We start from the raw sequence: 141,892 nt of genomic DNA, 5'->3' as shown, positions 1-141,892 counted from the left end.
GGTTATTTATTATTGAACTGTTTTGCATTAAATTTTAATAATTATTATTGTTATTTATTATTGAATTGCTTTACATTAATGTACAGTAATTGTTATGGTTATTTATTATTGAATTACTTTACATAAATATTTAATAATTATTATTGTTATTTTATTATTGAACTGTTTAGCAAAATTAAAGAAATATTGATGAATATTATTTGTAATTTATTTCCCTAAGTTTTATCTGACTAGTAGTTGCCAAAGTGGCCTAGGATGATAAACTTTTGTGATATGAATTACAATAAAAGTTTTGTCATTTATAGGACATTTTTATTTTATATCATTGTATTAGTTTTGAAGTCACCAAAGTGACCTAGACTAATGACTTATAAAATAATATTAAAGAATTAGTCCTAAATGATATTAAGGAAATAATATTCATAATGACACATATAATTATGAGATTTAGATAATCCCAAAGGAGAATCTAATTCAAATAATTATGTGATGGGGTAGGATGATACTATTTTAGATATCCTTGCAGTTTAGGGTTGTATACCCAAAGGTAACAATACATATTCCTCAAGGATGGTATCAGTCCTCCAAAAATATTCTTGAGTGAACACTATATATGTCAATATTTCACCCAAAGGTGTAATATAGATGATATCAATAGTTCATCAATTTTTGACAAACTCAAAGCATTAATGTTGTTATATATCTTTTGTAGTGGTACTTCCGCATATACATTCATATGCTTCAAGTGTCCTTGTACTTTCTGGATCAAATTATTCAGAATGGTTAGAGCATGTGCAATTCACACTGGGTGTATTAGATCTTGATCTAGCATTACTTGTTGAAAAGCCTGCAGACTTGACTGATGAAAGTACTGCAGAACAAGTTAATGAAATGAAGGCTTGGGAAAGATCTGATAGGCTTAGTTTAATGTTCATAAGAATGACAATTGCAAATAACATAAAGACTTCATTACCGATTGCAACTAGCGCAAAGGAATATTTAAAGGTTATTGAAAACAGATTTAAATCTGCTGATAAGTCATTGGCTGGCACATTGATGAAAGAACTGACTACGGCTCAGTATGATGGTACTCGAGGAATTCAGGATCATATCTGTTAGGATCGAGAGCACTAAGAGGGGGGGGGTGAATTAGTGCAGCGGAAATCTTACAGCGATTAAAAACCAAAAGCTGCGTTTGTTCAAAAACTATTATGATGCAAAAGCAAATTCTCAGTTTGTATCTAAGTGCAGTTTGCGTCTAAGCGCAGATTGCGTCTAAGCGCAGTTTTGCGTCTAAGCGCAGATTGCGTCTAAGCGCAGTTTTGCGTCTAAGCGCAGTTTTGCGTCTAAACTCAGATTTACGTCTAAATGCAGATTTACGTCTAAACGCAGATTCACGTCTAAACGCAGTTTTACGTCTAAACGTAGTTTTACGTCTAAATGCAGATTTACGTCTAAACGCAGATTTACGTCTAAACGCAGTTTTACGTCTAAACGTAGTTTTACGTCTAAACGCAGATTTACGTCTTAAACGCAGTTTTACGTCTAAACGCAGTTTTACGTCTAAACGCAGTTTTACGTCTTAAACGCAGTTTTACGTCTAAACGCAGATTTACGTCTAAACGCAGTTAGACGCAGATTTACGTCTAAACTTTGAAACTCGTTTGTATACTCGCAGAAGGCAGTATGCAGTTGAAACCAAGACGTAAACGTAAACTGAAATCTGATGATTGAGCGAAGAAAGCCGATTTACGTCTGAATGCAGTTTTACGTCTAAATGTTGAAACTCGTTCGTAAAATCGTAGAGGACAGATTGCAGTTATTAATAGGATTAAAATGTAAGCGTAAACTGCAAGGAAGCTCGTTCGTAAAAGCATGGGAAACAGTTCTGCAGAATCAAACGTAAACGTAAACTGTAATGTATGAAAATACGAGTTTACGTCTGAATGCAGATTTGGAAGAACAGCACTTAGAACTTGTTCGTGAAAGCGCAGAGAGCAGTAGTGATGAGGGAGGTTTGCAGTAATGATAAAGTGCTCGAAAGTAAACGCAAACCAGAGATTTAGAGTGGTTCGGTCAGCCTTGACCTACTCCACTTTTGGCTTCCTCCACCGATGAGGTTGCCGACGTCAACTAGGTGCCTTCCTTCAATGGGCGAAGGCCAAACTTCCCTCTTACAATTTCTCTCCTTTTGGCAGGCTTAGGAGACAACCTTTACAGACCTTTCTCTCCTCACTTTACAATTGAAAACTTGAAGAACAGAAGGAGGAGACTTAAAGGCTTTACAACACTTTTGAGCTCTTTAGATTCACAGAAAAGATCACGATTTCGGTATTGGTCTGTATCTTTTCAGTGCTGAATGGGTGGGGTATTTATAGGCCCCAACCCAATTCAAAATTCGAGCTCAAAACGATCAAATCGATCAAATCCCAGAATTCTGGGATCAGGCGGTTGCACCTCTCGACTGGAGAGGTGGCACCGCCTGGCAGAGCTCGAAGACTGAGCTCTGCCGATTACTTCTCTCTGCCAGAGCTCGAAGACTGAGCTCGATGGTTGCATCACCTGGCAGAGCTCGAAGACTGAGCTTGGTGATTGCATCACCTGGCAAAGCTCGAAACAGAGCTCGGTGGTTGCATCACCTGGCAGAGCTCCAAGCTGAGCTCAAGCTGATCCACCTCTCTGCCAGAGCTCGAAGACTGAGCTTGGTGAATGCATCACCTGGCAGAGCTCGAGACTGAGCTCAGGCTGATGCACCTCTCTGCCAGAGCTCGAAGACTGAGCTCGGTGGTTGCATCGCCTGGCAGAGCTCGGAACTTGAGCTCTGGCGGTGCAACCTCTTGGCTGGGGCGGTTGCACCTCCCAGCCTTGCAGCCCTGGCGGTTGCACCTCCTGGCTAGGGCGGTTGCACCTCCCAACCCCACAGCCCAGGCGGTTGCACCTCCTGGCTGGGGCGGTTGCACCTCCTGGTGCAATCAGGGTCCGAATGGTTCACTCCATTCGGCCCACTTTGAATCTTTTCAGGGGCCCAATTGCCCCAAGATTAAGCTAATGGGATCACCTCCCATTTTCATGCTTAATCATCATGCTAACTACGATTATCTCTAAGACAACTTCTGCAGCTTTGCTCCGATGCGTCAATCGCTTCTTCCGGCGAGTTTCCTGCCAACTTCCGTCGATCAACCGATAACCCTCGGTGATCCTTCTGCGGACATCCGGCATACTCCTGGACTTTGCGACGATCCACTTGGCGAGTTCCGACGAGCTTCGCTTGGCAAGCTTCTGGACTTCTCGGATCTGTTCTCTCTGAACCTCCGACGACCGTCCGAACTTCCGTCGAACTCTCGAACTCCCAACGTGATCATGATCTTGACTCCGGCGCAACTCCTGCTGCTTGTCTTACTCTCATCGTAGTTAATCCTGCACACTTATCTCAACACATAGATTAGATAACAAATGACAATTGACTTCATCATCAAAATCCGAGATTCAACAATATCCTCAATATGGTTGACAAAGCTGCAAAACTTAAAACATTAGGCATGAATGTTGATGAATCTTTCCTCGTGTAATTTATTCTCAATTCTCTTCCTTCTCAGTTTGGCCCATTCAAGATTCATTACAACACAAATAAGGATAAGTGGGACTTGAATGAGTTGACTAGCATGTGTGTTCAGGAAGAATTGAGATTAAGGCAGGAAAATTCATATAATGTCATGACGACTACTCAAGGAGGTGGTAATAAGAAAAGAAAGTTGAAGCATCATCCATCAAAGATATTTGCTAAGTCTGGAAATGTTAAACAGACTAATGAAAAGAAAGCCTTTACTGTAAAGTGCTTCTTTTGTGGCAAGAAAGGACATGTGAAGAAGGATTGCATTAAACGCAAGACTTGGTTCGAAAAGAAAGGTATTAACTCGACCTTTGTATGTTTCGAATCAAACATTACAGAAGTTCCTTCTAACACTTGGTGGATTGATTCCGGTGCTTCAACTCATGTTACAAATAACATGCAGGGATTCCTTTCAATTCGGAAACCAAAAGAACATGAAAGATTCATCATTATGGGAAATCGTCTTAAAGCGAAAGTGATATCAATGGGAACTTGTCGTCTACGCTTAGAGACGGGTCACTTGATGGATCTTGTTGACACATGTTATGTCCCTACAATTTCTAGAAATTTGATTTCTCTTTCTAGAATTGATGAGTTGGGATATTGTATTTCTTTTGGTAGTGGCAAACTTAGCATATTTTACGATTCAATAAAAGTTGGTTCTGGAATTCTGTGTGATGGTTTGTACAGAATTAATTTGGATCTTGAGTTTGCAAAGACACTAATGACCCTGCAATCAAATGTTGGATTAAAACGTAGTTTCAATAATGAAAGATCTTCTATATTTTGGCATAGACGATTGGGACATATCTCCAAGGAAAGAATTGAAAGATTAGTGAAGGATAATATTTTGGAACATTTAGACTTCACTGATTTTGATATTTGTATAGATTGCATAAAGGGAAAGCAAACTAAACAAATAAAGAAAAATGCCACAAGAAGTAAAGAACTCCTTGAGATTATTCATACTGATATGTGCGGACCACTCCATATTCCTTGTTTTAGTGGAGAAAAATATTTCATCACATTTATAGATGATATGTCCAGATATGACAAAGTTTATCTAATACATGAAAAGTCTCAAGCCGTTGATACTCTTGAAGTATACATAAATGAGGTTGAGAGACAATTAGATAGAAAAGTTAAAATTGTCAGATCTGATAGAGGTGGTGAATTTTATGGCATATATAATGGATCTAGTCAGATATTGGTCCTTTTGCTAGATTCCTAGAACAACGGGGTATTTGTGCTCAATATGCATTACCAGGTGTGCCACAGTAGAACGGTGTTGTTGAAAGGCGAAATCGTACTCTGATGGATATGGTTAGAAGCATGATGAGTTATTCCTCTGTACCTGAGTCGATGTGGGGTGAAGCTCTTAGGACAGCTATGTATATCTTGAACAGGGTTCCTAGTAAGTCAGTTTCATCGACTCCATTTGAGTTATGGACTGGTAGGAAACCCAGTCTGAGACATCTACATATATGGGGGTGTCCTGCAGAGATAAGAGTATTCAATCCACATGAAAAGAAATTGGATCCAAGAACTATTTCAGGATATTTTATTGGTTATCCAGAAAAATCCAAGGGATACAGATTTTATTGCCCTAATCATAGTATGAGAATAGTAGAATCTGGTAATGCAAAATTCCTAGAAAATGGTGAAATCAGTGGGAGTGAAAAATCTCGAAGGATTAATTTTGATATTGAGGAGATTCGGGTTAATTCTCCCATATCATCTCCTGTCCGAGAGATTGTTGTTCCTCAAATCAATGAGAGTATTGATGAGGGTGAACAACAAAATAACATCCAAGAACTCTCACATGATGTTGATGTCGCCGCTGATGATCTTGTAGAACAATCACAATTGGCAGATTTGAGAAGATCTCAAAGGAAAAGGAAACATGCCATTTCTGATGACTATGTTGTATATCTACAAGAATCAGATTATGATATAGGAATAAAAAGAGACCCCTTATCGTTTTCACAAGCCATAGAAAGTAACGATTCTGAAAAATGGTATGATGCAATGAAAGAAGAGTTAAAATCAATGGTACAGAATGATGTCTAGGATCTCGTTGAATTACCCAATGATTGTAAAAGAGTCCGTTGTAAATGGGTCTTTAAGACAAAACGGGACTCAACGGGCAATATCGAACGATATAAAGCCAGACTTGTGGCCAAAGGTTTTTCTCAGAAGGAAGGCATCGACTATAATGAGACTTTTTCTCCTATTTCTAAAAAGGACTCATTGAGAATCGTTATGGCATTAGTAGCTCATTATGATCTTGAGTTGCATTAGATGGATGTGAAAATAGCATTTCTGAACGGGGATCTGGATGAGGAAATCTATATGGAACAACCTGAAGGATTCATAGAAAAGGGAAAAGAAAGTTGGACTTGTAAACTTAAGAAATCCATTTATGGCCTTAAACAAGCTTCCAGACAATGGTATATAAAGTTTCATAATACCATTACTTCCTTCGAATTTAAGGAAAACACTAATGATCAGTGTATATACCTGAAGGTAAGTGGGAGCAAGTTTATTATATTGGTCTTATATGTGGATGATATTTTACTTGCCAGTAGTGATCTTGGTTTATTGCACGAAACCAAGATATTTCTCAACAAGAACTTTAAGATGGTTGATATGAATAAGGCATCCTATGTCATTGGCATTGAGATATTCAGGGATAGATCTCAAGGATTATTAGGATTGTCTCAGAAAGGATATATTGATCGTATCTTGGAGAGATTTAATATGTAGCTTTGCTCAACCAATGATGTACCTATTACTAAAGGTGAAAAATTCAGTCAAAACCAGTGCCCAAGAAATGACTTAGAAAAGAATCAAATGAAGAATATTCCTTATGGATGCGCAGTTGGAAGTCTATTATATGCTCAAACCTGTACAAGACCAGATATCAGTTTTGCAATTGCAATGCTGAGAAGATATCAAAGTAACCCAGGAATGGAACATTGGAAAGCTGCAAAGAAAGTAATGAGATATCTACAAGGGACAAAAGATTATATGCTCACATACAGGAGATCTGATCAGCTTGAAGTAACTGGATATTCAGATGCTGATTTTGCAAATTGCCTCGACAGCAGGAAGTCCACTTCAGGATTTGTATTTATGTTAGCTGGTGGGGCAATTTCTTGGAAAAGTGCAAAGCAATCGCTTATTGCATCATCAACAATGGAAGCTGAATTTGTGGCATGCTTTGAGGCCACAAATCAAGCTTTATGGCTGCGAAATTTTATCTCAGGACTTGATGTGGTCGACTCAATTGCCAAGCCGCTGAAGATATTTTGTGATAACACCGCAGCAGTTTTCTTCTCTAAGAATGGCAAGTACTCTAGTGGTTCCAAGCACATTGAATTAAAGTACTTGGTGGTTAGAGAAAGAGTCTAGAAACAGCAAGTGTCAATTGAGAACTTGAGCACCACTATGATGATTGCTGATCCATTGACAAAAGCCTTACAGTGCAAAATATTCAAAGAACATGTTCTTAGAATGGGGCTTGTGAGCAAGTCATAAAGGATATGGTGATGCATGTTTATGTGGATGCTATTATTGACATTTTACTTAATTAAAGTTATCTGTTTCTGCTATCCTGTTTACATTTATGTTTATGCATATTATGGTTGAATATAATAACAGGATTGTCTTGACAAGACAAATTATAGAGGTCATTATGGACTATGTTAGGAAAGACTAACAATGTTGTGGTACATAGAAGGGAGTATGACATTGATGAAATACAACCGCTATGACTCGCATTGATAGTTGGACTTAATATAGTATTATTGTGTTTATTGGACTTATTGGCTTATTTTTAAAACATGGCCATGTATAAAATGCTTTTCAAAAATTTTGGAATCCAATTAGGTAAAATTGTTTTCAAACAAATTTTTGTTTTGTTTGTTTTGATTTTGTATCTCTTTTATATCTTATCAATTAATGGGCCAAGTGAGAGAATGTTAGAATATGTGGCCCTTTTATAATTGAATAAGATATATAATAGAATAACTAATTGGGTTCGATATTTTAGCAAGTCCACTACGGAACGATTCCTCGGAGATATCCGAAATCTTCTGAGATCTCATCGTAGACCCTCTGCTCTCGCCTATAAAAGGACAGGATCTCTACGGGTTGAGGGTGTGTTAGTGTGTTAGAGCGTCATAACGTTGACACGTATAGACGCACCTTTCCGTTGAGGGATTCAGTTATTCTCCTCGACTCTCTCCCCTGAAAGGATAGGAAGAGAGGAGAAAGGGTCTACTCTTCGCACTCCCTATAGATTCCGGAGCGCGATCGGATTAAAGACGGAGCCTGCAGCAATCTTGGATCACGGTGCTAAGCAGATCAAATAAGATCTCTGAACGGATGGCATCAAAAGGTACGCATCGTATAATTAGATCTATGTATTGATTTCAATCCTGGCATATAGGTTAATTCTGCATTATTGACATAGCATAATTACAGATTTTTATGCTTACAGAATCTTGAACAAATTTCTTGAACATAGATATCTATGTTCTCAAATGGTCCAACCTATCTTAAACTCGAATCATCATGTATTTCAAATCTCACATGGTGTTCAACTTAAAATTCTAAGTCAAATTATAAAGTCATTTTGGTTTGTTGAGTAAAATTATAAATTCTATTAGGTTGTTACCCCCATGTAATTTATTAGTGTCCTCATCTTCAAAACAGTGCAATCAGTATTGTATAGTATACATATAAACATATTTCCATTGCATGGTATTTATTACATGGTATGCAGCTCCCATGAATGAGCCTTATCTCGACTCACATGGACAAAAATTCTTACACCACAAGATCAAGATGATCATTTTGGGGTTAAATTAATTTCTCCTCCAAACTTGGGGCCCACCGTAAGATAACGTATGAAGATCCGAGTAAACGTCATTAATTGCCTTGTAATCAATCCGTCACCTTTTTTATGTTATAGTACAGTGTCCATCCGTCACGAGAAATGGCATGAATTTACAACCAAGGGGCGAGGAGGCTGCCATGTCATTGAAGACTTCCTTCGGCCACACAGCTTCCCTATCGTTCGACAAAAAGTGAACCAACCCATCCTGAAAACAAAAAAAAGGAAGAGTGTAGATGATGAATCTTTCTCGGTGTTATTTCTGTTCTAGATTTCGATTGGACTTCACTACATGAGTTTAGTACTAGTTCTCATCAAGCAAGGAAAAGAAGAGCAAGTGTTCCCTACCACTACCAGTTTAGTAGTAGTGTGTAGATCATGTCAAGGGTCATAGTACTGTTAGGACTCTAGCTAGGAGAATCCTAATTGAGAGGGACATTTATATAAAACCTACCTAAGTCGACCCCTATTAAAGAGGTGAAGAGACCGGCTAGGGTTAGAGGTTGTTTCTTAGAGAAGAATTAGGAGTTGTAAAGGAATAGGAGTCTTGAGTAGAAGTCCTATTAGGAGTTGGTTAGAAGTAGGAGTCTTGAATAAGAGTCCTATTAGGAGTTAGGGTTTAAAAACCCTATAAATAGCCATGTATTCCTCCACTTTTGATAGGCAATAGATGAATCTTTTCTGCAGCCTTTGAGCAGCAACTTGGAGAGAGGAACCCCTATAAAGTTCTAAGGAGGTCGATCCCCTAAATAGATCAACCCCAAGTTTAGAATCTTCAAGGGTTCTAACACCTGGTATCAAAGCAGCGTTCTTGGCGTCTCACTGCCCTTCCACAGCCATCCATCAACCCTGCACAACCATCCAAAGCAATTCTCACAATTGCTTAAACGATCGTCGCCGAATTCCGCCATCATCTCCACCACCGTGGATCATCCTTTGATCTCCCCGTGAATTGCAATAGATTCTGGTTTCCTACCTTACTGCTACTGCAATTTAGTTATCCTTATTCGAAAATCCAAAAAAAAAAATTATTCCTATATTGCTGCATAAACTTTTCATCACAAAGTTTTCATCTCTACGACGAAAGATACATTGCAGAATTCCAGCCGCATAGCACCATCTGTTTGATCTTGCTACTATGCTTTTTCTATCCAAATTTCTATGAAATTTTTATGACATCTTTAACACTTCCTAACAGTGTATTTCCCTTTGGTTTCATCGAAAAATTCTCAATATAAACTACTGATCTTTTATGTCCATTCTGCTGCACTTGAAAATCTATACTGTAGAAAATTTCAGCCGCATATTGTTGCCTTAACCTATCTATTTGCAATCTTTTTTGAATGAAATTTCTTATACACTTCATAGATCATCTTGGCTTCCATCTAAGATCGATCTATTGAGAAATTCATCTCTAAAAACGATTTTGTGTTGCTGTAAATTTTCATCGTAGACCGTTGAAATTTTTCGACGAGAATTCTGCAATCGCAACTTGCACCAATTTCCTTGTTGTTTGTTGGGAAGAAACCTGTTAATGCGGAATAATTCTTTTCCCTCTTTGTGTATCAAAATAGGTTCCTCATCAAAATACCAACTTGATATCAAAATGTTAAATCAATCAGCACAGCATAAACAACAGAGCAATAAATCAATCACACAGTGAGACAAATCTTTTTAACGTGGAAAACCAAATGTGGGAAAAACCACGGGACCGTAGTCCACCTCAAACTTCCACTATCAATAATAATGATAACAGGTTTACAATAGGTCTTCTCTATAATAACTAGAGGATCAGAATAACATCAAGAACATAGATCTTGGCTCAAGAATACCATATCTTCATCACCTAGGATGGATCTCCTCAAAAGAGAATTCTAGGTCTCACAGAGTGGATATTGCAGGAAAGTACCTTAGAGAGGGTAAACTGCAGATCAACACCGTTAGGATTGTAGAGCTTGCTGCAAGGATTCTCCACATAAAATTTGGGCCGAAATTGACAACGTTTGGCCACCGATCGTCAAACAGAAAACTCAGAAACCTTACTTTCTCTCTCTATTTCTCTCTCCTCTTTTCTCACTGCACGCCGCACGCTGCAATCTGCTCTGTGCACACACACACCCTACACGCTGCCCAATTTTGCCCTTTCTCTCTTAATTACTGATTTGGGCTCAATAGACCCAATTGTCCAAGCCCACATATGGGCTGGACCCAACATTGTTATACTGTCGAAATTTTCTTGATTAAATTAGATATCCTTGCTATCATATAAACTGTGATTTTGCTATCAATTCCCTCCTCAATTCTCTTAAGTTTTTTATGAAAATTACGTCGAGAAATCGTTGTTTCTTCGACGATAATTATACTCTTACAAGACAGCACATACTTACTGCAACTTCCATGGATTTCTGTCAAACCTTTGCTACCATCTACCACAGATCCAAAACTTTCATCCAGAGCCCTAAAACTCAGCCAAACCACACCCTCAAACTGCACCCAAAACAGCCACAAAACAAGCCTAAACCATAGCCTACATCCACCAATCCACCAACCCTTTCAACCATCACTTCTCTCAACCTATACATGCAGATTTGGGGGCATATGCTATGGCATCTAAGGAGGCAATCAATATTAAATTCGAAGCCTTGAAGGCGTGAATGGAGGATAAGATTCGGACACTCTTTACCCAACTCAGATTGGGCCGACCACTAAGCCCGAAGAAATCATATCAAGGAGAGAGCTTTGCCCAATCACACCAAGCCCGAAGAGATGACTTCCAAGGGAGGGAAGGCTCTATGACCGACCCCAACTATCCATGCATGAGAGTGGACTTCCCTAGATGGGAAGAAGGAGACCCGATTGGTTAGATCTCGTGCGTAGAGCGATATTTTCGGTACCACAAAATTGCAGATGCATCTATAGTGAAAATTACAGCTATACATCTTGAAGGGGACGCTATATAGTGGTTTGAACAGTTTGAACATACGTATGGAGTCCTTTCATGGCAATAATTCAAAGAAGGACTGTTGATCCGCTTCAGACCAACCGATTACGAGAATATTGACGAACAACTAGCAAAAATCCGACAAACCTCCACCGTTCAGGAGTACCAAACCAGGTTTGAAAGGTTATCTAATCAAAATCATGATTGGTCTCAAAAATAACTATTGAGGACCTTCATTGAGGGCTTGAAGCCGGAGATCCGAGGAGAAGTTAAAGTGCGACAACCGTACACGCTTATGGCAGCCATCTCTTTCGCTCGACATCAAGAGGAGCAATTGAACCATGAAGCTCGTAGGACTAGGATCGCTCCTCAACCAGCAATATTGAAGCCCTCAACCCCCCCTACTATCAACCAAGTCCCTACATCAAAGAGGTTAACAAGAGAAGAGCTTCGGGAACAATATGCGAAGGGGTTATGTTGGCATTGCGACGAGTCGTGGAGCCATGAGCATCGCTGTAATAAAGGGAGACTTCTTATGATTGAACCAATAGAAGAAGAGGTCATTAAACATTCAAAAGAGAACCTTGAACATAAAGAAGATGCGGAAGAAGAGCCACAACCGACTGACGTTACAGTACACGCACTAGCCAGCTACTCAAACCCGCAAACGATGAAAGTTGGAGGCATTCTCAAACAATAATCGATCACTGTTCTCATCGACACGGGCAGTACTACTAACTTTCTAAATAGTAAGCTTGCTGTTCTGATAGCATTACCTATTGAGAATCGCTGCAGGTTTGATGTTAAGGTCACCGACGGATGGATTTTGAATTGTGTAGAAACTATTGCTACAGGACCAAGAGATAATTGCATATTTCTTCCTTCTCCCTCTTAACAATCATGAGGCCATGCTCAGAATTAAATGGTTGACGACATTAGGTGATTTTTCCTGGAATTTTATGAAACTAATTATGAAATTTTACAGTAAGGAGAAACAGGTGACATTGCACGGGAAACATGGGGGCGACATAACAATGATTTGCACACAATAAATAGAGAATGTTTTGCATAAAGCATGCAGCGGCTTTTTGGTACAACTTGAGCAGCAAACTAAGGGAGAGCCAATAGAATTTGAAGATCCAAATCTACTTCCTTTGCTTGCTGAATTTTCAAATATATTTGACGAACCGCGCAACCTACCTCTTACCCGTCGGTATGATCATTGTATAACTATTCTTTCAGGAAAATCTTCAGCAAATACTTGGCCATATCAGTATTTACATCTCTAGAAGGATGAAATAAAAATGATTGTAAAAGAGATACTCAAAACAGGAGTTATTCGGCCAAGTTGCAACATCTACTCTTCACCGGTGCTACTTGTACACAAGAAGGACGGAACATGGAGAATATGCGTTAATTACCGAGCTCTCAATGGCATAACCATCAAAGATATTCCAGTAGTAGATGAATTTCTAGATGAAATGGAGCACAAATCTTCACAAAGATGGACCTTCGATCCGGGTATTATCAAATACGAGTGTACGAAGAAGTCATACCGAAAACCGCCTTTCGAATACACAACGGCCACTACGAATTTTTACTTTCTTCAACAAAAGGTGGGATATCTTGGGCATATCATATCAGAGGAAGGTGTGACGGTGGACCCCTTCAAAATTGAAGCAATGCAAAACTGGCCTACCCTGAGAAACATAAAATTGCTACATGGCTTTTTGGGTTTAACAAGCTACTACCGCAAGTTCATGAAAAACTATGGAAAGATCAATGCACCACTTACTTCCTTACTAGAAAAAGATGTCTTCCAATGGTTGGACAGAGCCTCCGCTTCCTTCGACAAACTTAAGGCAATCATGACGACGACGCCGGTGCTAACACTACCAGATTTCAACCGACCCTTCATTATTAAGGCCGACGCATCTGGAGTCGGAATTGGAGCTATTCTCATGTAAAATGGTCGACCACTCGTATACACTAGCAAGATATTATCTTCCTCCCATCAAAATAAGTCAATATATGATAAGGAGATGCTCGTCATTGTGCGCGCAGTAACGAGATGGAGACCCTACTTGATTGGTCGACGATTTCAAATTAAAACCGACCATAAAAGCCTCAAGTACTTTTTGGAGCGAAAGATATCATCCCCTGAGCAGCAAAAATGGGTAACAAATCTTCTTGGTTTTAATTATAAAATAACTTACAAAAAGGGGAGAGAGAATATTCTTACGGATGTGCTTTCGCAACTACCCAAGCAAGCTGAAGTTTCGGTCGTTTCACTTCCGACCAACGATTTCTTTGAGGATATTAAGATGGAATGGCAGGAAGATTCAGAGACTAGTAAGATTATAAAAAATTTGAAGGAAGCACAAAGCTCCGTGGCTCATTACAATTGGGACTCAAAAAAATTACACTATAAGGGACGCATTGTGCTTATGATAAATTTTACTTGCATCTTCACGAGCAGATTTTGGACAAAGTTATTCTATATGTAGGGTACTAAATTAAAAAGGAGTATGACATATCACCCACAAATCGACGGCCAGACAGAAGTTGTAAATAGGTGCTTGGAGACAACCCAAAGCCACCCGCCAAATATTACTATCCAAGGAGAACTCCAGACCCAGCCAAGTACCATTATTGATCGACGGATCGTGACTTGACGACAACGACCCACTACTAAAGTGCTAATATAGTAGGTGAACCTACCAATAGAAGATGTCACTTGGGAGAACTATGACGACTTGAAGATCAAATTCCCAAAATTCATCAGCCTCGAGGACAAGGCTGATTTGAAGAGGGCAGGTTTGTTAGGACTCTAGCTAGGAGAGTCCTAATTGAGAGGGATATTCATATAAAACCTACCTAAGCCGACCCCTATTAAAGAGGTGAAGAGGCCGGCTAGGGTTAGGAGATTGTTTCTTAGAGAAGAATTAGGAGTTGTAAAGGAATAGGAGTCTTGAGTAGAAGTCCTATTAGGAGTTGGTTAGAAGTAGGAGTCTTGAATAGGAGTTCTATTAAGAGTTAAGGTTTAGAAAACCCTATAAATAGCCATGTATTCCTCCACTTTTGATAGGCAATAGATGAATCTTTTCTGTAGCCTTTGAGCAGCAACTTGGAGGGAGGAACCCCTATAGAGTTCTAAGGAGGTCAATCCCCTAAAGAGATCAACCTCAAGTTTAGAATCTGTAAGGGTTCTAACAAGTACTGATCTCGATGAACAACCCCTCGCAGACCGGGTAACAACTAGTCGTCGTCTGATAGCAGAAGATCAAAAGAGAATGCATGTTGGTGCAAGAAAGCAAAAGAAAGAAGAGAGAATTCACGATACTGACAGTCCAATATGTGAAGAAATGAGTCCCGTTGTCCCCCTCCCGTTTATGATTAACCTGGACATCCAGAATATACATGTAGAGGTGGGTGATACATATCTATCTACATACACACCATCTGCAACATCACAAAAACAAGAAAAAAGCCGGTCATTACATGCCATCCAGCTGTTCATGTAATATTTGGGCCCTTGTTCCCCTTTGCTAAGGATTGATTTCGGATTTCGGTGTAGTCAGTCAGGCTCGGACCACCTCCTCCGTTCAACCCATTCGGACTAGTCGGGTCATTGGGCTCCTCCAAATTTGATCTTGATGGCCTTGTAAAGTTTTCGATTATTCTTCTATAGCATTACGGTAGCTTTTTGGCCCTCTTAAGTTGTTTAACCATGAGAGACAGAGATAAAGAGAGAGAGAATATGGAATATTTATCAGCAGCCTACATAAGAAGATTAAAATCAATCAAAGAATAACAGTGCTTGCTCTCTCTCTCTCTCTCTCTCTCTCTCTCTCTCAGGCGATGGAGCACTCTGGCGGCAGGCCCTGAGGGAACCTCTTGAGGTCACTACAGTAGTTGTAGACCATGTAGTTCCTCTGCACCCACTTCATCCTCTGTTGGCCTGTCAAGTCCAGCTCCTGGTTCCACCACCCGCTGTTGCCGGGAGCCGCGTTGGAAGCACACCTGGAGGCGGCAGAAGATGGAACGCAAGCGTCAGCCCTGAAGTCTCTGTACGACGCCGTGAACGGCGCCTTGGACCAGTCGGTCTTCACCAGCCCGCCTCTGGTCGCCCAGTCGTCGGCATTCCAGAGGCTGGAGTAGATCCTCATGGGCTGGTTCTTGGGGAACGCGATGCCCCTCGACTCCAGGTTCTTGAAGTCTCGGATTGGCGTGCCGTCCACCATGAAGCTGAAAGGTTGATGCAGATTCATGGTGAGCATAACTGTAATGGAATGAGAGTAGGCAGCATATCGAGTGGAATACGCACATGACATGTCTTGGGTTCCAGAGGATGGAGTAGGTGTGGAAATCCTTGGTGGGATCGAACCAGAGCTTGAACTGCATCTCCCTGTTCCCCTTTCCCTGGGTGAACACGTTGGTGTGGAGAGTGTACGGATCGCCGCTGAGGTTGCCCAGGAACTCGAAGTCGATCTCGTCGTGCGTCGGCCCTTGCGAGGACAACTGCACACAGCAAGCAACACAACGCATCAGTTCTCCACCTCCAACCCAGGGCTTCAGAGTATCCAACGATTCACAATGAGGAAAGGACAACGAAGGCGCACATAGTAAGCCGTGACGGTGCCGGCGGAGTTACCGGGCACGAGCTTGATCTGCATGTCGATCTTGCCAAAGAGGTACTCGTTCCTGGACTGGAATCCCGAACCGGTGGTCTTGTCGAGGGTAAGGGTGAGGAGCTGGCCGCCCTCGAGGATCTTCGCGCGGCCGTCACCCCAGGTGATGTCGAAGTCCCGGTAGAAGTTGCCTGCCGTGGCGATGGCCGCCAAGGAGCAAGCTATCAGGAAGAACCGTATCACCATGATACCAACAGCGGCAGTGGAGCAAAAGTAGCTGAACCAATGCCCGAATTAACACAGTGATAGTAGCAGTAGTAGGATGTGGTGAGGAGTGAGGTTGAATGGTGCGTTTATATAGGATGGGAGGTTGCCACAGATCTATGGGTTGGCAATGGGCAGGAGATAGCAATGGTGGGGCTTCGGAACGCGGACTGCTGCTGCTGCTGCTGCTTGTGCGCTGAGTTTAATAAGGTGAGTGGGGAGGAAGGTGGGGAGGGGTATGGCGAGGCCAGCTTGCATTGTAAAGTTGATGCAACCCGGCCGACAGGGTGAACAAAAGCCAGCTGCTTGATCCGTGCAATGCGTGTTTGATTTGCTCACTGCTCAAGATCGGGCCGAGGAGGAGAAGAAAGGAAGATGGAAGCCAACGTGACGGAATTTTCCAGCTGTAGCGTGTGGACCGGCTGTTGGTGGGTAGCTGTTGGTCACTTGCGGCAGTGTCGTGGTACGGAGAGGCCTGTAGAGGAATCCGCGCGGGGGGAGGGAAGAGACGGGGAAGGTGACGACTGCCACATGAATGACCAAATCCGAGTTCAATCAGGAACGAGTTGAATCGAGTCGGATTGAGCGACGGTATCGAGCGTAATCCGCTCAACCAAGACTCGACTCGGTGGACTGACCTGATTCGACCCGCTTGATTTCTTCCAGCGGAATCGAAACATGGATCCGAGATTGTGTGGTGAGTTGTGTTAGTGTCAACAACATTAAGCCGTGGCCTCGGAGCCAACATGGTTGGGTTCGGGTCCGAATGAGCGGGGATCTTCCTGGACTACCCTTGAGAGTGCTGAGGTAGCCGACTACGTTGGTCCGGTCTCGACGGGATAGTCGTTTCTTCCGGGAGGGAACTCCTCGCCTGGGCGCTGTTGGGAAATCTTGGGGGCGACATCATATGCGCAGTGGAAGAATAAGAAAACAAAATCCCCGATTCCCAAAGAGATGTTCGTCGTCGTGCGAAGATTGGTGCGCAAAATCCGCGAAACTTAAAACTGCGTATAGAGTAGATTGTGTTACCTAGGGAGATCGTATATCCCTATTTCCTTGCAGATCTTTAGGAGAGGGTGAAGGAGGTCAAGCGTCCTCCTCTCTAGTGGTAATCCACACAGCAAGACTGCGACGACGCTTCTCAAAACTCTAGGCCTGCTCTGAGGTGGAGAGGGGGAGGAGAATAGGAGAGGCAAGCAAAGGCTCTAGCCTATGAGGCTCTGAATCCCTCCTATTTATAGAGGTCTCCTGTCAAACCCTAATGGATCCTCCCCTAGTAGGTATTGGATCTGCATCTAATAACCCAAGCCTTTTAGATTAGTAGATCTCTATCCAATAATCTCTCATGGGCTCTTATTGGATCTCGTCCATGGGATCCAATAATTCAGGGGCTTATTGGATATCCAATAAGACAAGGGCTCTGTTGGATATCTCATATCCGAACCTCTACTCATCGCAATGCCTACCATATGTGTGTGACTCTCTAGGCCCAATATCGAGCTGGCCGTGAGTCATACCTGTCAGAACTCCTTCTAACTTAGTGAATTATTATCTCTGTAATAATTCACTTGACTCATCGACTACGGACGTACTAGGCCACTACGCCGTAGTCCCCAAACGATATAGGGGAATCCAATCTATTGGACCTGTTTGTCCTCAGTTACCGTGTACCTATAGTCCCTCATCCATCTAATATCCCAGAGATCGTATATCGAGCATGGTGCTATCAGACCCATACGGTTTCTACTCGAGTCTCGCTCTAATCGGATTCTCTCAGAGAACTCTTTCTCTCTCAACCCGATTGACCCTGGCCAGGGATTTGTCTAAGCAAGAACACATGGGATATTTCTCTCATGACGTCGAGAGTGGATGATCCTCTATTGACATTCAATAGCCCTCGTAAGGTCGACTACCACTCCCAATGACCAGCTGTACTAGATCTGGGACAGCCAAACCTATAAGTCTGGTATCAAAGAGTGGAGCACTCATACAAGACATCCTTGGTGTCTCAAGTCTAAGGACCAGATATACCACTAGGACTACGGAATCGTTGTCTGACAATAAGGCATCATCAACCATCCAACATTCCGTAAGCGGATCAATCAATGAACTCATTCTCCAATGAGCACCTGTATTGTATCCCTAGTATCCCTACACGAGCAGCTATGAGACTAGCTGCATCCATCGTATGGACGGGTATACAGCACACCAGTTTGTCCAGTTATCACGATGTCCCTCTCGAGTAACCTATGACCGGGATTATTTATGATCTGTGTTTAAATGTGAATCGATCTCATTATCGTGATCTCATCACGATCCGATTCCCATTGCACAAATCCAAGGACATCACAATATATATATATATATATATATATATATATATATATATATATATATATATATATATATATATATATATATATATATGCAATAGTTATAAAGTGATATATGCCAAAATATAATAAGTAAAAAGATTCTGTATCAAGTCACACGTGCCATCACTCACGTGATTGGCTTGCTGGGCACCTATGACTAGCAATCTCCCACTTGACCTAAAGCCAATCACCTATGTGTCTGATCCCCATCAGACCTCTGTGATGCTCAAAGACAATCTGAGATAACGACTTTGTCAGTGGATCTGCAATGTTATCTTCGGATGGAACTCTTTCCACTACTACATCTCCTCGGGTTACGATCTCTTTGATAAGGTGGAACCTCCTCAGAACATGCTTAGATTTCTGATGAGACTTGGGTTCTTTCGCTTAAGCAATTGCCCCATTGTTGTCGCAATATAAGGAGATCGGCTCCTCGCTACCCGGCACGACTCCCAAATCTGTGATGAACTTCTTCACCCAGACTCCCTCCTTTGCTACATCTGATGCAATAATATAATCCGCCTTTGTGGTCGAGTCAGCAGTTATATCTTGCTTGGAACTCTTCCAGCACACTGCTCCTCTATTCAAGGTGTACACATACCCTGAATTCGACTTGCTATCATCGACATCAGACTGAAAATTTAAGGCTACTACCTCCATATACTAGTAAAAGATCCTTAGTCCTTCTCAAGTACTTAAGGATACACTTTACTACTTTCCAGTGCTCCAAACTTGGATCCGCTTTATATCTGCTAGTGACACTCAGAGCATACGCTATATCAGGCCTAGTACATAGCATGACATACATGATAGACCCTATTGCTGAGGCATAAGGTATCATATCCATGTTCGCCCTTTCTTCTGGAGTCTTTGGGGACATACTCGTAGAAAGCGATATCTCATGTCTCATCGGTATGAGACCTCTCTTGGAATTTTCCATGCCAAACCTTTTGACAATGGTTTCTATGTACTTGGACTAGGACAAGTCAAGCATCCTCTTGGATCTATCTCTATATATTCTAATCCCCAAGATATAGGATGCTTCCCCTATGTCCTTCATGGAGAAGTGTCTAGATAACCAAGCCTTTACTATGGATAATATTCTTACGTCATTCCCAATGATCAGGATGTCATCCACATATAACACCAAAAAGGTAATAGCGCTCCCACTTACCTTCCTGTACACACAAGGCTCATCTTCGTTCTTAACGAAGTCATAAGATATGATTGCCTTATCGAATCTTATGTTCCAACTTCAGGAAGCTTGCTTTAGTCCATAAATAGATCTAAGAAACCTACACATCTTATTTGGGCAGTTCTTGGACACGAATCCCTTATGTTGCAACATATACACCTCCTTCTCGAGGTTCCCATTGAGAAATGTTGTTTTCACATCCATTTACCAGATCTCATAATCATAGTGTGCTGCAATAGCCAATAGAATTCTGATGGAATTTAGCATTGCTACGAGTGAGAAGGTTTCGTCATAGTCACCACCTTGCCTTTGACGATACCCCTTAGCCACTAGCCTTGCTTTATAGGTCTCTACCTTTCCATCTACTCCGATCTTTTTCTTAAAGATCCACTTGCAACCGATGGGTACAATACCTTCGGGCGCATCAACCAGATTCCAAACCTTGTTGGAGTATATAGAATCCATCTTAGAATTCATGGCTTCTTGCCACTTCCTGGAGTCTATACTCATAATAGTCTCCTCATAGGTCTAAGGATCAATATCCTCAACATCCTCTCCTCTAAAATGTCCCACATATCTCTCAGGAGGATGGGATACTCTATCAGACCTACGTAAAGTTGAAACTTGTGTATTGGGTACTTGAACATACTCGGGCTGTAGAGTGATGCTTGAGCTTGGTTCTCCAACCTTGCTCAACTCTATCATTCTCCCACTATCTCTGCTAAGAATGTGTTCCTTCTCAAATAACACTGCTCTCTTAGCTACAAAGATCTTTTGGTCCTCGAGATGATAGAAATAATACCCACAAGTTTCCTTGGGGTATCCCACAAATTTGCATCGCTCTGTCCTTGCTTCTAACTTATCGAGGTTGTGTCTTTTAACGTGGGCAGGGCAGCCCCAAATCTTAACAACCTTAAGATCAGGCTTCTTCCCTTTCCATATCTCTCATATGGTGTAGACACTACCAACTTAGTTGGAACTTTGTTCAGAAGATAAGCTACGGTCTCTAGGGCATATCCCTAGAATGAGATAGGTATATCAACGAAACTCATCATGGACCGTACCATATCTAATAGCGTACAATTTCTCCTTTCAGAGATACCATTGAGCTGAGGTGTATAAAGAGGTGTCCATTGGGATAATATCCCATGGTCCTTGAGGAACTAAGTAAACTCTGTACTTAAGTACTCACCTCCCCGATCTGATCGAAGAGTTTTGATACTCTTTCCAGTCTGGTTCTCCACCTCAATTCTTATACTCTTTGAATTTCTCAAAGGCCTCGGACTTGTACTTCATTAAGTCTACATATCCATACCTTGAGAAATCATCAGTAAAGGTCATGAAGTAGGAGTAACCACTAATGGCATGAGTTAACATGGGTCCACATACATCACTATGTATGAGTTCAAACAGCTCAGTGGCTCTCTCTCTAGTTCCACTAAATGGAGAGTTGGTCAGTTTTTCACAAAGGCAAGGCTCGCAAGTTGCATATGACTCATAGTCGAATGGATCTAGATATCCATCATTTAGCAACTTTTGAATTATTCCCTCATGGATGTGACCTAGCCTACAATGCCATAGGTTATGCATTGTTCACCTCATATCATTTCCTCTTAGACACACTTACATTCATAATATGTGGAGTAGTGTCTAGCATAAACAAACCTTTATACAATATTCCTCTCGCCAATCTGCCCTCGGCTTTGCTAAAATTTACAATAAATTGTAGATGTGATAAACAATACTGGTATCCAATACCAATGCACTATCACAAAAATCTGACAATTGGAGATTGATCATGAATGTACCTGAAGCTTCTCCAAACTTCTATTTTGCCCTCTCTACAAGGTACTCTTTGCAGTTTCTCTTCCAATGCCCATCTTTGCCATAGTGAAGACATTGGCCTTTGTCCTTTGTTGGGTCTTTCTTAGCAACATTTACTTTACCTGGTCTGCCCTTGCCCTTTCCCTTCTTAAGGGACCTTTCTGCTTTCCTTTTCTTTCTGGTCTCACCAATGTAAAGAACTGGCTTCTCTTTCTTAGTAGTACTCTCTACCTCCATCAACATATTGAGGAGCTTTGGGAGAGTCACCTCAAGCTTGTTCATATTAAAATTCATTATGAACTGTGAAAAGGAATCTGGTAGGGACTAAAGCACAATATCAACACACAAGTTATCCTCTAGGACCATTCCTAGACCTGTGAGTTTCTCTATCCACTCAATCATCTTTAGGACATGGTTCTGAACTGATGTCCCCTTAGTCATCCTAGCGCGGAAGAGGCTCTTGGATATCTCATATCACTGAGTCCTTCCCTATTCCTCAAACAATTTACGGACATGTAGGAGAATGGATCTGACATCCATCTTTTCATGTTGTCTCTGTAACTCGGGAGTCATAGAGCCCAACATATAGCACTGAGCAAGAGTGGAGTCATCAATGTACTTTACGTAGCGAGCGATCTCATCCTCTCTTGCCCCTTCTTCGGGCGTAGGCATCACTGTATCAAGGACGTATAATTTGGACTAGTGTGGCGGTTGACATCAAGTATGCAATGTAAGGGATTTGAAAGCGACATTTTCTGAAAATAAAGATGCAGCAGAAATGAATAACATGCAAATTTTGTAAGAAATAAATTATCAAGATATTGACTTCTATCTTAATATGCTCCCACTATTTTACTAACGAGTCACGCAACACCCTCAGCACGTGAAACGGAAGTCTTCGGCAGACTTCTAGTGGGGATCAGGATCTAATCAGCGTCTTAGTGTAACCTCGAGGGACTCGACCAATCACACTAAGCCTGAAAAGTAGGTAACTCTTGCCGATCACAACTCCTTGTGATTCTCGTCTTGTTCGGCCTCCGAATCACCATAGTCTCGAGGGACTCGACCAACCATGATGCTCGGTTAAGTCAACACCTTCGTTATAAGATGAGTCTGATTTGATGATATACCCTCGAGGGACTCGACCAAACATACCATGTCCTCAGGTCACCGGTGACATCTCTATGTCGTAAGCAAGATAGCGAATCGCGATATAGGTGAGTCTCGAGGGACTCGACCAACTCAACCTACACCGGGAATCGATTCATACTTATAACGATGGAAGGCCACATGGGTCAATCTAATTGCCTCACATTTACCGACTTAATATTATCGAGAGAGATGTTTCTATGATTTTGTCTCCTAATATGACATATCACACATATACATATTTAATATATATCTACATCGCATGCAAATATATATACATATCTAGTATGTGTATAAGCAATCACACCAGATGATCATGGACCACAACCTAATGTGATTAGGCCCGAGCCAGTAGACCTAATCACTCACATAAAGATCTATGTGTGCAATGATGCATCTCTATGCCCTGTGATCGTCCATCTCGTCCTCGTCGGTACCGTCGACATCTCGATGCATCTTCATGCATCGCGATCGTCCGTCTCGTGGGTCTCGCTATCGCATCCACGCTCCTGCTACGCCTCCTCATATGATTACAACTTAATCATAGCCACGCAGGCCCAACAATAAATGAGAAATATAATGGAGGCTCGCAGACCCCAATAATAATAATCACAAGTACACACATTACACGGTTCATGATCATCCGTCCATAAATCATACATCACATGTATAAATAATCATCATCATATAGGACTACTAGATAATGATAAAAATAATAATCAACTAAACATTTTAATTCATTAGTATTTTATGAAATCAGGGATATATATGAAATTTCTAAATTCATAGGGGGTATTTTCGTAATTTGGATAAAAGGATAGAATTTGAATTTCTAAAATTCACAGGGGTAAAACTATCTTTTTGCCCAAGAATGCCCTAATGCCATACTCCCCTACTGCCGCCGCCGCAGCCACCCTACTGGCGGTGGCCTGTGCGGCGGGGCGAGGGCGCTGCCCTCGCCTGCAGGCAGCACGCCCACTGGTGGCACTGTCGCTACAGGTGGGCGCCACCACGGGGGCCGCCGCCTCCGCGGGCGATTCTGCCCGCGGGGAAACGCCCGCAGGCGATTTCGCCCGCAGGAGCAGCGACCGCAGGCACCGCCTCACCCCGCGGGAGAAGCGGCCGCAGGCGCCTCTGCCCGCGGGCTGCCAGCCCCGCCGGATGCAAGCCTACAGCAAGCAGGCCGTCGGTCGGTTGCTGCAAACGCAGCCCCTGTGCTGCCTGCTTGCGGTTGTGCTACACGTAGATCGAGGGCAGCAACTGTTGTTGCCCTTTCTCGTTTTTGCGCTAACGATTTTAACGTCGAAAGTTTCTTCAAAACACAACACACGCAGTTCAAAACCAATCTATCGCACGAACAACCTGGCTCTGATACGATTGTTGGGAAATCGTGGGGGTGACATCACATGCGCAACGGAAGAACAAGAAAACAAAATCCCCGATTCCCAAAGAGATGTTCGTCGTTGTGCGAAGATTGGTGTGCAAAATCCGCGAAACTTAAAATTGCTTATAAAGTAGATTGTGTTACCTAGGGAGATCGGATATCCTTGTTTCCTTGCAGGTCTTTAGGAGAGGGTGAAGGAGGTCAAGCGTCCTCCTCTCTTACGGTGATCCACATAGTAGGGCTGCGACGACGCTCCTCAAAACTCCAAGCCTGCTCTGAGGTGGAGAGGGGGAGGAGAATAGGAGAGGCTCTGAATCTCTCCTATTTATAGAGGTCCCCTGTCAAACCCTAATGGATCCTCCCCTAGTGGGTATTGGATCTACATACAATAACCTAAGCCTTTTAGATTAGTATATCTCTATCCAATAATCTCTCATGGGCTCTTATTGGATATCATCCATGGGATCATTAATTCAGGGGCTTATTGGATATCCAATAAGACAAGGGCTCCATCGGATATCTCATATCCGAACCTCTACTCATCGTAATGCCTACCATATGTGTGTGACCCTCTAGGCTCAATATCGAGCTGGCCGTGAGTCATACCTGTCGTAACTCCTTTTAACTCAATGAATTATTATCTCTATAATAATTCACTCGACTCATCGACTACGGACGTACTAGGCCACTACGCCGTAGTCCCTAGACGATACAGGGGAATCCAATCCATTGGACATGTTTGTCCTCAGTTATCGTGTACCTATAGTCCCTCATCTATCTAATATCCCAGAGACCGTATATCGAGTATGGTGCTGTCAGACCCATACGGTTTCTACTCGAGTCTCGCTCTAATCGTATTCTCCCGGAGACCGTATATCGGGCAGGCCGCATAGAGGTGGACTCGGGAAGCATGCGGCCGAGGAACACGGCTCAGGCGGGCGGGCTGCGTAGAGGTGGACTCGGGAAGCATGCGGCCGAGGAACATAGCTCAAGTGGGCGGGCCGCGCAGAGGTGGGCTCGGGAAGCATGCGGCCGAGGAACACGGCTTAAGCGGGCGGGCCGCGTAGAGGTGGGCTCGGGAAGCATGCGTCCGAGGAACACGGCTTAGGCGAGCTGACCACGCAAAGGTGGACTCGGGGAGCATGCGGCCGAGGAACACGGGTCAAGCGGGTAGGCCACACAAAGGTGGACTCGGGAAGCATGCGACCGAGGAACACGGCTCAGGCGGGCGAGCCGTGCAGAGGTGGACTCGGGAGGCATGCGGTCGAGCAACTGCGTGGACCAGCAATATGTTATCTAGTGATCTGTGAATGTGGGCAGCCAAGTCTTCATCTGCGCGGGAGCCCAGGGGACGTCCCCTAGCATGGAGTTGCCGGCTCTCGAGAGTCGGGATCAAGAAGACTGTGCTTCGGTATTCGCTCCGCGCACCCTTTGTCTGCCACATCAGGCCTCATTTATGGCGGGGTGACGTTTGGCCTGTCTGATGCGACGTGCTTCGCGGGAAGGGCGACGATGGGCTGTCGCCCACTCCCCAATAGGCAAAGGGTCGCTACCGACAGGATCTTCTCTATAAATAGCACGCAGATGGTTTCCCACACGCCTCCTACTAGTGATCTGTTCTGTTGCTCCTTCTGGACCCCATCGCCTCCGTTCGAGTCGGCCCTTCTACCTTACCTTCTAAAGGTCAGTAAGGATGGCCTCACCTTCCTCCTTTACTTTACCTTCTTCTCCTTCCCCTTCTAGTAATGTCGGGGAAAAGACATCGTTGTTGAGCCCCTACTCGTCCTCAGACGAGAAGGTGGCTCGGGCCTTGGAAGCTCTAATGTGGCTGCATGACCTTGACTCCACAATGAGCGAGTCGTTGCTGGGCAACCTCCGGGAGCGCTACAGCATCCCGGAGGACTTTGTTCTTCTCACCCCCGAGCTAGGGCAACGGGCGTACGACCCGATCCCCAAGGGTTTTGCCTTAACCCTGGATGCCCTTGAGGCGGGGTTACATTTCCCTTTGCACCCAGTCATTAGCTCCTGCATTTCCTAGTGGCGCATTTCTCCATCACAGATGCCGCCGAACTCTTGGCGCTATCTGGTGGCATTCTTGTGGGAGTGTAACTACGCAAACATTACCTTGACTCGGTCCCTTTTCCTATCTTGCTTCCGGCTTTCCAAGGGGTCGGGAGGTTATTATCTATCAACTCAGTCGGGCTTCCGAGTTAGCGGGGCCCCTTCCAGCAATAAGGGACGGAAGGGACGTTTCTTTTATATTTACTGTGCGAGGGGGTGGAGTTTCGGGCTCCGATGGGCGGCACGCATGATCGATAACACCACCCCGAATCTGAACGACGACGAGTACAGGGACCTTTGGAGGCTTAAGGAGATTCTTCCCGCCTCCCAAGTCGTCCATAACATGATCGAGCAGTGGCTGATCGAGGCGGGTCTCAGCCCGATGCCTCAAGGTATGCCCGTAGGGGGTAGTGTTAGGGTTTTTGGAAATCATTTAGAGTACTAACTAATGTCGGTGTTTTCGTGTAGACATGGTGAATCTCAGATCCGTGCGCGGGGGGCGGGCTTTGTCGATTTCGTCTTTTCGCCCACCGATCGAGTCGAGGATTGGGTCAAAGGACGCGCCGGTGGAGGTCGAGGGTGGCCGGCCTTGGGAAAAAATGAGGGTCTGCATCGCGAAGGGATCCAATGTGGCGGCGGCCCCATCGGGAGGAGCCTCTGCCGAACCGACCGATCGGAGGAGCCTCAAGCGCGTTGAGGCTGGTTCCAGTAAGGAGGGGGGGAGGGGGGGAGGGGGGTGCTAAGGCGCCTCGGGAGCCTTCCGTCCGTGAACTCTACCGCCTCCCCGCAGGCATAAAGGATGAGCCTTATCAGGCTCAAGCGATGGGTGACCTCCCGGAGGGCCAAGCCTCCGACCTACTAGTGGCTCGTTGGGGGAACTTGTCTCGTGGGGACCGGGTATGGGCCAACGGGGATTCCGCGGCTTTGTTTGCCCGAGGAGGTCTCCATCCCGACATGGCTCGGGAGTTGTACATCTTATCCTCCAGAGCCCTTCTTGGCAGGTCTGCCAAGTCGTTGCTGTGGGTAAGCATCTCACCACCAGCTTCCTGCCAACATCCGGGCGGTATTGTCCTGACTCCTTTCTTTGCAGGGCCATCACTACGCTATGGCGCTGATGGACCGCCTGCGCGATGCTGGTCAGGTCATTGGTGACCTGAGTGACTGCAACGTTGATCTGCGTAGGCAGGTAGAGGAGATCTGTGTGGGAGCGGGTTCTGAGGCGGTGGCTGCGGCTGAGCAGCCGCGTCAGATCTGGAGGTGGAAGCGACGTGTCTTCAGTCTTAGCTCAAGGCGACCGAGGAGCAGAACAAAGAGCTCCAATCGTACCTGAAGGCGGCTCGGGCCGAGATCCGCTTGGCGAAGGGGGAATCGGTTGCGCTGACCTAGAGGCTGGAGGAGGCGCGCGGGGCTTCCGAGGCCCTGGATGACGAGATTCGTCAAAGGCCGGAGAAGGACAAGAAGCTGATCGAGGCCTACAAGGAGTCCTCGGGCTTTCAGCTCGGTCTGATCCGGCCAGGACAGGTTACCTATGAGTATGGGTATCGGATTTCCCTGGCCCGCTTCCGAGCACGCCACCCCGACCTCGAGGTCGCGGACGATACCTTCGCCTCCTTTCCTGAGGACATGGGCGTCGACATGCCTGAAGAAGTCCCTTTTGATGTCGAAACCCCCGAGAAATAGGGTAGTCATATTGTAATTTTTTCTAATGGGGTTGGTCGGGTGTTGGCCGATGCTGTAATGTGTTGTCTGGTCCTGTAACGGATTTTTGTTTAAATGAAAATTTTTTGTTCAGACTTCTTCCTTGTCTTTCTCAATTTCACTATACGAAAAATCTTTTAAGATTCTGCACGCTCCACGTCCTCGGCAGGGGGTGGCCTTGCATTGTTGCGAGCCGGTACGTGTCGAATATGACGACGTCGACCACCTGATAAGGTCCTTCCTAGTTGGGAGCAAGCTTGCCGTGCGCTCGAGTCGGGTCGCTAACTTCGACTTTGCGTAAGACCAGATCGCCCAACTTAATCGATCGGGAATGCACCTTCCGGTTATAGATTCTGGAGACAGTTCTCTTGTAGGAGAGGGCTTTCAAGCGTGTATCAGCATGCCGCTCCTCGAGCATGTTGAGACCGGCTTGAAGTCCTTCGATCGTTGTCCTTTCCTCGTAGTTTTCCATCCGAGGGTTAGGGAAAACCACTTCGGGCGGTAGGACGGCCTCGGTCCTGAATACAAGGCTGTGGGGGGATTCTCCAATCGCGGTTTTGGGGGTGGTCCGCAAGGACCACAAGATGTTTGGGAGCTCGTCCACCCAAGCCAATCGAGCCACGAATGCTCTTCTTCTTAGCTCGTCCAGAATGGATCGGTTGGTTACCTCTGCCAGACCGTTCGTCTGGGGGTGGGCCAACGAGCTAAACCTCGGCTGAATCCTATAGTTCGCGCAAAACTCTTGGAACCGTGCACTAGCAAACTAGGCCTAGTTGTCCATGATGATGGTCCTGGGCAAGCCAAACCGAGTCACTATATTTTTCCATACGAATTTTTCTACCTGATGTTCTGTGATCGTTGCTAGTGGCTCGGCTTCGACCCACTTGGTGAAGTAATCCACTCCCACGACGATGTATCTCCGCTTCCCCGAGGCTAGCGGGAAAGGTCCGAGGAGGTCCAATTCCCACTATGTGAACAGCCATGTACAGTCAATGGGGGCAAGCGGAACCGCAGGCTGACGGGTCCGAGCGTGCCTTTGGCATGAGCCGCATCGTTGCACGTAAGATTTCGTGTCCCGACACATGGTGGGCCAATAGTACCCTTGGCGAAGGATCTTGTATGCCGAGGTTCGCCCACCGATGTGTTCCCCAGAAATCCCTTCGTGGACCTCGGCCAGAACCTGCAACATCCCTCATTTCTGAATTTTCGTATAAGTATCTATTTTAAATTTGATAAAAATTCAAAGTATTAATCTGAGAACTTATTCATAAGAGTTGGAGGATTTGTTAAAAAAAAATCTGAGGACCTATATGTAAACCTTGAGGACCTAATCGTAAATATAATAAATACAAGGACTAAACTGCAAAATACACAAAAATACAAATCCCACCTTTTAAGCCTCTTTGCCTTCGTTCATAAGGAACCAGATAAAACAGCTACGTGGAAGCATAGGAGAAAGAAAGAAAGAAGAAGAGAAGAAAAAGGGGGAAGAAGAAGAAGAAAAAAAAATTGGGGCTTTGAGGTTTCTTGCTCAAATCTTTTCATTTATGGTCAAAATTCTCAAAGGCAAGTATTCTAACCCCATCCTACAGAAGTATTAGTCTATATTTCTATATTGATTTTGAAAGATTTATACTTAGAACATGATATTTCTCTCTTTGGACATAAAACCAATGATCTGAAAAAAAATTTCGGTAAACTGACCCCTATACACTGTTTCAGCTATAATTTTTAGCACCAAATGTGGATTCAGGCAAGACCTAGCTCGTTTGAAATTAGACTCTTATATCTTTCTTTTGACACTAATTTTGTAGATTTTGGACACCGAATACTTACCCAAACGTCTGTTTCAAATGAGCCTATAGATGCTGCAGAATAGGGATCAAAATTTCTGACCTTTCGATACTAAAATACCTATAAGTCCCTGTTGGAAATTCTGATTTATACCAAACTGACTTCTTCCGAAACTAGACTTGTAGACCTTTCTTTTGACATATCTTTTGAAAAAATTGGAATTCAAATGCCTATCCTATTATCCGTTGAATCCGACCCTATGAATTCTGCAAAACAGTGATATTGTTTTTGATCTTATGTTACCAAATCAAAGGTAACTCCTTGTTGGAAACCATGATTCGTACGAAACTTGTTTCAACAGAAAATAGATTGATATATCTTTCAGCAGTAGCTTTCCTAAGGGTATTGGAGCATAATTGATAATCTGAAGTATTTGTTCAATGTGCCTCTTGAATTCTGTCAGAAATCGAGCTTTGGTCAATTTCGCGCATTCTGTTTCATTTGTTTGGAAATAGATTCCATTCAATCCCCTTCACTCAATTGAGACTTATGTTGGTGCTTGAATTCTAGTTTGATCTTGTCTATAAATTATTTACATTCTTGAAACATTTTGTGTAACTTTTAAGCTATATCGCATTGACACATATAGGCACATGTATATCCTATTGTTCCGCATTTGCTTTTGATATGTGCCTATTCTAGTTTCATTCTTTTGGATATTGAATTCATCTAACCTTCTTATTTGAATTGAGCTATATATGATTGCTTGGAATCCATGTATACTCTTGCTTTCATTTCATTCCAAATCTGAATACATTTGTGAGAGATTGTTGCTTGCATCGTATTGACTCGTAAAGGCACATGTACATTTTGTTGTTCCGCATGTGCTTCTGATATATGCTATGTATTGTTCATACTGCCTTTTGTACTCTGGTGTTGTGGGATAATGTGAACCTTTGTCAGAAATGGTAAAGGGAGTTATGCATAGAGCCTGCGATGCTCTGTCGGCCCCCTCTGACTTCACCTAGACGTGGGTGGATGGAGCTCCCAGACGTGGGAGACTTCTGTCTGGTAGTCATTCAGAAATGGATGAATCACATTCTGTCTATGGTCCCACTACACCTTCTGTATGTTTGATATGATATCCAGAGCTTTGGTTATGTGTTTCTGTACATGCTTTGGATAAGAATGATATGAATGCAACGTCAAAGACGACGTTTGAGCTTCTGTTTGGTATTTGTTATTGTTGATATGCTTCGAAATGTTCCAAATGCCATTGATATGCTCCGAAACATTTCATACGCTACTGATAAGCTCTGAAACATTTCATTTGTTATTTATATGCTCCGAAATGTTTCATTCATTATTGATATGCTTCGAAATGTTCCATACGCCGTTGATATGCTCCGGAACATTTCATATGCCATTGATAAGCTCCGATATGTTTCATTTGTTATTGATATGCTCCGAAATGTTCCATACACCGTTGAAATGCTCCAGAACATTTCATACGCCACTGATAGGCTCCGAAACATTTCATTTGTTATTTATATGCTCCGAAATGTTTCATTCATTGTTGATATGCTTCGAAATGTTCCATACGCCATTGATATGCTCCGGAACATTTCATATGCCATTGATAAGCTCCGATATGTTTCATTTGTTATTGATATGCTCCAAAATGTTTCATTCGTTACTGATATGCTCCAATTACTCTATGCTCCATCTGTTATGAACCAAATATGTTTGATTGAAATGACACTTGTGATTCTGCACCTAATGATATTACGTCTATGAATTCTTATATTCTGCCTTGCATTTTGAAACTTTATCTCTTTGGAAATTGTCCTATTTTGACATGGATATGTTAGTCACTTGCTGAGCTTTATATGCTCACCCCGTTGTTGTATAAATTTTTTAGGATAGTTTGTCGCTTGCTTAAATGTTAAGATTGGGCTGAGGCAGTGGAAAGCCAAAAGATTTTGGGCAGATCTTTATTAGTATATATGTTTTTGTTGTATAAGTACACTCTGCATCTAATGAAATGTTGACGATGAATCTAAACTTGTGGATGTTGTATAAGTTTAAAGGACCTCTCATGTTTAGGATTCTGGAATGTTAAGTTTAATTCGTGTAACGATATGAACTTATGGTAAACGTTGGTTTTGTGACTGTATAGACTCCCACACTTGTGAATTTATGTTGTGGTTATTAATTTGGTGAGTTGGGTTCAGATTTTATGAATCATCGAGCAATGTGTTGTATGTTTATAAACTGCATAGGGTTTATAAATTTTTATATTATAGAGGTGAAATTTTGATCTGAATGTTTTCTTAGTGACCTCAAATGTTAGTTTGGATCCTGGATTGATTTGTTTTCTTGAATTTTAATATCATGGATATTTTTGAGGGCCGTGACAGAACCGACCGAGCTTCTTCGGGTTCCAAGCACCATAAGAGAGGATGCGAGAAAGACCTCTTGTAGAGCCGTCCATTCATCTCGGAGTACCACGCCTACGTACGGTGTAGGCGCCGAGCTGCGACCTTGTCGGTGAGAAGGATCCCGTCCCGCTTGTAGCGCAGCATTTCCTGTACCCACGTAGTCTGCAGGTCGGCCGGGGACACAGCCGCGATCGCGATCGCTCGGAAAGGGAGTTCCTCGACCTCGGGCTGGGCTTCGGGATCCGACTTTGATGCCAGTTTAGCCAGCGTATCTGCTCGCTCGTTCTCACTTCTTGGGACCCTAGATAACGTAAAGCTAGAGAAGTTGGCGGTCAGGCTTTTTACCTCTGCTAGGTACTTTGACATGGTTGGGTCCCGGGCCTCGTATCCATCGTTGAGGTGCTCGACTACAAGCTGTGAGTCGGGGAGGACGTATATGGCATCCACCTGCATCTCAATGGCCAACCTAAGTCCTGCTAGGAATGCCTCATACTCTGCCTCATTGTTCGTGGCTTGAAAGCCGAAGCGAAGGGATCGTTCGAACGATCATCCGTCGGGGGCTTCCAACACTAGCCCCACACCCGCGCCCTTCGAGTTGGCCAATCCGTCCATGCGCAGGACCCATCCTTCTCTAACCTACTCAGAATCCTCGTCCTCGGGCTGAGTTAGTTTCGAGATGAAGTCGGCTTGATGGCGATTCTTGGTACATATTGTATGTCGAACTCGCCAAGCTCCACCGACCATTTGAGGAGGCGACTTGCAACGTCGAATTTAGACAAAACCTGCCGGAGTGGTTGGTCGGTAATTACCTCAATTGGATGGGCTTGGAAGTAGGGGCGTAGCTTTCGGGTCGTTAGCATGAGCACCAGTGCCTATCTTTCAATCAGCTGGTACCGCTCCTTAAGCCCGCTTTGGTCGTGGCTGATGTAGTAGACTGGTAGCTGCTCCCCGAAGGCTTCTTTGGTCAGGACGGAGCTGACCACGTGTCGGGATGCGGCCAGGTAGATACTGAGCTTCTCCCCGGAAGAGACTGAGGCAAGGCAGGGGAGGCTAGCCAGGTGTTGTTTTACGCGTACAAGGGCTTCCTCGCACTCTGCCGTCCATTGGAAGTTCTTTGGATTTTTTAGGGCCCGGAAGAAGGGGAGGCATCGATCACCCAATCGAGAAAGAAACCGAGCTAAGGCGGCGAGCCTCCCATTCAACCGTTGCAACTCCTTGATTGTCCAACGAGCCTGCATACTGATGATTGCATGGACCTTTTCCGGGTTGGCGTCGATTCCCCTTTCGTGTATGATGAATCCGAGGAATCTTCCTGAGATAACGCCAAAAGCACATTTTGTCGGGTTGAGTCGCATGTCGTATCTTCGCAACGTGGCAAACTTCTTGGCCAAGTCGGTCAGGTGGGCCACTGCCGTATGACTTTTCACGATCATGTCATCGACGTAGACCTCCATATTTCGCCCGATCTATCAGGCAAATATCTTATTCACGGTTCTCTGATATGTGGCACCAACATTCTTTAGCCCGAACGGCATAATCCTATAAAAATATACCCCCTGGTCGGTGAGGAAGGCCGTGTGGTCTTGGTCATCGGGCGCCATCTTGATCTCGTTGTAGCCGAAGAATGCGTCTATAAATAAGAGTCGAGCATGCCCGACGGTCGCATCGACCAACTGGTCGATCCTCAGGAGGGGTTAGCAGTCTTTCGGGCACGCACGATTAAGATTGGTGTAGTCAATGCACATCCTCTAGCTCCCATTAGATTTTTTCACGAGAATTATATTGGACAGCCATCGTGGGTACTTGACCTCTTCTATGAAGCCTACTGCCAAAAGCCGCTCCACCTCCTCACGGACAGTCAGTTGTCGGTCGCTATGAAGCCTGCTGCCAAAAGCCACTCCACCTCCTCACGGACAGCCAGTTGTTGGTCGGGGGCCTATCGTCGGGGCCTCTGCCTCACCGGGCGAGCATCAGGCGAAATGTTTAAGTAATGTTGGGCAACCTTTGGGTTGACGCCTATCATGTCAGCTGGCGACCAAGCGAAGATATTGGTGTTCTCTTGTAGGAAGCCGACAAGCTGCTCCCTTTCTCGCTCATGGAGTTCCGACCCGATTTTGATCGTTTGGTCTGGCCGACCCTCCAGTAGGGGTAAACTATTAGTGGACTCCATTAGCTCGAGATGTTGGGTCGATTTCTTTGTTTCCCGGGGGTCCCCTAGTGGTTGTTCGGTCCTTGCCCTTTTGTGCAATGAGACTGTCGTCAAGTAGCACCATCTAGATTCGCGGGGACTTCCCCAGACTTCCCCGACCCCGGCATGGGTCGAAAACTTCACTATTTGGTAGTAAGTGGAGATAACGGCCCTGATCTTGTTGAGGATCGGGCGGCCGAGGATTGTGTTGTATGCAGTGGGGAGGTCAACCACCAAGAAGGTTGCTATCACCGTCTTGGACCTTAGCGTGACTCCTAGGGTTAGGGGCAAGGTGATCACTCCCAACGGTGAGATCGAGTCGCCGGTGAACCCGGTGAGTGCTGAGCACATCGGCTCCAAGGCATCCCTAGTTAGCCCCAGCTTTTGAAAAGCATCCAGGTATAGCACATCGGCCGAGCTCCCTGTGTCGATCAAGATCCTCCTCACTTGGGCGTTGCTGATCCTGGCTACTATTACGAGTGCATCATCGTGCTCGGATCGCTCGGTCCCCTTGGCCGGGAAGGTGACCTTGGGCTCGGGTCTGTTAGGATCGGAGCGGCACTAAGAGGGGGGGGGGGGGGGGGGGGGAATTAGTGCAGCGGTAAAGTACGATAAACTTTTGACGATTTAAACACTTTCGGAAACTTCGTACGATAAAAGCAACGTTTTGTTTGAAACCGTTTCAATTGGACTTTAACTTGAAGGGATACGTAAGAAGGAGACAAAGAAGTAGAGCATCAAAGTGAAGATGGTTTGCAGTAATATGAATGACAATAAGATAAACGCAAACCGATTTATAGTGGTTCGGTCATGCGACCTACATCCACTTGCGAAGCCTTCTTCGATGAGGCTCCCAACTTCCACTAGCAAATCACTTTGAAGGAGAAGGACAAATACCCCTCTTACAACCTTTTACAAGTGGTTCACTCTCTTACAAATTTTCAAAGAGAAAGAAGGAGGTGAACACTCAAGCAATTAAAAACAAAAACTTGCTAAAGACTTTGCTAAGACTTTTATCTCAATCTCTTGCTTCTCAAAGGTTGTATTCTCTGCTGAGAATTGAGGGGTATTTATAGGCCCCAAGAGTATTCAAATTTGGGCTCCAAATTTGAATATTCTTGGGTTCCCGAGGCTAGCAGTGCCACCGCCCAATCGGACGGTGCCACCGCCGGACATCTCGGGTGCTGGGCGGTGCCACTGCTCAGTCCAGCAGTGCCACCACTTGGTTCTTGGGTTCTAGGCGGTGCCACCGCCTACACTATTTCAGCTCACTGGTTGGGCTCCAAACTTGGCCTAAACCAGTCCGAACTCAGGCCCAATTGGCCCCTACTTGGATTATAGGATTAACACCTAATCCTAACCCTAATTAATGTGCTAACTACGAATTTAAAGATATTTTATAAGCTATTACAAAGTCTGTAAGTCAAGACTTCTTCCGGCGAGCTTCCGACGAACTTCCGACGGTCTTCCGATAAACTCTCGGAAACCATTCTGCGGACTCCCGGCAAGCTCCTAGACTTCACGATTTGATCTTGGTGAGTTCCAACGAGCTTCTTCGGCAAGCTCCGATCTTTCTCGGCGAGCTTTGCGAACTTCCAACAAACCTTCCGGCGAACTTCCGAAAAACCCTTCGACAAGCTCCCTACTCATTCTCGGCTAGTTCTGACAGCATTCCCGACGAACCTTCGGACTTCCGTCGAACTCTCGAACTCGTAACGAATCCTTTGCGCTTGACTCTGGCACTTTGTTTTGCTTTATGTCTTCATTGTTATCATAGTTAATCCTGCACACACAAGCCAAAACTCTACTCCGATCTAGACAATTATTACAATGTGAATTGACATTCTATTGCCCGGCACGTCATTGGTTGGCGCTTCGTTCGATTCTTCAGCGCATCGTCCTCTCTTGCGGCTTGTTTCCTAATCGGCGGTTGACCTCCGCAATCCCGATATCCTTGGTGCAATTCCACTCTCCTTGGCCCGATGCCCGACGTCCGAAGCCTTCTGTCGTCCAATATCCTGACGTGATCTCCTCCGGCGCAATGTCAATTCCTCCTGCGTCAACTGTCTAATCCTGATCCAGTAGACCTGCATCACTCAAAATGCTTTTAAACATCTAAACACAATCAATTAGTTTCATCATCAAAATCTGAGATTCAACAATCTCCCCCTTTTTGATGATGACAACTAATTGATGACTAACGGAGTTAATCTTAACTCCCCGGAGTTAACCTTAACTCCCCGGAGTTTAACTAAACTCCCCCTATCAATGTGCCATTGATAGAACACTTGGATTATCCCAAATCCAAGTAACACTCATCACATGTTATGAAAAAATATTTAAACCATCATGCAAATATAAAATATTCAATTCAATGCATGAAGTCATCAATATACTTCTCCCCCTATGTCATCAACAAAAAGGAGAAGTAGCTCTAGCTATTTTAAAATATATTCAAGTTTTTATAACATGAAGCTAGATTTTCATCACAACATATAAGCACAAAAGCATACCAAGATTTTTAAGTTCAATCATGGCAATTCAACACTTGAATTTTTGTGCAAGATTGCACTTTGCTTTTCTTTGCAAGTAACAATATTTATGATGTTTGATATAGCAAATTTCTTCATTACAATTATCGAGCTAGCAAATTCTTCGTTCAAGTGTACAAGCTAACAATAACTTTCTCCCCCTTTGTCAATGTCAAAAAAAGGAGAGGAACCAATGATTTACACTTTTACATCAACTTTGCATCAATCAATATTTCAATCATCACATGATGCATACAAGACAATAATGCAAAGAAATCATTTCATGAAGAATATTAATGTGAAAATTCACCAAGGATCACATGATACAATCGCAAATCATGATATCATTATGCGATACATCATGAGATTGATAATTTATCAAAAGATATCGATTGTTAAACATGATATGATAATAGTCTCAAATTTTTAATTTGCGATACATGTGATATATTGCAATACACTAAAAAATTTAATGCGATGCTTTTAAGGATATCAACCTATTTTTGATACAAAGCATGGTAAGAGCAATTATATTGCAAGTTTTCTAAGTTTTGCATTTTTTGCTTCTTTCGAGATAACAATTCTTTGCTTCTCTTTAGATTGCAGGATTTGCAATTCATTGGTAGTGTTCATGATAGCAAGTTCTTTCAATGAAATGATGGAGCTAGCAAATTTTCCGTCCTTTGAAATATGCAGGCTAGTAAACTAACTCCCCCTTTAAAATTATAAAAAAGAAGGGAGAAACCAATGGCTAAAAAATTTAATCATTATACAAGCCATATTACAAAATCATGTCATGATATCAAGAAAATTCAAGAAGGACATGTTTCATTCGATAAATCTTTTTAATAGAGCAAAAGAATTATACAACTAAGGATCATGATTAAAATATATCAATATCATAGATCAAGTCATGATTCATGATTCATCATAAAGCAAATTAATTTTCAATCATCACATAAGTCATTTAAAGAATTTTTGAAACATAGGAGAATGATTAATTTAAGCATGCAATGTTTCAATCAAATTCAAGTCATGAATACCAATACTTTCATATTGTGAGTATCAATTCATGAATACCAAAAGATATTATTTGTGATTCCAATTTTGCAAGATCAAGATTATGATTTAGATAAAACTCATTCAAATCAAATCGTTAACTTGAAATTCATAATCAAGTCATCAAAATCAATTTTGAGATTCACAAAATATCATGAAATCATTAATCTCGATCAGATGGGAAAAGCATTTTTTAAGTGATTCTTTTTCATCTAAGCATGCCTTAATCATTATATGTCAAATCAAGATAAGCATGAAAGTTCAAGACGTAAAGGCAAAATCTTATAAACCAACTCATCAAGCAAGATTTTAAACATCTATTTTCAAGCCAAAGTAAGTCAAGGATTCAGTTATCTCATGTCATGAATTCCAATAGGCATCTCAAATTATCAACATCACATTAAAAAGATATTTCAAAAAGACATATCGATAAGTGATTCATTTGTATCATTTCATTTTCGAAAGATTATCCTCTTTGGTAAATAAATCTAGGAGAACAAAATGAATTAAGGGAGATATAATATGATTGAAGCATTGAACATGATTCATATTTAAAATGTATCTCATGTCATAAGTATGAATCAAGCATTTGTGAAATCCGAAATCATCCTCAAAATCACATTCAATAAATTCATACATGACAACCATAGATTTATTGAAAAGTCGATAAGATAGAGGATTGTATTTCGTTTTTTTAAATTTCTATTCATGTGATTTGCTTCTTATAAGCATGCCTTTACCTTTAATAAAACAAGTGTCAACATTTAAGACGGAAAGGTAAATTTCGTAAAACAAATCATCAAGCATGATTCCATGATAATATCCTTTTAATATCTTGATATTCATCATCAAGTATGATTTCAAAAAGTATGTTCAAGAGAAATCATTAAGACCAAATGCATGAAACACTCATTTATTTTCAAAATATTCATCATGTTTATTTTCATGAGATTCATAAGATTGGTAAAATAAATTCATTAATCTCAATAGAATAGAAATTTCATTTCCATTTCATACAATTGATTTCATGTGAGGGTATTCAAGTCTTTTATGAAAACATGTATCATTATTTAAAATCGAAATATAAGTTTTGCCATGAAGCCGTCAAGACCAAACACATCATGATAACACATCTATCATCAAAAGACTATCAAGAAATTCATACATAGATGTACATGCACTATGTCATCTTAATATATCATGAGAATGTCATCTTAATTTATCATAAAAATGATTAGACCAAAAACATGTTAATCTAAAATGAGAGTTTCAAATCAACATTTACTTCAAAAACTCATGCATGACATAAAATCATCAAGATACACATGCATAGATTAATCCTAAGCATTATCACATATCATATAAGTATCATCCCTAATGTTGCATACATCATTCAACATTTCAAAACATAACATGCAAGAAACCTTAGCAATATACTTTTCATGATCAATTTTTTTAATTTTTCAAAGATGCTAAAAAGAAAAACATGATATAATTTTTGAAAAACAATTTTTTATTTCCTATTCCTACTATATAAATTAAGCACTCATGAAAAACTTCAAGTAATTTCAAAATAATTCAAGAGAGTTTAGTTACTTACCTTGTAGTCGAAGCCCGTCAAAGCCCAATTCGTCGTTTCACCTTTGGAAGTTCTTGATTCATCCTTAGGTGCCTTCCTTTTCTTTGGCCTCTTCCTCCGTTCAAGTTCATTGTTTATTTTAGATTTTTATTTAATAAACTTATTAAGAGTTAGTGTTCGAAGTTCAAGTTCATCATTGTCCTCATCACTTGAGTCATCGCTCAAGTGGTATTCATTTGTCCGGAGTTCCAAATCCTTCCTATTCTTTGGAAGGTGGTTCAAGTGCTCATCGGGTTCAAAATATTCCAAAAGTGTTATTTCATAGGTCATTAATGACCCGATTAATTCTTCTAATGGAAAATCATTTAAATTTTTTATATCTTGTATTGCGGTTATTTTAGGATCCCACCTTTTTGGAAGGGATCTTAAGATCTTGCTTACGAGATCAAAATTCGAAAAAAAATTACCAAGAACTCTTAGATTATTGATGACATCCATGAAACGGGTGTACATGTCGCCTATAGTCTCGCTTGGTTGCATTCGAAAAAGCTCAAAATCATGCAATAAAATGTTAACTTTCGAGTCTTTGACTCTACTAGTTCCCTCGTGCGTGATTTCAAGTGTTCACCAAATATCAAAAGTCGTTTCATACGTAGAAATCCGATTGAACTCATTTTTGTCCAAAGCACAAAATAAGGCATTCATAGCCTTTGCATTTAAAGAAAAATACTTCTTCTCCAAATCCGACCATTCGTTCATCGGTTTAGAGGGAAGTTGAAAACCGTTTTCAACAATATTCCATAAATCCAAATTTATAGAAATCAAGAAAACTCTCATTCGAGTTTTCCAATAAGTGTAGTCCAATCCGTTAAACAACGGTAGACAAACAACCGATAAGCCCTCTTGAAAGCCATGAAGAGCCATTTCTCTCGGATGTAAATTCGAAATAAGAAATACCGGGCTCTGATACCAATTGTTAGGATTGGAGCGGCACTAAGAGTGGGGTGTGAATTAGTGCAGCGGTAAAGTACGATAAACTTTTGACGATTTAAACACTTTTGGAAACTTCGTACGATAAAAGCAATGTTTTGTTTGAAACCGTTTCAATTGCGCTTTAACTTGAAGGGATACATAAGAAGGAGACAAAGAAGTAGAGCATCAAAGTGAAGATGGTTTGCAGTAATATGAATGACAATAAGATAAACGCAAACCGATTTATAGTGGTTCGGTCATGCGACCTACATTCACTTGCGAAGCCTTCTTCGATGAGGCTCCCAACTTCCACTAGCAAATCACTTTGAAGGGGAAGGACAAATACCCCTCTTACAACCTTTTACAAGTGGTTCACTCTCTTATAAATTTTCAAAGAGAAAGAAGGAGGTGAACACTCAAGCAATTGAAAACAAAAACTTGCTAAAGACTTTGCTAAGACTTTTATCTCAATCTCTTGCTTCTCAAAGGTTGTATTCTCTGCTGAGAATTGAGGGGTATTTATAGGCCTCAAAAGGATTCAAATTTGGGCTCCAAATTTGAATTCTCTTGAGTTCCCGAGGCTGGCGGTGCCACCGCCGGACCTCTCGGGTGCTAGGCGGTGCCACCGCTCAGTCCAGCGGTGCCACCGCTTGGTTCTGGCGGTGCCACCGCCTACACTATTTCAGCTCACTAGTTGGGCTCCAAACTTGGCCCAAACCAGTCTAAACTCGGGCCCAATTAGCCCCTATTTGAATTATAGGATTAACACCTAATCCTAACCCTAATTAATGTGCTAACTATGAATTTAAAGACATTTTCTAAGTATTACAAAGTCTGTAAGTTAAGACTTCTTCCGGCGAGCTTCCAACGAACTTCCGGCGGTCTTCCGATAAACTCTCGGAAACCATTCTGCGGACTCCCGGCAAGCTCCTAGACTTCACGATTTGATCTTGGCGAGTTCCAACGAGCTTCTTCGGCAAGCTTCGATCTTTCTCGACGAGCTCCGCGAACTTCCAATGAACCTTCCGGTGAACTTCCGAAAAACCCTTCGGCAAGCTCCCTACTCATTCTTGGCTAGTTCCGACAGCATTCCCGACGAACCTTCGGACTTCCGTCGAACTCTCGAACTCGCAACGAATCCTTCGCGCTTGACTCTAGCACTTTGTTTTGCTTTATGTCTTCATTGTTATCGTAGTTAATCCTACACATACAAGCCAAAACTCTACTCCGATCTAGACAATTATTACAACGTGAATTGACATTCTGTTGCCTGGCACGTCATTGGTTGGCGCTTCGTTCGATTCTTCAGCGCATCGTCCTCTCTTGCGACTTGTTGCCCAATCGGCAGTTGACCTCCGCAATCCCGATATCCTTGGCGCAATTCCACTCTCCTTGGCCCGATGCCTGACGTCCGAAGCCCTCTACCGTCCAATATCCTGACGTGATCTCCTCCGACGCAATGTCAATTCCTCCTGCGTCAACTATCTAATCATGATCGAGTAGACATGCATCACTCAAAATGCTTTTAAACATCTAAACACAATCAATTAGTTTCATCTTCAAAATCTGAGATTCAACAAGGTCTGCGTCTGGGGGCTTCGGCCGTGGCGGCATGGGCGTATGCCTTTCTCCCGGATATACTGTTTCCTCCGGATGCTGGGCCGCCTATTATCACGTCGATCTACCGCTCAACAGGGCCCTCCGGGTGGGGCGAAAGCTCTTTAGCTTGTCGGAGGTACCGGCCGAGGTGTCCTCCGCAAATGAGCTCCTTGATCTACCACTTCAACTCGTGGCACTCCTTGGTGTCATGTATGTTTTGTCAATGGAAACGACAATACCTGGATAGGTCCGCGAGCTCCCACGGACTTCTCATCGGGTTGGGGGTTCTGAGCAACCCCTTCTCCCTTATTTTAAGGAATATCTTTGTTCGGGACATGCCCGAGACGGGGAGCGGGGACCTCGACACCGGATGGTCAAGTCGGTCCACCTTGCGCCTCGGCACGGTAGATTTTTGCCCCCGAGGTGGCTCCGGCCTGACCCGTTTGTGCTCCTCTCACCTCCCGGTCATCCATGCCTCCGCCACGATGTACTGGTTAGCCCGCTGGAGCATTTCCGGTACCGCGGTGTGGGGTCACTCCACGAGGGACCAGAAGAATCTAGAAGGTCGCAGGCCTATCATAAACGCCTACATTAACAGAGAGGGATGAGCGTCCGGCAACCCCCGAATTCCCGTAACAAAACGATTCACAAAATGGGAGAGGGGCTCGTCCTCCCTTTGGTTAAGTCCGAGGAGCAATGCGACGGATGACTTTGGCCGGGCATATGCCAGGAAGTTAAGCTCAAAGTCTTTGGCGAGTTGATCAAAGGAGGTGAGCGCCCCCGCCTTCAGCCCACTATACCATGCGCAGGCTGGGCCCCTCAGAGTCATGGGAATCGCCCTACACATCAAGGCATCTGAGGTCCCGTACAACGCCATCTGGGCACGAAAGGCGGCTATATGGTCCGCCGGGTCGGTGGTGCCGTCGTATGCATCGAGAGAGGGGAGACGGAAGTTCGGGGGGATTGACTGATCTTGTATCTCAAGCGTGAACGGAGACCCCCGATGCACGTCCTCCCCGAGTTCTTCCTTAGACTTACGAACCTCCCTCTGCACTTCGTCGAGTCGCTGGTTAACGCAACGTAGTTGGGCTCGCAGGGAACCCGCTGATGTCACGCCCCTAAAAAATAATATCGATATTATTAAAACTTTCATCGCAAACCAATCCAGGATCCAAACTAACATTTGAGGACATTGAAAAACATTCTATCAAATTCACATCTATAAAACCTGTGCAGTTTATAATCATATATCACATCTCTCGATAATTCACATTTATGGCAACCCAAGCCAACTAAACAAACATGAATAATATTTATAAATCCACAAGCTAAGTAATTTATACAATCAGAATTTCAACTATTCACCACAAGTTCATATCATCATACATTAAACTTAACATTCCAAAATCTTAAACATGAGAGGTCCTTTAAACTTATACAAAATCCACAAGTTTAGATTCATCGTCAACATTTCATTAGATGCAGCGTGTGCTTATACAACAAAAACATATATACTAATAAAGATATGCCCAGAATCTTTTAGCTTTCCACCGCCTCAGCCCAATCTTAATATTTAAGCAAGCGACAAGCTATCCTGAAAAATTTATACAACAACGGGGTGAGCATATAGAGCTCAGCAAGTGACTAACATATCCATGTCAAAAGAGGACAATTTCCAAAGAGATAAAGTTTCAAAATACAAGGCAGAATATAAGAATTCATAGACGTAATATCATTAGGTGCAGAATCACAATTGTCATTTCAATCAAACATACTTGGTTCATAACAGATGGGGCATAGAGTAATTGGAGCATATCAATAACAAATGAAACATTTCGGAGCTTATCAATGGCGTATGAAATGTTCCGGAGCATATCAACGGCATATGGAACATTTCGAAGCATATCGACAATGAATGAAACATTTTGGAGCTTATCAATGGCGTATGAAATGTTCCAGAGCATATCAACGGCATATGAAACATTTCGAAGCATATCAATAACAAATACTAAACAGAAGCTCAAACGTCATCTTTGATGTTGCATTCAGATCATTCTTATCCAAAGCATGTATAGAAACACATAACCAAAGCTCTGGATATCATATCAAACATACAGAAGGTGAAGTGGGACCATAACATAATATGGAACATCCATTTCTGAATGACCACAAAACATAAGTCTCCCACGTCTGGGAGCTCCATCCACCCACGTTTGAGTGAAGTCATAGGGGGTCGGCAGAGCATCTCAGGCTCTATGCATAACTCCCTTCACCATTTCTGGCGAAGGTTCACAATATCCCACAAACACCAGAGTACAGAAGGATAGTATGAACAATGAATAGCACATATCGGAAGCACACGCGGAACAACAAAACGTACATGTGCCTTTACTAGTCAATCCGAAGTAAGCAATAATCTTTCACAATTATATTCAGGTTTGAAAGGAATTGAAAGCAAGGGCACATATGGAATCCAAGCAATCATATACAACTCAATTCAGATAAGAAGGTTAGATGAATTCGATATCGAAAGGAAAGAAACTAGAATAGGCACACATCGAAAGCAAATGCGGAACAATGGGTTATACATGTGCCTATATAAGTCAATGTGATATAGCATAAACGTTACACAATATGTTCAGGAATGGTAATAATTTATAGACAAGAGCAAACGAGAATTCAAACATTAATATAAGCCACAATTGAGTGAAGGGAACTGAACAAAATATATTTCCAAACAAACGAAAACAGAAGATACGAAATCGATCAAAGCTCGATTTCTAGCAGAATTCAAGAGGCACATTGAACAAATGATTCAGATTGTCAATTATGCTCCAATACCCTCAAGAAGGCTATTGTCAAAATATATATCAATCTATTTTCTGTTGAAACAAGTTGAGTATGAATCATGATTTCCAACAAGGAGTTACCTTTGATTTGGTAACACAAGGTCAAAAACAAAATCATTGTCTTGCAGAATTCATAGGATCGGATTCAACAGATAATAGGGTAGGCATTTGAATTCCAAATTTTTCAATCTATATGTCAAAAGAAAGGTCTACGAGTCGAGTTTCGAACGAAATCAGTTTGGAACAAATCAGAATTTCCAACAGGGACTTATAGGTATTTTAGTATCGAAAGGTTAGAAATGTTGATCCCTGTTCTGCAGCATCTATAGGCTCATTTGAAACAGACGTTTGGGTAAGTATTCGGTGTCCAAAATCTACAAAATCAGTGTCAAAAGAAAGATATAAGAGTCTAATTTCAAACGAGCTAGGTCTTACCTGAATCTACATTCGGTGCTAAAATTTATAGCTGAAACAGTGCATAGGGGTCAGTTTACCGAAAAAATTTCAGATCCTTGGATTTATGTCCAAAGAGAGAAATATCAGATTCTAAGCATAAATCTTTCAGAATCAATATAGGAACATAGACTAATACTTCTGTAAGATGGGGTTAGAACACTTGTCTTTGAGAATTATAGCCCTAAATGAGAAGATTTGAGCAAGAAACCTTAAAGCCCCAATTTTTTTTTCTTTTCTTCTTCTTCTTCTTTCTTTCTTTCCCTGATCATCCATGCAGCTGCCTTCTCTGCTTCCTTAAGAACGAAGGCAGAGAGGCTTAAGCGGTGGGATTTGTAATTTTATGCATTTTGCAGTTTAGTCCTTGTATTATTATATTTACGATTAGGTCCTCAGGGTTTACATGTAGGTCCTCAGATTTTTTTTTTGAACAAATCCTCCAAATCTTATGAATAAGTTCTCAGATTCATACTTTGACTTTTTATCAAATTTAAAATAGATACTTACATTACAACTAGAAACTTATATGAAAAATTCAGAAATGAGGGATGTTACAGCTGAGTCTGAAGATAACACCTCGGGCTTCGAGCAAGCGCTCGGGTTTCCCATTGCTCGATCTTCGAGCGGGGCCGGTCGAACCTGAGGCGACGCTGGGAGCTCCGGGGGCACCGTGTGAGCCCGAACGGGCGACACTTGTTTCAGTAGTGGTTGGATCGTAGGTGGGTGTGACAAATGAGAAATGAGCGGGATAATGGTTTGCACCATCCCAGTAAGAGCTCGGACTTGATGAGCGAGGTCCTGAAAGGCCTCGGGCGATACGGGCGACGGGTCGGTTGGGGCACCTTCGAGCGGCGACAAGCCCAGGTCGTTGAATAACCGCCAATAGCGCTCTAAAGTTGCGGCGGGGTGCTCAGTTAGGGGTTCACCATGCGAGGGCGTTCCCCCGTAGCCCCGATCAGGTGCGACCCCTTAGCTGTGGGTTCGTCTGGGTCGATCTGGCTATCCCTCGACATTCAGGCCCTCCTTCTAACGCCAAAATGTTAGTGTCAACAACATTAAGCCATGGCCTCGGAGCCAACACAGTTGGGTTCGGGTCCGAATGAGTGGGGATCTTCCTGGACTACCCTTGAGAGTGCTGAGGTAGCCGACTACGTTGGTCTGGTCTCGACAGGACAACCATTTCTTCCGGGAGGGAACTCCTCGCTTGGGCGCGTGGTGGGAGGCGCTCCGTCTTCGTCCCTACACACAGGTCGAGTTAGGTGAGCTCGACCCGACCCCTCTAACGATCAAGTCAGTTGATAGTCTTAGGGGGTTTTTTCCTCCTCCCCCGCATTCCGAACGCGAGGGTTTTTATAGGGAAGGTCACCGTTTCCTGATGTGCCCGCTTGTAGGGAGTAGGACCGTACTTGGGAAGGCATTTGACACCAGCGTTGGGGTTGCATGAAGGACTGGGCTCTTGTAGGATGGCGACGTGCCTTGGTCGGCGTTTTGGTCTGCCTCGGCCCGATGCTATCAGGTCATACCGAGGCAAACGACCCATGCGACTCCTCGGTCTGTGTGACCCAAGAGACGCCACCCGGGAGCAGGTGAAGTCAGTTTGCATCCCATCATTCTTATTACCCTCATCAAGTTGGTCCATATTGTTGGGAAATCTTGGGGCGACATCATATGCGCAGCAGAAGAACAAGAAAAAAAAATCCCCGATTCCCAAAGAGATGTTCGTCATCGTGCGAAGATTGGTACGCAAAATCCACGAAACTTAAAACTGCGTATAGAGTAGATTGTGTTACCTAGGGAGATCGTATATCCATGTTTCCTTGCAGATCCTTAGGAGAGGGTGAAGGAGGTCAAGCGTCCTCCTCTCTAACGGTGATCCACACAGTAGGGTTGCGACGACGCTGTTGAATCTCGGATTTTGATGATGAAGTCAATTGTCATTTGTTATCTAATCTATGTGTTGAGATAAGTGTGCAGGATTAACTACGATGAGAGTAAGACAAGCAGCAGGAGTTGCGCCGGAGTCAAGATCATGATCACGTTGGGAGTTCGAGAGTTCGACGGAAGTTCGGACGGTCGTCGGAGGTTCAGAGAGAACAGATCCGAGAAGTCCAGAAGCTTGCCAAGCGAAGCTCGTCGGAACTCGCCAAGTGGATCGTCGCAAAGTCCAGGAGTATGCCGGATGTCCGCAGAAGGATCACCGAGGGTTATCGGTTGATCGACGGAAGTTGGCCGAAAACTCGCCGGAAGAAGCGATTGACGCATCGGAGCAAGCTGCAGAAGTTGTCTTAGAGATAATCGTAGTTAGCACGATGATTAAGCATGAAAATGGGAGGTGATCCCATTAGCTTAATCTTGGGGCAATTGGGCCCCTGAAAAGATTCAAAGTGGGTCGAATGGAGTGAACCATTCGGACCCTGATTGCACCAGGAGGTGCAACCGCCCCAGCCAGGAGGTGCAACCGCTTGGGCTGTGGGGTTGAGAGGTGCAACCGCCCCAGCCAGGAGGTGCAACCGCCTGGGCTGTGGGGCTGGGAGGTGCAACCGCCCCAGCCAGGAGGTGCAACCGCCAGGGCTGCACGGCTGGGAGGTGCAACCGCCCCAGCCAAGAGGTTGCACCGCCAGAGCTCAAGTTCCGAGCTCTGCCAGGCGATGCAACCACCAAGCTCAGTCTTCGAGCTCTGGCAGAGTGGTGCATCAGCCTGAGCTCAGTCTCGAGCTTTGCCAGGTGATGCATTCACCAAGCTCAGTCTTCGAGCTCTGGCAGAATGGTGCATCAGCTTGAGCTCAGTTTGGAGCTCTGCCAAGTGATGCAACCACCGAGCTCAGATTTCGAGCTCTGCCAGGTGATGCAACCACCAAGCTCAGTCTTCGAGCTCTGCCAGGTGATGCAACCATCGAGCTCAGTCTTCGAGCTCTGGCAGAGAGAAGCAATCGGCAGAGCTCAGTCTTCGAGCTCTGCCAGGCGGTGCCACCTCTCCAGTCGAGAGGTGCAACCGCCTGATCCCAGAAATTCTGGGATTTGATCGATTTGATCGTTTTGAGCTCGAATTTTGAATTGGGTTGGGGCCTATAAATACCCCACCCATTCAGCACTGAAAAGACACAGACCCATACCGAAATTGTGATCTTTTCTGTGATTCTAAAGAGCTCAAAAGTGTTGTAAAGCCTTTAAGTCTCCTCCTTCTGTTCTTCAAGTTTTCAATTGTAAAGTGAGGAGAGAAAGGTCTGTAAAGGTTGTCTCCTAAGCCTGTCAAAAGGAGAGAAACTGTAAGAGGGAAGTTTGGCCTTCGCCCATTGAAGGAAGGCACCTAGTTGACGTCGGCAACCTCATCGGTGGAGGAAGCCAAAAGTGGAGTAGGTCAAGGCTGACCGAACCACTCTAAATCTCTGGTTTGCATTTACTTTCGAGCACTTTATCATTACTGCAAACCTCCCTCATCACTACTGCTCTCTGCGCTTTCACGAACAAGTTCTAAGTGCTGTTCTTCCAAATCTGCATTCAGACGTAAACTCGTATTTCCATACATTACAGTTTACGTTTACGTTTGATTCTGCAGAACTGTTTTCCGTGTTTTTACGAACGAGCTTCCTTGCAGTTTACGCTTACATTTTAATCCTATTGATAACTGCAATCTGTCCTCTACGATTTTACGAACGAGTTTCAACATTTAGACGTAAAACTGCATTCAGACGTAAATCGGCTTTCTTCGCTCAATCATCAGATTTCAGTTCACGTTTACGTCTTGGTTTGAACTGCATACTGCCTTCTGCGAGTATACAAACGAGTTTCAAAGTTTAGACGTAAATCTGCGTCTAACTGCGTTTAGACGTAAATCTGCGTTTAGACGTAAAACTGCGTTTAGACGTAAAACTGCGTTTAGACGTAAAACTGCGTTTAGACGTAAATCTGCGTTTAGACGTAAAACTACGTTTAGACGTAAAACTGCGTTAAGACGTAAATCTGCGTTTAGACGTAAATCTGCATTTAGACGTAAATCTGAGTTTAGACGTAAAACTGCGCTTAGACGCAAAACTGCGCTTAGACGCAATCTGCGCTTAGACGCAAAACTGCGCTTAGACGTAATCTGCGCTTAGACGCAAACTGCACTTAGATACAAACTGAGAATTTGCTTTTGCATCATAATAGTTTTTGAACGAACGCAGCTTTTGGTTTTTAATTTATTATAAGATTTCCGCTGCACTAATTCACCCCCCCCCCCTCTTAGTGCTCTCGATCCTAACAATTGGTATCAGAGCAAGGTTAACTCTCTAAAGGATTAAAACCCAAGAGAGATGGCATACGCCGGAAACCAAGAGGGGCATTCGATTACACGTCCACCCATGTTCAGTGGAACGGACTACACTTACTGGAAGACCCGAATGAGGATCTTTCTTATTTCTATGGATTTTGAACTGTGGAACCTTGTTGAAAATGGATTTTCAAAATCTTCTCTTCCAATGATCGATTGGAACGATTTGGAGAAGAAGGCTTTCGCTCTTAATGCAAAGGCTATGAATGCCTTATTTTGCGCTCTTGATAAAAACGAGTTTAATCGTGTTTCAACTTGCGAAACTGCTTTTGATATTTGGCACACACTTGAAGTGACCCACGAGGGCACAAGTAGAGTGAAAGAGTCAAAAATCAATCTGTTGCTGCATTCTTTTGAACTTTTCCGAATGAAACCGAGTGAAACCATTGGCGACATGTTTACCCGTTTCACGGATGTCGTCAACGGTCTAAAAGGACTCGGAAAGAGCTTTTCGGATTTTGAGCTTGTTAATAAGATACTAAGATCCCTTCCTAAGAGTTGGGATCCTAAAGTCACCGCCATTCAAGAGGCAAAAGATCTGCAAAATTTTCCTCTTGAAGAACTAATCGGGTCATTAATGACCTACGAAATGACCTGCAAAGCTCATGAAGAGCAAGAAGACATCCTTCCAAAGAACAGGAAGGATATGGCACTTAAAACTTCTAAATGCCACTTGAGAGAAAACTCAAGTGATGAGGATTGTGACGATGACTTGGCACTTTTGACAAGAAAGTTTAAAAAATTCTTCAAAAGAAACAAGTTTAAAAACGATGTGAAAAATAAACTTGAACCTAAGAAGGACCAAGTGATCTGCTATGAATGTAAAAAGCCGGGACATTACAAAAGTGATTGTCCCCAAGTCAAGAAAAGAACAAAGAAGAAGGCGCTCCAAGCAACATGGGATGATTCGAGCGCATCCGAGGAAGAAGAATCCAACACCGAGCAAGTTGCTCATTACGCCTTTATGGCCATCGAAGAGGAGGTAACGGATTTATTAGATGCTGATTTATCTTTCGATGAATTATTAAATGCCTTCCATGATTTATTTGATGAATGCAAAGTTATAAATAGAAAATACAAGTTGCTAAAAAGAGTACATGATAATCTTACTTGTGAGTTTGATAAGTTAAAAGTCGAACATCATGATAGTTTAAACTCATGTATCAAATGTCATGATTTAGAAACTATACAAAAAGAAAACTTGCTGCTTAAGGACACCTTGAAGAAATTCGAGGTTGGTAGCAAGTCATTAAACATGATCCTTACAAACAAGGGTCATGCTCCCAAAAGAAGTGGGATTGGATTTATGAGGAGTCCTCACCGAAATCCAACTACCTTTGTAAAAGGTCCATCTTACACGTTCAACACCAAACCAAGTGCAACTTTTGTTGCAAATCTGGACACAAGACACATTGTTGTCCATTCAAGAAAATAAGTCCAAACAAATTAATTTGGGTTCCTAAAGGAACCATGATAAACTCTATGCAACATGATAGAAAATGTAGATCTATTTATGAGGCACCCAAAAGCAAATGGATTCCTAAAGATCATCCGTTCCTATAAAAACATTGAAAGTCTAGGCCGGAGCAAGAAATAATGTTCTGCTCCTTGACTCTCAATGATCATAAAATCAAAAAGGAACTCGCAACGCTTAAGTAACAAGTGGAAGCTATGAAATCACAAATACGATACAATTAGAAACATATGATATCCAAATTCACATACCCCTGATCTTCAAAACCTGTTCATCTACGAATTAATTCTTGTAGAAACTAAACATGTCATAAAAGGGACACCAAACAAACATTCGTATGCACGTTAAAAGATCTATCTTACAAAGAGCTTCTTTCTTAAATAAAAACTCATACGAAATCATGTAACAAACATCAATTGCTCTGAAACTCTCCTCAAGGCAAAGGCTCCCTAAATCAAAACATCCTAAGTGCTCACCTGCTGCAGGCGGTGGCACCTCTCCAGCTGGCGGTTGCACCTCCAGCCATCACGGGTTGCCAGAGGTTGCACCGCTCCAGCCAGAGGTGCAACCGCCAGCAGCTCTGCCCTCTAAAATCACGCTAGGGCCGGCTAAGGAACCGACCCCAACTCACCCCCATTCCCTCCTCTACTCTTCCAAGACTCCTCCACTCCCACTTCACTCCTCTAAGCCTTCCAAATACCTCCCATTTCGGAGCAAAACATCAAGAATCCTTCCTTCTCTTGAAGATTTCACAAAGGTACTCTCTAAGAAGCTCTTAAAATTCTGTTTCGTTCTTCATTTACTTTAGCTCATCATCATCCCTCTAAAACAGCAGTAGTAATGGGATCTAGAAGATCCTCAAGGGACAAGGGAAAGAGGAGAGTAGTAGAAGAGTTTGATCTCACTCTTTTTGATTCCAAAAACCATGCTGAAAAATTTCTCTCCTTCGAACTAAGAAACATCAATAAGGGAAAATATGTAGATCTGAATGAACTAAGAGATGTAGAAACTATCCATTGGTTTGCAAACCTAAATCTACTTCCCATTTTGCAGATCAACGAACCCATTTATCCTAGACTAGTTAGATTGTTTTATAACAACATGCAAAAAGATGATGAAGAAAGGATATCAACCTATCTCTTAGGACAACACATTTCAATCACTGATAGATTCATATGTGATATAATAGGTATTCCCATGAAAAGCATAGGACTTTACTTTAAAGGAACATGGGATGAAGAAACTATTGAAACATCCTACGTTGAAGCCTTAGGAACAATCCTTGCCAATCCTAACGTAGAATCTATTCCTAAAAGTTGTGAACATCTAATGCCCTTTAACACTAAGATACTTCATCATATCATGACTAGTATAATTCTTCCTAAGCAATACCATCATGATGAAGTGAGTCAATTGGAATTAGGAATTATGTACCTAATTATGAAAGAACGTGACATTTGTCTTGGCTATCTGATCCAACAAAACATGTTGGAATTATCTACGAAAGATATGATGCTCCCATATGGTGGAATTATTACTAGAATAATGAAAGCTTACGACATTCAAATACCACTAGAAGAAGAAGTAATGAAATCAGATAGATACAGCATTATAAACAAAAATCTACTTCACCGACTAAGATGTCACTATAGAAACGGCAACTGGGTTAGAATGCCTAGAAGAACTAATCCCCCTGAACCTGAACCTGAACCAGAGCCGGAAACCCCAGTCTTTAGGAGTACCCACTCTCCTCCAATCTGTCCCTTTGAGGAATCACATCCGGTTGAGCAAACTCACACATCATCCATCGAAGATATCGGGATTCGGATGGACCGATTTGAGCAACGACAAGAACGGCTCGAACTTCGACAAGATCAAATCCTAACCGAGCTACAACAAATCCATCGACAATTTGACTCTTTACTTAGGCACTTTAATCTTCCACCTCATGAATAAGCTTGTATAAACATCTGATGTTTTTGATATGACATGTTGTAAACTCCTTATGTTATTCATGAAAGACTTTGTCTTTATGGTTACCTAATATGCTGTACATATATTACCCTGATATGGTTATCTTTGTCTGTGTAAGCATATTTGCAAACATCTCTTGTTGTTTATCTCGGTTTTTGCACTGAAACTAAAAAGGGTTTAAAAGCCTATGCCTTGAAAATATGAAGCAACATACCAATGTAAGTTGATAAGTCAGCAGTATGACATTGATATGGTTGCTATTGCTAATATGATTGCTATCATGCCATGTATCAAACAAAAATTTGCATCATACGAGCTGATATCTTACCATGTGATGCAATGCTACACTTGCTGAAATAAAAATCCTGCTATGCAATATGATATAATGCTGCACTTGAAATAATTGTGTTACTACATCAAAATTATTTTTCGGATGCTATTACTATTACATGCCTTGACAACGCTTGATCAAATAACATGTTGCAAATTATGTGACAAATATTTTTAACCAAATGCATGTAAGAAGTTCATTTTTCGGGTTGTATGCTAAAAATGGGATGTTCCCGTACACTCTTATGAAAACTCCTTGGAAAATGACTTTTCCTCCGTCAAGCAAAAAAAAAAAAGAGATATATGTGTCATGACTTTCTTTATATGCTTGATAATGCTATCATGCTTTTTGTTGATGACAAAGGGGGAGAAAAATATGAATTGATAAACACTATGTCATAGCTGAACTGCCATAATCATATCTATGTCATAGTTACAAATACTTGAGTGATGCCATAAACAATGTTATGCCATCCTTGCATCACCAAGAGATATGTGAACATGTACTATAGTTTGCATCATATCTTGATTTGATATTGTGAAGAAAATGCAAACTTGCTAGACAATCTCAAATGTGAGCATCATGTAAAAAGTCCTTCGTTGTTTTATGATTACATGATGAATGGTTACAAACACAATCATATAAACTTGATGATGTATGTCATGCCTTGACATAATTCTTGAAGAGATACATCATGATAGGCATCATGATGGGAGCATTGATAAGTTTAACTGATCTAACTTATCAATACGTCACTTGAATTCTTAGGTCTTGAATTCAAGGTTGACTTATCTCAACTATGGCATATAGATAGGGGGAGTTAAGGATAACTCCTTTATCAATTGATTGTCATCATCAAAAAGGGGGAGATTGTTGAATCTCGGATTTTGATGATGAAGTCAATTGTCATTTGTTATCTAATCTATGTGTTGAGATAAGTGTGCAGGATTAACTACGATGAGAGTAAGACAAGCAGCAGGAGTTGCGCCGGAGTCAAGATCATGATCACGTTGGGAGTTCGAGAGTTCGACGGAAGTTCGGACGGTCGTCGGAGGTTCAGAGAGAACAGATCCGAGAAGTCCAGAAGCTTGCCAAGCGAAGCTCGTCGGAACTCGCCAAGTGGATCGTCGCAAAGTCCAGGAGTATGCCGGATGTCCGCAGAAGGATCACCGAGGGTTATCGGTTGATCGACGGAAGTTGGCCGGAAACTCGCCGGAAGAAGCGATTGACGCATCGGAGCAAGCTGCAGAAGTTGTCTTAGAGATAATCGTAGTTAGCACGATGATTAAGCATGAAAATGGGAGGTGATCCCATTAGCTTAATCTTGGGGCAATTGGGCCCCTGAAAAGATTCAAAGTGGGTCGAATGGAGTGAACCATTCGGACCCTGATTGCACCAGGAGGTGCAACCGCCCCAGCCAGGAGGTGCAACCGCCTGGGCTGTGGGGTTGAGAGGTGCAACCGCCCCAGCCAGGAGGTGCAACCGCCTGGGCTGTGGGGCTGGGAGGTGCAACCGCCCCAGCCAGGAGGTGCAACCGCCAGGGCTGCACGGCTGGGAGGTGCAACCGCCCCAGCCAAGAGGTTGCACCGCCAGAGCTCAAGTTCCGAGCTCTGCCAGGCGATGCAACCACCAAGCTCAGTCTTCGAGCTCTGGCAGAGTGGTGCATCAGCCTGAGCTCAGTCTCGAGCTTTGCCAGGTGATGCATTCACCAAGCTCAGTCTTCGAGCTCTGGCAGAATGGTGCATCAGCTTGAGCTCAGTTTGGAGCTCTGCCAAGTGATGCAACCACCGAGCTCAGATTTCGAGCTCTGCCAGGTGATGCAACCACCAAGCTCAGTCTTCGAGCTCTGCCAGGTGATGCAACCATCGAGCTCAGTCTTCGAGCTCTGGCAGAGAGAAGCAATCGGCAGAGCTCAGTCTTCGAGCTCTGCCAGGCGGTGCCACCTCTCCAGTCGAGAGGTGCAACCGCCTGATCCCAGAAATTCTGGGATTTGATCGATTTGATCGTTTTGAGCTCGAATTTTGAATTGGGTTGGGGCCTATAAATACCCCACCCATTCAGCACTGAAAAGACACAGACCCATACCGAAATTGTGATCTTTTCTGTGATTCTAAAGAGCTCAAAAGTGTTGTAAAGCCTTTAAGTCTCCTCCTTCTGTTCTTCAAGTTTTCAATTGTAAAGTGAGGAGAGAAAGGTCTGTAAAGGTTGTCTCCTAAGCCTGTCAAAAGGAGAGAAACTGTAAGAGGGAAGTTTGGCCTTCGCCCATTGAAGGAAGGCACCTAGTTGACGTCGGCAACCTCATCGGTGGAGGAAGCCAAAAGTGGAGTAGGTCAAGGCTGACCGAACCACTCTAAATCTCTGGTTTGCGTTTACTTTCGAGCACTTTATCATTACTGCAAACCTCCCTCATCACTACTGCTCTCTGCGCTTTCACGAACAAGTTCTAAGTGCTGTTCTTCCAAATCTGCATTCAGACGTAAACTCGTATTTTCATACATTACAGTTTACGTTTACGTTTGATTCTGCAGAACTGTTTTCCGTGTTTTTACGAACGAGCTTCCTTGCAGTTTACGCTTACATTTTAATCCTATTGATAACTGCAATCTGTCCTCTACGATTTTACGAACGAGTTTCAACATTTAGACGTAAAACTGCATTCAGACGTAAATCGGCTTTCTTCGCTCAATCATCAGATTTCAGTTCACGTTTACGTCTTGGTTTGAACTGCATACTGCCTTCTGCGAGTATACAAACGAGTTTCAAAGTTTAGACGTAAATCTGCGTATAACTGCGTTTAGACGTAAATCTGCGTTTAGACGTAAAACTGCGTTTAGACGTAAAACTGCGTTTAGACGTAAAACTGCGTTTAGACGTAAATTTGCGTTTAGACGTAAAACTACGTTTAGACGTAAAACTGCGTTAAGACGTAAATCTGCGTTTAGACGTAAATCTGCATTTAGACGTAAATCTGAGTTTAGACGCAAAACTACGCTTAGACGCAAAACTGCGCTTAGACGCAATCTGCGCTTAGACGCAAAACTGCGCTTAGACGCAATCTGCGCTTAGACGCAAACTGCACTTAGATACAAACTGAGAATTTGCTTTTGCATCATAATAGTTTTTGAACGAACGCAGCTTTTGGTTTTTAATTTATTATAAGATTTCCGCTGCACTAATTCACCCCCCCCCCCCCTCTTAGTGCTCTCGATCCTAATAGACGCTCCTCAAAACTCCAGGCCTGCTTTGAGGTGGAGAGGGAGAGGAGAATAGGAAAGGCAAGCAAAGGCTCTAGCCTATGAGGCTCTGAATCCCTCCTATTTATAGAGGTCCCTTGTCAAACCCTAATGGGTCCTCCCCTAGTAGGTATTGGATCTGCATCCAATAAGACAAGGGCTCCATCGGATATCTCATATCCGAACCTTTACTTATCGCAATGCCTACCATATGTGTGTGACCCTCTAGGCCCAATATCGAGCTGGCCGTGAGTCATACCTGTCAGAACTCCTTCTAACTCAGTGAATTATTATCTCTGTAATAATTCACTTGACTCATCGACTACGGACGTACTAGGCCACTACGCCGTAGTCCCCAGATGATACAGGGGAATCCAATCCATTGGACCTGTCTATCCTCAGTTACCGTCTACGTATAGTCCCTCATCCCTCTAATATCCTAGAGACCGTATATCGAGCATGGTGCTGTCAGACCCATACGGTTTCTACTCGAGTCTCGCTCTAATCGGATTCTTCCATAGAACTCTTTCTCTCTCAACCCGAATGACCCTGGCCAGGGATTTGTCTGAGCAAGAACACATGGGATATTCCTCTCATGACGCCGAGAGTGGATGATCCTCTATCGACACTCAATAGCCCTCGTAAGGTCGACTACCACTCCCAATGACCAACTGTACTAGATCTGGGACAGCCAAACCTATAAGTCTGGTATCAAAGAGTGGAGCACTCATACAGGATATCCTTGGTGTCTCAAGTCTAAGGACCAAATACACCACTAGGACTACGGAATCGCTGTCTAACAATAAGGCATCATCAACCATCCAGCATTCCGTAAGCGGATCAATCAGTGAACTTATTCTCCAATGAGCACCTGTACTGTATCCCTAGTGTCCCTACACGAGCAGCTATGAGACCAGCTGCATCCATCATATGAACGGGTATACAGCACACCAGTCTGTCCGGTTATCACGATGTCCCTCTCGAGTAACCTATGACCGGGATTATTTAGGATATGTGTTTAAAGGTGAATCGATCTCATTATCGTGATCTCATCACGATCCGATTCCCATTACACAAATCCAAGGACATCACAATATATATATACATTTATGCAATAGTTATAAAGTGATATACGTTAAAATATAATAAGCAAAAAAGATTATGTATCAAGTCACACGTGCCATGACTCACGTGATTGGCTTGCTGGGCACCTATGACTAGCAATCTCCCACTTGACCTAAAGCCAATCACCTATGTGTATGATCCTCATCAGACCCTTGTGACGCTCAAAGACAATATGAGACAACGACTTTGTCAGTGGATCTGCAATGTTACCTTCGGATGGAACTCTTTCCACTGCTACATCTCCTCGGGTTACGATCTCTCTGATAAGGTGGAACCTCCTCAGAACACTTCTGATGAGACCCAGGTTCCCTTATTTGAGTAATCGCCCATTAGTTATCACAATATAAGGAAGTCGGCTTCTCGCTATCCGGTACAACTCCCAAATATGTGATGAACTTCTTCACCCAGGCTCCCTCCTTTGCTGCATCTGATGCAACAATGTACTCCGCCTCTGTGATCGAGTCAGCAGTAGTATCTTGCTTGGAACTCTTCCAGCACACTGCTCCTCCATTCAAGGTATACACGTGCCCCGAATTCGACTTGCTATCATCGACATCAGACTGAAAACTTGAGTCTGTGTAGCCTTCAACCTTAAGGCTATTACCTCCATATACTAGTAAAAGATCCTTAGTCCTTCTCAAGTACTTAAGGATACATTTTACTGCTTTCCAGTGCTCCAAGCCTGGATCCGCCTGATACCTGCTCATGACACTCAGAGCATGCGCTATATTAGGCCTAGTACATAGCATAGCATACATGAAAGACCCTATTGCTGAGGCATAAGGTGTCATATCCATGTTCGCCTTTCTTTTGGAGTCTTTGGGGACATACTCGTAGAAAGCGATATCCCATGTCTCATCGGTATGAGACATCTCTTGGAATTTTTCATACCAAACCATTTGACAAGAGTTTCGATGTACCTGGACTAGGATAAGCCAAACATCCTCTTGGATCTATCTCTATAGATTCTAATCCCCAAGGTATAGGATGCTTCTCCTAAGTCCTTCATGGAGAAGTGTCTAGATAACCAAGCCTTTACTGTGGATAGCATTCCTACGTCATTCCCAATGATCAAGATGTCATCCACATATAACACCAAAAAGGTGATAACGCTCTCACTTACCTTCCTGTATACACAAGGCTCATCTTAATTCTTAACGAAGTCATAAGATCTGATTGCCTCATCAAATCTTATGTTCCAACTTTGGAAAGCTTGCTTTAGTCCATAAATGGATCTAAGCAACCTACACACTTTATCTGGGCAGTTCTTGGACACGAATCCCTTAGATTGCATCATATACACCTCCTCCTCGAGGTTCCCCTTGAGAAATATGGTTTTCACATCCATCTATCAGATCTCATAATCATAGTGTGCTGCAATAGCCAATAGAATTCTGATGGAATTTAGCATTGCTACGGGTAAGAAGGTTTTGTCGTAGTCAACACCTTGCCTTTGACGATACCCCTTAGCCACTAGCCTTGTTTTATAGGTCTCTACCTTTCCATCTACTCTGATCTTTTCTTAAAAATCCACTTGCAACCGATGGGTACAATACCTTCGGGTGCATCAACTAGGTTCCAAACCTTGTTGGAGTACATAGAATCCATTTCAGAATTCATGGCTTCTTGCCACTTCCCGGAGTCTATACTCATAATAGCCTCCTCGTAGGTCTGATGATCAATATCCTCAACATCCTCTCCTCTAATATGTGCCACATATCTCTCAAGAGGATGGGATACTCTATCAGACCTACGTAAAGTTGAAACTTGTGTATTAGGTACCTGAATAGACTCGGACTGTAGAGTGGTGCTTGAACTTGGTTCTCCAACCTCACTCAACTCTATCATGCTCCCACTATCTTCGCCAAGAATGTGTTCCTTCTTAAGGAACACTGCTCTCTTAGCTACAAAGACCTTTTGGTCCTCGAGATGATAGATATAATACCCACAAGTTTCCTTAGGGTATTCTACAAAGTTGCATCGCTTTGTCCTTGATTCTAACTTATCGGGGTTGTGTCTTTTAACCTGGGCAAGGCAGCCCCAAATCTTAACAACCTTAAGATCAAGCTTCTTCCCTTTCTATATCTCATATGGTGTAGACACTACCGACTTAGTTGGAACTCTGTTCAGAAGGTAAGCTGCGGTCTCTATGGTATATCCCTAGAATAAAATGGGTAGGTCAGCAAAACTCATCATGGACCGTACCATGTCTAATAACGTACGATTTCTCCTTTCAGAGACACCATTGAGCTGAGGTGTATAAGGAGGTGTCCATTGGGATAATATCCCATGGTCCTTGAGGAACTGAGTAAACTCTGTACTTAAGTACTCACCTCCTCGATCTTATCGAAGAGTTTTGATACTCTTTCCAGTCTGATTCTCCACCTCATTCTTATACTCTCTGAATTTCTCAAAGGCCTCGAACTTGTACTTCATTAAGTACATATATCCATACCTTGAGAAATCATCAATAAATGTAATGAAGTAGGAGTAACCTCCAATGTCATGAGTTGACATGGGTCCACATACATCACTATATATGAGTTCCAATAGCTCAATGGCTCTCTCTCCAGTTCCACTAAATGGAGAGTTGGTCAGTTTTCCACGAATGCAAGGCTCACAAGTTGCATATGACACATAGTCGAATGGATCTAGATATCCATCATTTAGCAACTTTTGAATCCTTCTTTAATGGATGTGGCCTAACCTACAATGCCACATGTATGCACTATTTATCTCATCTCGTTTCCTTTTGGACACATTTACATTCATGATATGTGGAGTAGTGTCTAACATAAATAAATCATTATGCAATGTTCCTTTCGTGATGATCTTATCATCTAATAATATCGAACAACCATTGTTCTCAAAAACAAATTTGTATCCACTAACTGTTAAAAATGAAATGGAGATAATGTTTTTGATAATAGAAGGAACAAAATAACATGCATCTAATGCAATAAAAGCTCCACTAGGTAGATGTAGGGCGACCTCGCCAACAGCTACTACAGTAACTTTTGCTCCATTACCCATCTTGAGGTCCATCTCGCCTCTCTCTAGTCTCCTAAGCTTTGCCAGAACCTACAACGAATTGCATATATGATAAGCACTACCGGTATCCAATACCCATGTGTTATTATAAGAGTCTGACAAATGGAGACTGATCATGAATGTACCTGAAGCTTCATCAAGCTTTTGTTTCACCCTTTCTGCAAGGTACTCTTTGTAGTTTCTCTTCCAGTGCCCATCTTTACCACAGTGGAAGCACTGGCCTTTGTCCTTTGCTGGGTCTTTCTTAGCAACCTTTGCTTTACCTGGTTTGCCCTTGCCCTTTCCCTTCTTAAGAGACCTTTCTGCTTTCCTTTTCTTTCTGGTCTCATCAGTGTAGAGAACTGGCTTCTCTTTCTTAATAGTACTCTCTGCCTCCCTCAACATATTGAGGAGCTCTGGGAGAGTCACCTCAAGCTTGTTCCTATTAAAATTCATTATGAATTGTGAAAAGGAATCTGGTAGGGACTAAAGCACAATGTCCACACATAAGTTATCCTCTAGGACCATTCCTAGACCTGTGAGTTTCTCTATCCACTCAATCATCTTTAGGACATGGTTCTGAACCGGTATCCCCTCAGTCATCCTAGCGCGGAAGAGGCTCTTGGATATCTCATATCGCTGAGTCCTTCCCTGTTCCTCAAACAATTTGCGGACATGTAGGAGAATGGATCTGGCATCCATCTTTTCATGTTGTATCTGTAACTCAGGAGTTATAGAGCCCAACATATAGCACTGAGCAAGAGTGGAGTCATCAATGTACTTCACGTAGCGAGCGATCTCATCCTCGCTTGCCCCTTCTTCGGGCGTAGGCATCACTATATCAAGGACGTACACGATTTTCTCCGCTGTGAGAACAATTCTCAAGTTACGGAGCCAATCTGTATAATTTGGACCAATGAGGCGGTTGACATCAAGTATGCCACGTAAGGGATTTGAAAGCGACATTTTCTGAAAATTAAGATGCAGCAGAAATGAATAACATGCAGATTTTACAAGAAATAAACTATCAAGATATGGACTTCTATCTTAATATGCTCCCACTATTTTACTAACGAGTCACGCGACACCCTCAACACATGAAACGGAAGTCTCCGGTAGACTTCTAGTGGGGATCAGGATCCAATCAGCGTCTTAGTGTAACCTCGAGGGACTCGACCAATCACACTAAGCCTAAAAGGTAGGCAACTCTTGCCGATCACAACTCCTTGTGATTCACGTCCTGTTCAGCCTCCGATTCACTATGGTCTCGAGGGACTCGACCAACCATGATGCTCGGTTAAGTCAACACCTTCATTACAATATGAGTCTGATTTGATGATATACCCTCGAGGGACTCGACCAAGCATACCATGCCCTCAGGTCATCGGTGACATCTCTATGTCGTAAGCAAGATAGCGAATCGTGATATAGGTGAGTCTCGAGGGACTCGACCAACTCAACCTACACCGGGAATCGGTTCCTACTTATAATGATGGAAGGCTACGTGGGTCAATCTAATTGCCTCACGTTTACCGACTTAATATTATCGAGAGATGTTTCTATGATTTGGTCTCCTAATATGACATGTCACACATATACATATTTAATATATATCTACATCGCATGCAAATATATATATATATATCTAGTATGTGTATAAACAATCACACTAGATGATCATGGACCACAACCTAATATGATTAGGCCCGAGCCAGTAGGCCTAATCACTCACATCAAGATCTATGTGTGCAACGGTGCATCTTCATGCCCTGTGATCGTCCATCTCATCCTCGTCGGTTCCGTCGACATCTTGATGCACCTTCATGCATCACGATCGTCCGTCTCGTGGGTCCCGCTATCACATCCACGCTCCCGCTGCGCCTCCTCATGTGATTATAACTTAATCATAGACACACAGGCCCGACAATAAACTAGAAATATAATGGAGGCTCGTAAACCTCAATAATAATAATCACAAGTACACACATCACACGGTCCATGATCATCCGTCCACACATCATACATCACATGTATAAATAATCATCAACATGTAGGACTACTAGATAATAATAAAAATAATAATCAACTAAATCTTTTAATTAATTAATATTTTCTGAAATCAAGGACATATAAGGAATTTCTCAATTCCTAAGGGTATTTTCATAATTTGGACAAAATATAGAAATTAGAATTTCTCATATTCATAGGGGCAAAACTGTCTTTTTTCCCAAAACCCTAATTCCCTCTTACTGCTACTGTCGTCGCCACCCTGCTGGCGGCGGCCTGTGTAGCGGGGCGAGGGCGCTGCCCTCGCCTGCAGGCGGCACGCCATCTGGCGGCGCTGTCGCTATAAGTGGGCGCCTCCGCGGGCGGTTCTGCCGGCGGGCCAACGCCCGCAGGCGATGCTGTCCCGTAGGGCGGCCACCCCTGTGGGGGGATTTCGCCCGCGGGAGAAGCGACCGCATGCACCTCTGCCCACGGGCTGCCAGCCCCGTCGGACGCAAGCCTGCTGCAAGCAGGTCGTCGGGCGGCTGCTACAAATGCAGCCCTTGTGCTGCCCGCCTTCGGTTGCGCTACATGCACGCAGATCGAGGGCAGCAACTGTTGCTGCCCTTCCTTGTTTTTGCGTCAACGATTTTGATGTCAAAATTCTTCCTTAGGAGAGGGTGAAGGAGGTCAAGCGTCCTCCTATTTAGCAGTGATCCACATAGTAGGGTTGCGACGACGCCCCTCAAAACTCCAGGCCTACTCTGAGGTGGAGAGGGAGAGGAGAATAGGAAAGACAAGCAAAAGCTCTAGCCTATGAGGCTTTGAATCCCTCCTATTTATAGAGGTCCCCTGTCAAACCCTAATGGGTCCTCCCCTAGTAGGTATTGGATCTGCATCCAATAAGACAAGGGCTCCATCGGATATCTCATATCCGAACCTCTACTCATCGCAATGCCTACCATATGTGTGTGACCCTCTAGGCCCAATATCGAGCTGGCCGTGGGTCATACCTATCAGAACTCCTTCTAACTCAGTGAATTATTATCTCTGTAATAATTCACTTGACTCATCGACTACGGACGTACTAAGCCACTACGTCGTAGTCCCCAAACGATACAGGGGAATCCAATCCATTGGACCTGTCTGTCCTCAGTTACCGTGTACCTATAGTCCCTCATCTCTCTAATATCCCAAAGACCGTATATCGAGCATGGTGCTGTCATACCCATACGGTTTCTACTCGAGTCTCGCTCTAATCGGATTCTCCCGGAGAACTCTTTCTCTCTCAACCCGAATGACCCTGGCCAGGGATTTGTCTGAGCAAGAACACATGGGAAATTCCTCTTATGACGCCGAGAGTGGATGATCCTCTATCGACACTCAATAGCCCTCGTAAGGTCGACTACCACTCCCAATGACCAGTTGTACTATATCTGGGATAACAAAACCTATAAGTCTGGTATCAAAGAGTGGAGCACTCATACAAGACATCCTTGGTGTCTCAAGTCTAAGGACCAAATACACCACTAGCACTACAAAATCGTTGTCTGACAATAAGGCATCATCAACCATCCAGCATTCCGTAAGCGGATCAATCAGTGAACTCATTCTCCAATGAGCACCTGTACTGTATCCCTAGTGTCCTTACACGAGCAGCTATGAGACCAACTGCATCCATTATATGGACGGGTATACAGCACACCAGTCTGTCCGGTTATCACGATGTCCCTCTCGAGTAATCTATGACCGGGATTATTTAGGATATGTGTTTAAAGGTGAATCGATCTCATTATCGTGATCTCATCACGATCCGATTCCCATTGCACAAATCTAAGGACATCACAATATATATATATATATATATATATATATATATATATATATATATATATGCATTTATGCAATAGTTATAAAATGATATATGTCAAAAATAATAAGTAAAAAGATTATCTATCAAGTCACACGTGCCATCACTCACGTGATTGACTTGCTGGGCACCTATGACTATATATATATATATATATATATATATATATATATATATATATATATATATATATATATATATATATATATATATATATATATATATATATATATATATATATATATATATATATATATATATATATATATATATATATATATATATATATATATATATATATATATATACTTCCCGACTTTGTTATTTAACATGCTAATCCCCATAAGCATAAATTAAGCTTACGAATGGACAACCATAAATCATATAATATAATATCGTCTATACACAGAAAATAGTGTAATTTAGATGTGTAACATCGCAATGAAAAAAAATTATTCAGTGAGCTCTCATGATTTGGTAGCGGATACTTTCAAATTACACTTATAACTAGGGAGCCGTTCAGTTCACAATATGCTTCAAACTTTGACTTGGTCTTTCCCGCCTCAGAGCGGAACATGGGGAAGGACACCCGACTTCTTCTCTCCCTCCTCTTCTCCAAGCCTCAAAAGCCCCTCCCATCTATTGGGATAAAACTGCACAAGCCCACCTATTTTCCAATTCGCCTTCCTCTGGATCTTGTTCATCCTTAGCATCTGAGAAAGAGGAGGGAGGCATCAATCTAGTTTTCTGGCAGAATCATGTGTTGATTAATCTTGTTGTCAAGGTAAACTTTACAATCTCTCTCTCTCTCTCTCTCTCTTTCTCTTCCATTATGTCACTTGATGTTTGTGATGTGGAAGCTCAAAATCTATTTCGATGGTTATACTGCATGGCTCATTTTTGTACGTGACATTTTGATTCCCATCGTAGTGCGGTCATTCGCCATGGCCGCATCCAAAGCAAGCACGCATCTCAAAGAGAAGAGCAGCCTGGTCTCTTCGACACATGGCGCTACCGACGACTCGCGTCGGCGACGGACCTCCAAGTCGTCGGTCCTGAGATCTCCCGAGAGAGAGACGACTCATCCACCGCAGCGCAATACCTCGATCGGATCGAGCAGCGATGCTGCCAGAAGAGGCAAGAGCCTCCCCCAGCAACCATCTAGTGCCATTTCCAACGTCAGCAGATCGCATCTGGCTTCGAGAAAGCCACCGGAGAAGCCCCTGTTGACATCGCACCAGTCTCAGAGAACGCCGGTGACGAGCACCGTCAAAGACAGAGCATCGAAGACTTCCTCCTCCATTCCTCGGGCCACAGTATCCTCGAAGCCAGTGAGTTCAGCAGATAAAGCAACAAGGAGTCTCAGGAGCGGAGGGAGCCTACCATCTGTAAGAGGGAGAAGCCCGGGGAGTGCCGTCCCCAAAAAGAAGGAACCTACTATGGCTGTTCCAAGTACGAACGAGAAGCCAGTTATTGTAGCTGAGCAAGATCGAAAAGAGGCACAAATCCATGCCCAAGAGCACAAACCTGAACCAGTTATTACAACCAAGAAGGGTGTAGAAGAGGCAGAAATCCACGTCGAAGAGCACAAACATGAACTAGTTGTTCCAGCTGAGCAAGAACAGAGAGAGCCACAGATTCAAGTCGGAGAACTAGATCCAAATGAGACGCGGATCGACATCGAACCTACCTCGACAGGAGATCAGCAGCCCGACGATACCAATGACGTCGTTGAGGAAAAAGTTGTGGAAGTCATCGAGAAATCTGATTCTGGACAACAATTGAATGAAGATGGAAATGATGATGATCAAGATAAGCACAAAGAACATGACAATGGCAACAAGGAACTCTTGCAAAGCTCAGAAGAGAAGCCGGCTGCCGAGATCATTGAAGAGCCACAAGTAGAACCATGTGAGATTGAAACAACAAGAGCTGCCACAGAGGAGAATGAGGCTCCAGTGGCAGAACCAAGCTCCTCTGTGTCAGAAGAGAAGAGTACTGCAGTGGCAGAACTGAGCACCGCTACGGTCAAGCCGGACAAGAAGGTCATTGATGAGAAAGGAGTGGAGTCGCCGACGGTGATGACGTTCAAGAAGCCTGCGGTGATGCAGGGGAAGAAGAAGGAGTCGCAGATGAGCAATGACGTGATAGAGGAGACCAGGAGCAAGCTGTTGGAGAAGAAGAAGAGCAAGGTGAGGGCTCTGGTTGGAGCCTTTGAGACGGTCATGTCATTGCAGGACTCCGAAGGTCAACACGGTCAAAACCAGGAGAACAATTCAACATAGAGATGTAATCCTAAGAAAAGATTCCATCTCTATGAATATATTTTTATTTATTCACTTGTTTTATTGAATGTGCAGTAGGAATGGGGATGAACAAGTTTGTGTATTAATTACTTAATGGAGTAGATGCATTAGTTTACAAGATGAGATTAGTAATAATGTGGGGGCATAATGTGTCACAAGATAAATCGGTAATATATTGTTTATGTAATTTTAGTTCATTGCTAAATAAAATCATAAAGGGTAAATACTTGAAAAAAATTCCCTAAGAAATACCCATCTTCATTGCACTTTTGCTTTTGGTCACCTTTACCTCTGGTCATATCTACGATGATTGAAAAGGATGAAAAATGATCGTTGAGAATCGATCGATCGCCAACGACCCCCTTCATCGAGAACCTCCCACATCAACAATCCTTGCCAATCGAGGATCACAACCACTAATAACTAATGATTACATACCTTACCTTCATCATCCTCACTCGCAACCCCTTTTGCTAAGGATGATGACAGAGATAACGAGTGAAATGTAAGAGACCTTACGCATATAGGTGATCAAAACCCCAGACATGGAGACTACTAGGGACGAATGAGGGTAGCTGGTGATCAAAGGCTCGAGCATGAAAATATGAGTGATCAATAATGAAGGTGTAATAATAAAATTATTTTTTATGAACAAAAATACTCGAATATTTGAAAAACGAGATTTCTCTACTAAAATTTTTTAAAATTAATTTTTTTCAGAAATATACCCAATAATAAATAGAAAGAAATCAAGAAATAATACTAAGAAATTTAGAAAAATGACATCAATTTCATCCCTAGCATCTGAAAAAAAATCTGATAATTATGTTTAGATCATCTCAAAATCTTCAATTTGCAAGAACGCAGTTCTCTCTCTCTCTCTCTCACAGGCAATCATATTCCATCAGGATAAAATAGTTGCCCGGAAGACACAGTGGAGTATAATTGAGGGCAAAAGGAGAAGAAGGTGACATGATGTGGACACGTTGATTCCCTACTTTATTTTATTAAATCATTTAACTCAGCTAATGGTTTCTTAAACCAAAGATTAAGCAAAGCGTATAATGGTTTTGACTTTAAATGGTGCTCGATTGATTTCCTTGTTGATAAATAAATGGGTAGCCTTCTTTCTTCAATTAACTTTAATACATCCCACCATAAAAAGGTGTCCAGTTTTTGAATTATTTAAAATAACATTATGTAATGAGATAATCGATCTATTAACTAACTTAATCAATATTTGAACAAGTTAATGATAATATGTTTGGACTATCTATCGTAACCCATAATTAAGCTCAAGTATGAAACCTACGATTACAAGATCTAAGGGACTTAATTGAATTGATAATAGTTGATCGTTCCACATTGTGACTAGATTTGGACGTAAAGGCCCGTAGTTGAGAGTGAAATAGCACCGCAGTATTTAAATTTCTTTGATCGTGATCATTTTAATCAAAGGAATCGATTGAAAAGACCATGATCAAAATTCGATCTTTGCTCGTGATCATTAAAGTATTATGTAAGAGTTTGATTGATGGCATTAGATTCCGCAGGTGGTGGGCTTCCTCCTCCTCTCCCTCTTCCCCTTGTCCTCTCCGCTCCACCGAAGCGTGACCCGACCACCACCATCCTCTTGGACCCGTTCGGCTGTGGGCGGTCGACGGTGGTCGGCTCTTGGACCCGTTCCGCTTCGGCTGCTACAAGCTCGGCTGCCCTCTTTGGACTCTAGCTGATGGGGCATTAAGCTCCCGGGCATCATCCGGCATAGCTCCTCCCTCTCTTCAATCCATTCCCATTTCTCCACCCTCCTTCGGGTGTGGCGCACGCCGCAGTAAAGGTATGGGGCGAGAAAGAAGGAAAAAAGCTTCTGTTTTTGCGTTGATCACATTGGTTTCTATCGCTTCGGCTCGGCTTTTGTCTGAAAGATCCGATCGTTGTTCATATGAATATCGGATTTTGGTTCGTTTCAAAGGAAAAGGAAGAGGATTTTTGTTGATATCGATCGCTTTGGCTCCATATTGTTCTGAAAGATCTGATTTTTGCTTTTGGATGCGTGACTTTGAGGGTTTTAGCTTTCTTTTCTTCTTTTCTTGGCTTTAGCTGAGTGTTGTATGCTGCTTTATATGCAGTTAGAATAGCTCAAAGCTTTGCTTGAATTGAAGCATTTTCTGTTTTGATCAACTTTTGTGGGTTGCTATATTTGACGATTATGTGAATATCTTGCACCCGTTGTTGTGTTTCTTCCTTTTAATTTGTATCTGTAAATGCCACAATTATGGTTATTGATGCCCTTGTTATGTAATGTACTTGTCTAGTTCGATAAATGTGTTTCTTTTAATTACGTTTGCTGGATTAAATGTGTCTCTTTTAATTACGTTTGCTGCGGAAGCTAAAAGTTTCTTTAGCTTAATTATGTTTCTTTGAAATCCGCGGTGTATCTTATATTGCTGGTATTGTCTGCTCTCTTGCTATCATTTCTTTCCAAGGGAAAGACTCTATTGGATACAAGAACAAGATGTTATGCATATCATGCTGGCATCATAGTATGATCACTTGTTATTATACAAAAAAAAGAAGAAGATAAGTTTAGCTATGTTTTTCCCTCTACCATCTAATTCTATACACTTACAAACTCATATCATGAGCATGAACTAATTCTCTAGTTGCAAACAGAAGCATTTCTTTATCTGGTTTTCTGATCGGTTGCTGTGCTTTTCTCACTACAATTGTAGCTTGCGAACCAAGGAGTCCATGTTTTTGCCTACCAAATGTATTTGACACTATTCTTCTTTACCTATTTGATTCTTACAACTTGAAAATATTTTTTATTGTAGTACCATTATCTTCGACTTCAAAATTTGCCCCACATTTTTGTTAGACATGGATGATCGTGTGGGTAAGAGAGCAGCTGGGGAAGACAGTAGATCTGGCATTGTTTTCAGAGATCAAAATTATAATGATCGAAAAATTCAGTATCGCAACAGACTAGGGTTGGGTGCCGGGCATGACACCGAGAGAGGTTCTCTAAATAGCACACAAGGAAAATATAAATATGCAAGGGCTCCCTTCCGTTCCGTGAACTGTAAAGCGGTAGCCGGAAGGTCTTCCAGATCATCTTCCACTTCTAGTGGCTGTGGTAGGTCTTTCCAGGAACAGCAGAATCAAACATTACTAAGGGAATCAACTACTCCTGAAAGTAGCAGCAAGCAGGATGAGATTGAGGATTTGATCAACACTGACGTACAGGTTTCTGTAGAAAATCTAAATTCTGATGCAGAAAGGGGGATAGAAGGTAAAGAAGGTATTCCCACTACCATGGAGTGTTTTGAACCTTTAGATTCTCAAAATATTTCTAGAGATACAACCGAGTCAAACACCAGTGTATCAATTTCAAAACCGCACAAACAAATTAATGGACAATTTGGCTCAGGATATAAATATGCTTCTACAAGCTCTTTTGTTCGGCACTCAGGTATTACACATAGGAACTCCAGTCATGTTGGTAAACCCACTTCTCAAAGGTTGGGCTCTGGGGCAGAGAGATATGGTCTTAAAAGTTTAAGTTGCAAATCAATATCAGATGTTTTTCCTGCAGATTGTCCATCCTCTGATTTCACACATCATAGAAGTGTTTATGCAGTAAGAAAGAGACCATCAGATGGAGAAAGTTCTGCTGCCAGAAGAAAGGATACAACCGCAGCATCCTGTGGAGGCTATGCTGTTTCCATGCATTCTGGTGCCTGCTCAAGTTCATCTAGTAGAAATCAAGTAATGCATCAGGCAGTTTCAAGAAAGACCGGAAATCGACCAACCCTCAGGGATGATTCAGTTTCAGTTAGAATTCAGAGGGATCCTATTGGAGAAAGTCAAATGAAGCCATCTGTGCAAGGCAATGACAAGAGCCTTCGGTTGTTTGAGCCTATTGTGATTCCCCAACATCAGCAGGCCCAATTTTCTATGCCAGAAGTACTAGCTGAAAGTTCTTCAAGATCATCACTTGCCTTAAATAATTCGTATAGACAACCAGGTTCAAGCATCCGGACTTCTCGAAGGAGAGTAGTAGATCATCCTCCAAGTAATGCCATGCAAACGTTCTTTGGCTTATTGGAAGATAGAGATGGGTATCGTCACCTCAACATGGAGGGAGTTGCAGAGGTTTTCTATGAACCTTTTTAGCCTATGTCTACAAATTCCCTTTTTGCATCTTCGCTATAAGCAACCTGCTGGATTTACTTCAACATAGAAACAAGGCTATAGTTCCTTTAGGTTTTATCATTTCAATATAATGATAATTTCTGTGTATTAACATTTGGATGAGCACTCATACCCAAAACCTGTTCTACTGTTATGCAGGTGCTCTTGGCACTGGAGCAGATTGAACAAAATGAAGCATTGACATCTGAGGTTGTTGTCCTCTGTTCTCAGAATCTTCTATTTTTTCTGTCACCATCTGAATGAGGTTGTCTCTGTACCTACAGCAATTGTTGATGTTGGAGACAAGTTTGCTCTTTGGTGAGCTTAGCTTCCATGATCAGCATAGAGACCTGAGAATGGACATTGATAATATGTCCTATGAGGTATTACCTTTTTGGGCAATTTTTTCATGGATTGGTTGCTGATTTTTCTTTTCTTATTATGATGTGGTGCTTAAAAGTTAGACGTAGGAATCAGGCAGTTAGTGGATGTTAGCCTGTTGATATGCCATGTTTAACTAGTAATTTTTCATTTTATCTTTTTGCTTTATATGAAAGAAAGCTAGATATTGATTTCCTTTGTGCTAATGATAATGACCATTATGAATTCTGTATATGTAAAACCAAGAACTGGAGAACATTTCAATATTGTGACTTTGGATTGATCTCTGTTCTGTGGAATATTAAGATTCTCTTTTTTGTGAATAATTGTAAGTTCATTCAGTCGCTATGACATGATAAGTTATGTTTTTCTTTCTATTTCAATACACACATCTATTAGCTCAGAAATTGAATCTTTGATGGTCAGGAACTGTTAGCACTTGAGGAGAAAATGGGTACTGTAAGCACAGCCCTTTCAGAGGAGCAATTGTGTGAATCTCTCAAGAGAAGCATATACAGAACCGCCCATCTGACCGTTGGAATTGCCGTCTGTGGTGCTGAGGAAATGAAATGCAGCATATGTCAGGTATGTTTTTGTATGCCCAGTGTGCCATTGCAGGATGGGAGGGTTCTCGTACACAATCTTAACTTTATACTCGAACCCTGGTTAATTGAATTGCAAAGGAGTAATCTTTCCGTGACATCAATGTTCACCTTCTTGTATCTAGTAGCATATTTTTTGAACTCATCAAAGATATCAGTCAGATGTACTTGTTTAGTGGTTATGCCCTTCAAGCTGCCGAAATAGATAGGTACCGAGGAATTAATAAAATCTACAGATAAGAAATTAACATATTAGGAATTAATGTAATATGTTAATCTGTCATTGATAGATTAGATTACGTATTGGCACCAATCTGTTACAAAAGCATGAATGACACAATCAAGTAATCCATAGAAATTTCCTCATTCTTATCACCGTAATATTCATTCAAAGAAAGTAGAATATCACATGTACTAAAGCTTGTATTCTAGTTGAGGATGATGTGCTACTCTCATTTCAGGAAGAATATGTTGGCGAAGATGAAGTAGGCCGGTTGCCATGCGAGCATCTCTACCATGCCACATGCGTTGCGCAGTGGCTTCGGCAGAAGAACTGGTGCCCCGTCTGCAAGTCATCCGCCCTGCCATCGCACAAAACTGGCTGAAATCTCTTGATGTTTATGTTCTCTGTGCATACAAACATAACATTTTCCTTGTAATAAAAACCTTGCATTCCTTCTTTATGTCTTTTCCATTCCACAAATTTGTATTACATTTTTGCTAGATTTCTATGGGACAATGCATGTGAGAGAGAGACAACAGAACTGCAGGTTGACCTACAGATCATAGTAAGCCCGTATATTTTGCTGCTTCAAATATCTCTGGAGGTATCTTTTGTATTCAAATAAAAAAGTATTTCAACTTGTTATTGATATTTCTTTGACCCTCCATGTTTTGTAAAGACACAAGAGTTCTTGTTCACCAAAATTAAGACTTGGTGGCAAGGATGAATGTTAAGATTGTTTTTGATTGTCTAGATATCGATTCTGAGTCAATCAAGATTCTTTTTCATTGTCATCTCAATTTAATCATGATCAAATCTTGATTCATTCGACCCTAAGTTTATGAAACCATGTAAACATTATTGTATCGGGAAGATTCTCGATAAATATCTATTCCGTACTTCAATTAATTACGAATTCAGGATTCGAAATGAATTTGAAGACTGTTCCAAGTGGGATGGGGGGGATCTACGTGGATATATCTCTCGATCCGAGGACCGTTGCCGTAAACGAAGTGAAGTGAAGTCAAGCTCAGCTCATGTCTTCCTGTACGACATCGAAGTCATAGCTCGGTCGAGTCTGAAACTAAACAAGCACCCACAGCAGGAGAAAGTAGCAGTCCATGGCCTTCGCCTCCTCTCAGCTCAGCTTCCTCACCGGAACCCCACTCTCCCCCCCTCCCAAGCGTAACAGGAAGCCACTGGTGTCGCGCAGCTGCTCCATGGACAAGGACGCATTAAGGTATGACTGCCAGTGACAACTCTTGCCATGTTCGCTAAACTGGTAGCTGAGCTTGTTCCTCTTGCTCTGATAACTGAGCAGTGAGAAAGGTGAGGTGAAGTTGGCCAAACTGGCGATGGTGGCGTTAGCAGCAGGGACGCTGACGCTGGGATCCGTCGAATCGGCGGTGGCCGCAAAGTCCGGCGGCAGAATTGGCGGCCAGGCCTTCCGATCGGCGGCTCCCAGGGTGTCCGGCCCTCGGATTAACAATTCAAGGTAACCCTAATATGCCATTAAATTAATTAGTGCCTGAATGAATAATATACAGTGATCAGTGACATTGACGAGCGATGGAAATATAAGTTTTTGAACGGATTTGCAGTTTGTGAGAACAACAACATATATCTGGAACTTATTCTGCAGCAAGAAATTTAGGGCTCACATCTTTGGTTCTCGAGTGTAGTTTTCCATGTTATACCATTTTGGTCCTTGATTGTTGGATGATGGATATTACCTATAGCCCTTTAGAGAATTGGGTCAAGTGTTAGATTGAAGAGTGGAAGATGTTGGGCATCAAAGCATCTATTTACAGCATGTCATGATTCAGCAAACAAACGACATTTAGGACACAACTGTGGTCTCAGATGACATTTAGATCATCATAGTCTCTTAATCTGTGATTGCAGTGAGTTTCATTATTATTTATAATTTTCCGGTTTGATATATTACAGTTTGGAACTCTTTTATGGTGCTCCGTGGTCCGTAGTATCTCCAAAATTTTAGCTGATGTATGGTTTCCTCGTCACCGTTGTAGAAGGAGCAAACTGTTTGGTAGTATATATTCTTCCTCTGTGAATAAGCCAAATGAACAATTTATGTCTGGCTGAGAGGAAAACTTAACTTCTGATAAGGAACTGCAAATCTTTGCCCACATAACGTCAGCGGTATACAAAGAGAGAAAACTGAAAATTTTCATCTCGGAGTAAAATTGCCTTAGCAAGCACGTAAGATGACATTAGACCATTGGCAAGATGGGTCTGCTGAGTTCTTGAACAAGCACCAACATGACATCAGTTCTGAAGAGGTTCTCTATTCAATCTTCATGACTTCCTGAAAGCTTCTACTGGATTGACACGAGTAAGTATCAGCAGCTACTGTGTAGAGCTGAGTGACAAACTGTTGTCGGATTTTCAAAGCTTTCAAGCCAAAACAATGCTGTTCTACCATTGGTGACATGCAAATTGCATTGCATCCGACACAGTGTACAATTCTATGATATTTCTCTACAATGATAAAAGAGATAATAACAATGCATTCGAGTAGTCACTTCTTACAACGTTGACCCACAGTGCTCTACCATCCAAGTAATATTTCGTTTTCTGTTTCTCTAGAAAAGCCACAGTGTACTCTCTCAAATTTTAGAAAGTCCAGCCTCCTCTCTTTTTTGCATTTGCACACACTGCTCCAACAGTTTCCACCCTTTCAATCTTTAGAACCTTTTCCACAAGAATCCTCTTCTATATTTATCCAGTCTATTTATCACCCGTTGCAGCATGGCATAGATGCCATGAATTCCATTCAGATTTTCTCAGAGGCCCATCATTGACAGCCAACCTGAGGTAGGTGAAGGGGATATTCTCGAGGGGTCATCCCAAATAACATCAATTTAAGGGTGAAGCAATTCCCTTTCACCGATCACCAGGAGATGACTCAACTCGATACAATATTTTACTTCATTGGAGTTCTGTCGAGCTATTACAATGTAAAGTGGAAGAAGCAAAGTTGAGCCAAGTTCGCATTTACCTTAACGTCAATAACTGAAAACTTATTGTGGGTTATGAAGTTGTTTATGGAGCCTGTTTGATGTTCCTACTATCATGACCTCCTAGTTAAGCTGCGTTATGGCTTTTATTTCTCTTCCTGTTTGTTCTCTAAGTTTAAGATTTGCACCTGTATGTAATTTGGCACACGCAGAACTGGCTCATGCATATTATTTGCCAAGAGTAACATAAAGGATCATTTGGCACCTACTTATTAGATTGCAATATGTGATAATCTAAGTCATCTTTATCCTGACATAGTTATGTAAGAAAATACATTCTTCTAAAGCGAAACTGTATGCTACTCAATTGCTTTGGTATTAAATCCGAACTTCTAGAGTTCATTAATCGGTCCACATCAGAGATCAGCCTCGAAATTAATGTCTTTACATTCTGATTAAAGATCTAGAAATTACTGAATTGTGTTGATCTTGAGCAGGACAAACATCTACGTCAATCCCCCGGTAGCACCACCTCTTATCGGTGGCTATGGATATGCTGTGCCGTACTATGGTGGATGGGGATGGTCACCCTTCATGTTCTTCGCTCCAGGGCCTAGCATCGCGGTAGGTGTTGGTGGTGGTTTCGAAGTATTGATTGCGTTTCTAGTGTTTGGTGCCGTCACAGCAGTCATCAGAGGACTTTTGGGAAGGAGGGACTATGAAGAAGATGATTAATGATGGTTGTCTCAAAGTGCTACAACTAAAAGTAGTCGTCATAAAAAGGAGAAAAAACTCGTCTTTGAACCCGTGAGCATAATTTTGTAAATGGATTGTTGTATTATAGGAGATTTAAGTAGTGTTTCTATGGATGCCTTCATGTAAAGAATATGCTTCTGTATTGCTGCTAATGTTTTGTCGCGTAAACAGATGAGATTAAGCAATGTCATTAGGGCCTTAACAGAAGAAAGAAAACATGGACTGTTGTTTGGGGATTCAAAGAAGGGCCCTCCAATGTTTGATAAAATAGGATACTTGTTGAACTATAAACTTGCCTCAGATCATGCAGATGATCACCATGACAAACATATGAAATTAGATTAATGTGAGGTGACAGCTCATAATACATTCATTCTGAAATCATAATTACCAAGTCTAATCATGAGCATTTATGTGGCCATGGAATTGGAATGGTAAATTCCAGAAGGGCACACTCATCATAGGAGACTGAATTATATATATACCTATGGTTAAAGTTTTATTGCAGTTGGGTTTTAGGGTATCATTAAGTTGGAACATAATTTTGGATTAGAGATTTTGTGATCCAAGAAATAGGCTGTAAGTGAAAAATTGGATAGATCAATCAGATTTACATATGGAAATCTTATGTTATACTAGAAATGAGCATGGATTTTGAAATGGATAAATGATTTTGATTTGGATGGAATTATGTTTTGATGGGAGGCCATCTAATAATATGTATGGGTTAATTTAGATCAAATGAGATGATTGGATTAACAAGTTGGAATGAAAATATAATTCGACATTAACATTAAAAGATTTACATGAATTCGAAAAAGAAATCATCCAGACATTATTGCCTGTTGTTGTGGATAACTGAGCAATAATTAGTCATTACACATATCTTCACATTAATTCTTCTTAATTTAGTTCTATTAAGCATGAATAATCCAATTTGGACGCCGTAAAACAATCGTCGCAGGCTTCGGTAATGTCCGCAGACTCTCCCACCTCACAGTCGCACGCACACGACCGACCGCCCGCATAAAAATGGCCCATCGAACCACACAGATCCGCCGTTAACCACTAATAAAGGGCGAGAAACTGACGGTGCTTCTCAAGCCACCGCACCGAGATCGACGTACGCGCGGTGGGAAGCGACCGAGGGCTCGCGTTCGCGTTCCCCCTTCCAAACCCGCTCCCGTTTCGGAGTCGACGCTGTGCGGCCAACATTTCGACACCCTTCTCTCCACACCATCCACTCGTTCTCCTCCCCCACCCTTCTCCTCGCCATCTGCCCCAAACCCTCGAGAATTCGAGGGAGATTCCGGCGAACGCATCGAAACCCTCGCGTTCTCGGATCCCGAAGCGGCTTCCTTTTCCTTCCGATCGGCGTGGTTCCTCGGCTCTCGCTGCGGTTCCCCGCCTACTCGATGGGGTGAGGAAGAGGTTCGATCTAGATTAGGCGGCGCGCGCTGGATGGAGTGGGACAGTGATTCCGAGGGCCCGAGCGACGGCGAGGAGGAGGGCTTCCTGCTGAGCGGCGGCGCGGGGGCGTTCTCGTTCGCGGTGGAGGGCATGCTACGGCCGGCGTCGTCGTGCGGGTTGGTGGTTTCCGATGCGCTTGAGCCTGACTACCCGATCATCTATGTCAACCGGGGTTTCGAGGAGGCCAGCGGCTATCGCGCCGAGGAGGTGCTTGGAAGGAACTGGTAAGTCTCAAGTCGCTTGAGTTTAATTTCGGTAGAAATTTCTTCTTTTTTTGGGATATAGGCATCCGTGAATTCGGTGTTTTTTTATTGTTTTCTGTAGCTCCATGCGCATTGATTTTGTAGTCCTTTCATTCGATGGGAGGAGGATGTGCAATTTGCTTATTAGTGGGTTTGTTCTTGTTAGACGTATTAAGGTATTAACTTTGATATTTGTGTTAGCATCCATGCCCTCCTACATAAATAACTACGATCATAGGTTTACCCAACACCCACTCCGACTAAGACTAACTGGCTAAATCGATGCAGTTTGAGACCGTTTGAGATTAAGGCATTTCTTAGTTGCATTGATTGTTTGATCTATGATATCGTATCAACCTGTCGAGGCGAATTGCAGGGATATTCATAAAAAAAGATGAAATAATGGCTACTATATCCATTTCTTTGGATGAATAATGGGCAGTGATTTGTCCTCAAGATAAGCAAAAAGCAAGAAGCACTGTTTTGCTTTTAATATTGTTTCATGATAAAGCCATTGAGTCAAGGTCTTTCAAACTTTGAATTTGTTGCAATGATGATATTTAGTTGTAGTTGTTGTCTCTATAATGCAAAAGTTATAACTTTGACCTAGAGTTTTCAGGGCACGAGACTCATGGATACTCGGGCTATGAACCTTGAATCACTTGAGGCTCATAAGCTTCATGAACACCTTTCAAAAGAACAAGCACCTCAAAGGCATGCATGTAATATAGTGTGTTTAACTTTTGTCTTCATTACTAACGTGAAATATATGTGATGCAAGAGTAAAATTTCGTATGCATGGAATATAGTGTTTAATTTTTGTCTTCATTACTAATGTGAAATATATGTGATGCAAGAGTAAAATTTTGTTTTTTCGTCAAAAGGAAGGGCCAAACAATAGGGAAGTTTTTCTTTTATTGGGAGGCACAAGACTCAACCATACAGTTGTGACATTATCTATTCCTTATTCTCATCCTCTTCTCCTTTGTTTTCTCTTTGGTTCTTTTGTGCCTTCCATTGCGGTCGTTTTATTTGTCTGATACTTCGTTCTTCCTTTTTCTTTTTTACAAAATTTTGTGTTGTTGAATTTTTACAATAGATACAAACACTGACGTTTGAGCTAATAGGCTGACATATCTTTATATTATATAGTTAAATAGTTTTTAATGAACAATGATTGTGCGTCAAATTTTGTTTTGTTTTACCTTTTATTTATCTGTATGTGCTTATCTTGTGCACCTTGTATCTTGCCTTTATTCCCATTCCTAGCACCACTAAATCTTGTCACTTCAATATGCCTTGCATTTTTCACAACTTTATTAAGAAAATGTATCCAGGTTACTCAATTTGCTTTTACAGGTTGATAGAATAAAACATGGGTGGTTTGAGGGGAAGAAAAAGCTATATAGAATAAGAATGCCTTTTGCTCTATTAATGTTTTTGTACTTTAAATGCATTTCATGTGACATCAAAGGGGTTTAGTTGGCTTATGCTGGTCATGTGTCTGTTAGGCTGTTGCATCAGTTAGTACATATCACAATGTGCTTGTGGAAGGACACATCCATATGCTCTCACCCATTCAAGCAAAGACGTGTGCCGTGGCATATCAGATGTGACAATGGTTTCTTATCCATGGTATGCACAGTACAGAGTTGCACATTGTGAACCTGCCCTCCTCTATGTCATTCTTGCGTAACTCTACCATGTGATGTTCTGTACATAGATAGAATATCTGAACACATGGCCATGTCATGTGTTTTTCTGCACATATAACCTCACTCGCTGAAGTTTTAGAAAGTCTCCTCACCCAGGCACGTTGTTGCAAATGACAACTCCTTTAATGTGAAACTGCATACCTGTAATAATCAGTCCTTCACGCTTATATGTATATGTATATATATGTATGTATATATGTATATATGTATATGTGTATGTATATGTATGTATATGTACATGAATTTGTGTATATATATACATATGCATTATATATATAAGTTTATTATTTATTTTCTGTTGGGACTAGCAGTCCAAATGGTGTGGTTGTCTATCTTTTACAAGTACAATGTGTCATAAAGGATCTGTCAGAAATTGGTGATATTTGTGTATTTATTCTCTTGCATGTTCTGATCTGGATATTAATTCAAATATGATAGCATGCAAGTGCTTGCTGGTTTGGAGCCTCCATTATTTGTTTGCCTTTTTTTTTTAAAGTAAATACTAGAGATTAGAAGAATTTGGTATTCAGAGGGTTTAGGGGTTGGTTGGCCCAGTTCTAAGCGTTGGATCTTGAAGTCCATTTTCCTTACTTCTAGTTTCTACCTTTATGTTCTTGGGTTGATATAGGTTCTCACATCTCAGTACTGAAGCATGCTCATTACTCATAAATGGGGTCAAACTCAACCTTGTGTGTTCCATTGATGCTTGTGGTTTTTGGGGAATCTATGATCTTGATTTCTTTCTCAACTTCAAAGATATATGAAGCATGGCATGGCATGGCAAACTTCTCCTAATGGAGTGCAACTAACATGGACTAGCAGATTGTGAATTTGCAACTACCAGATGTCGAGATGACTGTGTTGGATTACTAAAAAGATAAACAAGATGTTTTTATTATCATGAAAAATTAGATGTAGCTTAAGTAGAAGATAAAATAAGGGAGTATTATTTAAGATAGTATGAACGTGCCTAACTGAGATTTATAAAAGCTCATTAAATGAGGTGAGTCAATTAAGATTAGTGGTGCTGGAAGTGGTAGAAAAATATCTAAAAAGACTCTGTAAAAGGACTTTTTTGTTTTCTTTAAGTCTGACTGGTAGTATTGCCCTAAACCAACTTTAGTGACCGGAAACGATCCATATGGTTGACTCCAGTTAGTTGAAACATTACAATGAACCAATAGCAGTGTAGTGTTTTCCCAGTCAATTTATACTTCGTGGTTCACTTTTTCATTCTAATTGGATATACATGTCCTGTTACACTTGAATAAAGTATTTCACTTTTTAGCAACTGATCTATATTGAAAAGTTATTATTTTTATGAAAAAATTCCCTGGCTGTAAATACTTTAGCGAGTGCTTACAAGGATCTTCAGATCTATATGTTTATTTAATGTGAACCATTTTTTTGTATTGTTTTTCTTCAGCCGGTTCTTGCAATGCAGAGGACCATTTGCTCAAAGGCGGCATCCTTTAGTAGATGCCACTGTAGTTTCTGAGATACGGAAGTGCCTTGAGGAGGGAATTGAATTCCAAGGTGATCTATTGAATTTTAGGAAGGATGGTTCTCCATTGATGAATAGGCTTCAGCTAACACCAATTTATGGGGATGATGATATCATAACTCATTATATAGCCATTCAGTTCTTCACTGACACAAATGTTGAATTGGGACCTCTACTTAGTTCTACCGTTAAGGAATCTGCCAGACCTGATCGTTTGATAGCTAGTTATGTGGTCCAACCTATTTCAGCTGGTCATGGACTTATCTGTCGTGAACTTTGTAGCATGTTGCAACTGAGTGACGAGGTCTTGTGTCAGAAAATATTTTCAAGGTTGTCTCCAAGAGATATTGCATCTGTTGGTTCTGTATGCATGAGGCTGTATGAACTTACAAAGAATGAGGATCTCTGGAAAATGGTTTGTCAGAATGCATGGGGCAGTGAAACTACTCGTGCATTAGAAACTGTTCCAGGAGCTAAAAGACTTGGTTGGGGAAGACTTGCAAGAGAACTAACCACCCTAGAAGCTGCTGCATGGAGGAAATTGAGAGTTGGAGGTGCTGTGGAGCCATCTCGTTGTAACTTTAGTGCTTGTGCAGTTGGGAATCGGGTTTTTCTTTTTGGTGGAGAAGGTGTTAATATGCAACCAATGAATGATACATTTGTTTTGGATCTGAATGCCAGTAACCCGGAGTGGCGGCATGTCAAAGTAACCTCTGCACCTCCTGGTAGATGGGGTCACACATTATCTTGCTTAAATGGATCTTGGTTGGTTGTGTTTGGTGGTTGTGGTACCCAGGGCTTGCTCAATGATGTCTTCATCCTAGACTTGGATGCCCAATTTCCAGCATGGCGTGAGATATCTGGACTTGCACCTCCCATGCCCAGGTCATGGCATAGTTCTTGCACTCTTGATGACACAAAGTTGGTGGTTTCAGGTGGGTGTGCTGATTCTGGAGTACTTCTCAGTGACACTCACCTATTGGACGTCACAATGGAGAAACCTGTATGGAGGGAGATCCCAGCCTCATGGACACCACCTTCCAGATTAGGGCACTCTCTGTCGGTGTACGATGGGCGTAAAATTCTGATGTTTGGTGGTCTGGCTAAGAGTGGGCCCCTTCGACTACGATCTAGTGACGTGTTCACCATGGACTTGAGCGAGGAAGAACCCTGTTGGAGGTGTATTACAGGTAGTGGAATGCCTGGTGCTGGGAATCCAGCTGGAATTGGTCCACCACCCCGCCTTGATCATGTGGCTGTTAGCCTTCCTGGAGGGAGAATCTTGATATTCGGAGGATCTGTGGCTGGTCTTCACTCAGCTTCCCAACTTTATCTTCTGGACCCAACCGAAGAGAAACCAACATGGAGGATACTGAATGTACCTGGTTCTCCACCTCGATTTGCTTGGGGCCATAGTACATGTGTTGTTGGAGGAACAAGAGCAATAGTACTTGGTGGCCAAACTGGAGAAGAGTGGATGTTGAGCGAGTTATACGAGCTGTCTTTAGCGAGTTCAATTATTTAACAAGGGAAAGATATCCGATTTGCTTCTGCTAATATCAAAGCATATATGCTACTTTCCATGGAGGAAACAATGACCATATCTTGTCTGCTTTTGGAGATCTATAGATATTCCAGCAGAAGATGTAGACCTGATTAGCGATATATTCTTGCTTGTTTCTTGCCTGGACATTCAAAGATCAGTTCCTCTATACCTTTTGTCATCCTTATCTGGGATTTCTATATAGATGTAACATCCAGAAGGTACTAGCAAAGTTTACTATTTTCTTTCTTTAAATATCTTGCTTCTGGCAAGAAATTGTAATAGGAAATCAAAGGGGTTGCCTGTATATGGAGTATTCTATTACATATTTGCCGCTTGATATGTGTTTGTAGTGGTTGAGATATGTCTACTCTATGATGATATTTTACTTGGTTTTCTGAACTCTTAGCGTATTTGTTGGAACCTATAAAATTTCAATGGTTCAATTACTGACACACGCTATTAAGTGATTCTTGTGCTTGATCCCATGTATCATTTTGCTGCTGTTAGGTGTAAATAAAGTTGTAGTTGGTAAATTTATTACAGAATTAATGAGTGGAAATTGTAACAGGCTGTAAGATAGATATTGAGTCGATTATTGGCTCTTAGAATGTTATGTTGAATGATTGTATGTTGTCAATCCTGATGATGATTCTCTCTATGATTGAGCTGCAGAGTGCACGAGTATGATTTTGTTGCACCTCCACGTTGCTTAGCATTGCAAGCATGTTTGTTTCAGTGTTCAGCTTGCTGAGTCTTGCAACCGCGAAAACTGAGCGGTCGATGCAGGGGGTTGTAATCAACCGAAATTCCAAAAAAAATCCTTTTTGTGTGCATTTTGCATTTTATAGGTGTATGTATGTGTTTGCAGAAAACTATTGCGAATTCTCAACGAGCCGTCGGCGGAAAAATAAGCTATTTCCACCTTTGGAATGCACTTGTGCTACTTGCGGTGGGAAGAAGAGGTTGATGGTGGTGTGATAGATAGCCGCTCAGTTGTACTGCTATTGGTGATGAAGACTGATGCTGAATCAAATCAGGTGCTACTTCACTTGGTGCTTATATTTTGTTTGATTGGTAATTTAATTGTGCATATTATTATTCGATGGGCTTAATTTAATTGTGAAAATAAGCATTTCCACCATGTAAGAACACAACTTACTTTCATCACAATAAATGTGATGAACTACAATTCCGTTTTTCTTTGATGAAGTCATCTGCCTAATGTTTGACTTGAAACTACCATCGAACCTTCCTTCCTATTTGCAGTGTTGATCCATCCTTGCCCCTTGTTTTATGTATCAGGTCGGTCTATGGTTCCCTTCCCAGGTTTCCACCACGAATGTGATCGTTCATGGTTGACTTCATGCAACATTCGCAAGTCTAGTCTACCTCGTGTGGTGGCTTTGACTCGTGCAAGTAGGAAAAAATTGTCTCCTACTTGATTTTAAGAGACGACATGAGATGAGATGGACAAAATTGAATCGTTTTATAGTTGGCCGTATGTTCATATCTACATCAACCTAGATGGGATGATAAAAGACTTTGATGGTGGCAAATGAAGGTGAGTCAAGTCATTTGAATTGCTTTAATTCACATTTATAGCCTCTTTTATTGTTCCTAACATATTACTATCATCACCCTTAACCTCATCACTATAGTTTGATTATATATACATATATATATATATATATCATCTTGATCAAACCGAGAAAGTTGACATCTTTATATAATTATCATCTTATATGAAATAGATCAATATTGTTGCTATCTATCTTATCATATTTTTTGAACTATTAATCCTGCTTTGCTGATGACCCCTTCAATTGATTAACGTGCAAAGCGATCCAAGTTATCCCCGACTTAGAATTGTTTATGTATAATTATTATCCTTATCGATCCATCAAAACTTCATTAATTTAATATGTTTAGGTTTAAGTCCGTGTCACGGACTTGTATGTAATTTAATATAATATAACATAAAATATTAATTTTTTCCAAAAGAATTGACTTGTGGAGGGCCAAACACACATAAAATACATACAAACCATCAAATCAATTATAAGTTTACATCATATATATATTTTTTCCGTTCAAGCGTTCACCAACTTCATCCTCGTGCTTTGCACGTGGAACCCACGTGGCAAATTCAAAGTCACTCAGCTGTAATTTTTCAACTCATAAAAAAATATTAATATCAATAAAATATTAATAATATTATTACTATTTTAAGAAGAAAAAAAAAAAGTGGACTTTTTATCCTCCCTTAAGCTCCTCTCCACTTCTCCGCTTAGTGACGTCTCTCTCTCTCTCTCTCTCGCCTTCCACTTTTCTGCATGCCAAACAGAGATCTAGGGTTGGGGTTTTCACGTTTTCTGGGATCTGACGGCCTCTTACCTTCTCTGGGAAACCGAGGGATCTTTAAGAAGGTTTGCTCTCGCTTTCTTCCGATCGATATCGCCCTATCGGGCATCAGTTTGATCAAGGTCTTTTTTTAGCTTTGCTGATTTTTAATTCTAGAATTTTGATGGCAATTTTTGTTTGTCTTGTTCCGATTCGGGCATGCGATGTGTTTCCTTCGATTTGGCTGCAAACAATTGGTTTTAAGATGGTCCAGATCGAGAATTGTTCATGCTGCGTTTTCTGTGATTTTGGCAGTAAAAATTCGGTTTTGTTGTGTTCTATTGATCTGATGAATCAGCTTCTTGATTTTGGCATACCGATGATTCCTGCCCATCGGTGTGCACTCGTAATTTGTCGATGGTTCTTATGTATAGACTGCGCGGCGTTCTTTGTAAACTCGATTGATTTATGTCGTTTTATTTGGTATTCCAAGTTCCATTATGAATCTCTTTAGATGATGAAACGTTATGCTGAATTGATACATTTTTGCGGAATTTATAGTTCACGCAGTTTTCGCTCCATCTCTGGCTTCTAGTGCTTACTAAACACTCGGGTAGTCGGAATCAGCGAAGGGGTAGTGAGCAAATGGTTTGTCAGGGCGACCAGTAAATTCTATAGAATAGATACCTGCTCTGTAATGTTTTCTTGGAATTGCAATGATGCAAATGGGATAGTGTATTTATAACTCAAGAAAATTGATTGAAGGAAATGGCTTTATCTAAGTCTTCGAAACAAAGAGGAGGATTATTTGACCACACTGACTGAATTACTCATAGAATATAAGAACTTTCTAGTCCAGTTAACTATATTAAACATGAGCTATTGTTACTCCACATTGCAGACCCCATTGTTTTCTAGGTAGATGCTATTTGTGGAGGTGTAGCCTATTGGGCATCTGTCACCTGTATTAGTTTACATTTGTTGGTAATATGTTGACATGGCGTTCTAAGTAACTATGGATGGAGCTTTTCATGTCTTGTCAAGGACTTGAGGACAAAATTTTACAGTAGAAAATTCTAATGCATTGAATTTTTAGCAGACTCAGTGATATGCCTGGAATTTGATCAAGTTCCTAACTTTTCATGTATTTGATCAAGTTCCTGGAATTTTTAGCAGGACAAACTACTTAGTGTTTGGTTCATTTCCGGCATTGGAATTTGAATTAAAATATAATGAAGTTTGAATTGGAATAACCGAATATTTTCAAATTTTTGGTCATGTACTCTTGGGATTGAAATGTCCGGATCCTCTTGACATTTGTTTGCCCTTCAACTACAAAGTAAGTATCAATATTAAAGTTGTTTATAATAACCAGTAGTACTATATTACCTCCAAATATTTTTATTATTAATGTGACAATTTTTTTTATTTTATATCATTTTTGTTACTGTTATGTTGTATTTATGTATTATGCTCCCTATATTTAGAAAGAAAATGGAGGAATTTAAGGCAAATGCACAATATCTTTGAATATCACCATCGAAGCATGTACAGTTCTAGGATTATTAGTCTGGTGCTTTGCCACCCTTGACCTTGTCATAGGTTCTTGTAATGTTCACCTTTATGACAAAGCTGTTTCTCTCCTTTGCATTAGTTTTTTATTTTAACAGAGGCTTTATGGTTGTCAATATCTTAAATGATCCATTTTCTGAGATTATTAGTCTGGTGCTTTGCCACCCTTGACTTTGTCATAGCCTCTTGTAATGTTCACCTTTATGACAATGCTGGTTCTGTCCTCTACATTTCCTTTTTCTATTTTAACAGAGGCTTTATAGTTTTCAATATCTTAAAATGATCCATTTTCTGGAACCTTTCTCCTTTTTCGCTCTTTGATGATATGTCAGGTCCTTAACGTGGATTTTTGCCCAATTATTTATGCAGAAAAAAATTGTGATGGCTTCATTCACATCTGACAAGAAGGCAGTCAAGGTGAACCCCTATGTGGACTGGGTCAACATAAAATTGGATTTTGATTGGGAAGATGTGACTTGCTCGATCTGTTTGGATTTTCCTCACAATGGGGTACTACTCCTATGCTCTTCATATGACAAGGGGTGTCGGCCGTTCATATGTGATACTGATCAAAACCACTCAAATTGTTTGGAGAGGTTTAAAAGTGCACACGGAGTGCCTGCTGTTGCAAAAGAAATATCAGCTTCAAATGGTGTTTCTATGGTATGCATTCAGGACATCTCTTCGAGCCCCAGCAGCCAACCAACCTGCCCACTGTGTAGGGGAGATGTAACAGGGTGGCTCATTATCGACGAGGCCCGTGTCTACTTGAACACGAAGAAACGATGTTGTGAAGAGAAACATTGTGAATATGTTGGAAACTTTTCTGAGCTTCAGAAACATGCTCAATTGAAACACCCACATTCACGCCCTTCTGAAATTGATCCTGCACATCAACTAAACTGGGAAAATTTCCAGCAGTCGTCTGAGATCATAGATGTTTTGAGCACTATACACGCAGAAGTACCCCATGGAGTGGTTTTGGGTGATTATGTCATCGAATATGGAGAAGCAGAAGCTGGTGATGAATATGAGGATTTCCATAGGAACAGGGGCAAATGGTGGACGTCTTGTATATCTTGTAGGGTGTTTCCGAAATTTAGGAGAAATCGACAAAGATCCAGTGGAGGTGTACGAAGCAGTCATGGGTCAAGTTCGGATGGATCGTATCGAGGTGAAGGTTCTTCAAGATCTGTAGATATAAGAGAGTATAGATTTGCTGAAACTGATGATGAACTTGCATGGACTGGTGTTGGTGCTGCAACATCACTGATGATTCCCAGCCATTACAGGTGGGAGTAAGTTCTTTCTCAGTTCATACAAAATTTTGGCAATTATATGATCTGATATGTTATACACAGTGTTATGCGTCATTTGCCGAAGGTCCTAGAAACCTTTTTCATAATAACCTGCCAAACAACCTTAATTTGTGGGACTAGTGTTGGGTATATATTTATCCGGTCAAACAATGTAACCAATAAAATAGTTTTTCTAACAATGTAACCGATATAATAATTGGTGATTCTAACAATGATTCATCTATGTGTTATTTAGTTAGAGGGGGGAGAGGTTAGTAACTTAATAAAATTTGTATAATTTTCTTTTCTTTAACCAAATGCAAAATCGAGCAAGTAATTAACTTGTGCGTGGAATAAGTTTAGTCTTCTTTACCCAGTGATACATTTCTTATTTACTCTTCTTTACCCAGTAATACACATTTCTTATTTCCTGCAAAATGTGGTGCATGTGTGTGTGATTTAAAGTATGAGATAATGAAATCAAACTGATCACAGAAAGACAGGCAAGACGAAATCCGAGATAGATGGGAGTAGACTAATACTTTTGCATTTTTTGCTGATATGCTACCTGTTTCATTATTTACAGATATGGGAGGCACCAGTCCCGTGTCTATTACCGATGATCTCACCGGAATGTGCAGCAGCTAGCCAGACCGGTTAAGACCGCCCTTATATCATGTTAGATCTAAATTCTTTCTGGTTGATATAGGCTTTGCTTGTCGACAGGCATGTATATATAATAACCATAGCAAAAACACACATGGCAATCCTAGATAAAATAGTAAGGGTGCATCAATGTGGTTTTACCTTCTTGTTGTAGGCTTAATTTTGTGGTTTAATAATAGATGAAAAATACTAGATTCACTTAGATCCACACACACATGAACATGATCTCTTAGGGTACATCAATCTATAGTATATGCACCACAGTTTTTTTCTTGGATGTATGCTATTAATTGAATTCAGTGTCTGAATGAAGAGGCGACTCCTTTCAGCTGCTCCAAGTTATAGTCTCCTAATCCTAGTTAAAGATCTTGTAATGAGACGAAGGAACAGAGTACATTGATATCATCAGAGTACTTTGAGATCACTCACAGTGCGCTGATATGATCTCTAACAGCAGGAGAACACCAGCCACAATTCCATGCATGGAGTGGACTTACTACGTCGATATCATAAGCTCCATTATACCTTAGCAATAGGCACTACAGTGCTTGTAGATTTCCAATTCAATACCTAATCTGAGGTCTGGGATGGGGATGTTGGCTTTTGTTCCAAGACTTGCTATGAGGGGAACTCTAAGATCAGATGACGGTCACGATCGATGCTAACGTTTAGCTCAACTTCATTTTTCTCCGTATCACATTCTATGGAACAATTCAGTTGATAAGTTGACATGAATCACATATTGGAATTCAGAGAGTAAAGTAGTAGAAGAAACGTAATGGTTCGAACACTGTAATCTAATGGGTTTTCACACGCGAAAAAATTTGCCTCGTTGATCTGCCAAGCACACAGTGGCCATGTCCCGTGAGCCATGAAAGATCAGACTCTACAAGTGTCCAAACACAGTGAGAGGGGGCCAAGGTGGAGGAGGAGGAGGGTTCGTGAACCAAAGCTAGTGGGAAGGAAGACTGCGTCATCGAAGCATGCGACTTTACCGTGTGCTCCTCCACTCTGTTCTGTTGGCTTTGGCCATTTGTTTCATATTTTAACATGTTGGTATTAAAGGTGGCAGCAGTCGGGGCGGTGGCGGGGACATCAAAGTTCCATCATCCACTGCAAACCAAACCCTCTTCCTTGCGCCCACCGTCTCTTTCCTGTACTTTATTCATCGGCGCCCACTTATAGCGACGCGCTTACTCTTCTCGAGAGCAGCAAGGTGAGATGTCAGCTGCGTTCCTTTCTGCTGGGGCGGTCGCCGGCTACGTCGGCCTGAGGGCTGATGCTTCAGCTAAGCTTTTTCCAGAGAAAGACTTCTCCGTTGGGTGGCGATCGAGGACCGTCTCCAATGGCTTCAGAACTCGGTGCATGAAGGTATGCTTGTGAGGATCCTATTTTGGGAGGTTTTTATTTGTTTCTTTGGATTTTGTCTTTTGAAGGTCTAAAGGTTCGATTAAAAATAAGAGATGTGAGTCTTGTTGGAACTCTTAGATGTATTAATGGTGTTGGAGATTGAAATCACCTTACTGCATGTGAAAACTTGGGAAAGACATCTAGACATCTGTAGGGGTTCAATCTTTTTCTTTTTCCTTGGGATACTTTAGATTGTTTGTTATTTTTCTTCTTATAGCAATCAACTTTGGGTGATGCTCTTCCCATTGACCCTGTTTGACTTTATGACACCTGCTTAATTTTATATTGTTATGCAACTGCATTTTTCTTTTTTGCTTTTATACTCTGAAAGAATCCAAGTCAACATTGTTTGCATCAAGTAAAAGCAGTGGCATTTAGGTTACTAAGAGAATGTAAAGCATGTTACTATAAAGTGATTTAGCATGTGGAGACACAATCTAACTGAAGCAATACCAATGAGATTTATGTCTTGAGCATATTTTTATATCAGCTCTTGGTCAAATGAGTCAATTGAATTCCTAAGCTTGCTGTCAGAGTCGAGTAATTCAACTATGATATGTGTCATAGCATCACTAAGAAGCTTAACATTCATCCAAGTTTGGGGTTTCTTCCTGATTAGACTCTGCCTTTTTTTGCTTTGATGTGTAATTAGACATGGAACCCATTCAATAACAACAAGTACGAGGCGCTTTCTTACCTGCCACCCCTCTCCAAGGAATCAATAGCAAAGGAGGTTGATTACATGATAGCTAAAGGATATATCCCCTGCTTGGAATTTGATGAGGTATTGTTCTTACTAGGACCTTATTTCTTTATTGGAAATATATTTATTGATTAGAAGTTCATGCATCAATATCGTCATGTGTGATCGATTAGCCTTAATAATTGATCTTCATGAGGTGAGTATTATACTTCATATAAGGAATAAAGATCTACCATATTGTGATTGTGATACTGACTAGTTTTAGTGCAAATACGATGTTGACTAGTTTTAGTTTTGGTTAGTTTATTTTTATTAGCAATAGATCCCTTTGCATAAAATTTGAATGCTACCGCTACCATAAAATTAGTAGAAAGTTTGGGATGCTAATCCTGATCAACTTGGTGATCTTTTATAATGACTGTATAAAAATTGATGCCAAGGTGAAATGTCTTATTATTTCCACACTGTTTTGCATGTGGAAGCCAGGAATGGTAGGCAGATTCACAAATTTAAACTTCAGTTTGGTTGATGTGGCTTTTATCATGTGATCGATCCTTTCAGCAATATATCTTTAGTTGACTTATGAAGTTGAGTTTTTTTTCTTTTTGTTAAGAAATGATTCATTGTTGACATACATTTAAGGGTTTTCTGTGACTACTTAGTAATTAACATATTTCCACCTTTTTTTTTTTCCTGGAGTGACAAACTGGGAATGGCAGGAGTATTAGTCTTTGGTCGACATAATTTTTTGGCACTTCGTTTGCAGGATTTAAGAACACTGGAACTAATAAGGTTGTTACAAGTTTCTGATAATTCTATACCCACCCAACAAGTGTTTGATCTTGCTTGAGGTATTTGTTTAGCTGCAGAGTCGAAGTTCTGCAGTGTCATAAAATTTTGCTAAATTCATGGAGCCATCTCAATTTTAAGCAGTGCTTTAAAAGTTGACCATGCATCAGATTAAAAAACAATGATGACGATGATGCTGATGGTGATTACAGTGGTGTAGATCAATGTAAAATATTGCAAGTCGTGGCTCTTTCAGAATCTACTAAGGCAGAGGTTTAATCACAAACTTGTAGTGCATATCTGTTTCTGTCTTTAATCATCATTTAGATCGTCAAATAACAACTATCAGAATGCTTGTGAAGTTTTACTTTGGCATTCAGCAAAAATCCTTATCGCTTATTGTTGCATTATCTTTTTTCCGATGACCATTACATGATTATCCATCACCATTTATCTTGTCAAATTCCTGATCTTAAATTTTGGGCCATCGAAGGTGGGACAAGTGCACAGGACCAATAGCCGAATACCGGGCTACTACGACGGAAGGTATTGGACACTCTGGAAGCTACCAATGTTCGGATGCACGGACCCATCCCTAGTCCTTGAGGAGATCGAAGAATGTAAGCAGGTTTATCCTAATGCTTACATTCGCCTCCTGTCCTTCGACAGCCAGCGACAGTGCCAGTGCATGTCATTTGTCATCCAGAAACCCACATCCGCCACTGTTGCTAATGCCTAAACCTCTTGTTGTAGGCACTTGTGCAAGATAATAAGGTGGGAGAAAGAACTCTTTTAAGGTTTCGGAGTTGGATGTTTGTGGTAGTTTCGGTTAAATAAGATGAAATGCTTGTCATAAGATTTCAGTTTGCTAAATGTGCCAGGCAAGTATTTAGTTTTTGATGTCATTGGCAATTTGTTCCATTAAGTTATCCATCAGCAGCAGCTAAGATCTACATGACGTTTACTGGTGCTTTGATGAATGATCTCCTACATCATTCAAGAACATAAATTCTCTGATATTTTGATGATAGGCATGTGAACTTTAACTTTTGGATCTGGTTGCTAATTTATGATTTTTTTTAGTACCAAGTTGGATAGGTTCATCACTATTTTAGGTCAATGCCTTGGATAGAATGAACCTCCTCAAAATCAATTTAGAAATTTTGAAATCTAAATAATTTTTTTTAGGTTTAGAGGAAGAGTTGGATAGATGAGGAAAATGAAACTAGAAAGAGAATCAAAACATGAGATTTGGCTAACCTTTTCGGTTATTACACCAAGTAAAATAAGAGTCATTGTAACCAAAGATCTATTAAGCCACGGAGAAAATTAAATTATGAAAACTGAACTCATTGATGAAAAAATGGTTTTCTTTCTTAGTTCAATATTTAAAAGTAGATACAAGATGATGTTGTCATTATTTGTTGTATATAGTCGACTTCAATGAATGATGTATATGACTTGACTTAAATGAATTTTTATTATAAGTTGCTAAAATAATAATATTCTATCCCTATCTAAAATTTTTGTATCCTCTAATTCCAATCTCAAATTTCTATTGATTTTAAATATGATCCCCTTTATGTTCCTGGGCACTATATATTTGTACAGACATTCCACTTTATAATTTGACGAGTAAAACCCTATCAAACTGGATTAATATAAAATATATAACATTAATTTTCCTGCAGGTTCAATTGAGTTTAAGCCAATTCCAGAAATAGTTGCAGTTGAATTTGTTCCTTCAACAATTATAAATAAAGAAGTTTAACTAGGCATAAATATTATATTGTATAACATTATTAGTGGAATAGTTTTAATGGTTTTACTTCTAATAGTATTTATTATAGTTTGTATTTTTTTTTTTTTTTCCAAAGGAGGAGTAAAAATCAGAAACTTTAAGAGTCTGACAGACGTTCACGAATAAGATCAAAGATATTTTCAATATCTTTTTATTTCATCTTAGAGTCTAACTGCTCAAATGAAATTGTTACTTGTATAATATGTTTAGAAGGATTTACTCATAGAGAGAATTGTTAGATTGTCTTGTCATCGTATCTTTCCTGACCTATGCATAAATTATAGGTATAAAAGCTATGATTATATTATTATTATATGAAAATTTTTAATATCAAAAATAAAAAATCAAATATGATACATCAGATTTACGACGCAAACATTTCAATGTCTTCCAGAAAGCCTTTATTTAATTTGTAGACCAACCATCATGAGCAATGGACTAGGGACGAAGGGAGATTGAGAATATCTAGTCTTTTTCTAGGTGAGAGCATAGGATCTAAGATGATAATTTTGATAGTCCTTATCATCAAGGTGATCTCCTAAGGAATCTTACTATAATTAGACATCATTTCTATTGACCAATAATTATCATCAAAATATAATCAGATCTATAATATATATTACATAATTAGATATGGTCACCTAATCTAACATTCTTCCACTTGGCCCATTAATTAGCAAGGTATTATAAAAATTAAAATTAAAATAAATAAAATAAAAATTTATTTAAAAATAATTTTATTTAATTAGATTCTAAAAAATTTTATAAAAAAATTTATACATGATCATGAATTTTAAAATAAGCTAATATGTCCGATAAGCATAATAATATTATATTAAGTCTAACTATTAATGTAAGTCATAGCGAATGTACCATAATACTATTAATTTTTCGTAATATAATCTATAATAATCCTTATAATTTATTTGTCAAGATAATTTTATTATTATATTTAATTATAATATGCATAAATATAAATATAAATAAGATAATAGAATTAAATAATTTTCATTAAAGAAGAAAAATATCAATAATAGCATCCACCTAAACATACATTGTTATATCTTTTATGACTTGCTCACAAATTTTATTCTAAGAATATATTCTTTAAATATTTTAGATTATAAGCTTTAGTAAATAGATTAGTAATCATCAAGGTGGTGTTTAGGTTCTCAATTGATGGTTGTGATTTCTAAACTCTTTCTCTAATCACCAAGTACTTTATCTCAATGTGCTTGGAATCACTAGAGTACTTATTATCATTCTTAGAGAAGAAAACTACTATAGTATTATCACAAAATATATTCAACGGTCTGACAATTGGATCGATCACACCAAGTCTGAAGATAAAATTTCATAATCGTAAAACTCGATTTTTGATCTCAAAGTATACTACAAATTCAGCTTCTATTATTGATAATACAAAAAGTGATTAGTTTGTACTTCTATAAAAAAATTTCTCTCTAACTAATGTAAATATAAATCCCGAAGTGGATTTCTTACTATCGAGACAATTTACAAAATCAATATCTAAATATCTCGTCATTTTAAGTTGATATGATATCTTATATGTGAGTATATAATCTATCGTCCCTTATAGATATCTTATAACTTTCTTTATAACTTTACAATATTTCATTCTTGGGTTGTCATGGTATCTACCCAGCATTCTAACTATAAAATTGATATATAATCTTATATAGGTTTAAGTATATAATAGACTTTGAACTGCACATGCATAAGAAATATCATTTATTTGATTCTTTTCTAAATTATTTTTAAGACACTATTTTTGTTTGAATCTTTCACATTTAGTAATTGATGTATTATTAGCTAAACAAAACCACCTATTAAATTTCTTTAAGATTTGATGAATATATCGACAATCGTAATAATCTTTGGGATCTATCCCTAAACATCTTAATCCTAATAACATAAGACACCTCATTCATATCAACCATATTAAAATTCTTGATAAGAAACATCTTAGTTTTGTACGATAAATCAATATCACTACTAGTAAACAAAATATTATCCACATATAAAACCAATACAAGAAGCTTGCTTTTACTAATCTTTAGATATATGTACTGATCAACAATATTTTTTTTAAATATGAAGGAAGTAATGATATCATAAAATTTTATATACAATCATTTGGAAACTTGTTTAAGACTATAAATGAATTTTCTAAGTTTACAAGCTTAATTTCTCCTTTTCTTTTTTGTAAATCCTTCGTGTTGTTCTATATAGATTTCTTCATCGTGATCCTCATTCAAAAATATTATTTTTATATATATTTGATATAACTCAAGATCATAATGATTTTCAACGAGTTATTTTTAGAAGCTAGATAAAATGTCTTATTATAGTTGATGCATTCTTTAAAAAAAACTTTAGCAACAAGTTTATTACTCCTTTAATTATATTTTATCTTAAAAACATATTTACAATTGACTCTTTTATGGTTATTAGGTAATTTGATGAGTTCTCAAATACTCTTTTGGTCTATTGATTTTAACTATTATTTCATTACATTATATTATTTTTCAAAATTACTACTTTCCTTGGCTCATGAAAATAATAAAGGGTCCCTTTTAATCTATGTGTGATTCTTATAGTATATTATTATAAAAAAATGATAGATCTTTTTTTTCCTTTCAGATTTTCTTAAAATTATTGATTGTGGTTATTCTACAAAATCATTAACCGTGACATCAACAAGTTTATCAATGTTATTTGATTGTTTACCCTCATCAATTCTTTTTAGTGATTTGAGGAATGATAATCTTCGGAATATAAAATGATAAATGTGTATTAGCATGTATGATATCAAAATTGATCATTCAAGATTTTTCACTCCCATTTATTTCATCATTTTTTAAAAAATATTATATTACTAGATTTTACTATTCATGAAATATGATTAAAATAATAAAATCTGTATCCCTCCAAATCTTATATTATCAAATGGTAGTATGATCTTGAATCTAATGCTGGTGGTGTGCAATACCATGCATAACAGGCGAACAAGATTCTTTTCCACCTTCTCCGATAGTACAATTTAGGGATTTCTCATTCTGTGTTCAACAAGAATGTTGCTTTTCACCACTGCCCATCTTTTTCCCATATTATTTCTCTGGTTAATGTTTTGTAAGTTGTAACATATGCTTAATTCGCACAGCCTGTAGGATAACAACAATCTCTTCATGCATCCAATTATTATAGTTAGGAATTCCTTAATACTGTTCTTCTAATCCCCATGAGCACCTGAGCTTAATTAGTGATGAGATTGGTATATATATATATGATTAATTGGTTAGTTAAGGAAAAACTGATAAATAATTAAAAAAAGATAAAATTTATTTTATTGTTATTGTATAATTAAATAATTGAATGTTTATCATTTTCCTTAGGACTTCAACGATAGATTGGTTGAAAGCTTGGACTTGAGGTAAGTGGCTCGTCCACCCAAATAGGTGTTTTTAGCACAATAATATTTATTTTTAAATAGTTTAAATCTGGGTAAGCATTTAGTTTTATTGTTTGGATATGATAACGTGTTATAGGCTTTGCTTTAAACATGATTTATGTTTACTATGATTGTACTATGATATGCTTTCATTATGTGTTATTATGATTGTTTTAATCATATTTTTTATCATAAATTAATGCATGTGATAATAGCAAATATTTATATTATATATGTATTTTTAAGTTAATTCTTATTAATTTCACTATAAGAGCTTGTACCTCGTTATGGTATCCAAGAGTGGTAAACCTTTAGTCCGATGAAGGGATGACATTTAATTCCACCGAGACGAAAGCAATGAGGTAGTAGGAGTGATACCCGGTAGTAATTTTGTAGGAAAAATTATAGAGAAAATAGTTTATAAGATGATTTTTTAGGATAATATGCTATCATCATCATATGAAAGATGTACCTTTACATGATAAACCCGTGACCCAACACATGAGATGGGATGATATTTAAGTTCACAAGGATAGTGTGGAGTTTGATTCTCTCACGTTTAGCATATACTTAACTATCTTAAAAAATAAATATATGACATATGATATATGTATAAAAAGAAAAAAGAAAAATACAAGAATAAATATATATGTTATTATTATTATTTTATTTATGATACGAATAGTTATAATGAGTTTAAATCCTTGCTTATCGGTCATATGAGGGAGGCTTGTTTATTTACTGGCTTGTTGATTGGAGTTCGTATGGTTAGTTTATAGTTTGAGTTATATCTTGAGGTTCAATGTGTATCGGAAAGATTTCTGATTTCTTACAACTTGTTTGGGGTGGCCATGTCCTAAATTGGATGGTTGGAGTTGTGGATTCAATGTGCTCGACTCTCCAAGCATTGCTAATATCAATGTCTCGAAGCACATCTCTATGTCTCCAAAAAGTGAATTTGGATTTAATCAAAGGAAATGTTAACTTGATTGATCCAATAAATATTCAAATATGAAGAAGATATGGGTATTTTCCACAAGTTATAATACAATATTATAAAAAAAAATTTACTATTAAAAAAAAAAACCATGATTGGTAAAAAATTTTCCTTCATAAACATATGATTGATAGAGAGAACATTTAGAAAAAAAGATTAACAAGACCAAAAAAAAATTAATGGCAATATTGGCAACCACTATTGTTTGTGTTGAGTGTAATAAGAAACACACCAAGGTAAACATTTTAAAGCTATAAGAAGATACTAAAATTTTATTGATCTTTATCAATCACAAGGTAAAATTATGCATTTTCTATATTTTATTGGAATTAAAGATATTTTGTGTGTTTCCTGTCCTATATTTATCATTATGATAATTTTAAGAAAAAATATGCTTTATATTAGAAGATTTATGAAAAGAATAATTCACAAGAACTAAACAACGATGATACTCATAATATTTGTAAAATCATCTTCAACCGGAGGGATCCGACATTTTTTTTCTAAAATTAGGAGCATTTATCTTTTGACATTTATTTATTGTAATATTTCAATTTATTTTAGTTATGTAATATTTTATTTTCTAGTTTTAGGTGTTTTGAAATTCTTATTAGATACGATATATCGGAAGGCATCTTATTCATTTAGAATAGGATATGTAAGCTTAAAAAAGACATTTCATGATATTATAAGATAATTCATGATATATATTTTTTTTCATGATGACTGTTTTACTTCATTCTTTTTATGAATCTTTGCTAATATCTGCACACTTTGTTTCAGACTTGAAGGTGAGAAGAACATAGCCCTGCAATGGTATGAGTCCTGTAAAAGGTACCAACCAACATGGGTTCATAGGAATAAAAGGTGGACTTGACTTGATGCCTCGGTCACTTCTCCTATCATTGTTTGAAGGAAGACATACTGCAACGTTTTTAAGTCGAAACATGTGCACAAACTTTTGACCAATTTCATCTCCCTTATGCAGGCAGCTAAATGAGTAGGACACTTTTAACTGTGGCTTCCATATCTAAGAAACATGTGAAATGATACGCGAATGAGAGCATCTTCGAGTTGCCAACATATATTTACACTTTGAGTTGGAGCTGAGAATGCACATAACACCAATTGAAACTTGATCTTGAACTACTAAATCTTAATCACTTTCTTGCAGTGAAATTGATTAAGGAGCTTCCAATAACCAAATGTGTCGGAGTTCCTGGTATACTGCTTCGAGTACCATTGAAAAGAGTTGTGTTGTAGGAAACAAACCTACAGATGCCATGGGTTGTTCAAGCATGCATGAAGCTTACGAGCTTGATCAAAGAGCAGTAGGATCTAGAAAGGATGGCGATGATTCTACAGTTAGGTTTGTGGAATAAGTGGGAATGTGACCATTGGGAATTTTGGTGTGCCATTCTGTGCAGCGCATGCCATGGGCAGAATGATTGATCCAAAAGAAAGGAAAGGAATGTAAGATGGGCTCTCTCTCTCTCTCTCTCTCTCTCTCTCTCTCTCTCTCTCCAGGCTCAATATTCCTTGTATGATGACACCAATGAATACTCCACCACTAACTCCCTCATGAAGCTGGGCAGAGTTGCATCCCTCTGGGGATATGGACTGCATGAAGGGTTACAGGGGAATCCACTGCAAGTCACCTTGGGCTGCCCTACCTCGAAGAAAGGTGCCATTCCTCTTCCCTTGTCGGCCTCAATTCATATCGACCAACCAGCTGTGCCTCTTTTACCCAGCTGCACAGTGGAGGACTTGGAATATATGTACTTACATATGTGATGGATGGATAATGCCTCAAACATGCATCAACCTTTTCAAAATCCCTATAGGTTTTTAATTACTTGAACATATACTTCCACGAGAACTAACTGAGAGCAATTTTGATGTCAGAACAGACTGTTTTTAATGGGCAAGGATAGCAAATAAGGGAACATATTACGATACAACATTTTCCTAGCTGAGACAACTGTTGGAACACAGCATGAGAAGTATACAGTGGAGTGATGAAGGTCGAAATGGTAGTTGGAAGGTGGTATTGTTTTCTGCAAACAGTGCCCTCCAAGTGGAAAGGAAACAAAGAAGAGATTTATGATGGAGAAGTCTTTATAGGCCACTCTTCCTTTGGCTTTGTCTCCAACAACCTCAGCACCTCTTTCCCTTCCCTCTGTCTCTTCTTCTTCTTCTTCTTCTTCTCCTTCTCCTTCTTCTTCTTCTTGGTGACCTTCCTAGCTATATTTCTAACACTCTCTAGGGTTTATCTCAGACAACAACAGACAGAGAGAGAGAGAGAGAGAGAGAGAGTAGGAATATACAAAATGAGAACTTGTAAGCCTTTTTCTTCTAAATAGGTGTTATGATCAGGTCTCGCTGTACGTTGGTTTCTCTTTCTCATATTTATCTCTCTGCTTCCCTCTCTGGCCTTTAGTTATATGCCTGCAAGAGAACTGAGAACGCATTAATGCAGCTTGGTGCGAGGCCACTGATGCAGGGATGTGGATGTCTCATAGATGCGACTGTACCTCCGAGGAACCTTTGTAATTACTCTCTTTGACTTCCTCTTTGGCTCCCCCCATCCTCCATTCTTAAGCCTTTGGCCTCTCTTCCATATTCTTTAGAGTCTCTTCCAGTAAGCATGAGGAGGAGATGGGCTCGAGCAGGCTTGGTCGCATGCTTAATCCTTTGCTTTGCCGGGTTGCATGGTTTCGCTCCAAGTGTCAGCAGGAAGCACACCCACCATCGTCAGAAAGCGGATGAGTACCGGACATCGGCGAAGGAGTCGGCTGCCGACGTCGTCACCATCCATCCCCACAGATGCAAGCTGAAGCGGTTCGATCTTTGCAGCTACTTCACGCCGGCGGAGAAGAACGAGAGCTTGGTGGAGGACGATAAGCGACTCGTGCCGACCGGCCCCAACCCCTTGCATAATAGGTGAACAAATCGTCGAACATATATATATATATATATATATATATATATATATATATATATATATATATATATATATAGCTTAGTAGTTTCATGGCTTGTCGGAGTCTAGTTGGTCTTGTCTTCTTTTTATTCCTTTTCTTTTCTTTTAGATATGGAAGGTTTGTCTAAAAAGAATCCTTTTGATTTTGACAGTATTATTGGGTGATCTGAAAGCTAGTGTTTATATATATATATATATTTGTGTGTGTGTGTATTGGGAGTGTGGAAGTAAAGCTTCCAGGTGCTCATATATTATTTACTCCGATCACACAGATCGATTTAATATTATTCTTGAATTTTGACTGAGTAATATGTTTGGTATTTCAAACCACTGTATCATTCGTACTCCAAAGATGAATAGGTTGAAGAGTTAATACCACTATGTGGCAATTAAATAGCTGCTACTGCTCGGCAGGCCATAAGCAATGCTATAAGGACCGTCAGCGAGCACATGAGTTCTTTGCAGACTCTGCAAGATAATTGTCTGCGATCTCCTCTTTCTTTTTCTCTCTCTCACAGACACATAACACCTTCATCTTCCTTGTCATATGATGCTGCAACTTGATCTCCTACAATTGATGTCAAAAAACCATGCTCGCTCGCTCTCTCTCTCTCTCTCTCTCTCTCAGCAATGCTGGTTTCACTGGAGTTGGTGATGGTTCAGTCGACAGCTTGGATATGGTGGGTAAAGGCACAGCAGGGCAATATGACAAAACTGTAGCACCTCCTTTTCCAGGCCACCATCTTCTATTGAGTCTGGCAGCTTGGATTTCTCATATCCTGAGCAACAGATTGTGGAACATTTTGCGGCTCATTTGGAAGATAAAGATCTGTGTTCTCTCTGCAACTAAAGATCTCAAGCACTGGAACTCCAGATCTATACATGTCAGCTTTTTCTGACGACTCTCCTCCCAAAGCATATGATGGCCCAAAATTGCCTCTGAGGTGTGACGAAAACATTAATTTGGATGAATGCAACAGTTCAACTTAATGCGGAGTTTATGCAACTGTGAAGTTTCCAATGCAGTAAAGGCTTTCATTTAGTAGCAGGGAAAGCTTCAATGTACACTAATCGGCTACAAGATTTGACCTCATTAGCAGACACAACTTTAATTAGCATGTGATGGCTCTCATAGACACAACATTAATCCACCATTGCAATTTATATTAATTTGTTGTGATGTTTAACTGGAAATTTATCTATCTTTGAATATGAAATGTTTGCACCACAATCTTAACTTATCTTTCTCTTCCAGCAATCCAATTGCACAACAGCTCAGCTCAGCTTGGAGGATGGACTGCTGCTGCAGTCCACTCAACACAACATCATTGGGGAGCAGTACAATGTTTAAGCCGTATTAGAAGAGGGGATATGTTGACACGTTGAATCTTCTGCCTCATTCCGAGATGATCCAACAAGTTAATTATCAGTCCCTTCCTATGCATGACCAGTCAAATCACCAAATCATGGACTTCAACCTTGGAAACTTCCCCATTGTTAGGGAGCATCATCATGACTGTCATCTATTTGATAGCGGGAAATGGATAGAGCTACAACTCTGTAATCCTAATCTCTTACAAGTTACTTTGCCATGGATGATGAACCGTGCATAAAACTTGAGAAACAGCAGTCAGACCAATCACTTCTTATTAACAAGGACTAATCTAGAGCTTGAATCGTGAGTTACATGTCCCTTCCTCAGGCTGGCTATCTTAAGCTTCTCAGGAATTAATGGTCTTCTTCTCGTCCCTCGCTATCTTCTCGCACGAGGAACACGTTATTAGCCTCGCTGCCCTCAGCTCCATCAACTCCCTCTTGAGTCTTCTGTTCTCGTTGGTGAGCCTCTGGCAGCACTTCCTCAGGGACTCACAGTCCTCTTCGGTCTGCTTCAGTTTCCTCCTACAGATCATACAGGACCAGTCCATGAAGACACATTACGTGATCCGTATAGGGTAGAGGAGAGTTGCAGTACTACCTGGCTCTTCTGTTCTGGAACCATACTTCCACTTGCCTTGGCTGTAAGTGCAACCTCTGCGCCAGCTCTCGCTTCTCGTCCTGCCAAGAGAGGTCGATGGTTAGCCCGCGGAAGCAAGAGCTGAAATCCATGGGTATAACAAGGATGGATGATACACGGGTGCAGACATGGGCGAGCGTGTTGTGGGCTCTGAAGCTATCTTCAAGCAAGCTCAGCTGCTCTTCGGAGAGCCTCAGCTTCCTTCTCGTGCCTTCCGCCTCGTCTCTCTCGTTTGCCGGTCTCATGAGCCTCTCCGAGATCTCTCGAACTGGAGTCTTCTCCCGGCCTCCTACTGCGAGACGGAGGACTACGTCGCACTCCTCCTCTTGTATCATGGTGATGCCGAATCTGCCCTTAGCAAAGGTGAGGAGAGGAGAAGGTTGGGTGCAGGTGATGGATGCAAGAGGATTTGTAGGAAGCAGTAGGGCTCATCGATGAGAGGGTACATTCACAATGATGTTTCTCGTTGGACCAAAGAAAACAAAGACTACATTGTCTTCTAAGTCAGCACAAGAGAATTTCCTGGAAGCATTTTCAATGCAGAGTATTCCACAGTCAACAGTAGAGAGAGAGAGAGAGAGAGAGAGAGAGAGCAAATAAACGTGAAGGAAATGACAAAACAGACTGTAATCCCTATAAAAATGCAGACATGAATTTTCCACTTGCAATATTGGATGCATCTGCCGGTGATAATGAATGATCGATTGATATTGCTTTCTTTTTTTGTCTTTGTAATCTGTGATTCTTCTCTCACCGTCAATACTAATTATAGTCATCTCTCTCATTATATCTTCTATCGAACCATGTTTAATAATTGATGAATAAAAAAATATATTTTTTTTATGTTCTATATGACCTCGAAAATATTTTGCATTTAGATATGTAAGTAATGGTTGAGAAGCTATTAGCTTCCAAACAATAAAAACTAGATTCATGTCAATACGTTTTAGTTGGGTCGGAGAGAACGCGTCGCGTCTTTCAAGGCGTTTGAAGTCTCCATGGCGTCAAAACATTAGCTTGAACAGATTGGGGAAGAATGCAAAGGTACAAAGGTGTCAATTAGATGGTTTTACCACCGAGAAGAAAGAAAGATAGTCGAGAAATCCTAATTGCTATACAATCTTTTCATATTGATAGGGGGTGGCAATATTCGTCCCTGATCAGAATTTAACGATAATATATATTGGCCAAAAAGACGAACAAAACAATTCAGATTCAACTAGACACAGAGTAGAACAACAATCGTATTTATACTGCAACAACATCGTTTGGGTGGTTTCTTTATTTATTATACTGCATCAACTAGACACAAAGTAGGACAACATCGTATCATGTTTAGCTATCCTCCTTAAGGACTTTGTATTTGTGATGTAGACTGGCTAGGTTGAGAATTGTTTCTGCATTTGTTCACCAACAGGCATAATAATCTTTGAGGAAAGGTCAGAAATATATAAGCTTAGAAATATTTGACAAGGTTCTGCTGGTATATTTAAGAGGATTCTAGAAAGAAAAAAAAAAAATAGTAGAAAGCATTTTTTTTTATTCTCTTTTTTCATGAATTTTGCGACTAGTACTGAATCATAGTTATGTAGTGACTGGGTGAAACAAGTCTAGTATAGCAACAATGCAGCTGAACATTCTGGTGCATAAACATGGTCTTTGAGTCACTATAAAATATAGTCAATTTAAAGATGATGTTGAAAATAATAAAATATTGGTCAGCTTCTTATGCTCCTCGACAAAATCTATTACTTTAAAGGTATTTTACCTTTTGTCCAAATGATGGTTGGAGTCTCACCATCATCGCACACAATTTGGTCCAAGGTCAAAGAGTGGATGAGAATGTTATTCATTTCTTAATCAATAATTTAAAAAGCGTTAGGCATTAAAAAGACGCCAAGGCCCAAAAATACCCAAGGCGCTAGGTGCTCGTCCGAGCGAAGCGAAACGCTAAAATATAAAAATATATAATATAATTAATAAATATAATTATTTAAAATTTTAAATAAAAATATGCTATTAAATTAAGAAAATCTAAGACAAAATCATAATATTACATTAACAAAAAGTTTCAAAATTCAAAACAATAAAATTTTACATCAAAGTCATTCATCATAATCAATATTATCGTCATTTTCCCATAAATCATCTTCATTGAATTCGTCCTCTTCCGCTTGTCCTTCGACTCCTTCATCTTCATCAAAAATATGATCTCTATGTCTTCAAAAATAGTAGGAGCCAAGCTTGATGCTTTTGCACTCATTTTTCTCTTTGTCATCTGTCTTGAATATGTTTGTAATTCTCCAGTGCCTAAAGCTCTTGCCACATCTCCTCATGTCAATCTATCATCTTCAAATACAAGCTTGACATCTTGCAAGTTAACACCCATTTCTCCTACCAACCACTCATTTGAATCATCAATATCTTATAATGAGATTGAATCAATTCTATTTTACAAATCATGATAAGCCTTCAAAGCTTAATTATACTTTATGTAAACAAGATCATGTAATCGTTAATGTTCCAACCGATTTTTTCTTTTTAAGTGAATCTGTCATATCATATAATTTAAAAATATATTAATATATTTATCTAAATAAATTAATTAAAATAAAAATATTTAGTGATCCTTACATGCTCAAAGACACTCTAGTTTCGCTCACAACCTGAAGCATTACATGTTAAACTAAATACTTTGATAGCAAATTGTTGTAAGTTCACGGTGGAATTTTCAAATAGACTCCACCATTCAGTTGTAAAATTTATGTTATTATTAGCAATAACATAGTAACATAATATATATGAAATTAATTATATCAAATTATTAATACCTGAAGACATAGTTGTCCTGAATCGAACGACCATTGGAATTCCAAAAAAACCTTCGATATTTTTATATAAAGATAATTTATAAATAATCTTATCTTAAACCTCAAGGCTGGGAACTAATCTTGCAACGCACTGATATAACCCATCCAAAACTTCTGCATCAAACCCAATTGATTTAATCATATAAAAGAATTCAGGGTTCAAATAATATCCTGTTGCATGTAAGAGATGATGAAGTTGACAATTCCATCTTTCGCTAATGATTGTAAAAATTTTCTCATATTTTTCTTCATTTTCATTAAAAGACCTTTTAATTGTCTCATTTGCTCTATCCATAACCTCATAAATATATTCCATTGCATGCTTATTTTCATTATCTACCAACCGAAGGACTCCAGCAAGAGGACCGATTACCTTTAATGTATAAACTACATGATTCCAAAATGATGGCATTAAGATGATATCAGTAGCCCTCTTGTCTTTTGCTTCTTTTGCCCATTTGCTTGTCACTCATTTCTTAGAGGTAAACATGTTTATCAGATTATGTTTTTGATGATGCACACTCTGTAATATCAAGAATGAAGTAGCAAATCGGGTGACACCATATCTCACTAATTCTTTGTTCTCCGTAAATTCTCTCATCATATTCAAAGCCCTAATATGATTATAAAGAAATCCAATAATAAAAATTACACTTTCTAGGGTTTTCTTGATGTCTAAGATCTTTCCAATATCCTCTAACATTAAATCAATACAATATTCTGCACGTTGAGTCCAATATAAGTGTTGTCTTTTTGTTTCAAGCAATTTACCTGAGACAAAGGATAACAAAAATGATAAGACTTAAGAGTTTAATATATTTAATTAAAGATAAAATAATTAAAAATTTTAAAAGATGAATATTACTAACTAATATATAGTTGCTACCATTGTCGATTATGATTTGAACGATATTTTAGACTCCAATTTCTTCCATAAAGTTGTCAAGTAAATCATATATCTTGTCTCCAGATTTTACAAAAGATGAAGCATCTATTAACTTCACAAACATAGTCCCTAAAGAATAATTAATCATAAAATTAATTATACTCATGGGCCTCCTGTCAATCCAAACATCTGACATAATAGAGCAACCATGTGTTGCCCATGATTCTTTATGACCCTTTAGTAAATCATTTGTATAGTTCAATTCTTTTTGCAACAATAGAACTCGCATCTCATAATAACTTGGAGGTTTTAATCCCGCACCATATCTTCCAATAGCTTCAATCATATCCATAAAATTGTCTAAACGAGTTGTATTGAGGGGAAGACCAGCCTAATAGAAGAAGCGAGCAATGTGCTGAATTGTTCTTCCTCTTATTTCTTTATCACAAGCATCACTTATATTTGTTTGTCTAAATTTTGAGCCTCCTGCTTGCCCTTGTTGCTTCTGGGATCCTTGAAACATATATAGATCCATCGATCCTTTTTTACCCTTCTTAGTATTCATAACTTCTTTTCTTTTTTTATCGTATATTTTTTTCCTACTTGGGTTAATATTCATAGAATAATCTTCTTCTTTATCCCTAAGATATTCAACATTTTCTTTGGTAAATTCTTATAAGATTCATTCTTTTGTGTCTTCTTTTCATTCATATAACTCAACAACTCTTTTTTTACCTCAGGTGGACACTTTTATAAGCTGCTGCATTCTTGAAATTTCCTACTAGATATTGTTTTGCATGAAAAATACCACCTCTAGTAGTCTTATTGTAGAATATGCAAGTCACTGCTTTAGGATCTTTCGGATCATTCAGATAATTATACTTCCATGCAGGATCTTTTTTTTATGCCATTGGAGACTCTATTGAGTTGCTCTATACATTTGACATTTATCTTGAAACCTAACAATAATTTCAAATAAATAAAAATTAATAATATTAAAATTAAAGTAATATATTATTAATCTAATAAATATAAATAATATTATTAATATATTGTTAATAGTATACTGTATACTATTAACAGTATACAGAAGGAGAAGAAGAAAGAGTGTAAGGGGGTGCTAACTGAGAAAAGAGGAAGCGGCAACGACAACGGCAACGACAGCGATAGTGGGAGCGGGAGCGACGATAGCGGCGAGCAGCGACAGCGGGAGTGATGACAGCGACAGCAGCAGCGATAGTGGCAGCGATGAGCAGCGGGAGCGAAGAGCAGCAGGAGTGGCAGCGACAACGAGTAGGGTTAGGGTTGGGCAACGATAATTGATATTGGTGCTTTAGTTGGTTCGATTGAACCAACTAAAGCACCGAAGACCGAACCAGACCTAAAACACTAGTTCGGTCATCTGGTTTAACTTAGGCGCTCGCCCGAAGTGCCCAACGCTTAGGCTCGAGCGAGCGCCCAAGCAGTGCCTCTTTGAAGTGCGCTGCTTGGAAGTGAAACGAGGCACTTGGGCCTCGCCTCGCCTCGCCCGAGCACCTAAGAGAGCACCCGAATGCCTTTTTAAATCATTGTTCTTAACCGATTAAGTCCGACTAACTTTGATCCTCCTCCATAGAAAATGGCATATAGAGTTTTGGCATAGACCTTCAGGTTCCCTGCTTCATCCTTCCATGGGGTGTATCCATCCACACTTGTGCCTGATTCCTTTTCTTACCTCTTGTTTTTTCCTGCCATGGTCATCAAGTAGCAGGTAAACCACACACAAGAAACAAAGAATGGTAATTGCCAGGAAAGATGATATGGTACTCTGGAAAGTCTAGGAAAAATTGTCATGATGTGAGATAAAGAATGCTTACTTGATCTTTCTCTCTCTGTCCACAACAATCTTTGTTGGATCCATCGGCAGCCACAATAAATATCCGATCCAACTTAACATGCCATTAGATATGAAGAAGAGGATAAGAGACCCCAAAAGAAGCAGAACTATATCTGATGTTGTTTCGGCGGAGGAAATCATGAGAATGAGCCAAAATAATGAGGGCACTATTATGATTGTCGTAGTATCCTTCACTCTGCATCTGTCCTGCTCTCAGCTATCATTTTCTCTTGCTCACTTAATCTCAACTTACCCCATTTTGATATTATGTCACAATTGAAAACATAATGTGAGCCAAATTAGTCAACGCGTCGATATGACAATGAGATATCAGTACAATTCAAAACGTTAAGCTTGTTATACATCTACTAACTAAAGAAAACTCAGCCTAACAACTGATGAAGATTTATGATACATCGATTGTCATGAAAGTTCTAAGGACTTAACATACAAGTATAGCAAATGTTTGCTGCTCAGATTAAAAGGAAAAGCAATGCAGATACAAACTGCATTTGATTATAATGCACCTGTATCTGATTTTGTATTGCACATATATTCCATGTTTATCCACATAAACGAGGACTTGGATGCATATAAGATTCAAATGCACAATTATATCTGTTCAGTCCAGTACCCTCAAACCTTGATATAATAAGATCTCCAAGACACCAGAGATCCAATCACTAGAGAACAACTTGCAATCCACAAGGACCACAAAACAGCTTGCAACCATAAACCGGGCACATTTTACAGCACCCAATACAATTTACTAATACAAGGATTGCAATCATTGGTAGACGCCATAAAAGTGGCACAATGTTACAGGAAAAACTTGCAGAAAGCAGATGCAGAAGCATGGACCACACAGAACTGCAAGTGATAGTTCATACTTGTTGATGATTTCAGAGATAAGCATTCTTACTGTTAGTGGCCCGGAAAGCTATCTTTAAAGGGAAGCACACTCCTAAGATTGATTGCTTTTCTAGTCAGTAAGAAGAAGAAGAAGAAGACCTAATTGTCTTAGTAGAAAGGTAATAGACAATATATTACTTCTCTCAGGGTTCCAAAGCTCCACTCTCATTGAAGAAACTGCAAATGTATCACATGAGATTGGCTCAGGATATTCTCTAATTCTATACTCTCATTAAAAGACATGAATTAAGAATTTGAGTGATTGCTGTGGCGGATATCTATCTTGCTGTTTAAGCTTTCTTTCTCGCAATGAGATCCCTTGCTGCATAGAAAATCTATGATGAAAAGAACTGAGCTTTAGCACTTAATTCTGAACCAATACATACATATAAGTTCAAGTGTTTAAAGGAAACTGCACGGCACATGTTGGGACCTCACGATTTATAATCAGAGAGTTTGCTTTTCATTCTTGCTTGGTTTTAATCAACCTCAAGCAAATAACTGTTTCAGCAATCCGCAGCTGCAGATGCCAATCATCTATATATCCAATTTGTGGGCAAGGCTTGAAATTAGAGACACTAGTTCAACCTATGTTTAGAGTTGTTCTTTACGTAGATACACATGCAAGAACATTAAAGGAGCTAAAAGAATCCAACTGATTCAATTCATAGTCACATTTCCCCTCTCCTACATTACTAAACTTTATCAGGAGCAATTTCGGGACTAATATGCAGGAAATCAAGATCAGAGTGCAAAGAAGATCCAACCAATCCATCATCATACCTGCAGGCATAATTCAGACAAGTATCCATTGGCAGCATCTAAAATCAAACAATTGGCGGCGATGTTCAATGGAACAGTAATTTACCACAGTGAATACCAACAAGCAACTTGATTAAGCATGGAGATATCAACTCGAGCAATTAAACATAAGATGCGTCTGAAGAAGATGAAGACATGCTCTATATACCCTGACGATCCCACCATCCCTTTCCAGAGTTGGCAGATTATTATCTGCATACCCTAAAAAACTCGCCTTTTTGACAAAGAGCAAGTGATGAAAGCCCTAACCTTCGTTGCGTTCCTTGCCGTCTCCTGATCTCGATGGCTTCGAAGTCGAGCTACTATCCTGGTGGTGGTTGACCTTCGCTAGCCCGCGGAACCCCCCCTTTCCGGCCTCTGCTGCCTTGGGTTTAGTCTCCACGTAGGTGGCCGAACTCATCTCCATCTGCGCTACCCTGACCGCACCCAGGAGACGCTCCGGCAGCTCCTCCTCCGCTTGCGCCTCCACCAGGAACCCCATGTCGATTGTGACCGCCGTCACGCAGCCGAGGGCGAGGTGGAGGATAGCGTTGGCGAGGGCGGAGCTCCCGATGTCAACGTCGATCTCGAGGTAGTCCTCACCGAGGAGGTATTTGCAGGTGAGCGCCTTCCCCAGGAGGCAGGCAGCGTGGTTCCCGACGGCGGCCCGCACGATCCAAGGTCCCTTCACGATCCGGTTGACGATTTTGAATCGCGCATTCCGGAAGGCGTCGTCGCCGTGGACGAAGCGGTAGAATAGGGAGCCCGGCGGGATTGGCTCCTCGGCGGCGAAGTAGAAGACGGCGGAGTGGCACTCACGGCCAGGAACCTGGAGATTGACGGCGAAGATAAAGGCCTTACGGGCGACGCCGAGAGCGCGGGCGCGTCGGAGGGCGCCGGCCACGCGGTTGTCCGGGCGGCCGAGGACGTTGTCAAGGCGGGAGGTGGAGCGGAGCCAGTCGACGCCGGCGGGCCTGAGGAGCCACTCGCCGGAGGGGCACTTCTGCCGGCGGGAAAAGTAGTTGGGGCCACGGAGGTGAAAGAGGTCACCGGGAGGGGAGGCCCAGCCGTTGGTGCCCGTGTGGAGATCAACGTGGCGAAGGGAGCCGCCCTCGATCGCGTCCCGTCGCCAGTCGTAGCAGGGGTCCTGCGCGGCCCCGACGGGCTCGGCAGGCAGTGCTCCTTGTCCTCCTCCTCCTCCTCCGGCGGCCTCGGTGGCTGTCTCGGCCGGCTTCTCCGTCGTCGGGCTCATCTCCTCCGACGAATCCTCCTCTCTCGCACTAAATGGCAATCAAATCCACGGGCGATGCAGGGGAGGAGCGACGGCGGAGGACATATTGACATCGAAGATCATAAAATTACGAAAATGCCAATTGCCAGCACGGCAAGCTGGACTCTGTGTGAGTCTGGATAGTGGAACCCGCAGCGGAGCATTACTGGCATGACGTGTGTGACAATAAAGAGGAAGAGACACGAGGAGTAAATAGAGAAGCAGTGGATTAGCTGTCGAGTGGAGTGCAAGATCGTACATCTCGGCCCACCAAATCTCTTTAAAATTGTGCTATAGAATACCACGCGACGTGGTCCGTTGGTTGGTCGACACGTGATTAGATGGAGCAGGTGAACTCCTTCCTCGCATCGATCACCGGGCCATTTCTTTCCATCTTCTATTCGAACCTAACAAATCAGAAGGTAATGAACGGCACATTATGAGATAATATTACTTTTCCACCTCAGTCGATCAACGTAGACCCCACAAAAAAAAAAAAAAAAAAATCGTTTTTACCTTTTTTTTTTTTTTGTTTTTTCGCCACGTACTATCCTTTTTATTTCATACACAAAGAATATTATTTTAAATATAATTATTCATATAATTCATGAAGAATCTAATCTGAAACTTGAGGTCATTAACGATAGACTCAAATATAATTTTATCGAGAAGAATGTATAATATATCGGAGAGGAGAAAGAGAAAATCCATATTCTCCTTTGTCTCGATGATAAAAAATAATAATAATAATGACGAAGAAGGTCGAGGGCATGATCATATGGAGATAGAGGTAAGGCCTGATGACAAGGTTGATGAGATGAAGATTAGGATAATTTTATTTTTTTTATAAAATAAAAAAACTTAACATAAATAAAAACAAAAAAAAATTCTCCACTAAAACAAATGAAACTTGAATTTTTTTTTATAATATTTGGCCATATAAGAATCAGGAATAATTCAGCAAATTATCTCCTTGGAATCATTGGTAAGGGGGATGGGATGCGGAAAGGTCCAAAGATCACGTGTCGGATCAATGTGGATGGTTTAATTTGGAATGCAGTGCGACGCGATCGTCAAGAGTGGGATGTTTGCGGTCTGAAGTGAGGCGAAGGCACCGACCGAGACAAATGGAAATGGGAAGCAGCGGACAACAAAGTAGGTGGAAGATTGGGTATCATCTCTATCTGACGTGTGGTGAGTAGCATATTTAGGTTAGTTAGACATCAGATTTATTCATGCCATCGCCACGCACTCGATGGTCTCTATGTTTCCAGTAAGTTCCTGGACAAATTAAAATCGGGAATTGCTTGACAATTTATACTTCGCCCATGGGCTTGGCTGGGTTTCCAACTAAACAATATTCAGCCCGTAATCTTTTAGCCCATTTAAGTAAGGCTCATCAGAGCTGACGACGGCACACACTATTGGATAGATATCCTACATCAAGTCAATTGGAATTACTAAATCGTAACAATGTGAAATTACAAAAAAATGAATCGGAAAATTAGATAGATATTTCTGGTATCATTCTACTCCCAATTTAACACTTGCTGTGTCTCGTTTTTCTTTTTCGGGTTCTTGTTTTGAATTTAACCATCTTAAACACGACTATCGTTCGTCTCAGCCATCATCCTTAAACGGATGGTCGAGATGTAATGGACGGGAGGGAAGGACGGTCGATCTATGAGCCACCGGGGAATTGGGTAACAACAGGCGCCTGTCTCAAGGTAAGAGCGCGGGTGATAACGCACTACGTGTCAACGGTTCGATTTGTCTTTCATGATCCAACGGCTAAGAGCGTCAGTTATGGTCAGCACTCGCAGCTGCCAAGACGGAAACCCAAGTCTCCGCCCACCGTCGGGCGCACTTAAGTTCCGCGACCAAGTGCTGGGGTCCACTTTCCAATCCTTTGCGTGGTCATCTCGCATGGGTCCTTTTCGCCCGGTATTTGCTTGACGGGTTACATTTCCCCGTGATGGATGGGTCACTACCGAAGCCAACCACTCCAGCTTTTGCCCAGAAAGTCCACCCTCTCCGACATCAACATGAGATGCTACTTTCACCCAATCGAAGACGATCGATAAAATAATATGAAGGGGCAATCTTGGCAACAACTCACAGTCAATGCTACAGCTCCCCTCCTGTCTTACCGGCGTAAATATCCTTTGTTCCTAATTTCCTTTTGTCCTTGGGAAAACTCGCACGACAAAAGTCCACCAAAACCATGGAAGAAGAGAGGCGCCTGTCTGCACCCGTTTATCTCACCCAATTTCTGACCCACACTCCGCGGTTGCACCAAGCGGTGGTCCCACGGACGCAGACCATATCATCTCTAATGGAGTAAACGAGTAACACAGATGGGTACAGATAATACTCCTTCCTTCTTTTCGAACCGAGATCTAGCGTGACGGCCCGAGTTACCTCTGACGTGTCACAATCTTTATGGATAGATGGCTGTGGGCTCAGTCGGCGCACGACATGGATGTCTCCAAGGGAAATATAAACGTTTCTCATTTCGATCCCATCACGAAGAAAAAGTAATCGATCACAGCCGTCGGATGGGTCACCTTTGACTTCAATAATAGAGGTCCTCTTCCACTTCGTCGTTATAAGACAACCTCCTTGTTCCTCTTTCTCCGCCCTCGCCACTTGGGCCTCTTCACTTTCCCATGCTCTATTGACAGGGTTCCGATCTGGGAACGATGGCCGTTGATCTGATGGGGTACGCCAAGATGGACGACCAAATCGCCATCCAAGAGGCGGCAGCCGCCGGGATCCGCTCCATGGAGCACCTCATCAGCCGTCTCTCCCAGCAGCAGCAGCTGGACTGCCGCGATATCACCGACCACGCCGTCTCCAAGTTCAAGAAAGTCATATCGATTCTCAACCGCACCGGCCACGCCCGCTTCCGCCGCAGCCCCACGGCGCCGCCACCTGCGGAGCCGTCGGTCGAGCCGTCGCTCCCCGAAGCAGCGAAGACCCTGACCCTCGCCCCGATCCCGCTCCGGGTAAAGCCTCCCCACCATCCTCTGCCGCCACCTTCCCGACCGTTGACACTGGACTTCACCGAGCCGGTTGCCACCTGCGAGGTGTCGGCACCGAGCCGGTTCAGTAAGGAGTGCTTCAGCATCTCGAAGCCGATGTCTTCCGCGACATCCTCGTTCATGTCGTCCGTCACCGGCGACGGCAGCGTGTCGAACGGCAGGCCAGGCGCCTCATCCTTCCTCCTCCCCCCGCCTGCGGCGGCCGTATCCGCCGGAAAGCCTCCATTCTCGTCCACAATCAGTCGGCGGTGCCACGATCACGGCCACACCAACTCCGAGCACGTCGCCGGCAAGTACGCCATCCCCGGCTCTCGCTGCCACTGCTCCAAGAGAAGGTGCGAGATGCAAGGAAGCAAATTAGCAAGCCGTGATCTTTGATTAGCGCGCTCTACGAAACCTACGCCGTAGCTTTGCATCTAACTAGACTCGTATACAAAACAGGAAATCACGGGTGAAGCGGACGATACGCGTGCCGGCAATAAGCTCGAAGCTGGCCGACATCCCGCCGGACGAGTACTCGTGGCGCAAGTACGGACAGAAACCGATCAAGGGATCTCCATATCCCAGGTACCTACGCCCCTTCCTTCCCCTCCTATGCCCGTCCGATTTCCATCAAACGGCTGCAGTTCGATCTAACCCCCGTTCCTCACACCGTGGTCGTCTCAGGGGTTACTACAAGTGCAGCACGCTGCGTGGATGCCCGGCGAGGAAGCACGTGGAGCGGGCGCCGGACGACCCCACGATGCTGATCGTCACGTACGAGGGCGAGCACCGCCACACTCTGAGCGCCGCCACCGTCGCGGCGCCCGAGCCCGTCACCGCCTCCGCCTCCGCCATCTGAGGGCGCCGATCATCTCCTTCAGGCTTCCATGTAGCCATATCCCCTTTCTTTTTCCCTCTCTCTGGACCGAAGAGATGCTCCGATGATATCTGTCAAAATGTTTCATTTTTTTTTACGTTGGCAAAGAAAAGAAAAAAAAAGGAGGAAATTTTGACTCGACGGGGTACGGTGTGTCATCGGGGCAAGTGAAGCCTTTTGTCGTGTCGTGGTTGGTTGTGAGTCGGATTGGAGATGGGTTTGAGATCCGGGTGTGTCGTCGCCTTTGCCTCCGGAGACGTGTCAGTAAAGTCAAAAGATGCGGGCCGCTACTGTCGTTGACTGGTGTCAGCTGTGAAAGCGACGTGAGACCAGCATCTCTTCCTTCATCCGTGTGAGATGTGCGAGACCGGAAGTGGGTGTAGGATCCACAATTACGAATTCGGCAGCTGGACTTCGTGGTGGCGGGTCAACCATCTTGTGGTCATCATCGATCAACATAAATAGGTTCATACGGCCACTGTTACAATGCTTTTGACTAGGAGTTGCAATCTCTGTAGGGTCTCTATGTGGATTATTTAACTGTCCCTTGCAATCGACGTTGAGCATTTTGACTTCGTGTTCATGAGCGTCCAACTTGGCTGATTCTTATTGGTCGTTCGGCAGTCAACAACTTCTTCCGCGCTTAAAGCCGTATATTAATTCCAGTGGGTGGAGGTTGGCGGCAAGATGATGAACCCTATTCCTACGCCAGTAACTTTAGAGATCAATTCGAATAGAAATAGTTGACAGAAGAAGGGATGGATCATCCACGGAATCGTGTCCCGTGGTCAAAATTAGCTGGCTTGTGATTTTGACCTTGGGCCCGCCCTATCACCAATCTATATGTAATGGTTCTCTCAGCCGTGGGTGGATATTACTGGTCATTCACTTGGGAGACCACTGACAGCGATGTCATTGACCGAAGGGGCCTCGATTAATTCCAACCCAACTATGCATCGTTCTTATCTTCCCGGCAGTCGTCTGAAACATGCATCAAATCCCTGGCAGCGACGGAGTGAAAAAGCATGGAAGAATCCATCGAACAAGCGAGAAGGGTGCACAAGTCAAGATCTAGGGTTTGACAAAGGTCACACACCTGGATGGAGATGGGGGCCCACTGCAGACGTCAATTTTCCTGTTGCTTGGTGGGCCCCCCCCCCCCCCCCTCGCATGTTCTGCCTGTCTCCAAGTGTTTGGTCTCCAGTGAGGTTTGACCCCATGGCTGTGTGTGATGATAATAGCACCGGGAAGGTTAGATCCTGGTCAACACTTGGAATCCATTTATGATCAGATTAGAAAAGCAAAACTTGCACAGAATGACTGCATTAAATTTACTGCATAGGTTGGGCTCGGTTCATAAGAGTTATGATTCGATGAAGCCCATAAAATATAAGTATCAGCAAAGATTACATCAACTATAAAGATCTAATCTTGTCAGTGACCTTGATGACTGCTCTACTAAAGGGAGAGGGAATCCATGGATACATGATGCGTCCATCTTTGTTGGACCATCGATCTCAGGATCCATTGTGGAGCTCGGTCTTTCATGGTTCTACTGTGTAGCTTCTTTTACTGTTCCTACTAATGTTGATGAGAATCCCAATGCTGATGTTGATTACCTTCAATCAGATCTTTGCACGTATTACAAAGCCACCGTGCAATGCTTTATTTACGTTGTGGATATCCTGTGCACTTTCACCCTCCTAACCTACGTTCTCCATTGTTGACCTTTAAGAACATGGAGGAATACAAGTCACCGAAGAGGACAAGGAGTTCTTACTGTGGCTTGCCACATTACTTACTTCTATAGGCTATAGCTGAGAATTACCTTATCCCATCAGATATTATCCGGTTTCATGTGCAGACCTCAACAGATGTGACAGAGAACCACCATCATCCTCATCCATTGCTCTTCAGTTGCCTCGCAATGTCTACTCTCTTTTCGACTGATACACAGCTTCAAGAGCACTGCAGATGCATGCATGGAACAATAATACTTTTACCTACTGAAGAAGATAAGACCTGCTACCGTCAAAGCTTTAACCACATCATGTTTGGAAACCTCACAATGGCTCCTCTACTGACTGATCAAATAGTTGCAGCAGATATCAGAGTTCAAGAGACTGTAAAGTGTTTTCAGAACCATCATGTGAGAAGGAGACACTCCAGATGCATGCATTATTAGAACAGTACATTTTTTTATGTAACCAAAGCTTTAGCTACATCATAATGAATGAATCTGCAAGTGATCCTAATAAAATAAAGACAGATAAATACTTTCCCAACACCCAGCATGGAGTATCTCTGTGCCAATGAGTCTATTAAGTTTGGGGTCTGTAGGACAACTACATTGCAGTGTGACCATTCTTGGCAGAACAATTGCTTTTGCTGGGCTTTGTGTCAGGGAAAAAAAAAAGAAGGTCTTGATACCAGATAATCTATAATAAATATGAATTATAAAAGCAAACATAAGATTCATGCAGGGGAGAGAAAAGATCATGAAATCAACATTTATCTTCTTTTTTAAAAGTTAATAACCTAACTAAATTATCTAAGCCTTTTGGTTATGAAGGAAAATTAAGATATATATATATATATATATATATATATATATATATATATATTCTTCAAACAAATAATTTTACATTGTACTAGTAATTTGATTATAATTATTGTTGATCCATCTTCCTCATAATCCTACTAGCTATTTAGCAGGCAATTACATAATAAGATACTAAGTTCTCCATGAAAAAATCGTCCAGATTCATTGCACATTGCCTAGCTGGTACTCGCGCCAACGTGTAACACGCACTTTGATGGGATGCTTGCATGTATTTTTAATGAATCAGGTCGATATATACGTATAAATACATGCGGACGAGAGAAGACAGAAAAAAAGGGTTGGAGTCGGAGCAGCGGATGTGTCAGAGGTTACAGTGAAGTGTTACAGGAGTTGTATTGACTCCGGTATAACTCGATGCTATGCGTTGGGTAGTTCTGAGGTCGCGTCTCTGTCACCAACGGGGACACGTTTACGTACGTGGTGGACTCCGACTCCTCCAACCTTATCCCTCCCCATCTTATTCAATCTCATCACACTCTCTCGTGATCTTTGGGGGTGTGTTTTCTGGCAGAGCAAGAGACAGGAAGACCTGCCGGTTGGTCCATCGATCGATTGACAGCAGCGCCACCGGAGCTGGAGAGCAGGAGGTGTAAAGGAAGAACAGGAGCTGGAGGAGGAGGATGTCTTCTTTGGTGATCTCCAACGTGGGGCTGAAGGACCACGTTAGTCTTCCCGCCTACCTCCATGCAGAGAAGGAGGAGAAGGAGCAGACTCTGGTGGAGGTGGTGAGGAAGAGGACCTTATTCTGCCTGGAAGAGGAGGAGGAGGAGGAGGAGGACTCCTCGGAGAGCTCTTCCATCGGGGCTGCGTCGTCCTCTTCCTCGGACAAGGAAGGTGAAGGAGTTGGGGAGGGAGAGGAGGTGGAGAGCAAGAAAGGCGAAGGGGCTTTCGGTTCCTTGGATACCCTGGAAGAGTCTCTTCCCATCAAGTACACATTTCTCTTTCGTTCCTCCGCTTTCCTCCTACAATCCATGCTGTTCATCATCATCTCCTATGTTCTCTCGAATTGCAGGGGAGGGCTGTCAAATTTCTTCTCAGGGAAATCCAAATCATTTGCGAGCTTATCGGACGCAGCAGCCAACGCAAATGCCAACGAGCTCGCCAAGCCGGAAAACCCCTTCAACAAACGCAGGAGAATTCTCATGGCGTACAAGGCAAGAAGAGCTTCCTACGGATCGCTCATCTCTGCATCCACGTATCTGCCATCGCTCCCCTCATCAGACCACACCGTCCCTGAAGGCGACGAAGAGGAGGGCGAGAGATGCGGTGGAGACCTGCTCTCGGTGCCTCCCCTCCCCAGTCACGGCAATGCTTTCGGATCATCACCTAGGTGCTTTTCCCTTTCCGATCTCCGACATGTTTGACCAGTAGTACATGTATGCAATGAGCATCAAGCCGACGGTGAAGATAATAATTATATGATCGAACGCAATCTAACCAAAGTTTAGCTGTAAGACAATGGGAGGCACCAGTGATATATCTTCTTCTTCTTCTTCTTCTCGTGTTATGGTCACTGTGTAAAGAGTTATGATAAGAGATAAGGTTTAGAGGTCATGAGGGACCACAGCAATGTGCATGGCGTGGTGGTCTTATCCTTTCCCACCTTACCAGCTAAGAGATATGCCTGCTTCGTACGCTTACCTGTTGCCATGCTTTGCTTGCCTCTCCCTGTTTCCAACGAGGAAGATGATGGGGTACGCTTCAAAGGAAGGAGATTCCCCATGAAAAGGAAGTCTCATCTTCTCATCCTAAAAGAGTCTTTCTTTCTTTCTTTTCCAGCTTCACCCTCTCTCTCTTTTTTCATTTTTAATCGGGATGAGATCACTGCTGTGATCACAAGTAGGTTGAAGACATCATGCGTTTGATACAATGTTTATGATCTGACATACCGACAAGAACATAACATGGAGATGAAAAGATCTGCTTCATGTTTCGGTCTATGTTGTCCAAGCATTCTGCCCTAGGTCATAATATTGTGTAATCACACATGATAATGGAAAAGAAACAGATGAAAATTCTACAAACTAGGAAATTTTGTGGATGGTCAATTTGGAGACAAGTGGATTTGGGGTTGGACGAAAGCCAAACAACATAGTTTAGTCACCCACCAAGAATTAGAAAGGTTGGTGGCAGTCAGATTTGTTGCTCGGTTAGGAGACAGACAGTTGGTAAGAGATGACTTATGGTAAGCTCTAAATTATTTCAAGTTGAAATGATAGCAATGGCAGATGCTAAACACAGTATCAGATTAGTAGGACTCAATGCTGTAAAACAATTAAGTAATAGCAAGTGAAATGATAGAGAAAATATTTTGTAGATCCTCAAGAAGGATACCTACCTGACAAAAATGCCTTGTGCTCATAGCAACCAGAGGAAACCATTAGAAACTTGTTTGGATTCTTCATTCGGATAACCCAACACAAAAGGAAGATTAGAATTCTGGAGCAGATGCAACTTGAAAAAGAGGTTCACCGGCTACGATTCATAATTGAGCGACACGAAAAAGGTGAGCCATCAACAAACACACATGGTTGCAATCAGCAAAAGACTAAATGTTGATGAGTAAAAGGTCAGTTGAAGACAAAATAACAAGCAATAGACATGAGTTGAAGGAGTCATACTGTTGTTATCTGCACTGCAGTTCTGCTAAGTACAATCGAGAAGAAAACTGTCAAAATTATTGCATTCAGTGGACCATATCATAGGAGCAGAGGTCGAAAGCATTCAAATTAACTATTTTCATGTGTGAATGAGAAGTTATATATATCACAAATTGTTATGTTATTTGCAGGATTCCTATTCCCTCAAGAAGAATATGCAAGAATGAAAATTCACAGATGGGGAGAAACATAGAAACCATCTGCTAAAGCAGATATGTTCAACTTCTAAAGGAAAATCCAATTTGATATATGACAAGAGAATCTACATCTGCTATTGTGTTAGTAGTACCTCCGCAAGTAGTAACTCGAGAAACTTTACAAAACTCAAAAAGTTGTTATTCCCTAATAGTATGACTTACTCTTTCAGTAAGCTTGCTTGTTTTCGTGAGAGCTCACCCAGTGCGCAGAATACGTTTGGACTTCTTAGACTGCTTCAGTGGCGGCATTATCTCCACCATGTTAGTCAAAACACTTCCCCTTATTAAGACCATATTTTGCCCAAGATATGCCAATTGCCATGTTGCCGACTTGGGTTCTTGTTGATGAGAACCTAACAGGTTGAGGTGTTTGTATACAATCACATCCCTCCGAGAGCTGTGATAGCTCCATTGGTGCTAGTGATGCCTGGATTAGAATTGAAAAGAAGGAATCCTCAAACATGGATAACGCATGTTTTAGATTGTCCAAGAACAACGTGGGAAGTTTGCCCATGTCTGGATGAACGGCATCGATTAAGCTAGAACAATTGTCGGTGACACAGCAATCTCATCCATCTGATAGAAACCCATGCTAGACATATTCACAGCAAACGACTTACCGACAAAAATTGCTATCTATCTTTGAAGCATTGGAAGAAAAAAGATCTAATCATACCTGTTATATTTGGAGCCGACATTAGCAAGGCCATCAGAAAGGGACATCACAATGCCAAGAGCCAGCAGGGAACAGATTGGGTTTGACTTGGGACGAAGTGAGGTTGGCAAGAGGGAGAAGGCCTCGGAGATGATCATTGATACCCAGCTAAAGCTGTGGTGGATCAAGGTGAGAAAGATGGGGCAGTTGAACCCTACTTTTCCAAGCACCTACACCAAATTAAAGACAGTAAAACGAACATTCAATGACCAAGAATAATACAGGACAGGAGAGCAGCAGTAAGAGAAGGAAAGCACATCAATTTGTTCGTCATGATAATGCTGACAGAAACCATCAACAAAGCAATGGGTGAGCCGCTAACACGTTGCTGCAAACGCTTTGAACCTTCAGATGCATGCAATTAATTCACCGAGGAGTGAGGCTTGAACAGTTACTCTGCCTGACAATCCAGGGAATATAGAGATCGCCGTGGTGGTCAATAGCCGAAGGAAATTGATAGATAGACACTGTTGCTCTGCAAATGCTTGTTTGTCAGAAGATTTGACCAATCAAATGGCGCAATTAAGGAGAAATGCGCTGCCAATTGACGAAAAAGAATTTTCTACACAATGAAAAGGAGCTTCATTGGGAAGAAAAAGAAGGAAGCAAACAAGTGATTGCCCTAAATCTTCCACGTCTCGATCAAATGGTCATTCTGGAATTGGGAAGAAAAAGAAATTTCTACACAATGGAAAGGAGCTTCATTGGGAAGAAAAAGAAGGAAACAAACAAGTGATCGCTCTAATTCTTCCACGTCTCGATCAAATGGTCATTCTGGAATTGTTCTCTCCGTTACTCAGAACAAACACTTCATATTAATGTAGCAAGCAAAACCGCAAACAATAGAAAGGCAAAATCCTGCGAATAAGTAAGGAAATATATCGATTTTTTGACATGGAAAATGCACTACAATACACATTAAAAGTGATCACACGGCAAAGAGTGGTCTTTGGAGGAGGAAAGGAGGGGGGCAGGGTGACCTCTTCTCCGGCGTCGCTTTCTTTGCGCTCGAGGAACCTCCCAAAGTTCGTCACCATCCTACTGCTTGGCATGAGCTCAATCACAGCTTCAAACCCCACCAAACTACTTGGCCGCCACAGGAAGAGCCGAAGAGTCGCCCAAGAACAGAAATAGGAGGGAAAAAAGAGGCAAAAGGTGCGGCGATGAGAGAGAGCGAGGCGATGTATGGTAACCGACGGCGGGAAGCGTGAGATCGGCGATCGGCGATCGGACCGCGGTCGTGGGACCTGTGCTTCACCACTCATCTCGACCGTCTGCTAGAGGGAATCAACGGTTCGATGCGAGTACTGAGGTGCGTGTATTAACATTGGAATTGCGATTTAAGATAAATTACGGGTAGGGATTTGGAAGCCAAATCCAATTCCAAAGCCCGATTGGAATATGAAAGATCGATAAGAATTGACTCATCAAACATTAATTAGGGACTAATGCAAATCCTAATCTCCCTTGACCAGCTAATGATAGTCAAACAAAGGTTAGAATATTAATTAAGAGAAATAATCTTTTAATTTGATTACGGAATCATTACGGAATAATCTATATGTCCAATACAAGCGATAAACTAGTTTTGATGCCAAAATTAATTGGAGATATTACAATATTTTCTACTCAATAGTAAATTTTCCATGTCCATTCCCAATAAGCCCGTTCCGTAAGTATAATAGCTTTCCGCATGTTTTATCATCTCATAAATATGGGTCAGAAATATCCATTTTATATTAAAAGAAATCCTTTATCTTTATCCATACTTCCTACTGGTATCAGATGGCTTCCAACGTCTGTTCCGTGATCATATTGAACATCTAAACCATGATGTAGTATAAAGAAAATTGCAAGACCACGCGACATCTATTTCAAGAAAATGAATTCTCAAAGATATGTGCTCTACTCGTTTAAATTTTGTACAAAAAAGAAGACAATATATCATCATCTTTCATTCGAGAATTGCAAACAAAAGAGAACACGTAAAACAGATGAACTGAAAAATTGATTATGAAAGCAGAATACCTCTTCAGTTATCTCAACCAGGCAGGCAGGGCAATGGTTCGAGGAAACTTTTAGGCAATCACAATGTCTCACCTACACAACACATAATCGCCATGAAAATTAAGATTACACAATGATAAATAGAGGAAGAAAGAAGATGGAAAGCTCAAGAGTAGACAAAGCAAGAATATTATTCAAGTCCCTGTATCAACCATGTACTACAAAACAGTGGCAATGGAACAAGTGCGGGGCCCTGATGAGACTTGGTATACGACAACATAATGGAAACGGTTCTGCAAACAAAACAACCAGAAAAGAAACCTTTTCGAAAGAAAAATTACAGGGCGAAATGTTGGAGCGAATAGAATAGATATGGTTCTTACTAACTACCACCCTTCTGTTTGAGAGTGATCTTATCCCCTAAACTGAGAGCAATTCCTTGTGTCTTGCTCCGTATCCGGATGTAACCACTGAGCTTCCCATCTGCCTGCTTCTCGACACTCACATTGACCAGAGCGTCCTCTCCAAAGACACTCTTTGCGTATAGGTTAGCAGCAAGAAACCCACACTCCCCATCCAAGGCCGAGCTGGAACCAATAGAATTAAAGAACAAGATACTGATAAATATTGGCTGATGACAGCATAGAAAAAATGCCCACCAGAAAAAAAATAAAAATCAATTGATTATGCAAAAGTAATGCAATTATTTTTTTAATTGAAGATATCAGGGCTGACACTATAGTTGGGTGGATTGACAACTTACAGTGGTGTGAGGCACTTCATGTTTGTGGACTTGATAATGTGATTCAAAAATTCCTTCTCACCCTGTATTACAGTGTTCACTGCAACCTGCAAAAACCAACAAAGATAATGTTACTTATAATTCCTGGTTGTTTATATGGTGCCACAAAGTGAAATAGAAACACAGAGGCATCCAACAAAAGGAGCATTAAATTCAAAATATATGCATGGAGATTGAGATTTAACTGGGCATCATCATCTTCTATCCTCATCCAATACAAATGACAACCATTATCGGACCAAAAGTGACAAAAAAGCTAACCGTGATTTACCTTGGGTAATATTATGACATCATGATGTAAACAGGCTTAATTACACCCCACACGCAATGTATTAAGCAACAAAAAATGACATTGTACATGCTCAACGAAAACTGGAAAGGAATCACCTTACACAAGTATATACTTTGTCACCCTTTTGTACAGAGTAGCACCATTTTAACAAATCCTTTGAATAAAAATTGAACTACCAACTAGTAATGAAAAATCAATATTCAACTGTTGAATAGTCTGTCAAGGTAAGGAATTTCTCCCAAAGGTTTCCTTATTAAATAATAATCAGCTTCTTTTTCATGCCGCAATCATGACCCCTAGGGACTCTCAGATTCCTTCTAGTTGACCTTTCAGAAACTCAAGAAATCAATGTGCAACATGTAACCAACAACTACATACATTGATGTTCCTTGTGTGTACAGAAAATCAATTATCAGAAATGTGCCTAACTGTATCTATCGATGTTGTGATTTTCCGAGACTAGTTCAACATATATTCTGCCTCCACTATAATACACATTATAATATATTACCTGAACTCAGTACATCATTCATTTAGAAATGTCATAGCATAATTGATAGAAATGTAGAAATGCTTTAGCATCATTAAAAGACAATAATATAGTTTGAAAATAATGAAGAGAATACCTTGTTTTCCCACTCAAATTCTGCCCACATGTTCCTAAATGTCACATCAGCACAGATAGCAGGAGATATGTAGTCCATGATGTCAATGTGGATGTCATTGAGGACAACAACAGTTCTCTCAAGCACATTTGAAGTTTCATATACAATATTACCAAATATGACTCCAGTTTCTGTTGAAGAAACCTTTATATTGGCTCGGATTTGTTTACTTGTTTCTGGAGCTAGTGTATAGTTCTGTGGTCGGTCTACAAGTTTGAGGTCTCCCATTGTTGCTAATTCCAAGCACAAATTCTGAAGTGTTTCCTTTGTTCGATTAATCACTGTAACATCAAGGACAATGTCATAATGATGAACTGTCACATATGCCTCAGCATACACAGGATCACTGAATCCTGTTAGTTGAAGAATTCGGTTCAATTTATTTGCATCATCTCCATCCTTCATGAATTCTCCAGTTGCTCGTTTTAAATCATCTTGGACTTGATCCTCCAACTCAAGCTGGCTCATACCCTATTTACATCAACACCAAAAGAGATTTATGGAACATTAATTCTTTGGATTTTTGTGGCTCTGGAAATATATAGCACCAAAGTTGTAAACAGAAAATAACAACTTTGAGTATTATTCAGATATAGCCCAACTAAAATCTCATACAGCAATGTAAAATAAAAGTCTTACAACACCTGAGAATAAGTTCAGCAAGCCAAAGATTACGACAAAGAAGGAAAAAGAAAATCATAAAACGTGATGTTATATTTCTAAATATTATAGGTTAAAAACATCATCAAGCAAGATCTTAAAAGGTCTAAATTTTATAACTTATGAGGATTTAACTAAAAAGGCAAACAAAGGAAAATTATAAATACAATTCGTTAAGTGCCCTTGATTGTTGACTGACAACCATAGATCCTGAGTTATCATAATTTTACTATATGTTGACCGTTCATTTTGTTTGTTTAGGAGAAATCTGGAAATGTAACAGCATTGACTCGTATACAACTATTATTATTATGCTATTATTGAACTGGAACAAATATTTAGTTTTCAAAATGCATGGTTCTTTCAAGTTTGAAGGATCATAAAGGAATTTCTTAATTCAATTAAAAGATTAAAACCACAAAGGTTGTGTATATCATATACTATATAAACACAGAATTACTAATTTTGCCAATAACTTGGTAGAGCAAATTAAAGTTCACTCTTTCTTATCTGATTACAAGCAACCATATCAACTCTGTGAATCATATATATTGCTATAAAGTAAAGAGCAATAAATGAATATGGAACAAAATTTCAAAGTTTCACATGGCAACAGTCAATTGGCAACAGACACCAATTACAGGAAGTTATCACCATGATCTTTGTTGCCACTTCAGTTACTGAAGTGCATTTGCATTAAAAAGCAATTTTCTCAGTGTATATGGTAGATGACACACCCTCAACTTGCATAATGCCAAATACAAGATATGTCTATTGTTCCTGACTGCAGATCTGATGAAACAAAGATGCCTAGGACAAAAACAAAATATCCTAATTCCCTAGCATTTCCACAACCAAACATGCCTTGAGACTCAAAATTATCTTCTGCTCAGGCTGCCTGACCAAGTTCACAGCCATAACCAGCACAATAAGATAAGGTCATCACCGTGCAGCATATCTAGATACTCAAATGCTATCATGTGACAAGCTATCGTAACACCTGCCATGATGATTCACTTTGTGTACATGATAATTAGATAGGTTAACCATCAATAATTTCTACAACTGAATAACTGATTTTTATAAAATTGATACTCGCATTGACATTATTTCTACTGCTTGGATGTATAACAATTATCTTAAATATGAGAATAAAACATAGCAAATAAGAGAGAAAATTATGGAACACAACAAGATCTTCCGACCAAATGAATTTATTGTATCAAAATATCAACAAATCATAAAAATCTTTCTCAAAAGCAGTACAGAATCCATTTTTCACTAATGCATTACAACAAGCATTAAAGTAATATGTATCACTTACACCATATCAAAACCAATAGCAAAATATATCTAAGTACATGAATGGGAAAATAGATCTTACTTCCAAAGTGCAGATTGTTACAAGAAAATTCAATTTTGATCTGTTCAATGAATTTCCAGTCCTCAGTATAGTAAATTTAGAGTCATGTGTTACATTGTCTAGCCATGTAAAAAGAATGAAGAACAGTTAGAGAACTATCTCAATTTAAACCGTTTGTAAACAATATTTTGTCCCAGATCAACCTATGTAGTTCTGCTTTCATCCTTAAACCTAATTTAAACTCAGATCTCAATGAGTAACAATTTAAATCAATCGTCACTCCTAACTATTCAACCAACGGTTAATATTACAGAAATATATTCTATTCAAAACCTTGTATAACATACTTCAAATCCACAAGAGGTAGATGCTATCCATCACAAGCCAGTATAGAGGTATAGATAATTTACACTAATAGATGAATTCCTTTCCATTAGATATTAGGACCACACTATTTTAAGTCTTTGACCACTACTTTTCAGGCCTTTTTAATGTGTTTTACTTTATCATATCTTTTTGGCATTGGAAGCAGAATCGTTGATTCCTTCAATTACTACTCATATTCAACATTCCTACAAGCAGAAGAAGCAAAAATTCGTTTAGTCACAGAACATAGAATCCGAAACTAAAATAATTTCCTACAGGACTACTAGTCTGAATATAGATTTCTTGCATGATAAAAGTTTTGTAGAAAGTCAAATGCAAATAAACATAGGCATATAAACATTCACCAACCATGGATCAAGTAACATCATTTAAACAAGATACTAGAATTCCTTACCTTCCTACTCTTCAAGTGGTAGAAATCAATGAGATCATCAGGTTGTGCATGGGAAATCTGGGCCTTAGCCTTAATCTCCTCAGTTTCTTGGAACTGCTTCTCTGCGAGCATCTTAGCAAAACTCTGGCGGCATGACTGCAACCATATTCTCCTCACCTCATCACCAGTGTTGCAGAGCAACCTTATGCACAACACAATCCTGTCGTAAGAATCATTATCGATCGGGTGGGGAAGAAAGGTAGACTGTCCCAACTGCAACATAGAAGTCATTATCAGCAAAGCCCCAGTGCAAGCTTTGTTTACTTCAGCCTTTGACGGCTGGACCTCTTCCAGTCTCAAAACCAGCTTAGTCAAAGTGCAACCAATGACTGCACCTACAAAGAAGTCACCAGACAAGATTAGTGACCTCAAATTTCCAGGTGAACCCACAGATCCTGGAAGAACCGTCGGAGCAGACACAGCAGTTTCTGAGGCAGCACTTTGTGTTGCATAAGTTCCATCCGCCAAAACCACAGGCCGTCTTGAAGAAACGGTACCAGACAAGTTGACCTGCTGGGGTTTCTTTGAAGCATCCGCCACCTCCCCCTCCTCAGTGCTAGTGTAGAAAGGAAGATCTCCCAGGCACTGCTTAATAGTCGTGATCCCACTTTCCACCTCAGAGAGCGATAGGCAGTACTCACCAATGATCCAAAGAGCACACGAGCAGACCCTCGCAGCACGAATCTGATAAAACGTGTCGAGTAGCCTCGTGATGATGGACACTCTGAGCTTTGGGTTGGTCTCAATTATCTCTCTGACGAAGAGAGCCACGTCAACAGCAGAAGCCACATTCGTGTCCCCGAGGAAATCCATCAGCAGATGCACCACGGTGCTTGCGACCTCGGGGAACTTGATCGCACATGAATGAATGGCCTGCACCAACATCTGCCGGTATTCCCCATTTTTCTCGAGCTCAGTGCTCTGGGTCTTGACGACCTCCTTCTTGAGCGTGAGTACCACCTCATCGACGTTCCTCGATGTAATCAGCTCGAGGGCGATGTCCAACGTCTTGCGCCTGATGTCAAGATTCGGACTTGACAGGGCACGGAGCACATCCATAATCATTTCCACCATAAGCTCCCTGTGCGACGATTTGAGCTCGTTGAGGCGGTCGAGCACGATGAGCTTGACGTTGTTGTCGCTCTGCGTGAGAAGGAGCTGGCAGTAGGTGTTGGCAGCAGCCCGGATGGCAGTCGGAGCAGAGGACAGGGAAACGAGAGTGCTGGCACACTCATAGACGACGGCGGCAGAGGGGGAGTTGAGAAGGGAGATGATGATCTTAATGTACTTGCCCTTTTCAGCGGGGTTGGAGCGGCAGACCTTGCGTATGAGGTCGAGGGCGGCCATCTGAAGGAGGTCGCCCCAGTCGGGAACGTGGTCGGCGTGGGACAGGAGGTAGGTGACGGCACGGGGCTGGGCGCAGGAGGCGAGCATGAGGAAGGCGTTGCGACGGGCGGAAAGATCCTGCTCAGAGGACAAGGTCTTCTCAACCAGCTCGGGGGCGTCAGGAAGGAGCTGCTCGCCGGCCTGGCCGGGGAGCCGGTAGATGGCGGCGACGGCAAGAAGGGCGTGGCGGCGGATGAAGGGGTGGCGGTGGTCCAGGTTGGCGAGGACGGAGGGCACAAGGGGCTCCAGTATCTCGGGTTCGGAGAGGCGGCAGAGAAAGCGGAGAGTGACCCCGCGGATGTACTCGTTGGGATGCTGCAGGTTGTTGCGGAGGTTCTGACAAATGAGGATCATCTCAGGGAGCACGCGGCCGCGGGCGTCGGTCTTATCGATGATCTCCAGGTAGTGGAGCAGCAGCTTCTGAACGGTGTGGTCCTCGGAGGGAAGCACGTAGCGGACGATGGTGATGAAGAGCTGAGGGAGCGTCTCCCCGTTGAGGAGAAGCATGACGGCCTTCTTGAGGGCGTCGATCTTGGCCCCTACGTCGTTGCCCTCGAGGGCCTCCTTGATCTCGTTCGCCATCGCCGGCGAGCCCTTGTCGAAGTGGATCAGCAGCGAGCATGACTTCTCCATCTCGTCCACCAGCCTCCTGCCCTGCAAACTACCTTAAAACCCTAGATCTGGATCTGGATCTGGTGGATCCGAAGGTACCGAGAATAGATCTGAGGTGAGGAGAGGCGAGATCCAAATCGGCGCAAGATAGGGTTGGAGACGATCTGATGGACAATTGGGGTCAACCCTCTGTGGGGATCGAAGGGTTTCTTGGGGCGACTCGGACGAAGGGGAAGAAGGAGGAGGTGGGCGGAGGTCGTGGATCGAACACTGCGCTTTCCGTTTGTCCGAGGGGGACTCCACCACACAAGCAGCTTGGGTTTGGGCTTTATATTGGGCTTGGGCTTACATGCAAATCACCTAAGCCCAAAATAGAGCCCATATCGACGACTCTCTCGACACGTGCTTTGCATGCAATCCATGCACGTCGAGTGTTCTGCTCCGCCGCCAAAGTCACTATGCGAGGCATGGAAGAGGAGGTGCGGAAGAAGGGAAGAGAGAACGAGGGCAAGGGAGATGAGAGCGGAGGAGACCATCCGTCCCACCTTAGTCCAAGTACCGCAAGGCTGATCCGTGACGCCATCGCGAACGACTCAGCGGTGCCAACAACGAGACAAGAGGAGGCGGCGATGGCCCAGGCGCCGTCCGACATGCTTGTGTTCGCCAGGGCCGTTCATCACCTGGGTTCCTCTCTTGAATGATTCATACTGGTGGTAGCAGTTCGCCGGAACGCATGTGATCCACAGAAGAAGAGCTCCTTCAAACTTATATAGATGAGTTCTCCTCTTGCTTGATACGTCTATTCTTGATGGATGGAAACCATGACCGCCCCGCCGCAGAAGCGGCAGCTCTTCAGGGCTCCTCGTTGGTTCCAAGCATTGGAAGCGCAAATCGTATGTGGCGACCGAGACAAGGAAACACGAGTTTCTCTAATCGAAAATGACAATCTGAAAGGGACCCACGTGCTCCGCGAATAGGGGATCATTTTCCCATGACGCGTCGCGGGAACATGAATCTTTCTGGGACCGGATCCGGGTCGACGACGGCCCGGTTTAATCGAAATCCAACAGCCGATATAATCCGACCCGTTAGTTACACGGGTCGAGTTCGTGGCAAAGAATTGTAGGATGGATCCGATTAAAATCCTACATTTTGGCTTCTTCCCAACTTGGGAGTTGGATCTTTCTTGGGATAATCGAGCCCAATAAGGAGGAAAAGATTCCTGTTGAGAGTACGTATTGCCCTGTGCTTATCTTTTGCTTTGCTGTTCTGCTGAGCTCATTGACCGATGCTTCAAACTTGGTGTGCATTTCCACCTCCACATCCTGTTTCAAGGATTGGTTTGTTCATCATCGTTCTTAAGAACCGAGGATTGCTGCTGCTCAAATGATGCTCAGCACATCAAATGTTCACGTTCTTAAGGTGGTAATAATGGATCCACTTAGGACTGCATCAGAAGATTATATCCATCAAAAGCACAAAAACCATTGCTCAGCACATCGAAGTCTTTATGTTAGCTTTTTGTACATCTTCAGCATGTTGAAAAGTTGAGGAGCTGACATCAGACAAATAGTGATACCTTTAACACAAGATTGTATAAGATCTGAATCTTGGAGCTTGGATTTAGATTTGCAAGCCACGAAAGTGAAGTCATTGAATGGTTTCCAGGGCATCAGAGAGAAAAAGGCCTGCCTTTTCAGTTGGGTGTAATGATGTTCTTGCCTGTGTGCTCAAGCAGTCAAGAAACAACAATAATAAGTTGAAGAATGCCTTGGAGTGGTGGGATTCTTTTGGGTCAAAAACCATGAAATGGACTGCAAAAGTTTTGCTTTTTTGATGAAGAATAAAGGAGGAAGAGTCCTTTTCTCAGGTATATAAATAATTGCAGTAAAGTATTCATGGAAGTTGAATGGGTGGGAAATATTGCTATTGCTGGACTTCTTTATTCAAGTGAGTTCCACATCCTCCATTTGTCATCCTTCCTAGTTTATTTCTCTCTACTCTACTATTTTCACAAATCGCAGCCAGACAAGTGTGCTTAGTTCTTGGGGCCCTCTCAAGCTGAAGATATGCTCCATGGAGATCCAACCTCTGTGAGAAAAAATGATCATGGATGATGTTGAAGTTAGACTGTGAATTAAAACTTCCAACACCATGTTGATGGCACTTCCTGTATTCATGATGAATAAATGGATTTATGGGAAGCAAATGGCCATCAGATTTGGCATGAAGAATGCATGATGATGACTATTCTTCCTCGTCAAGTATGCTAAAGTTCAGAGAAAGCAAAGTGAACAACAAGGAAGTTGATGTAGGACCTTCTTCATAAAGACAAGTCAAGTGATCAAAGTAAGGTATTGCGTCCTAAAATAAAACAATCGATCGACTTTCTTTCCTTTGTTGTGGGTGTAATCCTTTTGGCCATGGAACTCAGTAGTAGATGGGAAATGATAGCTCCATGAGTGACACCCCTCTTTTCAGTTATGGTCTTGGATGGGCTTAACTTTCCAAGTAATGGTGCACATATACCAACTATGATGGTACTGATTAATTTGAGGTTAACTGGAGTTAAGCTATATATATTAGTGGCTTAACCTGTCAAATCAAGTTAAAACAACCCAATCTATTAGCAGATACCAATTCATTTCCTTTGTTATCCAGCACACTTTCTCGGTCAATCTATAGCCTTAAGCTATTGACTCCAAGGACAGCATGTCTTTTTTGACCGCAGACGATGATGCCTTTTCCCGCGTGAGCGCAAAGCGCATGCAAACACAAGGGAAAAGAAGAACGTTGGAACTCTTGTCCCCCTGCCATGTCTACTTCCATGCAGACATGACAAAGGGAAGGGATCTGTGTTGTTGTTACACTGTGTCACCAACAATGGCAATGCACTGATGGCACAGCAACATGGCCCGTAGAGGAGCTCTCAGAAACGGCAGTCATGGAACATGAAGACTTTGCTGGGTATGTGTAGAGAAGATCAACACTAGTGAAGGACTTTGAGGTGGGAAGTTTTTGCCAGAAGAACATGTTACAGGGTGGCGTTATGCTCATCTCTGCAAGTTTACAACAGGAGGGAGGGTTCACTTGCAGCTTCAATCCACATGTATGCAATGTGGTAGAACAGAACCCATGAATCCGGACTCTTGAACGCGTCTCTCTTCACCTTCCAAGCTCAATCTCACATTCCTGCCCTTTTTTATGCTCTGCAAGCTCACTTGGAAGACTTCCCTCACCCAATGCTCGAAGAAGCTCTCTGAGAAGGAACCAGAGGCCTCCATTAGCTCCTCCCCCACTGTGGGGTCGATGAAGAGGTGTCCCTTCTTGTCGTTGTCGTCGCTCGGGATTTCCTCGAAGGCTCTATGGAGCTTTGAGAGGAGATTGAGCTTCATTTCCTGGAACTGGTGACTTCCTGCGTCCAATGTGAGCTGAGCGGTGGCTTCAAGAAGCTCTTGTGGGAGATGGAGACTGATGCATTCTGTCTCATGTGTGAGATCACTGGGGACGGCGTCTTCCTCGCTGTCCTCGCTCGGTTGCATGTTAAGATCGAAGCTGGACTCACCTGTTCTCCCCTTCTTGGATATGTTCTGCAGATCAGTTTCTGGCCTCCTCTTAGCATCTCTAGGTGATGAATCTTCAACACAGAATCTCATATTCACTACGTTGTTGGCAACATCGAATTTGGTCAACTTGGAAGTGGTAAGAACGAAGATTGCATCACCCAAGCTCACTTCTCCACCAAATGAGTCCTTGAAGGATCCAACTTTCAACGCACCCGTGAAGGAGTTGACGAAGTTGCAATGCATTCGATTGACATCCTCTATCAAGACCACACACTTCGGTTCCTTTCTCAAGGCATCTATGAGGGTCTCCAAGCATGAATCCTCTCCGGTTGTGGACGAATTCCTCTGATTAATCTGGATCAGTTTATTGGGTGATCCAAAAAAGGACTCGGCCATGACCCGGGCAAGTCTTCTCTTGGCAACATGATCATTTCCTTGGATCAGCAACCGAACAACCTTCTTGTCACCATTTCTGCAGTCATGCAATGCTTCGACAATCGAAGGGATGGCTTCAGATTGCCAGGGGATGTTCTCTTGCAGTTGTCGTCCAAGGTCTAATGGTTCTGCCATCCATCGCCTTGTCTGGTCTTTTGATGTTGCTGAATCAGAGTATAGGGGACTGTACAGTGCAAGAGCAGTCATAACCTGCTGATTTGCTGCCATTTTAAGGGAATTCAAGCTTGCTTCAGACAACCATTGATTTGACTCGGTTCTCTCCTGCCAGTTCCCAGTTTCATTCTTCTTGTCAACTGCAGTGCTTGAGAATCCAGCATTGAGTTTTAGACTAGTCGCCGAGAACGATACAGGATGTGGTTCGATCAAGTTTTTGTTTTGGTTGGAGAACAAGCCGCTAGACCACCATGAATTTGATGAAGGTTTGGTGGAGTAGTTTCTACTACTGATAAGACTCTGACTGAACGATGGAGGGTACAAATGAGCTTGACTGTGATGAAGACTCTGGCACAGCTTGTTCCACTTCCTCTTCAATTCTACCAAAGCTTCCTGGAAAAAAGGAAGAAAAAGTCAAGAAAATTATTAACGGAAGCTGTCAGGGAAACACAATGAAAGAGTCAATATGTGTCTTGATCTACCTTATGATAGCTTGAGGTCTGGGTTGAGATATTGCTGATGTCTTTGATTTCTGAATTGAAAAATAATGCTTCTTTCTCAAAATTGAACATACACTCGTTGCAGCAAGTGAGCTTCTCATCTTCTTTTGAGCTTAAAACCTTTGATTCAACCAGTTGGAAGGGAAACTGACCAAATTTTGGCACCCTTGAATCCAGGCCACTGCAGAACATGAAAAGATGAGATGTTAGTGCAAACTAGTTCGATCTTACATAAAATTGACTCAATCTACAGTTAACCATGATGCAACCACATGAATATCTCACTGTATATGACACTTGGATGGCACTGCTTGATGAACATAGAATATATGTACATGAAGCATGGAAGAGAGGAATCACAAACACTTTCAGTCTTTGTGAGATAGTTTGGGTGTTAGTCTTGAATTGCTGAAAGTGATGTCTGTGTTATGGCCAGAGAAAGGAAGAGAACTTGCATATATTTATCTTTCCACTGAAACCTATCAATGTGGTCCTACATTCACAACATCAGAACTTCTAAATCAACCAAAAAGAGAATCACAGATGCATACGTTTCATAGGAACAATCATTGACACCAGGAAACAAGCATCCACACTGAAAGAGAAATATATTTCAGCCAATGATCTCACCTGGAAGCTTGGAGGCTCAGCCCCAGCCAACCCGAGGGAACCACCACTGCTTGCAGAGCCCATTGCATCTCGAGAGATGGCTGTCTCATCTGGCACTTCACGTACGTCTCATAGTTTGCACTAGCCAGCAGCCATACCTTGTTGCTGCCAGCCCCAACACCATTGCTGTTGATGCTCTTGAACTCGGATAGCAGCCTACCCATCTCTGCAACCATGTGCTGCACTGCGTCGAAGCCACACCCATCTCTTGCTTCCTCATGCACTGCCCAACTTAGGTCCCCTGCATGGATGATCACACCCCCACCAACTCTATCTCCTGCTAGAGAATTGATGGTTCTTCTGAGATCAGACACCTTCAGGTCCACATCACCCTTGCTCATGAGCCTGAGCTGCACACAGGAGAACTGAAGGTTTATGAAACTAGCATGCTTGAGCTCATCAGGGACCTCACCTCTCTCCACCCTCCCCATAAGCTCAGCCACCAGCCCCTCTGCCATGGAAGCAGAATCCCCCACCACTACGGTGTTGCTCCTCCTCCCCTCCTTCCTTAGCATCACCTCCAAGACCACCCTCAAGTCCTCGTTTAGGGAGGATTTTGGTGCATGAGGCGGGCTCTGCTCAGCGGACAGTCTCAAAAGATACTTCTGCCAGAAATCTCTGCCATGGTTGATGATGTCCTTACTGGACTCGAACAGAAGTGGTGAGGACTGGCCTAAAACAGAGGTCTCCTCCTCCAGGTTGTTCTTGACGCAGCTGCTAGAGAAGCCCGCCTCTTTCATCACCCTGCTCACGCTAGGGTCGTCCAAGATGGAGAGCATGAGCTGCTCCATCTCCACCCTGATGGCCAGAAGAGGCGGCTGCTGCTGCTGCAGAGGCTGCTGTTGTTGGAGCTCAATGCAGCCCCTCCTCTGGTTGGCCTGGGCTCGCTTGAGGGCTGCAATGAGGGAGTTGGAGAGGGAGGACGGCGAAGGGAAGAGAGGGCCGGAGGAAGGAGGGGCGGTGGTGGGGAGCCTGTTGAGAGCCACATTGAAGCACAGCTCAAGCGCTCTGCACCGGAGCGGGTGGGAGGCGGGGTGATGAGGCTGGGACCTGAGGCAAGCCCTTCGAAGCAGGTCTGATGAGGCGGAGGAGGAGCTCATGAGGGTGGCGGCAACATGGAGCGGCGTGACCTGGCCATGGCCTCTTCTTCTGGCCAGGTCGAGGGAGTGCTTCAGGACTGCGGCTACCTCAGCTGTGAGGGCCTGCTGCACTGTGCAGACTCCTGTTCGCATGACTTCGCCTTGGAGTCCAACCCGTGCGGCGCTGCCAACAGAGCTCGTTCCACTTCTTGGTGGCGTTCTCCTCCTTCAGCGACACCAACCTTGGGGTGAAGTAATGTGTTACGGTGGAAAAGGAAGGAGCTGCTTTGCTTGCTCTCTCTGCAACTGCAACTGAAACTGCAACTGCAGCTGCGACTAGTTTCTTTGGCTACAGCAGAAGAGGAGTAGTGACGACTACACTTTGTGGGGATTGGAGAGAGTGTGTTCAGTGGCAGGGGGGGTGTTGGACAACTGGGTGGGAGGAGCTTTATACAGCTGAAGCAGCTCCTTTTCCCTCTTATCATGTCCCTCTCCTTCTCTGGCTTTTTCTGTTGCGAGTGTTGCAGTGTTGGTGCTGCTTTTCTACATCCACTTCAGGGATTGCTCGCTTTCACTTTCTGCACCTTCTTTTGGCCTAATTCACTTCTTCTTTGTGTTTGTTTATGCTGGTGCAAGAATGCTGCGACATGTTCAAAAATATTTGCGTGAAATGGGCAGTGCCCCAAAAATGCACACATGAAATGATTGCTCAATTGCACCATTCATTATTTACACGGCATAATCTGTGCATGCACAGCACTGCTCCTCCTTTCATCATTGCAGAGGACCAAGAAATAGCCTGGTGATAAAGTGTGAAAAGAACACACACCGGATGTTTAGATGCAAGGAAGTAAATCTCATGTAATCAAGGAGAATGCAAGGCACTAGGAATATCTCATGCAAAGCTAATCACACGGTTGAGCTAATAATAATACCATTACCTTTGATTTGATCGATACTTGCATGTTTGCTGCTGACTGGGATTGTACATGAATCAAGCAGAGCAGGGTGGTGTTCCTCAGCATCAGCATTTCTTTAAAGCATCTTATCAGATGGGTCACTTGGGGGGGGGGGGGGTGTTCTACTACTCTTTGTTCTCTGCCATCATATTGTCCTGATCTGGAGGTGTAAAAGATGACTAAAGTTATTACATGATCCCAAGAAATTGAGGAGCTGATGGAAGAATATTCTCTTCTCTTGCAAGTGGATCAACAAGACATGCCTACCATCACACAGGTCTGCTCCATAGACAACCGCAGTGGCTTCTTCATAGACGTGCCAAATGAGTTCAACAGGTCTTCCCCCTCCTCTTACCATATGTCCCCTTGAACACACAGACAAGGCCATCAGAAATGTTCAAAGAAACACAAGGGAAAGCAGAAAGAGTCAGAAAAAGAAGGAAAAGAAAGGATGGAAAGGTGGGCAAAGCAGCAGGGAATTTTTGAACTTTATACAAGCATATTTGTTTGTGTCTGCGAGCGAGTACTGGTGCTCCCACCCCACCCCTTTTTCTCTTCCTTTGAAGCAGCTGCATGAGTGATCTCTCCTTGTCTCAAAAGAAAAACAAGTGTGCTCTTGCAGCAATCCTCACACAGAGACAGTGTTGCATTCCCTCTCACCAAGTACCAAAAAGCATGCTCATGTCTGCTCCTCTTACGTCACACTGGCCTGCCTGCCTTCTCCCTCGCATCCCCAACAAGCCCCATCCAATCCTTGTTTCATTTGGTAAAAGCTTTATTATCTCGGTGCATGAAGGTTCCTCATTTAAGAATGCAACCCCTAAATGTCATAAATGCTATGCAAACAGTGTCTCCTTCCAAGTACAAGTGTACAATAGGAATGAAGTAACGCTGAACAGGTATCATAGACTCTAAGATCACTACACGCCTAGCTTTTCACATGTCTGCATCTTGTGATGCCTGAGCCAGAGCCTGAAAGACTAGCTAGCTGCAAGGAGAACCATATGATACTATCTATCTAATCCTAAGTGTTCAAATCCTATGACAAGAGTTTATGTTATTCTGAAATCACTGCCACGATGTCCTGAGTAATAACCATGCTATAATCCTGGCAGACAACAAGTCAAAAATGTGAAAAATATAACCTGAGTACTTGGGGCATTAAACGATACAGAACAGAATCATTATTCTTTTGAGAACTACATTTGCATCAAAGAAATATCAATGCTCAAATCCTTTCACTTGCGACGAAACACTGATTAAAACTTAAGTGGAAAACAATAGCAGATAAAAACTTACAACAAATGCATGTATTATTGGCCAGAGTTTAAGACTAGCATGAAGAAATAAATGTTTATGAGTTTTACACCTCTTACAGTATATTTTTTGTTCCCCTTCATTCTTGTGAGCAGATGCTTTTTGACCAATCCTTTTGGTATCGGACTCTTTTTTGGGACCTGTGAAAGAGGAGCTCCATGACTTGCTTTCTCTTCCTTTCCATTAGCCGTAGGTGTATGGTGCCAATCAAGGGTCCCAAGCGTTGGAATAATGGCATGCTTCTTCCTGTTGTTCTTCATGCGAGTGATGGTAAAAGGCTGCACCAAAGGAAGCAGACAAATAAAAGAAACTGAGGACTAAATACTATGCTGTTTTCATCTCTAATCAGCCAAAAATTTCACCTCAGAGAATGTTGTTGGTGAAAACTACTCTCTCAAACAAGTCTTACATCAAATGTGAGATACAGCAAAAGCGAAAGAAAAAAAACGGAGGCTGTTTACTTTCAAAAAGTCCTAAATACCTCAAGCTTGATTTCCGCTGGAGAAGTTCTGAAGTCACAAAAAAGTGTTAGCTTCATTTCCCTTCTTTATTCCATCTTAATAATATACAAAAATTATATATATATATAATCTCCTGATACAACTTATCTAAAGCTCAATTATTCCTACTTTGACATCCATGCATACCAAAAAGAAAAAGAAAATCAGGCTTGGATCAGATTATTCTGTATCATGTCTCTTAAATCTCCTTATTCATCATTTTATTCTACAATCCCTGAGAGAAACAACCTACATTTGAGGAAAACAGGGGAAAGATCAGGAAAAAGTGGAGTAAAAGGTGAGGACTCACACAGTGACATCTCTACATATGTTTCCTTTGGAATAGACCCAACAAGGAACTACCTGCTGCAGCAAATAGCGCCACCCAACATTTGCCTGGGGCAATAGAGGAGTCTGTCTCATGGTTCAAATTTCTTCTGCCACTGTAACCCTAAAAGCCTAAAAACATCAAAAAAATATTCATGGTAAGATTACTTAATAATCCCTTTCTATATTAATTTGTATTATAGAATAAAGGATCTCTAGAAAAGAAAATTCACTTCATCATGTAAATGATTTCTGGTACCATAACATTTTTATCATGAGAAGAACAGTTTGAGTGCAGTCCCAACTCAGAAATAGTTAATGTTACCTAAGATAACAATTTAACCTGATCAGCTTGATACAAAACCTAGATAATACGTGAAATTATAAATTCAGTTCTTAGAATTTGCATGACATCAGAATTGCTTGTCATGGCAGAGGGAGACATAAATCAGATGAAAAGCAAGTGACAATGTTCATGTCTTCTCCACTGGGTACTGCACACTGGGGGAGAAACGAGAAAAGTGGTGGAATGTTTTCTTTTTTTAATTTTCTACATGTTTTTTTTCCCTTGAGAATCAAAAAGGCATAGCCACCTCACAAGAAAAGAACACAAGTAAAAGATTGGGGAAAGAGTGAAAACGAAAAGAGATGGGATTGACATTGTAGCTTGACAGGTAAATAGCATAGGAAAATAAAGCAGCAGGGGATGCTAGTGATGCAGCAAAATGACAAGAGGGTGAAACCCAAGACCCTAAAATTCTCCAATAGGTACTTGAGAGGGAACAGCACAGCACAGAAATGCAATACTCTCTTTCTCTCTCTCTCTCTCTCTATATTTATATATATGTATATGTATATATATATATATGTATATACATATATATATATATACATATACATATATATATACATATACATACACACACATATATATATACACACATATATATACATATATATATATATACATATACATATACATATACATATACATATATATATATATATGTATATACATATATATATGTATATGTATATACATATATATATGCATTTTCTCTCTTTCTTTGGAAATCCCTTGGATTCTCTTTGCCAGTATAAAGCCCACCATTCCTGTCGACGAATGAATTGTAGACCTTTTGTTCTTCTAGGTTCAAGGCTGTCTTTGTCATTGTCAAATTGTTTATGTTTTGTTTTGCTTCCAAGTAAAATGGGGACAAAAGTTCCCTTCACTATCAATCTTTCTTTTCTTTCTTCTGGCAGAATAAAAACCTCAATTGTTAGTCTGTGTCAAGACACCATATGAGAATCTTTTGAGTAGGCAAAAAAAACAGAAAAGAAAAGCTTATCATCTTACAAGCTTCAAGAAGAGAACTTGACTAAAAGATAAAAAGCAATAGAACCAATACATGATAACAGTTTGACTGCAAATAAATAAATCTTTAAGCTTTATAGAATGGCTACAATATTCTTACACAAAAATACACTCAACACAATTTGCTTTCTGTTTAATGCAAGTCTCACAAGTAAATGTAATTGAATTTAAAGTAGAACAAACATGACACATTGTATGCATCTAAGATTCTATGGATTAAGCTTGTTTCGTAATGGCCATCTGAAAAAAAAGAAAAAAAAAAAAAGACAATCCAGACCATGACTACATATGAAAATTAATGCTGATGAGAAGACAAAGAGCAAATTCCACTAATACATGACAAATTGACAGTGACAGAACATTACACATTCACAAAGAAAATGCTATAAATTTTGTGACTATATGAAGATACAGTACAGACATTTATGGCAGTTTCAGATGTCGAATCTGACCAAAAGTGATTTCCCCCTGCAAATTTGCATATATGTTCCAAACCAGGATTATTTTGAAGATGCTGATGAGACATAGCCTTTGGCCGTATTAGCAGGAGGCTGTTGTTCACTGGAAGCAGCAGATGTTCTATTCTTCGGAAAAACAAAAGACTAATAGAACAACAAACAGTAGGAACCATCATTAATGGAGAACTGATCAGAAAAAACAAGACATAAAAATATTAAAAAAGCTTGACAAAAAGAAAATTCAAATCTTACTTGAAAGTTGGAACTACTTATTTTCAAAGTGAGACTCTATTTGCATCTATATTTGCAATCAAGCATGCATCAGAAAAGAGCCACATTATCTTAGTGGCTCTGTGATCAACAATTACCATATATATTTAAGCTACGTTCTTTACCTGACAGCCAAATAACCCACCCAC

The 141,892-nt window shown here is 41.5% G+C and overlaps 14 protein-coding genes and 1 long non-coding RNA gene across 18 annotated transcripts; 9 read left to right on the top strand and 6 right to left on the bottom strand.

Moving 5' to 3' along the window:
* Positions 1 to 14,809: 14,809 nt before the first annotated feature.
* LOC135678905 (probable xyloglucan endotransglucosylase/hydrolase protein 23) lies at positions 14,810 to 16,521 on the bottom strand. Its single transcript, XM_065192149.1, has 3 exons — positions 16,074 to 16,521; positions 15,779 to 15,972; positions 14,810 to 15,699 (listed from the first exon to the last, which is right to left on the bottom strand). Exons 1-3 carry the CDS (start codon positions 16,326 to 16,328, stop codon positions 15,306 to 15,308), a joined length of 843 nt encoding a protein of 280 aa, XP_065048221.1. The 5' UTR covers positions 16,329 to 16,521; the 3' UTR covers positions 14,810 to 15,305.
* A 10,175-nt stretch (positions 16,522 to 26,696) lies between these two features.
* On the top strand, positions 26,697 to 28,127 carry LOC135679949 (uncharacterized). The gene is made up of 2 exons (XR_010515375.1): positions 26,697 to 27,357; positions 27,425 to 28,127. It is a non-coding gene; the product is annotated as an uncharacterized LOC135679949 (long non-coding RNA).
* A 38,141-nt stretch (positions 28,128 to 66,268) lies between these two features.
* Positions 66,269 to 67,114, top strand: LOC135679672 (uncharacterized). The gene has a single exon (XM_065193661.1). The coding sequence runs from the start codon at positions 66,269 to 66,271 to the stop codon at positions 67,112 to 67,114; it is 846 nt and encodes a 281-aa protein (XP_065049733.1).
* A 1,580-nt stretch (positions 67,115 to 68,694) lies between these two features.
* Positions 68,695 to 72,995, top strand: LOC135678904 (uncharacterized). The gene is made up of 6 exons (XM_065192148.1): positions 68,695 to 68,972; positions 69,970 to 71,290; positions 71,489 to 71,539; positions 71,614 to 71,712; positions 72,137 to 72,295; positions 72,774 to 72,995. Exons 2-6 carry the CDS (start codon positions 70,016 to 70,018, stop codon positions 72,915 to 72,917), a joined length of 1,728 nt encoding a protein of 575 aa, XP_065048220.1. The 5' UTR covers positions 68,695 to 68,972; positions 69,970 to 70,015; the 3' UTR covers positions 72,918 to 72,995.
* A 534-nt stretch (positions 72,996 to 73,529) lies between these two features.
* On the top strand, positions 73,530 to 76,385 carry LOC135678903 (uncharacterized). The gene is made up of 3 exons (XM_065192147.1): positions 73,530 to 73,775; positions 73,857 to 74,030; positions 76,014 to 76,385. Exons 1-3 carry the CDS (start codon positions 73,657 to 73,659, stop codon positions 76,249 to 76,251), a joined length of 531 nt encoding a protein of 176 aa, XP_065048219.1. The 5' UTR covers positions 73,530 to 73,656; the 3' UTR covers positions 76,252 to 76,385.
* Positions 76,386 to 77,416: 1,031 nt separating this feature from the next.
* On the top strand, positions 77,417 to 83,086 carry LOC135678902 (adagio-like protein 1). Of its 2 annotated transcripts, XM_065192146.1 has the most exons (3): positions 77,828 to 77,966; positions 79,496 to 79,619; positions 81,126 to 83,086. In XM_065192146.1, exons 2-3 carry the CDS (start codon positions 79,603 to 79,605, stop codon positions 82,726 to 82,728), a joined length of 1,620 nt encoding a protein of 539 aa, XP_065048218.1. In that variant the 5' UTR covers positions 77,828 to 77,966; positions 79,496 to 79,602; the 3' UTR covers positions 82,729 to 83,086. The 2 variants fall into 2 exon arrangements, with proteins under 2 accessions (XP_065048217.1, XP_065048218.1); XM_065192145.1 differs by lacking the exon at positions 79,496 to 79,619 and having other exon boundaries at positions 77,417 to 77,966.
* Positions 83,087 to 85,019: 1,933 nt separating this feature from the next.
* Positions 85,020 to 88,827, top strand: LOC135678900 (uncharacterized). 3 transcript variants are annotated; one of them, XM_065192142.1, is made up of 3 exons: positions 85,020 to 85,175; positions 87,031 to 87,959; positions 88,546 to 88,827. In XM_065192142.1, exons 1-3 carry the CDS (start codon positions 85,083 to 85,085, stop codon positions 88,580 to 88,582), a joined length of 1,059 nt encoding a protein of 352 aa, XP_065048214.1. In that variant the 5' UTR covers positions 85,020 to 85,082; the 3' UTR covers positions 88,583 to 88,827. The 3 variants fall into 3 exon arrangements, with proteins under 3 accessions (XP_065048214.1, XP_065048213.1, XP_065048212.1); XM_065192141.1 differs by having other exon boundaries at positions 85,020 to 85,232; positions 87,031 to 87,953; XM_065192140.1 differs by having other exon boundaries at positions 85,020 to 85,232.
* An 864-nt stretch (positions 88,828 to 89,691) lies between these two features.
* On the top strand, positions 89,692 to 92,432 carry LOC135678901 (ribulose bisphosphate carboxylase small subunit, chloroplastic 3-like). Its single transcript, XM_065192143.1, has 3 exons — positions 89,692 to 89,996; positions 90,688 to 90,819; positions 92,021 to 92,432. Exons 1-3 carry the CDS (start codon positions 89,847 to 89,849, stop codon positions 92,264 to 92,266), a joined length of 528 nt encoding a protein of 175 aa, XP_065048215.1. The 5' UTR covers positions 89,692 to 89,846; the 3' UTR covers positions 92,267 to 92,432.
* A 10,069-nt stretch (positions 92,433 to 102,501) lies between these two features.
* Positions 102,502 to 103,129, bottom strand: LOC135679670 (homeobox-leucine zipper protein HOX18-like). Its single transcript, XM_065193660.1, has 2 exons — positions 102,792 to 103,129; positions 102,502 to 102,679 (listed from the first exon to the last, which is right to left on the bottom strand). Exons 1-2 carry the CDS (start codon positions 103,127 to 103,129, stop codon positions 102,502 to 102,504), a joined length of 516 nt encoding a protein of 171 aa, XP_065049732.1.
* A 7,082-nt stretch (positions 103,130 to 110,211) lies between these two features.
* Positions 110,212 to 111,545, bottom strand: LOC135678898 (protein ENHANCED DISEASE RESISTANCE 2-like). Its single transcript, XM_065192139.1, has one exon. The coding sequence runs from the start codon at positions 111,389 to 111,391 to the stop codon at positions 110,405 to 110,407; it is 987 nt and encodes a 328-aa protein (XP_065048211.1). The 5' UTR covers positions 111,392 to 111,545; the 3' UTR covers positions 110,212 to 110,404.
* A 2,490-nt stretch (positions 111,546 to 114,035) lies between these two features.
* LOC135678897 (WRKY transcription factor WRKY51-like) lies at positions 114,036 to 115,895 on the top strand. The gene is made up of 3 exons (XM_065192138.1): positions 114,036 to 114,788; positions 114,895 to 115,020; positions 115,120 to 115,895. Exons 1-3 carry the CDS (start codon positions 114,112 to 114,114, stop codon positions 115,292 to 115,294), a joined length of 978 nt encoding a protein of 325 aa, XP_065048210.1. The 5' UTR covers positions 114,036 to 114,111; the 3' UTR covers positions 115,295 to 115,895.
* Positions 115,896 to 118,336: 2,441 nt separating this feature from the next.
* Positions 118,337 to 119,430, top strand: LOC135678895 (protein OXIDATIVE STRESS 3 LIKE 6-like). Its single transcript, XM_065192136.1, has 2 exons — positions 118,337 to 118,863; positions 118,948 to 119,430. Exons 1-2 carry the CDS (start codon positions 118,556 to 118,558, stop codon positions 119,297 to 119,299), a joined length of 660 nt encoding a protein of 219 aa, XP_065048208.1. The 5' UTR covers positions 118,337 to 118,555; the 3' UTR covers positions 119,300 to 119,430.
* Positions 119,431 to 120,097: 667 nt separating this feature from the next.
* LOC135678896 (nucleotide-sugar uncharacterized transporter 2-like) lies at positions 120,098 to 123,542 on the bottom strand. Its single transcript, XM_065192137.1, has 3 exons — positions 122,488 to 123,542; positions 121,469 to 121,677; positions 120,098 to 121,384 (listed from the first exon to the last, which is right to left on the bottom strand). Exons 1-3 carry the CDS (start codon positions 122,770 to 122,772, stop codon positions 121,327 to 121,329), a joined length of 552 nt encoding a protein of 183 aa, XP_065048209.1. The 5' UTR covers positions 122,773 to 123,542; the 3' UTR covers positions 120,098 to 121,326.
* A 145-nt stretch (positions 123,543 to 123,687) lies between these two features.
* Positions 123,688 to 130,390, bottom strand: LOC135678894 (coatomer subunit beta-1-like). Its single transcript, XM_065192135.1, has 4 exons — positions 128,078 to 130,390; positions 125,235 to 125,744; positions 124,278 to 124,363; positions 123,688 to 124,101 (listed from the first exon to the last, which is right to left on the bottom strand). The coding sequence occupies exons 1-4, from the start codon at positions 130,133 to 130,135 to the stop codon at positions 123,897 to 123,899; spliced, it is 2,859 nt and encodes a 952-aa protein (XP_065048207.1). The 5' UTR covers positions 130,136 to 130,390; the 3' UTR covers positions 123,688 to 123,896.
* Positions 130,391 to 133,115: 2,725 nt separating this feature from the next.
* On the bottom strand, positions 133,116 to 137,308 carry LOC135678893 (protein SMAX1-LIKE 4-like). The gene is made up of 3 exons (XM_065192134.1): positions 135,420 to 137,308; positions 134,772 to 134,970; positions 133,116 to 134,682 (listed from the first exon to the last, which is right to left on the bottom strand). The coding sequence occupies exons 1-3, from the start codon at positions 136,688 to 136,690 to the stop codon at positions 133,213 to 133,215; spliced, it is 2,940 nt and encodes a 979-aa protein (XP_065048206.1). The 5' UTR covers positions 136,691 to 137,308; the 3' UTR covers positions 133,116 to 133,212.
* Between the last annotated feature and the right edge of the window lie 4,584 nt (positions 137,309 to 141,892).

Source organism: Musa acuminata, chromosome BXJ1-7 (assembly GCF_036884655.1).
Source record: "Musa acuminata AAA Group cultivar baxijiao chromosome BXJ1-7, Cavendish_Baxijiao_AAA, whole genome shotgun sequence".
Taxonomy (NCBI): domain Eukaryota; kingdom Viridiplantae; phylum Streptophyta; class Magnoliopsida; order Zingiberales; family Musaceae; genus Musa; species Musa acuminata.
The sequence above is the reverse complement of the archived record's forward strand: the minus strand, read 5'-3'. Positions and strand labels throughout refer to the sequence as shown.

Coding starts and splice junctions, on each gene's coding strand:
- LOC135678905 (XM_065192149.1), bottom strand. CDS start 16,328: ATGGTGATACGGTTCTTCCTGATAGCTTGCTCCTTGGCGGCCATCGCC. Junction 15,973..16,073: donor GCACCGTCACGGCTTACTAT/GTGCGCCTTCGT, acceptor TGCTGTGTGCAG/TTGTCCTCGCAAGGGCCGAC. Junction 15,700..15,778: donor TGGAACCCAAGACATGTCAT/GTGCGTATTCCA, acceptor TCAACCTTTCAG/CTTCATGGTGGACGGCACGC.
- LOC135679672 (XM_065193661.1), top strand. CDS start 66,269: ATGGCTGTTCCAAGTACGAACGAGAAGCCAGTTATTGTAGCTGAGCAA.
- LOC135678904 (XM_065192148.1), top strand. CDS start 70,016: ATGGATGATCGTGTGGGTAAGAGAGCAGCTGGGGAAGACAGTAGATCT. Junction 71,291..71,488: donor ACATGGAGGGAGTTGCAGAG/GTTTTCTATGAA, acceptor ACTGTTATGCAG/GTGCTCTTGGCACTGGAGCA. Junction 71,713..72,136: donor TTGATAATATGTCCTATGAG/GTATTACCTTTT, acceptor TTTGATGGTCAG/GAACTGTTAGCACTTGAGGA.
- LOC135678903 (XM_065192147.1), top strand. CDS start 73,657: ATGGCCTTCGCCTCCTCTCAGCTCAGCTTCCTCACCGGAACCCCACTC. Junction 73,776..73,856: donor ATGGACAAGGACGCATTAAG/GTATGACTGCCA, acceptor ATAACTGAGCAG/TGAGAAAGGTGAGGTGAAGT. Junction 74,031..76,013: donor CCTCGGATTAACAATTCAAG/GTAACCCTAATA, acceptor GATCTTGAGCAG/GACAAACATCTACGTCAATC.
- LOC135678902 (XM_065192145.1), top strand. CDS start 77,734: ATGGAGTGGGACAGTGATTCCGAGGGCCCGAGCGACGGCGAGGAGGAG. Junction 77,967..81,125: donor GAGGTGCTTGGAAGGAACTG/GTAAGTCTCAAG, acceptor GTTTTTCTTCAG/CCGGTTCTTGCAATGCAGAG.
- LOC135678900 (XM_065192140.1), top strand. CDS start 85,083: ATGCCAAACAGAGATCTAGGGTTGGGGTTTTCACGTTTTCTGGGATCT. Junction 85,233..87,030: donor CGGGCATCAGTTTGATCAAG/GTCTTTTTTTAG, acceptor TTATTTATGCAG/AAAAAAATTGTGATGGCTTC. Junction 87,960..88,545: donor CCCAGCCATTACAGGTGGGA/GTAAGTTCTTTC, acceptor CATTATTTACAG/ATATGGGAGGCACCAGTCCC.
- LOC135678901 (XM_065192143.1), top strand. CDS start 89,847: ATGTCAGCTGCGTTCCTTTCTGCTGGGGCGGTCGCCGGCTACGTCGGC. Junction 89,997..90,687: donor TCAGAACTCGGTGCATGAAG/GTATGCTTGTGA, acceptor ATGTGTAATTAG/ACATGGAACCCATTCAATAA. Junction 90,820..92,020: donor CCTGCTTGGAATTTGATGAG/GTATTGTTCTTA, acceptor GGGCCATCGAAG/GTGGGACAAGTGCACAGGAC.
- LOC135679670 (XM_065193660.1), bottom strand. CDS start 103,129: ATGATACAAGAGGAGGAGTGCGACGTAGTCCTCCGTCTCGCAGTAGGA. Junction 102,680..102,791: donor AGGTTGCACTTACAGCCAAG/GCAAGTGGAAGT, acceptor TATGATCTGTAG/GAGGAAACTGAAGCAGACCG.
- LOC135678898 (XM_065192139.1), bottom strand. CDS start 111,391: ATGAGCCCGACGACGGAGAAGCCGGCCGAGACAGCCACCGAGGCCGCC.
- LOC135678897 (XM_065192138.1), top strand. CDS start 114,112: ATGGCCGTTGATCTGATGGGGTACGCCAAGATGGACGACCAAATCGCC. Junction 114,789..114,894: donor TGCCACTGCTCCAAGAGAAG/GTGCGAGATGCA, acceptor TATACAAAACAG/GAAATCACGGGTGAAGCGGA. Junction 115,021..115,119: donor AAGGGATCTCCATATCCCAG/GTACCTACGCCC, acceptor TGGTCGTCTCAG/GGGTTACTACAAGTGCAGCA.
- LOC135678895 (XM_065192136.1), top strand. CDS start 118,556: ATGTCTTCTTTGGTGATCTCCAACGTGGGGCTGAAGGACCACGTTAGT. Junction 118,864..118,947: donor GAAGAGTCTCTTCCCATCAA/GTACACATTTCT, acceptor CTCGAATTGCAG/GGGAGGGCTGTCAAATTTCT.
- LOC135678896 (XM_065192137.1), bottom strand. CDS start 122,772: ATGAGTGGTGAAGCACAGGTCCCACGACCGCGGTCCGATCGCCGATCG. Junction 121,678..122,487: donor AAAGCGACGCCGGAGAAGAG/GTCACCCTGCCC, acceptor AATTTGGTGTAG/GTGCTTGGAAAAGTAGGGTT. Junction 121,385..121,468: donor GTCGGCTCCAAATATAACAG/GTATGATTAGAT, acceptor GAATATGTCTAG/CATGGGTTTCTATCAGATGG.
- LOC135678894 (XM_065192135.1), bottom strand. CDS start 130,135: ATGGAGAAGTCATGCTCGCTGCTGATCCACTTCGACAAGGGCTCGCCG. Junction 125,745..128,077: donor ACCACTTGAAGAGTAGGAAG/GTAAGGAATTCT, acceptor TGATGTAAATAG/GGTATGAGCCAGCTTGAGTT. Junction 124,102..124,277: donor ATGAAGTGCCTCACACCACT/GTAAGTTGTCAA, acceptor TATTGGTTCCAG/CTCGGCCTTGGATGGGGAGT.
- LOC135678893 (XM_065192134.1), bottom strand. CDS start 136,690: ATGCGAACAGGAGTCTGCACAGTGCAGCAGGCCCTCACAGCTGAGGTA. Junction 134,971..135,419: donor CTGAGCCTCCAAGCTTCCAG/GTGAGATCATTG, acceptor CATGTTCTGCAG/TGGCCTGGATTCAAGGGTGC. Junction 134,683..134,771: donor AGACCTCAAGCTATCATAAG/GTAGATCAAGAC, acceptor CCTTTTTTCCAG/GAAGCTTTGGTAGAATTGAA.